This window comes from Grammomys surdaster, unplaced genomic scaffold (genome assembly GCF_004785775.1).
Source record: "Grammomys surdaster isolate TR1022 unplaced genomic scaffold, NIH_TR_1.0 100, whole genome shotgun sequence".
In the NCBI taxonomy this organism is placed as follows: domain Eukaryota; kingdom Metazoa; phylum Chordata; class Mammalia; order Rodentia; family Muridae; genus Grammomys; species Grammomys surdaster.
The window spans coordinates 7,362,767-7,491,412 of record NW_021604579.1 but is presented as its reverse complement, the minus strand read 5'-3'; the positions used below and the strand labels follow the sequence as shown (position 1 = coordinate 7,491,412).

General features: G+C 38.2%; 1 protein-coding gene across 3 annotated transcripts; it reads left to right on the top strand.

The window, feature by feature from the left end:
* The first annotated feature begins 18,849 nt into the window (after positions 1 to 18,849).
* On the top strand, positions 18,850 to 103,817 carry Spata6 (spermatogenesis associated 6). 3 transcript variants are annotated; one of them, XM_028786729.1, is made up of 13 exons: positions 18,850 to 19,090; positions 37,772 to 37,909; positions 39,122 to 39,170; positions 54,835 to 54,876; positions 55,860 to 55,984; positions 61,068 to 61,148; positions 65,372 to 65,665; positions 67,776 to 67,863; positions 71,789 to 71,829; positions 78,123 to 78,307; positions 83,347 to 83,446; positions 97,784 to 97,875; positions 100,551 to 103,813. In XM_028786729.1, exons 1-13 carry the CDS (start codon positions 19,040 to 19,042, stop codon positions 100,729 to 100,731), a joined length of 1,467 nt encoding a protein of 488 aa, XP_028642562.1. In that variant the 5' UTR covers positions 18,850 to 19,039; the 3' UTR covers positions 100,732 to 103,813. The 3 variants fall into 3 exon arrangements, with proteins under 3 accessions (XP_028642562.1, XP_028642571.1, XP_028642579.1); XM_028786738.1 differs by having other exon boundaries at positions 18,985 to 19,090; positions 83,347 to 83,398; positions 100,551 to 103,817; XM_028786746.1 differs by lacking the exon at positions 61,068 to 61,148 and having other exon boundaries at positions 18,985 to 19,090.
* The last annotated feature ends 24,829 nt before the right edge of the window (positions 103,818 to 128,646 follow it).

The following is a 128,646-nucleotide window of genomic DNA, read 5'->3' as shown; positions in this document are numbered from 1 at the left end:
ATCCAGACTCTCACACACCCACACTTACACACTCATACACACACTCTCATATCCAGACTCTCTTACACACTCACATTTACACACTCATACACCCACACACTCTTTCATATTCAGACTCTCTCATACACTCAAACACATGCACACACACACACACACACTCACTCACTCACTCACACATACACAAATTCACAATACACTCACACACATCTAGGAGCTTGCCTTTTTCCTACACTGGCTCAAACGATCTCAACTACCTTATTTGATTTTTGTTCGTATTCATCTATTACCTGAAACTTATCTGCTCAAGGTCACCAGTGACCAATTTCCAAATGCATTAGGCACTTTGTGTGTTTTTTCAAAGGAAACCATGATAGCCCAAGATGTCTCGGAGGGACATCCATTTCTGAAATTCTTTCCTCTAGTGGCTTGAATGACACTGAACTCTGTGGCTACTTCTTGTACCTGTCCATGTTTTTCTCATGACAAGGTGATTTTTGTAAGGAGAGATTTTTATTTTCCATGAAAATAAACCACACTATGTCTAATTAGGTTGTCTCTATTAAGACTGTTCAGGCTACACAGTGGTATTTCTTCTGAGGACCACTGATCGTAGAATATGAAGAAAGTGGCTGAGAAGTGGCTGAGTTTACTGAACCATGCTTATACCAAGGCTGAAAAATACGGAGAAAAAGAGGAGCTGAAGAGAGGAATGAGCAGATGGGTTCCAAGTGGCTGGCTCTAAACTATTATAGTTACCACTGGACTGAGTCTTTGATTGATTGTGGAAAAGAACATTGTAATGGTCATTGTCATATTAGAACAGAAAGGAAGTCTCCCACTGCCAGGGCCCCAGAAGTCTCTGCGGCATCATCAAGTGAATTTAGAAAAGGTACTTCTTTCTTTATCAAGACATAGCTGGAATCCAGGTTTCATGCACTGTCTTACACAGAAGCAATGCAATGGGCAATGGGTTGTCTCTGGGAGCATTCAGCTAATGGGGTAGTAATATGTTTTGGTTTGATAAATAATACTTATGTGTGTAAGTGGGGAGTGATGTATGCACATGTATGTGACAGTATGTATACCTATGTGAACACAGAGGCCAGAAGAAGGTATTGAGTGTTCTGGTCTACTATTATCTGCCTTATTCCCTTGAGTCAGGGTTTCTCATTGAACTTAGAATTCAACATGTGTTCAGTTATTCTACCTGATCAACAAACCCCAGAAATTCTTCTGTCTTTGTCCCCACAACACAGGAATTACAAGTGTGCAGCTTTTTAAAGAAGTGGATGCTGGGATCTGAACTCAGATCCTCATGTTTGTGTAGCAGCTGCATTTATCCACTGAGCCATATTCCCAGCTCCAAGACAATAGTTTTAGTCTTGTTCATGATCTGATTCTGAAAATGTGCAAAACTAAGGAGGGAGACAAATGGTAGAAACAGAGAGTAGGAGAGAGATGAGGGTTAGATAGGGAGGAAAAGATGAAAAAGAAAGGAAGGAGATGAAGAGAAAAATGGAGCATGAAAGAAACAGATAAGAAAGGGATTGAGTAGCCATGTTAACCTTGGACTTTAATATTCCCTAACACGTCTAGCTCATTCTGTCCTGAGCTAGTGACTTCTAGTTGTGTCTGCCCTTAACTACACATTACTTTTCCTGTTTTGCTTTCTACTTGAATCTCAATTTTGTTCTAGGTGACCAAACTTCGTATACTTCAGTGGTTCTCAATCTGTCCACAAATTGCGTTTCAGTGGAATTACCTAAAGAATTGATATCACACACACACATACACACACACACACACACACACACACACACACACACACGGAAATTTTGAGTATGAAGCCTCGGCATCTATCTATACATATTTTTTATAGATATTTATTTCTGTTAGGGTTGAAAGCCACTGAGTCAGCCATAGTTACCTTTTTCTTATTTTTGAAATATTGTCTCTTTAGCTTCCTCTAAACATGCAGGATGATGGGTGAACTGTAGAGGTTTGCAGCACATAGACATGACTTTCTTCTTTTTCTGCGTACAAATATAGATATATAGCCTAAAGGTAACCAGCATAATGTCATTCCTAAAGAAAATAAATGAAGACCAAAACTGAACTCCGAATGAATAAGCAGTTCTTTAAAACACATTCTACATTTAACAATCACATATGGCTGCACTGTGTCTTCATAAGAAATGACCTGTCAATAGCAAACAAAGTTTGGGTGGAGGAGAGACTCAGGGGGCCCTGCCCTCACTGATAAACTGTTTCCTACTGTTTGATTCATGGAAAGATGGAGCCATTGTCTTCATCTGTGGATATACTGTTAACCCCAGCAGGCTCCAATGGATAATCTCAATTCAGTGGCCAGGCAGATATCTCTGGTTAAATTAAACTGGAAGGAAAATAAAACCAGAAGTCATAAATTGGGGAAGGGGACAGATAGGGGAAGAGGGGATCAATAGGTAGTGTGGGAGACATGAGTCACCAGGATGAATTATATACATATATAAAATTTTCAAAGAACTACCTTAATAATAAAAAAAAGTGTTACAGTTCATAAAATGGAAAGATGGAAAAAGCCCGAACTTCGAAATATATTAAGCTTCTGCAGCAGCCAGCTACCAACTAACTGTAGGCTTACTTATGAGAAAATTGAGTCTTTATTTTGTAAGCAGTAGATAATTGAATTTTCTACTTGTAAGTAAGAGCATTTTACTTGAGTTTTTGGTATTTTTTTATGCTTCATGCCATTATAATTTTTTTAAAAAAAATCCCTTTGGTATCATGAGAGGTGCAGCCCACAATAATTTTATTGTTGCAGGATATTTGAATACACTGTGATCCCAGAGATTGTGTTGTTTACTGGAAAACCTGTTTCTATTTGTGGTGTGGCTCAACCTTAGTACATACCCTTAATCGCTCTTACTGAAATACAGAAATGTCCTTAGTACACACCTTTAAAGCCAAACAACGAAGGTAAAATCAGTTTGTAGAGGAAATATCTATGTTTGAAACTGATGTCTGAGTGGCAGATTTTGATGGATCAGAGATAGATCTGACAAAATAGGATATGCCTAACTCCCACAAGAACAAAAAGGAAAGAGGTTACTTAAGAGAAGCCAGCGCAGAGAGAGAGAGAGAGAGAGAGAGAGAGAGAGAGAGAGAGAGAGAGAGAGAGAGTTTTACAGAGAGAGGTTTTAGAGAGAGAACAAGCTAGAAACAGGTGAAGACAGAACAAGCCAGAGAGTAAGAAGGAGCAAGAAGATTAAAACAAATTGCCAAAGTTAGTTTGAGGCCAAGCAGAGCAATTCAGTCAGAGGCTGTGAGAGAAGCCAATTTAAGCCAGTTAACATGGAAAGGAGTTTTGAACCAGTACAGCTGAATAGACCAGCCGAAGATCAGAGAGAACTAGGAAGCAATGAGTTTATTCAGCAATAAGTCTCAGAGGGTGAGATAAGATTGTATGGAGGCTAGAAACTTCCATGACTATGCCAAGGTTAACACACAGAGGCAGTAAGCCTTTAAAGATGACAATTAGTACAGGAGAATAAACGTTACTTTTACAGTTTATAGTTTGGAGGATGAGTTATTTTATGATGAAAATACTCAATAGACTTTTTATATTGTACTAGGTTTCCAGGACTGTCATCCAAATATACTGAGTGGCTTAACAGAAGTCTGGGATCAAAGGGTCAAATTGTTTTCTTCTGAGGACTGATGCTAGTTAGTATTTTGTTAACTTGATATAAGCCAGAGTCATCTAGGAAGAGGGAACTTGAGTTGAGAAAACACCTCCATCAGATTTGCCTATGTGCAAGTCCGTGGAGTACTTTCTTGATTCATTGTTGATGTGTGAAGGCTCAGTTTACTACAGAAGGAGTCACTGAAGGACATGTGGTCCTGGGTTGTATAAGGAAGTAGGCTGGACAAGCCACGGGGAGCAAGCCAGTTAACAGCACTCCTTCATGGCCTCTGCATCAGCTCCTGTCTCCAGCTTCCTGAGTTTTTGCCTTGACTTCTATTTGTGATGGACTGTAATCTGTAAGTTAAAATAAATCCTTTCATTCCCAAGGTGCTTTGGCCATGGTATTTATCACAGCAATTGGGAGCAAACTAAAACAGAAATTCGTACCAGATTTGTGAAGTATTGCTGTGACAGACATGTGTTGTTTTTAGGATTGTGGAAGGCCTTTGGAACTTAGGGATGGAAAGACCCTTGAGTGCTTATAGATTAGTGGGGTGATCTGTGGAAGCTTTGAAGATAAGAATACTGAGAGAAACGCTAGCCATTGAGACTTGGCTTGTCAGGTTTCAGAGTGAAGTAAAGACTCTATTATTAGGCTGTTTGCATGATGTTTTGAACTGAGAATGTCTGGTTTCTGGCCTGCTGGGCCTGAGGATTCAGCTTTAATTAACAGTGGACCAGCACCTCTGAAGTAAAACCTTTGCTTTACTGATACTATCTATTGGGATTAGCTAGAGCTGAAAATTCATCTGTGATTAATAAGAAGCCAGCATCACTGAGTTGAAATTTTCTGGAAGTTTTTCTTTTGGCTCAGCACACAGAAGCTGTGGTCCAGAGGGGATCATGGTTGCATCTCAAACTGTCAGCTGAACTTCGTAATGTGTAAGAGGCTCCCATATTACTGATTTAGTGACAGGAGAGCTCCAGGATTAAAGCTGTTGTGGAGGTCAAATGAAGCACTATGAAAAGCCAGGAGAGGCCATTGTAAAACCTAAACTGCAGTAGAGGCCCCTGGGTTTGGAGAGGACATGGGGAGACTCGGAGGCTTGGCCTTATGAGGCAAGGTTGGAGTCCTTGAAGAGGGTCCTGGAGAGGATACTAATGAAAGTGCAGCTTTGGTTTCAGTAGCTCCAGAACACTGGAGATGCACGGATGTCAGTCTGTCTATCGGAGGCTATCTTCGGAGACCTTTGGTCCAGCATGGTGGGAGGGTTTAAGTGAAAGGGAAAGGGCATGAGCTTCTGCTCTGAGAAGCTGCACTGGCTGCACTGACCTGAGCTGGCTGGTGAGTGAAATGCAGGGGAGCTTCTCATGGTGAATGCTTCAAGAGAACATTCTTTTCCCAGGCAGTGTTACAGCTCTCATGACAGATGCTGTCAGACGATGGAGTAATTCTCACACATACTTATTCCTTCTGGACAGAATCTTATATACAGTTATGGGATGGGTTGGGTCTGACAGCAGGTGCTTTTTATTGACTTGCCCTGAGATGTCTCATCTACATGAGGAGGGGCTTGGAGGCGTTGCCCCTATGTGACTGATGACCATAATTCTCTCTATAGGGGCTGTGGCTATGTGACAGGAGCCTGGTTCTGGGAGCAGGTGAAGCCCCTACTGTCCCTTCAGGGTCCCCAGGGGCTTCAAGCCCTAGCTAGACCTTCTTAGGCTTCCTCTCATAGTCCACCACCCCACACAAGGACTGTGAGATGACCACCAAGAACAGCAGCAAGTGTGGAGTGGAGCCAGCCTTAACTTACTAAACAAGCTATGCACACCAGAAGCAAAGCTTCCCAAGTTCTTTGTAGCCTAGAAGATCATGAGAAAGTCTCAGATGATGAACACTGAGCTAATTAGGCTATTGGGATTCAGTTTTACTTTGATTTAATTATGGCTGTATCTTTCTTGGTTAATCTCTCATGAGTAAGAAGTTTATCTTTTCTTTTTTGCTTACAGGAGCTAACTGTTGAGATAGTTGCATTTATAAGAGATATTGGATTGTTAAAAGAGTTTGAACTTTTAAAGAATTTGAAACTTTTAAATTTATAAACTTTTATTGTGATATTGACATGATATGTTGAGGAAACATAAGAAAGGAAAGGTTATGATTTAATAGTAGTGTATTTGTGTGTCAAGTTGACAAAGGGTCTATGCTGACTAGTGGACAGGTTTTTTTTTTTTAATTTTTGTTTGTTTGTTTGTTTGTTTGTTTGTTTTTGTCAGTTAGACCCAAGCTAGAGTCATGTGGGAAGAGGGAACCTCAACTGAGAAAATGCCTTCAATATATTGCCCTGAGCAGGAGTCCGTGTGGGGATATTTTCTTGATTAAATGATTGATGTTGATATTTCCTGATCACTGTGGGAGGTGCTATTCATGGACAGGTGGTCTTGGATGTTTAAGAAAAGAGGTTGGCATATTTAGTTAATGTTCCTGGAAGGCCTCCTCCTTTTCTCTGAGGGAGGAACAAAGGAGGTGTGGATCTGGGTGAAAGGGGAGGTGGGAGAAGAGACTGGGGGAGAGGAGGGAGGGGGAAATGCAGTCAGGATGTACTATAAGGAGAGAAGAATGAAAAGACAAGAAAGAAAAGAACAGAAAAGAAAGAAAAGAGAAGAGAAGAGAAGGGAAGGGAAGGGAAGGGAAGGGAAGGGAAGGGAAGGGAAGGGAAGGGAAGGGAAGGGAAGAGAAGAAAAGAAAAGAGAGGCCAAGCTAGCCATGGAGAACAAGTAGCATTCTTTTATGTAATAGAATCTAAGTGTCTGCTTCAGTTCCTGCCCTCAGCTCCTTCCCCAACGTTCTGTCATTGTGAACTGTAACCAATAAATCTAATAAACCCTTTTCTCCCAAATCAATTTTTGTCAGTGTTTTATCATAGCCAAGGAAGTATCTAGAACAAATCTTTTTCATTACCATGTAGATGGCAGCCTTCACCTGGTGCCTTTATGGGGCTATGCATAGTATATGTCAAAATCCTAGTCTCAGCTCATGAAGAAAATGGGAAATCACACTGATTGGTTCCAGTGATTAAAATGTATGCCAGCTCTTAGAGAACTGTGTTGACTGGCTTTCTGTCTGCTTTGTAATGGAGAAAGTAGGACTGGGCCTCACGAGGCCCTTTGCTAGGTCAGAAATCCTGCCAACTTCCAAAAAGTGTCTTGTAACCAGGATTTGACATTTCATCTTCTTCCACTCCCACCTATCCCACTCTGGCCCATTACTCATGTCTGTTTACCCTGAAGTTGTTATATAGAAACGTGGACATGATCCTTCTCTGGCTTATTACTTTCTAAAGCTCAGCTGGAGGAATGACAATCTAATTCTTATTGACTGAGCTAGCATCTTACTTAGGGAGACAAGGTTAATAAAACAAAGCATTCTTCTGGGTATCTATTATTATATGTAATAGTAGAATACATCTTAAGCCCAAAAGCATTTTTCCAAAGGGTACAATTCATATTAATCTATACAAGAAAATTCTTACGACACAGTGATTTCTGATTCAGTCTGTTCGTATGTGTCTGTACATGTTTGTATTCATAGGGTTGTTCATGTGCATGTGTGCATGTGTATGACCTCATGAGGCCAGAGGTCAGCATTGCTGCCTCTATCACTTTCCACCTTGGTATTTGAGACAGGGTCTCTCATTGAATCGACAGCTTACTGATTAGGCTAGTTGGCTGGCCAGCAAACTCCTTGGAGTCCTTCTGTTTTGATATCCTCAGCCCTGGGGTTACAGGTATGCCACTACATTATGTGAGTACTAGGGACCAAACTTAGGTCCTCAAGTTTATGTGGCAGCACTTCACTGACTTATCCATTTTCCCAGGCTCTGTTTTATCTTTTAATCACAAACTGTATCAGAGACATGAAAAATCATTTTCGTTAAGGTTTTCATAATGTTCTTAGTGATAAAAGTAAGCAAAGCATTGAAGATTAGAAATGGTTCTACTTTAAGGTGCATAGAATTATCATCTTAGATGACAGGAACATGCTTTTCACAATAGAATTCTATTCAAGTACAAGATAACAAAACTATTTGTACATCTGTTCTGTGATAATAATAATGACTGCAGTCATCATGAGTATTTGGTGTATTTTGCCTCATCTAATTGACATATTTGTTATTGATAATACTGAAATACACAATACCAAATCATCATTCTATAGCAAAATGAGGACTGCCTTGAAACTAAGATAGTTGTAACTTTAAGTCATTGCTCTGCCTGCTACTGTCATTGTTCTTGGGCAAGCTGATTTATTTGAGCTTTGCTTCCTGTTTTGTTAAATGAGAATACTGAACCCTTGCTGAATCATGTGTGGTATGTCATCATGTTCCTAATGGACCTTGTACAGTACCTGATACATAACACCATTGAATAGAGATGATGCCTGTCAATATTGTTACTAACGAAGACAATTTTTGCTACAGTTTAGTTCCCTTATGGATAGTGAATGCGAGTGACTGTCAGTTATCAACAGAGTTGTTTAAAAATGCCCCTGATTGTCTGGCTATTCTGAGTTATCATTTTCATTTCAAATAAATGCAAAGTAGATGGCATAAAAGGAAAAGTTCTCTCCAAGTGTTCCTTAAATGAGGCACTGAGATTAGGATTCACACTTTCCACTGGACTTGCTTCCTAGAAAGTTTCATGCAGGGAAAGGGGGGAAGTTCTAAAGCTCTGCCATCTCTATTTTAGTGTTTCCTGCACTAAATTTTCTGGAGATATCACTACTAAAAGTACTGCCTCTCAAGCTGAATCTTTTCCCAAAGGGTTTAGGGACTAGCACCTGACTTTTGCAGTGGCAAAAGAAAGTGCTGAGACCTGGAGTCAGTCACAGCAGGGGGACAAGAGTAACACTCAAAGCCAGTTCTGGGCTGAGGCAAGAATGTTCCAGTCCTTGGTTGAAGGCTAACATAGAATTCAAACTGAACCTGGTGGCCTTCAGAAGACCTCTGACCTGGGTGGTGCTGATCTGAAAATAGAAAAGAGAGAATTCACCTGTTGCCTGTCCAGAAGCCACTGTTTCCTGCTGTCACAGGGTGGGGGTTGGGAGGGTGGTACTTTTCGTTTTGTAGCCTGTGAGGTGGACTGCATATAACCAAGGAGGGTGAGGCCAGGTCATAGGGCTGGCAGGTGGCAAAGGTAGTAACAGTTCCATGTTAGGTTGAATTTAAGGGCTGAAATTTAAGAGGTCCATGGGAACCAAAGCCCCCTCCACCCCAATGTCTGCTGACTCATTTGCAACTAAGCACATTTTGCATGCAAACTTTTTCCAATACAAACAAAACAAAAGGAAAGCTAAGTTGCTACTGCTACCCAGCAGGCATTTATAATCTTGGGACAAGATCCAGGCCAAGTTAACTTGATCTCTAAGTGTACTTTCTCTTCCTCTGACCTGTAAAGTGAGACAATTAGACTACTTTGAATCACCTGAAGATTCTTCCCTATGGATATTTTTAAAAGACTATAATGTAAGAAAAACCCCTGTACAAACACAATAAAGCATTTAACTCACACTTCCATTAATAGAGAAGTTCTTTTAGTGGTTAGTGCTTGATTTAACCTTACATAAACACTATGAGGTAGGAATTGTTATGGTACCCATTTCACAGGTGAGGAAAGTGAGGCCTAAGGAGTGAAATGATCCAACTAGAGTAGACTTAGAGTCAATAGAATATCTCAGCATGGGTAGAAAACCAAATCTCCAGAGAGCCATCCCACACCTCTCTTCTTAAAAACTGTTGTTCTAGTTTTACTTCTGTTGCCATGAGAACACATCCTCAACAAACAACTTAGAGAAAGGGTTTGTTGTGGCTCAAAAATCTGGGTTATTTTCCATCATTGCCAATCATTGAAGTCAAGATGGCACGAACGTTAAGCAGCTAATCACATCCTTAACCAAGAGCAGGGAAAAGTAATGTACACGTGACGGCAGCTAAGCTCTTTTTTACTCTCAGTATAACTCAGGATCCATGTCCTAAGGGATGGTGCTGCCCACTTTTAGGCTAGGTCTACCCACATCAGCTAACACGATCAAGACAATTGACTACAGATATGCCAACAGACCAAAATGATGCAGACAAATCATTCGTTGAAACTCTCCCCGGGAGATTCCAGACTGTGTCAAGAAGCCATCACAAACACAATGTGAATTCTGGATTCTTGGGCCAAGCATCACCATGAGCAGAGCAGGGGTTTAATCTTTTAAACTATTTATTTAGTTTGTCAGGGCTTCACTATGTAGCCAAGTGTAGCCTTGAACCCAAGATCCTCTTGACTTTTTCTCCTGAATGCTGGTATTAAAAACCTACACTATCATGCTAAGTAGGAGGGACATTTGTGAATTTTAGAAATAATTTGATTTCTTTTATAATGTGGTTCAACTTAAATGAAACCTTTTATAGACTTCTTTAATCTCGAAAACTAGGTGCTCAATTACAAAAAGGGGTTGTAAATGGTTAAAAATCTAAGCCTAACCATTTAGAGATATTTAACAGTGTGAATTCTTAGTGTGTTCCATAGCATGTGTTACCAAGACAGATCTAACTTAAACACTGATTTAAAACTTCCTTCTGAAACATGCCACTCATTTAATTTTTAAAAGTTGCCTGCTAACATGTACCCAGGGGAAAGATCTTTAATATAAAATGAGAATGGTTCTGGTATTTTATCACTCCTCAGACTCAAATAACTGGGGTCAGATTAGCTCTCCTGCTTTAAATAAATGTAAACTTAGAAGAAATACACAGAGCGATTGGTCTCAAACACTAGATGACAGGCAGCAGAGGTCTGATCCCAATGTGAGTCTCAGGGTCGGTGGAAATACTTCGAGCTGTGGTGTATGTGGAGAGCAGGTATCCAAGCTCTACACTGAGACCCCATAGAGTGAGGAGGCAAAGTCAGGTTGGTAGTTTGGGATATTGTAATCTTTAGTTCAAGGAAGAGGAATACACTTCGTTTACATGGAGTGGGACCCCTTGAGGCCCCAGGTTGCAGCTGCCACAGGATTGAGACAGCATAGAAATGCTTAGGATCAGCTGTGCTAGGTCACAATGGAACTTACTTTGAACTTTCCCAGACAGACTGCTCCCACCCCTGAAAATTTGTAAATGTAGACGTTCTTAGGTTTATATAAACCCAACTTTTACAGTCCAATGAGATAGATCAGATCATTCATCGAAGACACCAGGCAAAGCAAGCTTACTACTAGTGGATGGGCAGAAAGTGTAAGCAGAAATCTATCATCTGTGTCAAGCTTGTCCTCCAGAACCCAGGAAAGCTGCACCAGAGAGGATGGGGTCTTGCCTATTTGCATCTCACTACAAGCTATAGCTACAGCACCCTACAGAGTACTCAGCTGGAGTGTTGGGTCATTCTGCTGGAGTCACTGGCCTCCCTAAGAGCAGCTGTTCTAGGAGGAAAAAAGATATGGCCTAGATTATGAGAATAGTTTCCCTTTGTCCAGCATATTGCTTTCTCTTCTGCCCAAGGATTACAAGAAAGCTAGGTTAGCCAAAGCCATCTATGGAGACCTTGTGGTTACTACTACTGGCATTCTGCTGGTAAACCAAGAAAGCTGGCTTCAGCAATGGAAACCATGCCTCATCAATGTATGGTCTCTAGTAGACTCACCTCAGCAAAGCCTGTAAATAAGCCTGACAAACACAGAGGGGAACATGACTCAGAAACGAAGTTAAACCTACCAGTTAGTGGGGGCTTTAGAAAAAAAAGCAACTTGTAGTTTATTTGGTTTACAGTCTATTGTAATGAGAGGCTAAGGCAGGAACTCAAGGCAGAAACTTGGAGGCAGGAACTGAAGCAGACATCATGAAAGAACAGTTTATTGGCTTACTCCTTATGGCTTGTTCAGTCTATTTCCTTATACTATCAAGAATCATCTCCCTATGAATGGTACTGCCCACACTGGGCTGTTTCCTCAGTAAAAAAACCACTTACATTCGAAACTAAGCAACTTGTTATAGATTAACAAAGTGTAAGCAAGCAAGATAGTTTTCTCAGCCAGTTTCTCTTACTGGCAGGCAGCAATTTGCAGTTACAAAGAAAGGATCGATTATTTTATTATTTATCTTTAAAAGTAATCTTAAAAGAATCCTAAAAGATTCACAAATTTAAGTTTTATATAAAAATCAGTCATATCTACTTTAAATCCTCAGAATGCATATCTACTCATCAGAAATTCTTATTAAATCATGTCAGGAAGCTGAGGACAAAAATGAGTGTAAGAAATCAATCATCACCAGTCCAGCCTCAGTGAGAGACATGTCAGCCAGTGCTACCATTGTTCTTGTTCCCTGACCATAAAAGGTCCCTAGCTTAAAAAGAGTGTGCCTCTCTGAACTCCAAATAGTACTCTAAGATTTTCTATATCAGAGCCAGTAGTAAAATCATCTTAGCCTAGCTTCATAAACAATTGTATTTTTCCAAATGCTTTCTAAGGACAGTGGTCATTGCTGATAATCTGTGTCTCCAAGTTCTTTCCTAGGGTGGTGACTGAATCATTAATCTGCTCCAGCAGCAATGCCTGAGAAGAATCAAGCACTATTACTATGAGAGCTGATGATACTGCTCAGTGAGGGGCTAGAAGTCCCCTTAGGGTTTTCATATAATCTTAGATTAAGAGGAATGCAAGGGCAGCAAGCAGAGCAGAACTCCATAACAGCATGACGTCCTCAGGAACTGTGAGGACCTGTGGTCCTCAGGGTCAGGCTGAGGCACACCCATTGTGACTATGCTAACCAGTGGACTGCATTTCATGAGTTTGTCATTCCTCCTGAATGGCCCACGGCAAACACATCCAAGAACATGGAATGTATCTCCCTTAGCTAGACCATACTATATGTCCTTACCAGAAGTTTCAGGTTTTCTTCACAGAAATTTTATAACATTTCTAGGCATTGAACTAGATTTTTTCCTGTATAATAATGAAGACAAATTCTTAATTTTTCTTTGTATTTACTAGTCTGTTACCATATATATATAAAGAAATGTTATCTTTACAGCTTCACTGGCTAATCTGTGGAAATCTTACTGCTAAGTAGTTTCTGTTTGTCCAATTGTTGCTATTGGTGTTACTATTCTACTGACTTTTATTGCTGTCATAACAAGTTACCACAAGCTCAATGGTTTCCAACATCTCAGATTCACTCTTACAGTTTAGTAAATTGGAAGTCAGACACAGGTTTTAACCGGCCTAAACTCAAAGAGAGGCCATCAAGCCTCGCTTCCTTTCTAAAATCTCTGGCAAAATATCTATTTCCTTACCATTTTCAGTTCCTAGAGGCCTCCATCATTCCATCCTACCATCTTCAAGCAGATGCAAGTAAAATATTTCTCATTTGTACTCACTCTCCACCTCCCTCTCTCATGTGCACAGATTTGGTTTTGCCTTCTGCCTTGCTGCTGGAGTGTAGGACCTCTGCCCGGCAGCACTAGACTGTGTTTACCTTGTGCCGCCTCAGATGTTGAGCTAGAGGGAAGCACCCATAGATACATCACTCAGGGGGTGGGAAAATGCAGACTACGATGTGGGAGGCTGAAGCTGAGGTTCCCTGACTCCCAGGCATCTAGTCACTGCTGGAAATCCTACAGAAGACTCAGGAACAGAGGTTCGTGATCTACAGGCCTGCGATGAGGATTCCAGGCTGGGGGCTCCAAACTCATGGACATCCATATGCTACTGGGCCACAAGGACTTTGGAACGGTTCGGTCTGGCAGGCTGAGAAGCAAGGTGGGTGGGTGGGGGGAGCTCATGAGTAGCTCATCAATGTTTAAATCCCTGAAATAGAAAGAAAGCTTAATTTGTTACAAACAAAATTCCAACTGTACTATCTGAGGAACTCAATTCAATTAGCCTCCAATAAAAGGAAGTAATGAAATCCACAGATAGCTAAATCAAAGCCAGACATCAGGAAGCCAGAGCAGTGAAGCTGCAGACCCAGGTTATAGATTGGATCTGACAGGATATGGGCTGCTCATAACCTTGTTCAGAGATGCTTCTTTTTTGCAGTGGGCTACAGTCAATGCAGAAACATATGCATGGGCAACATGCTCAGATGAAGTGGAATGTTCAGTCTTAAACGGGACATCTTTATTACAGATACCCTCCTCCAAGAATCAGGGAACATTGTGGAACAGAAAGCAGAAAGAAAACTGAAAGGGCCTGATGTTAGGGAAGAGTGCTGTGAATGGCTGTCTTCAGGACAAGACATGGCTGCCACATTCATTAGCTCCCAACAACTTTGGGTAACTACAAAAGTCTTAATCAGACAAAATTCCCTTGTTATGAGCTGATGATTTCCAGGGCCACATGTCTTCCTAGCAAGTTATTAGCAGCTCATAGCTGCTGGATAGATAGTATCAAAGTGGCCACTGGTACGATTCCTATGAGCCAAGGTTTCTCCCCACATCCATACATATAAGGTATTTACTGGGATTCATGAGTTATCAAAGCAAACAAATAAAATGGAGACAAAGTTAGTCAGGAGACAGGGGTACTGAGGAGGATATGGAAGGAATTTCAGGGGAGAAGTTGGGATGTATATAATCAGATGTCATTGCATAGATGTGTGAATTTCTCAAAGAATAAAAATACATTAGAAAATAGAACAACCAACAATACATGTTAATATTGTTTAAACCTTGTGAATAAATAATACTTTTAGTTTAAAATTGAATAAATATTTAATTTAAAAAAATGAACCCACCACAATATAAACCAGAGTATGATGCTTTAAAGAATAACCAGTGTGAAACTGCGACAGAATATGAAACTTGAAGTTCAAACTTGAGTAGCTAATATATGACAAGGTGGTTTCATCAAGCATGAGGGGGCACTGAACATTTAGTAGACCCTGTCAGGTAGTGTAATTTATTCTGGTCAGGGAAGAGACTGGATCATGGCTTATTTTAATATCACAAATAAGAAACAAGTCTTGATTTATTCAGTATCAAAATGTGAATGTAAAACTTTAATGTTTGTGGGAAAAACATATTACATTAAACAAAACAAAACAAAACAAAACAAAACCCTATGACTGTTGTTTTCTTAAACTATGAGAAGCTCAAACACCAACTGTGATGGTTCGAAAGAAAAACACCACAGACTCATATGTTTGTATACTTGGTCACCAGTTAGTGGAACTGATTGGAAAAATTAGGAGGCATGGCCTTGTTGGAGGAGGTGTGTTCTGATGGTAGACTTTGGAGTTTTAAAAGATTTATGCTCAGAAGATGCTCCAACATATAACAAGGACACATGCTCCACTACATTCATAGTGGCCTTATTTATAATGGCCAGAAGCTGGAAAGAATCCAACAGAGAAATGGATACAGAAAATGTGATTCATTTACATAATGGAGTACTACTCAGCTATTAAAAACAATGACTTCATGAAATTCTTAGGTAAATGGATGGAACTGAGTGCGGTAACCCAACCACAAAAGAACACACATGGTATGCACACACTGATAAGTGAATATTAGCCCAAATGCTTGGAATACCTAAGATACAACTCACAGATCACATAAAGCTCAAGAAGATAGAAGACCAAAGTGTGGGTGCTTTGATCCTTCTTAGAAAAGGGAACAAAATACTCATGGGAGCAAATACAGAGACAAAGTGTGAAGCAGTGACTGAGGGAAAGGCCAGCCAGAGACTGCCCCACCTGGGGATCCATCCCATATACAGTCACCAAACCCAGACACTATTGTGGATGCCAAGAAGTGCATGCTGAGAGGAGCCTGATATAGCTGTCTCTTGAGAGGCTCTGCCAGAGCCTGACAAATACAGAGGTGGATGCTCTCAGCCAACCATTGTACTGAGTAAGGAGTCCCCAATGGAGGAGTTAGAGAAAGGACTGAAGGAGCAGAAGAGAGTTGCAACCCCATGGAAGAACAACAATATCAACCAATCAGACCCCCCAGAACTTCCAGGGACTAAACCTCCAACCAAGGAGTACACATGGAGGGACCCATGGCTTCAGTTGCATATGTAGCAAAAGATGGCCTTCTCAGGCATCAATGGGAGGAGAGGCCCTTGGTCCTGTGAAGGCTCAATGCCCCAGTGTAGGAGAATGCCAGGGAGGTGAGGCAGGAGTGGGTGGGTAGGGGAACACCCTCATAGAAGCAGGAGAGAGCGGATGGGACAAGGGTCTCGGGGGAGAGGGTTGGAAAGGGGATAAGATTTGAAATGTAAACAAAGAAAATATCCAATAATAATTTTTTTAAGAATGAAATTGCAAGTTTATTTGAGAGTATATCCAATAATAATTAAAAAAGATTTGTGCCATTTCTTTACTGTCTGTTTCTGTTTCAGTCTTTCTCTCTCTCTCTCTCTCTCTCTCTCTCTCTCTCTCTCTCTCTCTCTGTCCAGCTTGAGGATCAAGATGTAAGCTCTTATCTATTCCTGTTGCCATGCCTTTGTTTCACCAACATGGGCTTTAAGTCTCTGAAACCATAAGCCCCAATTAAACACTTTCTTTGATACACTGCCTTGGTCATGGAGTTTTATCACAGCAATCAAACATTAACTAAGAGACACAGATATAAGACAGAAATGACTGCTAGATTGATAATAATGAATTTAGATGTTTCTTTTGACCATTAATTAAGAAATCTGGGTAACACTTATAATTCTATGACAAAGAGATTTTTTGCAATGCCCCAAATGGAATTTATTAATTTATCAGATACGCAGGATTACCATGAGAAAAAAATGACCTCATTTTAAAAATAGAGCACATGAGCAATTTAGACTAAAGATAGAAGAAATTCTTGTACTCATAACACCATGTGCTAAGACTGGTCACTGGTAACCTGATGAAATCAAAAGCAAGATGGTATTGTCCATGTTGGGGCAAGCAAAAGAACTCAATAATACAATGTTGGGAGGAATGTGGGGGTGTGACCTTCAAATGTCAGAGAATGATTTGTTTACACTTCAATACTTAATCACACACACATACACATACTTGGACATGTAAAATTGAGGCTGTCTTCTTCCTCCCAACCCCATGCTCCCAATAATAAGACTTAGACTCAAAATATATTTACAAACACCTTGGCCATATAGCTAGACTCTTCTCTGACTAGGTCATAACTAAAATAACCCAATTATTTTAACCTACACTTTGCCACATGGCTAGTTATCTGTGCTCAGGTACATGTGTCCATTTCATCACACCTTCTCAGGCAAATCTTCCGGCACCTTGCTCTATCTCAGAATCCTTTCTGCCTCCTGGATGCTCCACCTTCTATTTCCTGCCTAAGCCATAGGCCATAGGTTTTTAAATTGAGAGGTGATGCATCCATACAATACACAAGATATTTTCTCAACATGCACATGAGAAATTAGAGATCAAGCACAAAGATGGAAGTATATTTGCAACACAGAGAATAAACAAAATAATTATCTGAACATATAAAATTAAAAGGAAAATAAAGAGAGAAACAATTGAATCAAAATGATTATTGTAACTACTAGACTGTTTCCAGAGAGTGGATTGCTAATGAAGCCATGCAAATGCAAAGGTACTCAAGCTCCGCAGTAATCAGAGATGCAAAACTAAAGCCTAATGAATACCAGAAATACAAAGATTAAAAATGCAAACATCCTTGGTGGGAAAAGTGAAAAAAAGCAGCCATAGTTTTCTCCATGAAGCAGGAATTGGTGCAGCTTTGGAAGATACTGTTTATTACTCTAGAGATCCCACATGCACAAAGCCTGCACAAGGTCCTTTCCAACTCAACACACATATATGAATAGACATATTCTAAAGGTTTAAAATTTATCTCTGTGTGTCCATGTATGTGTACACATAAGTGTATCAAGATACCAGAAGTCACACCAAATCTTCTGTAGCTGGAGTTACAGGTAGCTGTAAGCTGCCCAAAGTGGGTACTGGAAATTGAACTCCAGTCCTCTGGAAGAGCAAGTGCTTTCAACTGCTGACCCACCTCTCAAGTGCTGACATATTTCAGAACATTCAAAACAGTATTGTTAACGAGAGCTAAAATATGAACAAGTATCCATCAAAAGTACATAGGATAAAGAATGTACATTTATATGTCAATGTACATTTCTGTATTGTAATATTGTCTAACAATGGAAGAAACTTCAAATACTTGACATCAATATTGAATAGCTCCCATAACATAAGGAGATAAGCAAATCACAGAAAAATATAAGCATTAAATCTATTTAACATAAAACAAGACAAATTGAACAGTAATGTACTTTGGAAATGCAACCGAGTAATGGAGTAATGGAGTAATGGAGGTCATTACAGGGTTTACTACCAGGGAAAAGCTGGTAAGGCAATGCTCAGGGCAGTCTTTTTTTTTTTTTTTTTTTGGCTCAATAACATCCTGTTTCTCAATTGGGTGATAAAATCACAGGTACTCTCCCCTCCATTGTTAGAACTTGCTCTATAGTTAATATGTTAAAGTAACTTTAACATGGACTTTAACTAAACAATCTTTTCGGTTCTTTTTGCCTTTGCAGATCTATAGCTAGGCTCCTCTTTTACTGAGAGTTCAGTCTGGACAACAGGCATTGAGATTTGCGTAGTGGTGAACTAGACAGGAAATCCTGAAAGGAAATAGGAGCACACTAACAGAATCACAAACCAAGTGACTAATAAGAGGACCATAATGGTGATTCCAGATGGCATCTGCGATTTTACTTGATAGATCCTGGGTTTCAGCCCTATTTTTGCCTTTGTCTTGGGCGATAATTCCCTATTTCTTATATTGCTTTTGTGAACTGCATCATAAGATTCAAACTCAAGGAAGATTACCAATTATAGAATAGTTTGGAAAACTGGAAGCCACAGGTTGTTGACACACTTTTCATGGTGCCATCACCGCTTTGGAAACCAGGGTTCTCAGCTCTGAACTGAGGGCCATAACACAGCTGTTCCCTTTCAAGGATTTGCACTCACAGCTTGACATCACAGAAGAGCCGCCCCACCCCACCCGCCGAAGCCCCGCCCACCACAATCTGGTCCCCGCCCTCTGCTTCTTGCTCTGGAGTGCCCCGCCTCGGCGTGGCTCTTCCGGCCCCGCCCCTCCATGCTGCCATGACAACGAGTCCGCGCCCCGAGCTCAGCTGCTGTTCGGGCGGGACCCAGGCTGGACCGCGGGCCCCGGCCTGGGGGCCACAGCTGCCACCTCCGCCGCCACCTCATCTCCTCCCCGTCCCCGTCCCGCCCCGCGTCTTCCCGCCGTAGTCGGGCCGGAGGCCGGGGTCCCTCCCCGCCGCCCCACCCTGCGCGGATGCCGAAGGTGAAGGCGCTGCAATGCGCCCTGGCGCTGGAGATCCGCTCTGTGAGTACCGGCCCTATCCCGCCTCAGCCTCCAAGTCCGCCGCCCGCCCCCGGCCCTGGGACCTCTAGAAATCTCCAGTGCCTTCCCACTCCAGCCTCGCGGGGCCCTCACCCCAACTTCCAGTTGGGGTGCTTTCGGGTCTTTTCCACACCACTTCTGAGTTCCGCTCCCTGGGCAGTAGTTCCCTTTGAATTCCTCTTTACTCCTCTTCTGGTGACCGACTCCTGAACTCTTGCTCCAGTTCAGGCTTTCAGATCCTTCCCAAGCTTCCAGTTAGAGTAGGAAAGCCGTTTCAGTCATGGTGGAGTCTCTAACTCCAAAAACAATTTGCTTGTGACGTCATTGCACAAAGTTTTCTTAGTTTCTCCTCTCAGAACAAACCCAACTCCTCAGAAGCCACTTCAGCTCTTCCCTCCAGTACCCAAACACTCCTGACTTTGCATCCTTCCAATTCTCCCAAGAAAGACCTGGTCAGCTCTTCCGGACAGCTGCTACTCAGTTACTCTCAACATTCTTGGAAGAGGACTCTGTCCAGCCTCCTTCAGTAAATCTAACTGAGGTGGGGAGCCCCACCTGCCCTCCAGTGAGAGGCTGAGGTCTTTCCAGGCGTTGAGAAGCCCCCACTCCTTTGATAACTACAGAGTCTCCTTCTGAGATTTTGGAAGTCCTTCAACGTCATTCCCAAGAGACCCCTCTTCTCCCCTTAGAGGAGAACTCAGCATTCTAGGAGAACCTCTTCAGTTTCTTAGTCCACGCCTTTATCCTTGATGTGCTCTCATTAAGGCTTAGCCTACTTGTTAACATCACAGCATAAGTAGGGATAACAGTACACGTTCCCTGTCATTTTCTGGGCCTGCCCCAAGGGCCTTCTGTCATTGTTTTTCCTGTTGGCCTCCACACTGAGCCTTTCTCAGCACTTGCCCACACTTGCAGCACTCACTTCTCTCTGGCCTTCCGCTCCTCTCCTTGAGGCCACACAGCACCCGCATTGAACTTAAACCCTCATAGAAGACACAGAATTCTTTCCGGTCTTTTGTTCAGTCTTAAGGAGAAGCTTGGGTGGGGGCAGAGTGCTGCAGGGGTGGAGGGCTAGCAAGGGTCAGGGACTCAAACTTCAGTTCAAGACGCAGGGATTTTTATTCAGAAACTATACTGTCCCTAGCCGTCTGTGTTTGCATCACAAGTTGACTTTCTAGGAATGTTTTTTTGCAAAGTAAGATTAGTTTATCAGAATAATGCATAATGATTTCTAAATATGCTAAACTCAGAGCAGTGAGTAAAACAACGAACTCCAGTCTGTAACTTTGTTATTGGCTGCTGCTTCCTCTCTTTGTAACCAATGGTTTAGCAGCTTGACAGACTGCAGTTGCCTAGCAGGCTGGCTGCCCTTGTTGCCAATCCTTCCCTAAGAGGAAGTACTCTGTTGTGATTGTAGCCCGAGGAGTCAGAGACATTTTATTTCACTATGTGGCTTTCTTAGTATACGGAAAATGGGTAGCTGTATCGCCAAAGTATCCTGGTGCAGAGCTATTCCTACTTTTATAAACATTTGAGTTACAATATTTTATAGTTCCTCAAAACTTCCAAGACAGTCCATTTCATCTCTTTAACTATTCTTTGTGCTCTATTTTCTACCAGCAAGAGCCTTTTAAATGCTTCTTATGTTCAGAAAGAACAAAAAGGACCACTGATAACCACACAGGTTAAACAAGATTAATTTGGTTTTAGTTGAAGAGAGAAGTCATAGGACCACAAATATTTTAAATATCTTTTCAGTTGTAATTTTAAGTTTAGATGTTTTATACATTTACATTGTATAAAGGTCAAAACTGTGATATGAGAAGCTCTATGTTAAACCAGTTTTTCACCTTTACTCATAACTATAGGTAACCATTGCCACTGTTGGGGTGTAAACAAACACACACACACTTATTCACGGCTCTAGGTAACCATTGTCATTATATAAACAGATACACTCTTAAACATAACATATATATTTGTTTTCTTGCACATTAGGCAGTATATTGCAAAAAATAAACAACACTTTATTTAATATATCCTGGAGATCACTCTGCATCTGTGAAGAGTACTGTCTTGCTTTCTCCCTGGCTGTTTAAATTTGAAATCACAATCATACAGAGTAATTGGAAGAATACTTTAATGAATAACTCTTGTTTATGACCTGTGTACATTAATTTGATTTGTCTGTGTATATGTACATGTGTATTTGCAAAATACATTGTATTAAAAATTTGAAAGTAAATTTCTGACACCATGATACTCCTAAATATTTCAACATGCATACTCTATGAGAGTATTGTACATAACCACAATTCCATGATTAACATTGGAGTAATTAATGGTAGTATCTTTTTTTTTTTTTTTTTTTCTTGGTTTTTCAAGAGAGGGTTTCTCTGTATAGCCCTGGCTGTCCTGGAACTCACTCTGTAGACCAAGCTGGCCTCAAACTCAGAAATCCGCCTGCCTCTGCCTCCCAAGTGCTGGGATTAAAGGCGTGCGCCACCACTGCCTGGCAGTAGTTTCTTAATATTGTATACATATTTACATTTTCCGAGTTATCACAAAATTTTTATAGTTAACTTTTCAAGCCAAGATCCAAAATTTACTACTTGATTGTTAGTCTAATAGTTCATTTTATTATAGAAAATTCTTCATCTCTATTATTTTTTTTCTCCCAGGGGATTTTGGTAAGTTCACATATTCATGTCATCATTACCCAGATCAATATTTAGAAATGTATATCAATCACTCTATGAAGTTCTCCATGTCCCTCATTGGAAAGAAACTGATGTTCTGATTTTTCAACTCAAGATTATTTTGTGAGCACTGGAACTTCATATTGGAGAGATACTGTAATATTTTATGTCAGGTGTCTTTTGCTGATCATGACTTTGTGATTCACTAATGTTGCATGTTTCAGTGGGTTGTTTCTCTAAATCGTGGAGTATTATTTTCATATATATATATATGACAACATTCTCTTGTTTTAAAATGGCAAATAAAAACTCATATGTTCACAGTGTATGAAGTGGTTGTATTTCCATATCTTTTTGCTATGACCTGACAGAAGCAATTTAAAGAGAAGTCTATTAGGTGCTTTTGTGATATGTGATAAAATACCATGCTCAAAAACAATGTAAGGGTCACAGAGTTTATCTTAGGTTATGGCTTGACAGGGATGGAGTCTTTCATGGTGGCCAAGGCATGGCTACAGTCAAGGATAGCTTGGTGGGAGGAGCAGGAAAATGGCCGATCACATTTTCATTTACAAACATGAAGCAGAGAGAGAAGAGGAAATGGGATGAGCCTGTAACCCCTTGATGTCTGCTCCAGTGATGTACTTCTGGCAAGGTTTCATCTCACGGTTCCACCACCCATCCACTCCTAGGCATTGCCACAATTGGAGGCCAAATATTTAAACACATGAGGTTATAAGGAATGTTATTCTTTCAAACCACCCCAAAAGGTTTGTTTTGGCTCACAGTATCAGGGATATATAAGTCCACCCTGGTGAGTAAGGCAGGGAAGTAGAGGTGGGTTTGCCCATGATACAAGAACTTTCCTTGAGGGCATTTCACATCTTAGCAGATCAAGAAGCAGACAGAAGATGAGAAGCAGTGTCAGACTATAACCTACATCTAATAACCTACATCTGCTTACCAAAACTTGTCTCCAAAAACAACATCGCCAAATGGAAGCCAAGTGTTGAGACACATGAGCAAGTGAGGGAAATTCCTTATTTAAGCCATAACAATTATGTTTTGATATATGTATACTCTATGAAGTGATTAGGTCAAGCAGTTTAACACATCTATCACCTTACATAATTTTGTAATGAGAACATTTAAGATTTTTTTTGTTAGGAAGTTTCAAGTTTACAATACATATTTATTAATTATAATTATCATGATGTGTGCTATATCCCCAGAACGTAATTACCCTGTCTGAAACTTGGTTCCTTTTAACCAATGTCTCTGTATTCGCTTTCGTCACCCCCACATTTCTGGCAGTTAACCAATATTGCTATATTCCCCTCCATCACTCCCAGGTCCCTGACAGCCAGCATTGTGCTTTGTGTTTCTGTGAGTTGATTTTTTTAAAAGATTTTATTTATAAATAAGATCACACAGTGTTGGTCTTTCTATGCCTGGTTTATTACAGTTAGTATAATTCCCTCCAGATTCATGCGTATTTTGCAAAGACTAGGTTTTCCTTCATTTTAATCATGTCTCAAATTGGTTGAATTTAAAAACAATGTTTATCCAGTGATGGACACTTAGGTAGATTCCCTGTCTTGTTGACTGGGAATTATGCTACAGTGAATATGGGTGTGCAAATTTGTCTTCCATATACAGATTTTATTCCTTTGGGGTATTTATCTGGAAGTAGGGATGTATGGTAGTTATAGTTTAGTTATTTGAGGATTCTTCATGCTGTTTTTATTATGGCAGTGTTTTTACATTCCCACCAGCAGCACTGAAGGACTCCTGTTTATCCATATTCTGATCCATAAAAAATATCTTTTCTATTCTGACTCATGTAAAGTAGTATTCTGTTATTTGCACTTTCCTTTGCCACATTTTAAAATTAGGGATTTTTTTATTTGCTGCTGAGTTCTTTTATTCCTTATATATGTTGCTGTTAACTCTTTATTAAATATATGGTTTATACATATTTTTCCATTCCATTAGTTGTCTCTTACTTTGTTTTATTGCTTCCCTTGATATGAACGAACATTCTGAGTTGATCCTGTCCTCTTACTGGTTATTTATTGTATCCGGTTTGAGATTGTCATGGGTAATGCTATGAAGAGAGATTCTTATCAAACTCCCTTGCCCCTCTCTTCTGCTCATGTCTATTGTTTGCTTCAGCCTGTCACTTAGGGGTGACCTGAAGGGAGTGACATGTAGTACTGTGGTTAAGACTGGAGCAAAACACAGAAGACAGGAAAGGACTATCTCACACAGCATTCTGTGTTGTCCAACAAAGCCACATGACTTGTGAGAAAATATATTGCTAGGAGAAAAGTGTGACTTTCTAAGGAACTTATTTCAGGAATGCCATGATATGCCAAGTCACACGTTTTAAAAGACTACCTAAAGACTGATATCCTCTAAGGTCTTTACATTTTTATTATTGGACACTTATCTTTGACTGGAAAGGGGTTCTTTTGCAGTTTCAATTTTGTGCTTTTTATTCAAATGCTCACATTTTCTTAATAAGAAGGAAGAAAATAATGCAGAGCTTAAATATCCAGGTGACTATGGAAAGTGGAGAACTTTTTTACTGCTAGCTTTGGTAAATTTTATGTATTCTGACTTTTAATTTCTATATTTACATCACCTCATTCCCTAACTCAAGCTAATGACAGCTTACAGCAAACAGTGCTGGGTCTTTCCAGGCCCCACCCATCTAGACACTTCATACTTGTAATCCTTACCCAATCATGTTAGCTGTCATGTTACTATTACAAACTTTTAATTATAAAATATTTGAGACTAACAGAAAAAATGTAAGTAGAGGACAATATGATTCCCCTCATTTAACAACAGAAAAAAATATAAATGACTGATACTATGACCTCCCCCATTTAACAATTTATGCATTTTAGGTTTGCCTCGTTTAAATAAATCACATGTCATATATGTAGTTCAGGCCTCCTTGCTTCCTTTGGTCCTATTTTTCTCCCTCTGCTTGTGAGTCAAGGTAACAAATACCCACAGATTCTGAATACAGGTACAAACATACCTTCCAGCTTAGCTTTGACCAAGCATTTATATGTAGAAATGTTTTTGTTATGTGATTTATTTCTTTTTCTCTTTTGCTAGGATACTTTGTTTATTTGTTACAGGTATAGGTTAGTTGTAAAATGCATGCTTTAAGGAGAAATTTTTGACACGTTTAGTTTTGTTTATTTAATTGCTATTTATTATTATTATTATTATTTGTTGTTGTTGTTATTGTTGTGTTTAACTGAGGATCATGAGCATCCTAGGGACATGCTCAGTCAGTGCCTTTGGATAGTTTAGAAGGGCGGGCCTGGAAGTCCTCACTAGCAAGTGGATTTAGAACAGGAAGTTTAAGTCTTTTTTTCTTTCTCTTTTTCTTTTCTTTCTTTCTTTTTCTTTCTTTTTTTTTTTTTTTCGAAACAGGGTTTCTCCTAGCCCTGGCTGTCCTGGAACTACCTCTGTAGACCAGGCTGGCCTCGAACTCAGAAATCCGCCTGCCTCTGCCTCCCAAGTGCTGGGATTAAAGGCGTGTGCCAGCACTGCTGGGCCCGGAACTTTAAGTCTTATATCATTCATATTAGTTTCCAAGGACTGCTGTGAAAAAGTATACGTTAAAATAGTTTATTTCCTCCTCAAGTAGATGTGATCCCATCGGGTGGCTCCAGATGTGTTTTGGACTATAGCTGTGTAACCGGAGTCTCTGATCTAGCAGCTTACTTTTCTATGACTGGCCTGCCCCAAGGAGTGAATATAAAGCTTTACTATTTTTCCTTGTTAAACATATTTTGAATACAAAACGTCTGTTGGTGACAGAGAATGTACTTTTCAATGATCTCTTAGGAAACACTTATTTGTTTCTCATTTCCCTTCAGTAATACTAGTTTTTCTAGTTTTGTAAATTGTTTTCTTGCTGCTAAAGAGTGTTGTAGACTTAAAAGTTTAAGGTAACGGATAAGAGTTTCACATATTTATCACGTAGTGTTGATTTTAAAATCAGTTTACTAAACTATAGCATAGCTTCAGAAAGTGTGCAAACCCAAGCATGTAGTCACCCGCAGTGATGGTGGTGGTTACTACGCTTCCCTCCCACACTTCCCCTCCCCTTGTATCACAGCATAGGTGGGGCTTTTGCACTGTCTGTACATTATGAACTCTTCATGTCTAACTTAGGTAAAAGGCCACTTTGTAATCCTGTGAGGTAGTCGTGCATTTGGCTCCCTTATGAGAACTACTGCTTTTGATTTATCCTTCCTGTGGCTGAGGAACATTTTTACTGTTTCCAATGAGAGTTCTCACATTACAATACTGTTGTGACATCCTGTCTGCCTCTTTGTGAAACTTACAGGATTTTAATTTTGAATTCAGCAACATTGCTGATAGATATCTCATTAGTTCTAATGGCTACTCCAGTTTTTATATAGAAGATCATTTTATTTGCAAATTACGACAGTCTTGTTTATGCCTGGCTGATCCTATGTTTAATTTTTCCCTTGTCTTTATGTTATTGCCTAGAATCTTCTCTGTAATGTCATTTTTAGTGGTAGGAATATTTATCTAGACTTTATGAGTTTAAAGTATGATTCTCAAGTTTTACCCATGACAGAAGTGTAGTTTCTCTGCGAGAGCAGTAAGTGCTCTAACCACTGACCCCCATCCCTCCAGCTCAGGGTGTATTTTTTGACATTGGATTCTTCCTCCTTTGATAGATTGTTTTTAGTTTAGTATATACTGCTTTCACTTTTCTTTGCTGGCTTGGACTGGGCAATTTTAAATTTAGTATCATTTGTAGTTTTCCTTGAGAGTTTTAGGTCTTTGAGTTACATAGTTATTCTTATTCTTAAAACAATTTTTTGAAACAGTTTAGACATACAGAACTTTGATAATGAAGGTCATCCACCTGCTCCCAGCTTAAGAAATAAACATTACAGATAAGAGTGCAGTTTTCAGTATTAATCTCCCGAAGACAAAACCTGCTCTCTTCTTTGGGCTAACCACCTAAGTCTTTCACACTCCTCTGCAGTTCTCAGTATTTTTCTCAATTATAATATCTGCCTAAGGCACTTGACTTGTTCTCAAGTGAGACCTGCCTACCTTTTAAAAAATATTGATAGTACCATTTTAAAATTAGTTGGCTTCAAATAGTTTATATTTTTTGTTTTGTTTTCTAATAGTTTATATTCTATTTACATGTTTAATTTCCAAATGCATATAATTTATATGTCTGTGTGTGTCTTATTCACACTGTCCTACTCTTCTTCTAACATACATGCAACCACACATGCATACTTACATGTACACAGTACATGCTGGTCTTAATTTTTGAAGCAGGGTTTCATCATGTAGCTCTTGCAATCTGAACTCACTAGGTAGACCAGGCTAGCCATGAACTCCCAGATTAGCTCTTGTGGATCTGAACTCACTATCTAGACCAGGCTGGCTGTGAGCTCACAGAGATTTTACTGCTTCTGTCTTCCATGAGCTGTGATTAGAGTGGGAAGATCCTTGCACATTTGATATAATTCTCTAAAACACCTAGAAATGAAATAGTTTCAGACAAGAAGGGAAGTGGCATTGAAAAGAAGCAATGCGCTTAAACATATGGGAAAGGTGTTTGGAGGACATCTCAGGAGTTGACCAGGCTTCACCAGGTGTGTGGACCATAATTGCTCCGTCCAGTGAATTCTTACCTACCAACACACCATATGCCACACCCTGATCAAGGAGAAGAACATGAACTTCTCTGGCAAACTTCTCACATATCCAAAACTTTAAACGTTCCTTTTCTGGCCAGTCTGCAAACTTCCCAAACCCTTATGCTTTGATTTTTGCTTCCAGTTCTAATAGTAAATCTAGCATAGGACAGCCGGCAAAACCATGCCTTAGCTTGAGTACTTGGTGCCTAGAGATTTTATTTGCCCAAATTAATCTGTTAACTTTTTACTTGATCCCCCCACTCCCCAACAAAAGTCTTAAGACAGGGACAAAATGATGACAATTTCTCTGGATGAATATAACACAAATGACTTCCAGTTCAATTTTCAGTCAAATCTTTGTTCCCCTCTGAAAGTCTTATGAGTTCTGTGTGTCTTTACTGTCCTGAACGATGTTCCCATCTTCTGAACTCCTAGCAGAATTACCTGTTAAGCTCTGCTTAAGCATGTAAAGCTTTATCTAGCCCATGTCTCCAAACTTCCAAGTTACTTGAACAGACCTCAGTCTATAAAGTCAGACTTAATTATAAACGTGATCCTACTTCTCTACATCCATATGCTTGCCTATATTAGTTAGCTTTGCATCACTGTGATCAAATATCTGACAGAAACTGGAAACAACTTAAAAGGAGAAATCTTTATTTGGGCTCCTAGGTTCAAAGGATATAGTCCATGGTTATTCAGCACCATGCTTCTAGACTTGTCCTGTAGATTATCAGAGTGGCAGAAGTATGACATGGAGGTGCTTCTTCATAGCTTTGATGAAGTCCAAGGAGAACATCAGCCTCAGGCTGCCTGTCACTTTTCAATCTTTTATTATGTCTTTGCCTACAGCACAGAGGAATGGTATTGTCCATTGTCAGTGTGGTCTTCTCTTTTTAGCAATCAATCTTCTCTAGAAATTTACCTGTTCTATTGCTTCAACAACCTTCTAGATGACTCTAAATCCAGTCAAGTTGACAAAGAAGATTGACTATCACAGGTAGTTTGGTTTTTGATGCTATTATAAATGGTATTAAAAACCCTCTTAAGTGTGGGTTCTTAGAAACACAATTGATTTGAATATAATGGCCTTATTTCCTTTGACTTCACTCAACTTATTTATTATTTCATAGTTCATTTGTAATTGAGCAAATTCATGACTAATGTTGTCCTTAATATAGTATTTTATTTCTTTGAACTTTGTTTTTTCTTTCATTTAAAATGCCTTTTTCTTTGTTTTGTTGTTGTTTTTGTTCTATTGCACTGGCTGGGACATAGAAAGAACTTTGTAGTATTTAGAATAGATATTCTCAACTTTTTGCTGATAACGGGCTGTTTGCTCTTAGATTTAGAGTTCCTCTTAGATATTTTTTATCAATAAGGAATTTCCTTCACTTCCTAGTTTCCTGAGAACTTTTAGAGGAGTGAGGATTACATTTTGTGCAGGGATTCCTGGTATGTAGAAAATGAACTGAAGGAAAATTCCTAATAGTTAGCACTACAACATGTCTTTTAGGTACAAGTAATAATGTGTGTGTGGATACTACATTGCTTATACATTTATTAGTTGAAGAATACTTGAATTGTATCTACTGTTTGTATATTAGAAATAATACTCCTATAATGATGTATACATTTTTAAAAATAATATAATGGCTTGTTTTTTTTGTTTGCTTGTTTGTTTTTGTTTTAAGATTTATTTATTTTTTATATGAGTACACTGTAGCTGTCTTCACGCATACCAGAAGAGGGCATAGGTTCCCATCACAGATGGTTGTGAGCCACCATGTGGTTGCTGGGAATTGAACTCAGCACCTCTGGAAGAACAGTCAATGAGGTCTTAACCACTGAGCCATCTCTCCAGCCCTGATGTAAACAATTTCATGTGGGATTAAGTTTGCAGTGAGTATGAGAATCAATGAGTCTGATTGCTGAACTTTACGATTTGCTTGTTTGGTTCTTCTGAGGAACATTCAAATGTTTGATATTTTGTAGGAGCTTTATGATTTTTATGTGTATTGGTAGCCTATTAAAGTTACAATTTATTGTTATTGTCCATATTTTATTTTAGCTATTTTAATAATTGGAACAGACAATTACATTGTGGTTTGTATGTCTTTTCCTAATTAACTGTCTTTCTTTGTCTCTAGTAACAATCTTTGTTTCTTGGGTATTTGTTTATTAGTGTAGTCAGTATGGCTCTGTTTTGGTTATAGCTTGATTACTATATACTTTACTATCTTTTTATGGCCAATTATGTCTTTGATTCTAAATGTCTGTTATATAAATTTATATGATTTATATAACTAGATGGTAGTAGCTTTTTATAAACTCTATCATTAAAAAGCTTGCAAATAAAAATATTACACACCAAAATCCACTACTCCTGAAATCTATACAAATAATGAACTTATATACAGTAAGAATTGCCTTCAAAATGGAAGCTGTGAAGGTTTATATTAAATTCCATAGTTTTAGTAACAAATATATGTTAGTTTTTATGTTATTATTAACCACCAAAACAAAAAAAAAATCTGTGGCAGAATTAGAGCTAGAAAAATAGCTTTATAACCTCTTTCATAATTTGTTTCCATTAGTTGGATTTATACAATCTCAGACACAAATAAACCACATGTTCTCTTTAATCAGAGTATAGCTAATTATATTTGTATATGTGACCAATTATACATGTGTGTTTGGACAACAAAGAAATGAGAACAAGATAGGTTAAATATTAGGGGATGCAGTAGGACTGAATACAGACAATTCCTTTGTACATCATACAGCTTTCTTAATATATGAAGGAGAAATGTATAAAAGGAGTGTGAGAACTTATAGATTAACATAATTCAGAAATTTACTTGCCCCATTTTACCATAGGGAAAGGGAGAATAGTTAAGTTCAGGGAAACAGCTTAAAAAATTTATGGGAACTCAGTAGGCTTGGATAATATACAAGGTCCTTGTGAGAATTCTGTTTGGCTCCTAGAACAGATGGATTGTAAAGGAGTCTTTCTGGTTACTTTTGTGTTGCTGTGACCTGACAGGAACAACTTAATCAAGAAAAGATTTATTTTGGCTCATAGTTTCACTTCCTCGTGACAGGCAAGAAACACATGACAGTGCTCATGGCAGTGGGAACAAGATTTCTCACATTGTAGCAGACCAGGAACTGGCAGCTGGATGGGAGCCTGAGCCTGGAGTCCCCTTCAATGGCTTGTTTCACGGTCCTAAATCTGAGGCTCTAGAACCTCTTCCAAAACATCCCGAGTGCTCAACAGGAAATGAAGTGCTGAAAACAGGAAGCTGTAGAGGATAGTCTAGATCTAAAGCATGACATTCCACTGAAAGGTCATATGGTCTCAATGAAAAATATGCCCAGTCAACATTTAAGTGTCACCATAGTCTCAACATCGTTCACACTCATGGTATTCTAGTGTGGCTTTCTGTTGTTGTGATTAAAAAAATGATCAAAAGCAACTAGGGAAGGAAACAATTTATTTCATCTTACACTTCCAGATCAAAGTCCGTCTTTGAAGGAAGTGAGGTTAGAACTCAAGTCAGGAACCAGAAGGTAGGAACCACTGAGAGATGCTGCTTGTGGTCCACTCCTGGCTTGCTCTACTACCTTTCTTATACAGTCCAGGCCCACCTGCCTCAGACAACACCACCTGCAGTGGGCTGAGTCCTTCCAAATCAATTAGCAATTCCCCACAGGCCAATCTGATTGAGGCAGTCCTCTAACTGGGACCACCTCAGATAACTTAGGGCTGTCTCAAGTTAACAGTTGAAACTAAGAGATTCCATTCCTTGTCAACTTGCCACACCAGTATGTCTCCTCAAACCATAACTTCCTTTTTTGGTCTTCCCTAAAATCTCACATTACTATATAATGTGGAATACAGTACATTTTTAAAGTCCCGTTGTCTTAAAAATTTCTAATGATTTAAGAGTCCATGCTATCCTAATTGTGCAATTTTGTAAAGAAGAAAGAAAGAAAGAAAGAAAGAAAGAAAGAGAGGAAGGAAGGAAGGAAGGAAGGAAGAAAGAAAGAGGAAGGAAGGAAGGAAGGAAGGAAGGAAGGAAGGAAGGAAGGAAGGAAGGGAGGGAGGGAAAGAGAAAGGAGAAAAAGAAAAAACAAGGAAGCAAGAAAACAACAAAAAGAAGCCTGAGAGAGAAGAACCATGTCAGTTGCAGTAAAAACAGAGCAAAAACCATAGTGTAAATGGCTCAATGTTTAGGTTTTGAGGTCTGGAACTCAAATCATGATCTGCTGGGTACTAAAGGGAATTAGATCACTCTTGGATCACTGTCTGCCATTTATTGTGCATTCAGCTTGTCTCATAGGCTCGAGTCCTCTCCACATCTGTCTCTGACTTCATAGATTTCAATTTCAATGATGTTGACATTTTATTAATCATGCTAATTTTTCATCCTCAGGTGACTAGTATTTATTGTTTCACTCAAGCATAGAGAGTTTTACTTCTAGATTCTTAATTAAAATATATAATTTGAATCACGTTGATAGAATCTTTGAAGAGCTCTCAAACTTCCTTCTGAAACTTCACTGCTGGTACACATTTCTATTGTAGTTTGCCTTTTTGTGGCTATCATAGACTACATGGCCAAAAGGAATCTGGAGAGGCAAAGGGTTTATTTAATATTAAACTTCCAGGTCAAAGTCCATCTTTGAGGGAAATCAGGCAGGGACTTGCAGGTAGGAATCATGGAGGAATGCTGTTTACTTACTGCCTAAACTATCTCTGACTTGCTCAGTTAGCTTTCTTTTATAACTCTGTTCTACTTGTCTAGGTACCACCCACAGTGGGATAAGCTCTCCATCAATTAGCAATCAAGAAAATCCCCACAAATATAGTCTTATAGGCCAGGCAAGTGGAGGCAGTCCCACAATTGGGACTTCCTCAGACACTTGGAGCTGCATTAAGTTGACTGCTGAAGCTCACTAGGATGCATTATATATATATTTTTTAAAGTAGAAGCCCATTTAAAATCAAAAGCAAATTACACATTGCTCATACATAAAGTTACCGAGCAAACCTTCCCATTTTCCAAAGTAGGAAATATAGACTAGTAGAAGACAGTGGCATCAAAGAAATACCAGAACCAAGCAGGGCTGACATTAAAACTCAGGCTCCATATTCAGCTCTGGGGCATTGCTAGCACCATTTATGCTCCTGTGGGCTGGGTTACTTCTATTCTGTGATCTTACCATTGACAACACACGCTGCTTCTTTCTTAGGCTATCTCTTTTCAATGCCTGTATCTTCCTTCAGCAGTTATTCCATGTTTTTGGCATCTTTAGTCTCTTAGACTTTACCTCCAGTGATCATGCTAGCTCAAAGCTCAGGGAATCAAACCCTGCTATGTGTTGTTTTACCTCATAGGCTTTTCTTTTAAACCTGGCACAAACCTCCAATGAAATCCTTATTCTTGCAATCTAAATGTCTAGCTGCAAACAGATATTGCTGCCAGCTCTAGATATAGCTGGACCCTTTGGGAACATGGTTGCAGTGACTGACTTCTGTGTGTTCAGCACAGGAAATCCTTATTTATGTGACATTGTTGTGTGTGTGTGGGGGGAGATCTCCAGTTTCTTCTGATTTTTGACCTGAGAGGCATTATCCATTATTGTACCCCTGAAAAAGTGTGATTTTTAATGTGACATGGTAGTAGACCAAACAAACAATCAAGAAGGAGTTTAGTTAGAGCAAGCAAAGATACAAGAATATGCTTTTTAGAAAAGGAGCAAGGGCTAGACAAGCAGCAATGGTCCTGACCCAACAGACATGGGGCTTACATTTCTCGTTTGTTATTTTCTCCAATGTACCTTCCCCCAAAGTGGGATTTCCAGGAAATGGGTGTACCTCCCCCCACCCCAAGCACATTTTACTCAGAATTCATTCTATTTTGAATAAAGGAAGTATGAATTTAAGTTACTCCTAAAGTAAAAAGTTCTCTAAGAGAGAAGGTAATAGCACTCTGTGCATGCTTCCTGTGAGGATGACTATGAAGTTGATTTTAGCTGACCCATCTAGACACCACTACTGCCTATTGGACTTTGTATCTTGCTTTGGGAGCCCTGAGTTTGTCCATCTGGAGGGACCATCACACATTATTTTCACATCTTGATTCAAGTGACCTTTCCTCACTATCTTTACAGCCAAACTGGAGTAATTACCTGTTGCTGGCAATCTTCCTCTTGGGAGACTCAAACACCTCTCCCTTATAAGGCACCAATGACAAAACCAAAATAAGACTCCACTGTAGTCCAACTTGGGAAACCATTGAGTTTACTGGGTAGGTGACCCCAAAGCAACCTTACCACCAGAAAGTTTCACCCCATTGTGGATCACATGTTTCCATAGTTATATACTGTAAGGACCCAGAAAGAGGACCCCAACTCAAGTCCCGATCAGCGCGCACCCAAGGAGACACGAGAGACTGACTTGATGCAAAATAGCAAAAGGCAGTTTACTAATAAGGGCCCTTGGATCGAAACTCATCCCACGCAGGGGAGAGAATTTCGATGAAGACCCCAGGAAGTTTAGAACTTTTATAGGGGGAGGCACAAGGGGGAAGGGAAAAGCGGGAAATTCTGGCGCGGTTATATATGATTGGATATTTCAAACATCAGCACTTCTCGTAAGCAATCATTTTGACAGGCTGGATAGCCCACTATTTTTGACCATGAAGCCTCAGACCTTCTAGGATAAACACCAGGTGGCCCATTACTCACTTGTGCATGTTTAGACTGGTCAAGATATCTGGTCACCTTGTCCCTAGAAGGGCTTGATATTTTTATTATGGCTATTCTCAGCAAGCTCAGCAAGCTGTCCTGCGGTCTTTGCCAAGTTGTTTGTGGTCTCTGCTGAGCTGTTTTAATTTTCACCCTTACAATACCTGGTCCCCCTTCAGCAAACTTCCCACAGTTTATATACTCTGGCACCTCCCAAGACCACAAAGCCACACACAATTAGAACAGAATTACTTGCAATTGGCTAAGAGGTTAGGCTTGAACATATAGAAGTCTAGCTGAGATCCAGTGACCTAGCTCAGCCCTTCCTTCTATGAAGGAACTTAACAGTTAGCAAGCCTGATATTGAGGTTCTCTTGAAGTATTCATAGCTATTCTGATGAGCATGATGTCTGCTATGCTCACAGGGTAATGTTGTGTACTACTACTGCTACATGTTCTTTATGTCCTCCCTAAGGCAGGGAGGCTGCAGCTCAGTCTGTCTTACTACTAACATCTGTCCTAACAGCACTGTTTTGAGCAAGAGTCATATGCAGAGATATTATCCTTCCAAATAAAAAGTCTTTTAAGTGAGTTTCAGTTTTATACCCTGGAACTTCAAGGTGAAGCGTCTTACCCTCAGGCACCTTTCCTATTAGTGTGAGTAGCCTCAGGCTTCTATTTAATCTTTAACACTTACAAATACACACCTATATAGTCCATACCATAATACTAGGATTTTCAATCAGCATTCTGATCTTCTGAACTCTTCCTAGAATGGCCTGATAAGCTTTGCTCACAGTGTTCCAGAGATGCTCCAGCTTGTATCTCTAAATTCTTCTACAGTCCTTTGCAAACCTGTCCCCAAAGCCTAGAACTACCAACTGAAGAACATACACGGCCTGGATCTAGGCCTCCCTCACATACATGTAGCAGATGTGCAGATATCTTCGTGTGGGTCCTGAACAACTGGGGCAGGGGCTATCCCAAAAGCTTTTACCAGTATGTGGATATGTTCTACTAGCTGGGCTGCCTTGTCTGGCCTCAGTGGGAGAGAATATGCCTAGCCTTGCCTAGACTTGATGTGCCAGATATCATGAGGGCCCTCACTTGCTCAGAGGAGAAAGTGAGGAGGATGGGGGAAGGAATGTGGGAAGGGGTGACTGGGAGGGGGACAGTGAGTGAGATATAAAGTGAATAAGTAAAAAAAAGAATGATATTGATGACTACACTGATGAACTGTCAGCCACTGTCCCAAGGGCTATGAATATACTGACTGAATTTTATCGATAGTTTACTTGTGATATTATTTGTAATTACCTAAACTTTCTTGGGATTCTGATGTTTTCATATATAAATATCTGTTGCTATACTAAATAATTTATAAAGTTTTTAATTCTGTAAGTTCATGTTTTTGGTATAAATCATGAGGAAAACAAAAATCTCTGTCCTCAGTTAATTTATAACTAGATTAAAGAAATGAGATATCCATTCCACTTTCTTAGATAAACACAGACAATAATCTTACTGTAAGAAAGTTATACAGGGTTGTTAGAATTTAAATCACATGTGTTTACTATTAAGATAGCACCAAATGTTTAAATGAAACTGAATTATCATAACTAGTGAGTTAAGATGCGTTGGGTAGGAGAAGACAGTTACATATGACTTGATGGGTGTCAGAAGTAAATGCTCATGAGATGGAACAGGAGAGTAAGGAGCAGAATTTCTGTTTCTTACTTTTTAATCAGATTTTTATTACGTAGGCAATAGAAGAATGTGGGATACGAAATTGATGTGTATGTTTGGAAAAAAGTAAAAATATTCTTTCTTGAGAGAGGGTCTTATTATGTAGCCCAGGATATCCTTGAATTTGTAATCTTCTTGCCTCAGTGCTTTGAGTATTAGGATTACTAAACCTGGCTCCTTATATTCTGAGTATACTGTTAGTGGGTGGAGGTATTATATAATATTAGAATGTTGGATTGAAGTCTTAAAGATCTTTAATACCCTCTTAATAATATGGCAGAAAATGATACTGGAATGTGTAAGGGGTTGAAGAGACTGGTGTGTGCTGTTTAGAAACTCAATATTTTTCCTATATACTGTGTCCATCATAATGAGTGTAGTGATTCGAGTGAGAATGGTCCCCACATGCTCATACATACATTTGAGTACTTGGGCTCAAGTTAGTAGAAATATTTAGGAAGGATTAGGAGCTGTGCAACCTTGTTGGAGCAGAGGGCTGGGCTTTCAGATTTCAAAAGTCTATACTATGGGCTTCCCTGTCTTCCTGGAGGCCGTTGGCTACAAGCTTAAGGGGAGAAGGGGAGCAGAGGCTGTAAGTATGGACATGGGCGGAACAATCTTTTGAGACTGGTGCAGCAAGACAAGTGTACTTTATTGTTTTAGAGATAGAGTATATATGGGCATTTTTAGGAGTACAGTTGGAAAGGGCTAATTGATCATGGCATCAAGCGGGTAGGAAGGGCTGATTGGTTTTAGTACAGTACCTAATTATCCTGCAGGCGGGAAGCTAGGTTGGGACATACATACTGAGTTATGCAGCCTTGCAGAGAGCCCTGTACAAGGTCACTTTTTAGACAAGGCTAGCCACCTGTGTTCAGGGACACTCCTGACAAAGACACTGTCCAGACAGAGGCAGAGGCAGAGGCAGAGGCAGGGAAGCCCTGCTAAGAAAGAGAATTTCCCATTTTGCATTGAGCTCAGACAACTATCAGGTCATAGGGGACTGCTACCTTAACAGCAAGGTTCCCCAACACAAACCATTCTCAGTTAGCTTTTTCTGCCTTGTGTTTGTGGATCAAGATGTAAGCTCAGCGACTGCTCCAGTGCCATTCCTGCCTGCCTGCTGCCATACTATACCATGGACTCCAACCCTCTGAAACTCTAAGCCCCTAATAAACACTTTCTTCTATAAGTTGCTTTATTCATGGTGTCACCACAATAAAATAACCAAAACAATGAGGATAAGTGAATGTTATTTAATATTTAAAATACACTTGAGTAGGCTATAAAAATTATTTTTCTGGCTTTGAAACTTTATCCTATCACTTTTGAACTATTTTATTCTTCAGGGTGATGAGGAATAATAGATCCATGCTTTTCGCAGGGTTTTTGTTTTCTGTCCTTGAGTATAATGCTTTATTTCTGCTGAGTGCTAGTCCTTTGTGATTAAATGGTGTCGAATAAGTTTATGTCAGCATTCAGCAGAAAATGAGAGCTAAAGACTGTTTAAAATTATTAAATTATTCGGGCATGTCCCCTAAACCAGTATATAGAGTCTTCAATGTTGCACAGATAACCAAATAGAGAATGATAGGTTTCTAAGGGGGAAGGGAATATAATGGTATCTCACTGAACTCTGTGGGACATTCTGGTGAGCAGTGGCTGTCTGTCAGCACATTGGTGGGATAGCTCAGTGAATTACAATGCATTATGGACACTTATCTAATTGTTTTCAGGTAACTTGTCCAGGAGTGGTGCTGAAAGATAAGGAGGACATCTATCTTAGTATCTGTGTGTTTGGCCAATACAAAAAGACACAATGTGTCCCAGCCACTTTTCCCCTGGTCTTCAATGCCAGAATGGTGTTTGAAAAGGTGAGTTCAAAAATCAGATCAAGTATTTACCAACAAAAATCAGAGGGATTCTGCTTTTGAATAAAATTCTGCAGCATAAACTATTATTGCTGACTATGTGCTTCGGTTTAATTCAAAGGGAAAATTGTAACAAACTTCGACTTTTGAAAATATTCCTTACATTATGCGTTGAGTCAGTTGCCTGTTTCCAAAACATCTTAGTGCTATTCATGGTGAATAACAGCTTCTGTACAAAATAAGGCACAAATAGGTAAGTGTATGCTGTTTTACTTAGGAATATATTGTGCTTTTCTGTTTCACCAAGCCTCTCTCTTTATTATCCTTAAAAGGACTGGTATTGGTAGTTATTACCAATCATATTCCCCTTCCTGCCAGACTTACCTTGTCCTTATAGGGTAGTCTTCCCTCCCTTTATCCCTCCCTCCTTCTTCCCTTCCTCCCTACCTCATTTCCCCTTTTCTCCCTCTCCTTCCCTTGTCTTTTTTCTTTTCTTCACAAATAAAATGGCCTACTTTCTTCTCTAGTCTATGGACTGATATAGGTACTGATATATGATAAGGCAAAACTATTTCTTCTTGTAGCTTAATAAATGCATAAATACAATAAAGGGTCAGAAAATAGGGGAGGGGAGACATTTTTTGTTAATTGCCTAAGAAGGCAATAATATTTAAACCAAGCTTGAATGAGACTAATAGTTGTTTGGGGGTCTAGGGGGAGAGAATTCTAAGTAGAGAGTTAACAAAGACAAAGGCTTCCTGTAAAGAGTTAGCTTGCTGTGTTGGAATACTAAGGTTCACAGGATCATCCTGAGGACCACAGGTAAGAGCCCTCGTGGGTGATGTTGGTGAGGGAGGCAGATCCAGTTAGAGATGTAATTGTGAAATCATGGGAAACTGAGAGAAACTGGCACTTCTCAGTATTGGGACAGTTTGTTTGGAGGATTGGCATGGTGATTATTCCTGCAACCCCAGAATTTGAGGGGGTTTGACAGAAAGATTGAGAGTTCAAGACCAGCCTTGTGCTACATAATGAATCTTTCTCTCCAAAACCAAACCAAACCCCTCAAACAAACCAAGATTTTTTTTTGGTTGGGCAAGGAAAGACATTTTGGGAACTGATTGAGAAAACAGTCTTACTTCTCTCTGCTCTGGCTTCCTCTTCCCACACTGCCCCTGCTGTGCCCTCACCTGCCCTCTCACCCTCTCACCGCAGGTGTTCCCGGAAGCAGTAGACCCTGGAGATGTGGTTGCACAGCTTGAGTGTGAGTTGTTCATTTTAATTACTACTGAAAACATTTTAGAAATATCAACCTGCACTAAGAATAGCACTAAGATGATTTGGGGTTAAATAAAAGTTTAAAAGATCTAGTAGGATTTAAAATATGTTGAACTGAGACATTTTCATAATTTTTAGAATTTCAAAGTCCTCCTGAGACGGTAAAGCATCTATCTTTTTGCTGTGGATGAACTGAAACCTTTTCTTTTTTCTGTTTTGGTCTATGGAAAATAAAGAATTACTTAGATGTTCTTTGGTCAAGGTGGCTTAGAGTGTTCTGATGGAGGGTCATGATAGGTGGAACTTTGCCCTGCAAACAAAACTGTTCAGTATAAGAGTCAGGAATGTCAAGAGATTCACAGAAGCTCCAGGTAGCCTGGCTGGAAAAATCAGTGCCTTTACCTTAGTAGGTGTCAATTATTCTTCAAGGCTCAGATTGACAGTATATTCTGTACAGAGCTCGGATGGAAAAAGCTATAGCAGTGGTAGATGTAGACTTGGGCGAAGCCCATTTAGGCCCTGGTTGTGAAAGGAAGGCTGATATTTATACTTAAAAGTCGAAAGGATGGGGGAATACCTGGGAGGGGGACACTTCCTCAGAGGAGAAGGGGAGGGGGTATGGAGAAGGATTGGGGAAGGGGAGGACCATGCGGGGGGGGGGCCAGTGAGTGGGATGTAAAGTAAGTTAAAAATAAAATAAAAAATTAAAAAGTGGAAAAAAAGTAGAAAAGTCTGAAATTACAGACTGATGTTCGCATTTCAAAAGGTCAGCAGTGCTGGTGTTGGGCAGTGCTCCTGTTTCCCCCTCATGCCCCACCCCATGGGCTCTCTAGCAGCTTAGAAACATGGAAAATGGCACCAGGCTTAAATCTTAGGGTATAAGAGGGTGGGAACAAGCTTCCCTGCCTCATTTTATGGGAATTGTGGTTGAGTGACTTATTCAGAGAATGCTTTACACCAGGGGCCAGTATCTTGTTATTTCATTTCTGTTCTAGGGCCTGACATTATATTTTCCAGTGTGGTAGACAAGCTCAATGATGATTATTGCCTATAGGCCTATGCATTTAATATTTCCTGAACATCTTGTTCATTATCTGGGAAACCATATATTAGAAACACTGAAGATGACCATTTCTCTCATTTACAACTTTTTCCATTGAGAGAAAATTAATGTTTTCCCCCACTACTTGGTTAGAAATTTTAGGGTGTCAGATTACTAGTTACTGATGATTGTTATTTGAAAAGTGTCTTGATTTCCCTGATTCAGTTTTTTTTTTGATCCTCTACTCATAAAATGGCATTCTGCTTTCTAACCCCTTTCTGAGTTACCCTCTCTCATACTGTCAAGCTATGGTATTCTGTTGTTCATATCTCTGCACTTCATCTTCCTCTGTTCTTAAGGCATAGAGTTTGGCTTTGTGTGCTGTTTCCTGGATGACTTTCACAGCAGTCTTCGTCCACAAACTCTTCTCTTTTCTTTTGGTCTTCCTTCTTGTTGTACAGTCTTCTTTGTTCCCTAATGATTTCATATAGAAAATGAAAAAATCCACTGAGTGGAGAAAATTCTTAATGGAGAGATGCCTGCCCAGTGCCTATCGCCTGGAGCCAGTAAGTTTTGAGGTTTCATTAATCATATCCCATGTTCTTGCTGGCCACTTGCAGTATACTTGGGCAGTCTAAATACATAAATGTAAGTTTTATACACTGTGTCATTGTGCTACAGGTGCATAACAGACGCAGGCTTTAGAGCCACTGTGCTCTTCAATAAAGTCATTTATTTGTTTAGTCCTGTTTCCTATTTCTTCATCTGTCCTCCAAATGTCTTTTTAAAATTAGTTTCTTAAAATAAGGATCTTCTCAGGCTTTAGTGATGACATTATGTGGCCATTTATTTCTTTAGTTTCTTTTTATCTGTAATGGTGTTCCACATTTTTCTGTTTCTTTTTAATGTTGAGAATAAGAAAACTAGATCCTTCAGAATGTTCTGTCTCTTATATTGTCTACTTATGTCCTTACCAAAGTTCAGTTTGGCTTATGTATTGCTCATTTTATATAAGCTGCTAATTAGGACTGGAAGAGTTTAGATTCAGGCTTATTTTTACTTGGTTTTGTTATTTGGCAAGAATCCTTGAGAGTTTTTATAGTTTTTGATAGTATTTGTGCTTATTGTATCATGCCAGGTGACATGACTATCTTGTCCTTAGCAATGTAGAGATCGGTCATTTTGGTCTAGACAACATCATCCTGAAACCTCCGTTATAACTCTCTGATCAGCTTTGGATCTACTAGTGTAGCATCCACTGAGAACCAGCTTTTCCACTAGGGGGTAGCAAATAGTTATTGTTATAATAAGTCATTCTTTTTGAGAGAGAGTGAGAGAGAAGAGAGAGAGAGAAGAGAGATGGGGGGGGGGAAATGAGAATGAATATAGGTTAAAAGTACGTATCTGGTGATCTCTTAGACCACCTTCCACCTTATATTTTGAACAGGGTCCCTCACTATATTGAACCTGGAACTTGCCCGTTAGGCCAATCTGCTAGACAGCTTGCTCTAGGGATTTCATGCCTATGCTGCTTGCATGCTGGGATTATAGGTGGACACCACCATTCTCACAGGCATTTTTCTGGGTTCTGGGTTAACTGGTCTTTAGCTCCTGTGAGAAGTACTTTGCCTCGTGAACCATCTCTTCAGAGTCTGTAATTTTTTCTTTTTCTTTTTTAATTGAAAACATTTTTCTATACAATATATTCTGATCATAGTTTCCCCTCCAACTCCTTCCCGCTCTTCCCCACTTTCTCACCCATCCAACTCTAAGCATTTAAGTAGGCACCTCCCCTCCAAAAACAAAACAAAACAAAACAAAACAACAATTATCACCACCAGCAGCAACAACAACAACAACTACCAAAATAAAAACAAAAAGAAAAAGCAGGAGGAGCACACATACTCTGGGACTCCTGTAATCTTTTTTTATCAGTGGTTCAGCAATTTTGAGATACAGTCCGTATAGAAGAGGCAGGGCAGTGTCTTCTGTTCTCTTTTGTTAAATAGCTTCAGCAAAACTCACACATCATAAAATTCATCCCTTGTATCTGCAGTTCAGCAATTTTCAGAGTATTTATGCAAATGTGAGACATCACCACTATCTGATTTAGTATATTTCTGTCAACCTCAAACAATTCCTGAGGTATATTTATAGTCAACTCCCATGTCTGCCCCCACTTCCCAGTAACCACTTGTCTATTTCTCTATAGATTTGTGTTCTCTTTTTTTTTCTTTCTCTTCTAGCCTCTTAATTTAGAATAATGTTTTTGAGGCGCATACATATTTTTCCACATACAAGTTATTTATTCCTTTTTATTGCCAACCAGTATTCTGTTATAACGAACATTTGTACTGTTTGGCTATTGTAAATAAATAACAAATCTGTGAGTATCTGTTCAATTTTAGGCTAAGTATGTGTTTAAAATTTGAATATGTAGTCAACATATTATTAAAAGTTATCACACCAGTTTACATGCCCTCAAGCTCATGAAGGTTCCCTTTTCCATATTGTTCCCAACCCTCAATATTGTTAGCATTTTGGGACATAAGTTGCATAAACATATCCAATTGTATTTCAAATTTGCACTTAAATACTAATGATTTTGAACATCATTTTATATGCTTATTAACCATTCATATTTTTCTTATAAAATACTTATTCAAAAATATTTTTCTTGTTTTTCAATTGTTTGTTTTCAAATTAAATTATATGGGTTTAATTTTTAATATTCCATATTCCAAATATACCCTGTATCAAGTGACTAGTCTTTAAAGCTAGAAAGTCTGTGATTTTTTTCACTATCATAATTATGTCTTTTGAGGAATGTAGTAAGTCTATTGTGTCAGTTTTTTCTTTTCTTCTTTATGCTTTTGGTATTGTAATTATGAAATCTTGGTCAAACCAGTGTCACACAAATTTTTCCCTATCCTCTTAAAATTTTATAGATTTAAGTTCTGACTTTTAGAGCTATGATACATTCGGAGTTTTGAGATATGGTATGATGAAGTCAGAGTATACCCTCTCCCCTTTTCTTTCTATGGTTGAATATACAGTTGCCCCACTGGTTAGAAGATTATCCTTTCCTACATTAAATTGATTTTGAGCCTTACTGAAAAGCCAGTTGATCATGGATATGAAGATTCCTTTGAACTCTCTGGTCTGCTCCACTCATCTACATATTTATCCTCAAGTTGGGATGGGTTCCTGCTGCTTCCTTAAGTGACTATTACTGCCTCACTACTTTAGCCTTACAGAAACTTTGAAGCCAGACTGTATTAGTCTTTTGACTTACTTTGGCTATTTCTGTGTTTTTTTGCATACTATGTGAATCAGTGTTAGTTTGACAGTTTTACAAAGCTGAAAGTGGAACTAATCTAGGCATCAACTTGTTTTTAAATTCTTTCATAACTATATACTCTTTCTGAAATGTACACATTCATTTCTATACACACACACACACACACACACACACACACGCACACACACACCCCACAGGCCCATGGGCATACAGGCACAGCACACAGCTACACAGACACAGACACAGACACAGACACAGACACAGACACAGACACATGACTGTGACAATTGTACTGCATGAAAATTGTTTCCTCACTCGCTTTTGATCACAGCTAGAATTTGTCATTAGAATCAGACATGTCTTTCCCAGCCTATAGAAGAGGCTTCCAACATTTTCAGTACTGAAGTCTTTGCTCTGTGACCTTTTGTGCTGGTTGGGTTGATGTTAACAAAAGCTAGGGTCACTTCAGAGGTGGGAGTCTGTAGCCAAGCCTGTAGGGCATTTTCTTAATTAGTGACTGGGAGGGCCTAGCCCATTGAGGGAGATGCCATTCTTGTGCTGGTGTTCCTAGGTTTTATGAGAAAGCTGACTGAGCAAGCAAGAGAGCAGGATGGGCAAGCCAGTAACCAGAACCCCTTGCATCAGCTCCTGCTGCTGGGTTCCTGCTGTGTTTGAGTTCTCATGCTGACTTCCTTTGATGATGAACAGTGCCATTGAAGAGTAAGCCACATAAACACTTCCCTCCCCTAGCTGGTATTTTATCACAACCCTAACTAGGACACCTTTGAGGCAAATTCTTCTACACTGGAATATTTTAAGAATGAACGGTTATGGAAATAGTTTGTACCCTTAATGCCATACACCAAGTGCCTCTCTAGGTCTGTGTTAAAGGCTTGATTTCCAGTGTAGCACCATCAACAGGCATACAGGAGAGTCCTACAGGAAGTCCTTAAGTCATTAGTGGCATGGCCTTGAAAGGAGTTGTAGGAATTTGGTCTCTTTCCTTGTTCTTCTGCTTCTCAGCATCTGAGGCCATTGTTTTTGTTCTACCATGATGCACTTTCTTTTCCAGTTGTCCAAGCTAATGAAACTGCTGACCTTGGGCTGGAAACTCCAGAATTAGGAACCCAAATAAAGCCTTTCTCTTTATTTTTTTATTTAATTACCTCAGTTGCCTCAGTTATTTTGTTATAGTAATGGGAAGCTAACGCAAATTTGTTGATATTAATGCCAAAACAAAAAATGTAAAAAGGACACTACTGTAGAAACAAAAACCAATGGACTGTTTCTCTCTAGCACTAATATATAGTTTTTTTTCTCTTTTAATAGAACAGTAGTAATTTTTTCTCTTTTATTCACTCTGTGACTCTAGTGAATATAACTATATTCAAAACATTCTAGATATTTGATACCTAAAGTATTAAATATAATATAAATACAGAATTTCTCTTTTTCACTACTTTATAACTTCTGGAACTATCCTGTAGACATATTTGTGTGCTATGATCCTTTCTTCAGAGAATATTTTGTGTTTGAGAGTTTAAAATATATGATCTGTTTCAGTATCAGTCTCTCCAACACTGGATGAAGAGAAGGCATGATTTATATTTATATTTCAGTGGATTACTAGAACTCACTGAGTTCTGTTGCTTGTAGAGAAAAGTAGCATGTTCATTAGAGCTGATACTTTTCAGTTTATGGGAACTAACACTTCTCTGGTATCTGGGAACTTGAAAGTGATTTTAGGTCAGGATTTAAGGGCTGAGAATAAATCCTTCAGAATCTGTGAATGGGAGTGTCCCAAATTACCCCAGGAGGCTTGTGGGACTCAGGCTTAAATTATTTTTAAGTCCACTATATTTGAAGTCCACAAGTACATTCTAAAAATGTCGACACTTCTGCTCGGTGAAGTTACTGCAGGTTTTGCTTTGCTGCATGTGACTAGCGTTTTCCAGTATTGTAATATATTTAATTTGTAACTCACACTTACGAATACACGTGTAAATGAGAATTTGTAGAGAGGAAGTAGGATTGTAGTTCTTAGTTATACAGTAAAAGGATGCTTTAAAATCAGATTAATTGTCCTCCATGTTCCAGGAGATATGTTTACATTTACTTGCTGTTTGGCCTCCAGCTGATCAGTTCTATATAAAGCTTTCCTTTAATAATTTAATGTCTTTCTCCCCAAAGAATTTTTAAATATAGTAAAATATACATAACATAAAATTTACCACCTTAATCATTTCAAGTGTACAGTTTAGTGGTATTCAATGCATTTATAATTTTGTATGACAATCACTACCATGCATTTTTTTAACTCCCTAATTTATCTTTCAAAACTGTAGCATTAAACAATAACTTTATTTCCCTTCTATACTTATTCTACTTTGTTTTTATGATCATGAAAAAAAAAGTCTTTTATCAAAAGGAAATTGGTATTTGTCCTTTTTGGGGGACTGACTTACATGCAATAACTTCAAGGATCATGAAATAGAACTTCAGAAGTCTTTTCTAAGGATGAGTGATATTCTATTATATATTTATAAAACATTTACCTGTTTCTTTATTGATGGGTACTTGGTTTGTTTCTAGCATTTTAATATTGTGAATAATGTTGCTATGAACTTAGTACTTTCAGTTGTTCTTTGTATATTACTTTAGCATTTTTGGAGGAATCAGTGTTTCCATAGCAGGTATACTATTTTATATCTTCACCTACTGCACAAGTGTCCTAATGGGTGTGAGAGCATGTTAGTTTTGATTTAAAATTTCCTAATTGTCAGTGATGAGGTAAAACTTTTTATGTATGTATCAATGACATGTGTATCTCCTCTGGGCGAATGTTTATTCAAATTTTATAACCATTTAAGGTTATTATGTTTTGTCTGTGTGTGTTTTGCCTGTTGCTATGTCTGTGAACTTACATGTATGCAGTGCCTGTGGAGGCCAAATGAAGACACTGGATCACTTGGGACTTGAGTTACTGAGAGCTAAGTTGTTGTTTGCGCACTGGGAATCAACCAAGGTTCTCAGGAAGAGTAGCCAGTGCTTGTAACCATTGAGCCATCTCTCTAACTTCTTGATGATGTTTTAATTGGGTAGTTTGCTTTTAATTTTTTAATTAAAGATGATTTCTATTTATCTTGGAGGGTAAGCTGTCTTAAAAGATTTAATTTGCTAGCATTGCCTTTCCTGTTGTTATTATATTTAGGCATACAGAGAATTTTACGGTTACTAGCTTTTGTTATTACTGTTTCTTTGGAATCTTATCCAAGAAATCATCCCAGACAAAGTCATGAAGCTCTTTTCTTTTATGACTTTTAAAGTTTTGAGGCTTAGATTTAGTCTTTGATCATTCAGAGTTGCTTTTTTTATGTGCTATTTTAGGTAGAGGTATAAAATCATTCTCTTGCATCTGTGTACACTGTTTTCCCATTATCGTTTGTTGAAAAGATTCTCTTTTCCCTCACTGGATGGATGGTATTGACACTTTATCAAAATTACTCATTTGAAAGGATTTATTTCTGAGTTCTCTATTCTATCTCACTGGTCTGCATGCCTGTTTAAAAGCTAGGCTCATACTATGTGAGCACAGCTGATTTTATTTTGCAAATTGAAGCTTTTTGTATATTCTTCTTGCTGCCTTGCTCTAGCAAGTACTTCTAGTTGAATAGATGTAATGAACATCCTTATATTGTTCTTGCTTTGTTTGTTTAGAAGAGGAGCATGTAGTCTTTAATCATTGAGCAATGTTTATTACTGGTTTTCCATTAGTGCCTTTTATTATGGTGAGTTAGTTTACCTGTATTCCTAGTGCTTTCAGTTTTCCTTATGAAAGTTTGTTAAATTTTACTATGATTTCTGTTTCAAGTGAGATGATTATGCTTTCTTATTTTCTTCACGAAGTATGTTGTATCAATCATATTTCATATATTGAACTATCCTTGTATTCAAGGGATACTTCTCATTTTGTTATTGTATTAGTCATTCTCCTGTTGCTATGATAGAAGAATACCCTGACAAAAGCAACTTATGAGACAAAGGGTTTGTTTGGGCTTATGGTTCTACAGGGGGACACAGTCCACCATGGCAAGGAAGGCTTTCAGTAGGAGCTTGAGGCTAGGCTGACTGTCTGGAAGCAGAGAGGTAGAACAGAAAGTGGGTTCAGGTTATACATCACCGAAGCCTATTCCCAGTGATGCACTTTCTCCAGCAAGAACTCATCTCCAACAGGTTCCACAGTCTTTCCCAAAGAGGACCAAGTGCTCAAATGCACAAACTTATGGAGGACATTTCTCATTCAAACCACATCATTTGCTGTATATAATACTTCTAAAGTGTTACGGAATCCAGCTTGCTAATATTCGGAGTTTTAACATTAGGATATTTTTTTCTATAGATTTCTTGTTCGTTTGACTCTGATTTTAAGGAAATACATACATCCCTTATGTAATGAGTTACAAAGTATCACCTCCTCTTCAAATTATTCTAACAAATTTGACAAAGATAGGTATTAATTCAATATTCCCTTGTGAAAATGAGGTCTAACAATTTATTTTGGGGGGAATTTCTGACTGCTGTGTAGTCTTATTATGTCAGAAACAGAGTTCCTGCTTTCAAAAAATTAGTTTTTTTAGTTATCTGTTTTTAAGATTTGTCAATTCCCTCTAGGTAATACAGTTTTGAACAAGTGCTCATATATAAAACTAGTAATAATACCTATTTTTTAATATGAAAATTCTGTTATTATTTAGAAAAACTGCTTTTGATTCTATTCATGTCTCTCTTATTTTTCTGTTACTTTATATTTGTTTTAATATTTGACTTTATTTTTGCTCTAGGTTTGAATTTAACTTATTCCTTATTTTATGGTTTCTTAAGCTTTAAAGCTGTTCATTTGAGATCACTTTTAATTTTTAATTTACATATTCATAAGTTAGAAATTTCTACCATAGTATTGTTTTCTCTGAGTTTCATAAGTTTTGAAATACTATATTTTTTCCATTCATCTCAATGTATTTTCAAACTTCCCTTATGATTTCTTCTTTAACTAATTGATTGTCCAAGGATGGTATTTTCCAGTGTAACATTTGTTAACTGCATCTGTCCTTCTAAATTTACTGATGCTTAATTTGTACCCTAATATATGATCTATCCAGGAAAAAGTCCTGTGTGCCCTTGAGAAGAACATATGCGCTGTTGTAGAGTCTTACATGGCTATTTGACAGCTTGCTCTTTTCTTCTGCTTTTTATTGCTTTTGTTGAGGCTCTATCTACCCTAGGCCCAGGCTAGTTTGGAACCCAACCTGGTATTGAACTTTTAACTTTCCAACTCAGCCCTCTGAGTGCTGAGATATTAGGAGTGTGCCACCATTCATAGCCTATAGAGTGTTTTATATGTCTGTTAAATCTCAGGTTTATTGTGGTTTAGTTCTAAGAATTTCTATCTTTAGTTTCATTGTGTTGCCAACTATTAAGAGTAGTTTATTTAGTTTTCAATTATTTTGTTGTATGTTTATTTCCAACTTACTAATGGTTTTTGTTTCATATAATTTAATGGTCTGCCCTTTGGGTGTGTAAATGTTAATAACTTCCTTTTCCTTGTTGCAAACCTTTAATTCTTTCTTGTATGTCCTGCTTTGTCTTAAATTTTTTCATTTAAAGTATTTTGTTTGAGGTTAGCATAGATGCTTGTAAATGTTTCTTGCATGGAATGTTTAACGGTAACAAAATCCCTTAGCTTTTGTTTGTCTGGGGACATTTTTCTTAATGTATTCTTTGACAGTTTCACACTTGTACACAATATAGATCAGTGTCTCTTACGCCCACACTCTCCCATCTTCATACCACTCAGTCCAATGTGTTCCCTTCCTCTCTACAGATCTCATTTTATATTCATGACTGTGTATACCTGTGGTATGTCAATTTCTCTAATAGTTTTGAAAGACTTATTTAAAAACTGGATATGACATTCTTAAGTGAGCATTTCTTTTAGCATTTTGTAAGTATTAGTAACTGGCCACCTGGCCCTCAGACTTCTTAGTAACTCTTTCTGCTGCAAGGGTATTTAAAAGATGCTTTCAAAATACTTAGTTGCTTTTCTCATGCTGCTTCAAAGACTTTTTCTTCTATTTCATTGAGCTTCTTAGGCATTTATATTAATGTCATTCATGAGATTTGGAGCTTGTAATATTCTCACTGCCTCCTTTTGCATGTCCTCTAGCAGTTGTCTTCTGCAAAATGGTCTTTATGTTTCTATTTGCCTCACTAAAGTGCTGGTAATTCTAGTAATCCATCATGTCTCGGCCCTTCTGTCCTTGTAAGGATCAGGGTTTCTTCTATTTCTTCCTCTTCTGGTGTGTTCCTATTATTATACATTACATCTGTTATAGTTGTCCCACAATTCTTAGATATTGTTCTTTGCTTTGTCTTGTTCTCTGTGATGATTTGAAAGTTGTTATTGTCATATCCTGAAACCTTTGAGATTTTTTCTAGCCATGTGCCACATACCCACAGCAGCACTCCTCGTTTCAGTTGTATTTTTTATCTATAGCATTTCTGTTTGTTCCTTTCTTAGACTTTCCATCTCTGCATATATATACATGCATACATACATACATACACATATACATACATACTATTATATATATCCCTTCTATTTTTGCATATTGCTTATTTTTGTACTAGATCTCTTTGAATTTTATAGTTTTTAAAAATTGTGGAGATTTTTTTGGTAATGGGAACTAGACCCAGGGTCTTATATATGCTTTACAGGTTTTCTACTCTATCCTATAGCCCCAGCTCAAATTTCTAAAAATTCTTGATTATATCATTCTGATGTCTCCATTTGTGTGGCTGAGATCTCCAAACTGCACTCTTGTTCTTTCCTGTAGTTTGCCATGCACCTTGTTGAAAGCCAGTCATAGGATAGACTGAGGAAAGAACTGTGGCTGTTGGTCAAGTCTGAGGAGAAGGCCTTCTGTCTTCTATAAGTGTAGCTTCTCTTTGATGAGGCCATGTCCCTGCTTGGGAACTCTGCCAGTATTTTCAGGCCTTATAGAGATAAGGATGGTTATTTCTTTCATGGGAAAGGATAGATAGTTGGGTATCTCCTTTCTCCTATGCACATAAGAGTGGTGTTGTACTTGAGTATTCCACCTGTTCCTGGTAGAAGCCTGGAGATGGCTAGAATTGAGACTTCCCTCATACCAGGTTGATTAGGCTCTTTTTAAAGAATCTGGAAGATAGAACCTGAGGAAAAGCAAATTTTCCAGAGAGAAGGGCTTGTTACAAAGAATAGACTGCTCTGGCATACTTCCAAATGTTTACTTTCCCCTGGAAGTTACAGAGAACTTTTCTCCAACATTCAGTGAGGATCCCAAGGCAAAATTCAAAACTCCTCCCTCTGAAGCTGCCAGAGAGGCCTCTGCTTATGTATTTCTGCTCTGTTGTGATTCCTCTCATTCACTTGCTTTGTCCTCCTGTGGGGTCACCTTACTTAGGTGTATTAGAGGTTTGCTTATCTCTAAGTCTTAGGCTGGAATAAGTCCTTCCAAACACCTCACATCCAAGATTGTAAGTCCTAATAGCACATTTAAAACCTGTATCTTAAATGATGGAATTAAATTCCTGTTGTAAGTAGCCTAAATGACACCTTCTGAGTATATAGAAGACTTGATTTCTGAATCTTCTATTTTATTTTCTTAAGTTTTAATCTCAATTATCTATTTTTCTATATACCTAGTTGATTTTGCTTAGATCCCAAATGCTATAAAATATAAAAATAATTACTTGAATTATCTCAATTAAGACTGGATTTGAGATATTTCAAATTTGGCTATATTTTAGTTTTTCTTTACTTTTAGGTTTTGTCTTAGTTACTTTTCTACTGCTGTGAAGAGACAACTTGTAAAAGAAAGCATTTTAGTTGGAGACTTACTTATTACAGCTTCAGAGGGTGAGTCCTTGAGTACTGTGGAAGGAAGTATGACTGTAGGAAGACAGGCTGGCACTGGAGCAGTAGCTGAGAGCTCATGTGCCGAGACACCAATCAAGAAACAGAGAGAGGGACAACTGTAATGGCACGAGCTTTTGAAACCTCAAAGCCCACACTCAGTCATGTATCTGTTCCAATATAGCCACACTTCCTAATCCACAAATATATGTGATGGGTAGTCTCCTTCTAACTACCACAGATTTAATCTCCTATGAACCAAGCCTGTTCATCAGTCTGGTTCCCAGGTCACTGATTTGATTTCCTAAACTCCCCTTCCTGATTCCCCAAGGCCATGCTTTCTGATGGGGCATTCCACTTTTCAAATTTGGTTAGGTATTCTAAGGTTCATGTTGTGAGTCATTGATTGATGTCTTGCCTCTTAGCTGCCTGTCAGAAGGCCTAGCTCATCTCTCTGGAGTTCCTTTTTATACCAAGTTTCTGTTTTACACATTTTAGTGTTTAGGGTTAGCATTTATTTTATTTTTTTAAGTTTTCAACCTTTTCCAGTTGATTTTAGAAGGGGCCTTGTTCTTGGGTTACCTAGTCTTTCTTCTAGACTGCCTTGCTCTGCTGTATTTTGAGCATTTGTCTGTTCTGTTCCTTCTAATTTGAGAAATTCTATGCCTCTTGCTCCCCAAGCCCCAGTTAACATCGTTTAACTCTGGCTATAGATGGGCACTGAAGACCACTTAGAGCTTTCACTGCCACCTGACTGGCTTAGATATTTTTATTACAGTATCTCATGACACTCTCCAATGCTTTCATTGTACTTGTGGATTATAATTACATATTGATGTTTTGTTTTCATTTAATGTTTATCTCCTTTTGTGGAATTTAAGACTCTTAAGAAAAAGCTGTATCTTGCTAATTATGATAGTGCATCTGTAATTTCAGCATTCAAGAGACTAAGACAAAAAGATGACGAGTTCTAGGCCAGCCTAGGGTATATGAAGCCCTGTCTCAAATCAATGAGCAAATAAATAAGCAGAAAATGTATAAGAAGGAGACCAATACCTGCCTTTCTCATTGTAGCTTCCAGCTGCAACGTCAGTGGAGAATTTAGAATTTTTTTCATAGGTGGAATATGTGTATGGATGGTGGAAAGAGACTACACTCATGATACAAATTAGAAGTTAAAGGAAGGAAGCAGCTATGCCCTTTAATGAGTTCTCAGAGGACAGAGATCATTTTTGTGGATAGCTCTGGGGTTGCTTGTATTTTGATGCTAATTCCACTTTCCTGGAAGGGGCTGCAGACAAGGAATGGGTCATCTACTCAGGTGACTTCTTGTGAACCATCCCCTAATGAATAAAGGAGCCAATCACTGAGCGAGTAGGTGGGACTTCCCAGTTGGATAGCAGAAGGGAGGAAGCAGGAGAGGGCCTTATTGGACAGGAATAGTGTGAGGACAAGACTTAGCTCCTAGTGTCTCCGGGTTTCTATGGTGGATCGGCCAGACTTTGCCACTAGAGGATTTAGATTTAATATAGATACAAGATTAGGATTCTAGTTGTTACACCCAGAGATTGAGATACCATTGTTTCTGAACTAAGTTTGTGTGGTGTTTTCCTTCCTGTTCTACTGAGAGAAAGGCAAAGCGTGGGTTTGCCAGATGTGCACCACAAAGGCCATGGGGTTTTAAAGCATGAGGCTAATGTGGTAGTGACCAGCCAGTGGGAACTTAGTGAGCTGGGAGGAGAGATTTTGGAGTTCTGAGTCAGAGAGTCTCCATGAGATAAGAACAGGGTGGCAAGATCCCTGGAGCTGAGAGTAGCTGGGCATAGCACGGGAACTTGACATTCTTTTTAAATATTTCCTACAAGAGATCATTCACTTATTTTTCTTACTTTGGTAAAATTATCACAAAATGTTTCAAATATAGTAAAAGTTTAACATGTTTTATAATATATGTAACTGTCATTATCACTCAGATTAAAAAATAGATACAGTATTTATATAAACGTACAGTCTACTCAAAGATAAACATGTCTATGGAATAATTATTTTGGCTTTTTTATTTTTGATATTTATTTATTTGTACAGGGGGCACTTGTTCCTACATTAGGGCACATGTGGAGGTCAGAGGTTGGGCAGTTGGTTCTCTAATTCCATATGTGGTTCCAGAGAATCAAACTCATGTCCTTAGGCATGGCAGCAAATGCTTGTACATACTGGATCCATCTTGATGGGGATATTTTGGCAAATGAAGAAGAAGGGTGTAAAAAAGGGACCATGAAGTGAAAACTTAAGGGTTCTTTGGAGAGTCAGTTGTGTTGGACGGTGTTTTGTTGGGGTAAACACGTTAAGGAGTGTTTTCCTAAAGTGGACACAGGTAATAGATTAAGACAGACTTGTGAAGGAACCTGTAATGAAAGATTCTTTGCTAACAACTTACACGTATTGTTCTGCCTTATATTGTGTTGTTGAGCTATATTTGTTGGGACTCCATAGAGAGAAATGCACCAAAAAAGTTTTGGTGGTATGTTATAGTTTCTTGTCGATTTTGTGGACTCAGGCTGATTGGCAAAGTGATGTCAGCTGAAACAGATGTATGTGCTGAGGCAAGACTTGTGGAAGACGTGATATTTGGAGAGACTATAAAAAGGACTCAATGGACAGTGATGGAGGTGGAGCTTGGCTTGTTTATAGAGCTGGCTGTGCAATGCTTGTGGGTTTCACATCTTTGTTGATCTTTGTTTCTCTAGAGAGAGACACAGCTGAGAACTTCTCTTGGCGTCCCTCCGGGTACCTTCTACTGACTTGTGTCGAGGCTGAGGCCTGGGTGTCTCTGCTAGGTAGTGTCACTGCTACTGATTTTTGTTTGTTATCCCAACTCTGTCGAACTAGACTGTTGGTATATCTGTGAAGTGTTTGCGAGTGGATCGAGCTGTCACTACTAACTTGTAAACCGAATTGTCAATTTCTAGACAATATAGATGCCAGTTGTTTGAAAGAAACTTTCAAACCAGGTCTGCTTCTTTGTATCCTTTCTTTCCCACTGCCTCTGGTGGATGGTGGACTAAAAGGGAGGTTAAAACATTTAAAAACCATTATTAAAAGTAGATTAAAAATTAAAGTTACAGGGCCATATTTATTTTTCTCATTGTAGCCTCGAGTTATGACATAAATGGAGAATTGAATATTCATAGATGGAATATATGGATGGTAGCTTGAAATGAGACTTCCATTCATGGACAATAGCAGAAGTTAAAGAAAGGAAGGAAACAATTGTGTCTTTGTAATGAAGCAGCTTACAGCAACTTACTCTTACTGACGTTTCAACTTAAGGAAATTTTTCTTCTAACTTTCAGATGATACAGCAGTGTTTGAGTTGATACAGCTAGTTCCACCAGGTATTGTATTATTTATTGATGACTCTTAATGGCAACTCATCCCAGTGAAAAGCTTCTAAATATCTCTGCTCCCCTCTTCTTACCAAATTAACAGCAATGCTTATTTTATATATAATTGATTCACTATGTATATGACAAAAGAGAGGTTGATATAAATGCCAGTTTGACTGCATTGCTCTGAAATTAAATAAGTTAAAATAATTGAAAGGAGAAAATAACATCTTTATAATTTGTGACAGTAATGTAAATTGATTTTTCAATATTTGAGATTCTAAAAATAAAATGACATATTTTTGTTAATTAAACAGGGGTTTTGTTTTTGTGTGTTGACTATTACTGGGAATGAAGATGATAGTAGCCCAAGGTGAACACTAGTTACTGAGGAGAGATGTTATCTATTAAAATATAAAGACTAGTTTTATTGCTGGTACTGCTTTCTAGGATTATCAAAAACCTTAGTTAAATCATTATTTTATGAAGCAGATACATAATTTTTATTAAATATAATTAATCCCAGAATTTTCAGTATTACATACATACTTAAGTTACTAGCCACAAACTCTACAAAATGTCTCTATTTTTAATGTCCAATTTTATACTCCATGACAGCAGGCAGAAGAGATAGAAGACAGGGAAGATGTTAAAGATGGTAATCAGCTTCGGATATATACATTTAATGCAACTTTGTATTTTTAAAGAACTTCCTTTTCTAAGAGTTTCTAGGTTCTTGCTGAGTATACATGAATATGCCTATTCTCCAAAGGTGTGAGGCAGATAATTAGTAATGTATAGTGTATTTCTGAAAACTAAAAAATGTATTAAAGTACTTAATGCATCCTTATTTTAATTTTCCTTTTATAGAAGATAAACATTGACTTCAAGCAGGCATACAATAAGGCATCAGGCATTATTTATATATTGATGAATTTTTTCTAAATAGAATGTTTTGTTATAATTTGAATCATAGGATATCTTTCTTATAGTGGGAGAAACACTGTCTACCTATGATGAAAATACACGAGATTTCATGTTCCCGGGTCCAAACCAAATTTCTGGACACCATGATTCAAACCGCCAGGTTACCATGAGGAGGATTTCTGGCCTAAGAGTAAGTAACACCAGTTTTTCAAGTAAGTTCTTAATGCAGGCTCGTGGGTGAGAACTGGAATACAGGCCTCTGTAATTTGTATGTATAAAACTAACTCAAATTTAACTTGGTTTCAAACTTGTTTTGTATAATCATCTTATTTTAAACATCCTTAATGAAAGTAATTTAGCAAAGCTTAAGGCACTTATCATCGAAGCTAACACAGCTCATATTGGCTGGTAAGTGCACCTCTTTTCTCCTCTGCATTATCCATCCTATCCTCAACCCCCACCCCCACCCCACCCCCACCCCCAGGTAATATTTAAAACTATAGCACTGATCTGGCTTGTTCAAGCAGCCACCAAGTTCCCAAGGCCTGAGGCCAAGAGCGGCAGGGTGCTCCCGCCACTGCTTGGCTCAGACAGCAGCTCCCCAAGACTCAATCCTGGTGGCTAGATCAGCCAATCCACCATGCTGTCCACAATGCTTGGCTGAGCCCAGATAATACCTGCCATCCCGCGGTACCCAGTAGAATGAAGACTCTTAATACTTAATGGCTATCCAATTGGCACATATATTTGGAAGTGCTCAATTAACAAGATGCCTACACAATTAGAATTGTAAACCCAATTAACTAACCTAGATATGAAAAACTACCAGAGACTACTAAAGACACACAGACTTTGCCAGCCATCTTCTCTCCTGCTCCTCCCCTTTCTCTCCTCGCTCCTCTCTTCGCTCCTCCCACATTATCCTCCCCCATCAGTTCCACTGCAAACAATGTAGCAGCAGCAGGAAACCATCCTGCTACACCCCCCATGTCTCTCTTTCTCTTTTCTCTGTTTCTGTTTAGGGAAGGTTCAGTGTATAGTTGAACACTAATCAGTCTTAACATTTAGGGAAACCAAAATTTAAAAACTAGTTTTTGGAACAAAGATGACTTATTGGGAAGTATTAATAAATATTATTTACAAATTAAGCACTTTTGTATGCTTGCTATATGCATATAAGCTACAAAAAAATCAAAACAAAATTACTTAATAAAGACCAAAAATTTTCTAGCACTTTACCTTCTAGATATGTGTCTTAAAAATATTCTTACTGGGATACCAAGAGCCCTCTTTCATTGTTTTTACCCTTGGTGCCAGAGAGAGGACCCAGGGTCTTCCAATAGACTTCAGCTGTCTACTGAGCCACACCTGCAGACTGAGATATTTTCTTATAGTGTTAACAGTGATAAATAGAAATAACTAAAACATCCAGCTCAGATAAATCTTCACTAGATAACTTATAAAGTGGTCATAGATTGAACACCTAAGTTTAAATGCTGCATTAAGAGCATCTTTCTTTCAAAGTGACAATAATTGTGTGACAAATCCACATCGTTAGATCCGTACTGCTGTCACACAAGGCTGTCCTATCCTCTCCTGTAACTCCTCGGATTTAAAAATCTTTATGAAAATGTGCCTGATATGCTCAGAAATGCCCACTTTGTTTTAGAAGCAGAGAAGGAAAAGTTGTTGAGCTTGCAGTTACTTGGGCAAGTAGTTTTAAAACTAATTTTGTGGAATCTTTAAATAATATTTAGTGTGTGGTATATGAGCTAATACAGTGAATTAAATATTTTCCTCTATGGCTGGGTTTATGATGAGCTGTGTTCAAAGAGACAGCAAGTTCAGTTGGCTCTGTAACAATCTGTGGAAACCCTTTCTCTCTGGGATATTTTTTACATCATTAGTCAGCTTTTATGCTTCAAAGATTATTTTGAGAGTCATGTGGAAGCCCACAAAGGAAAATAAATCATGTTTTAAGTTTATGTTCTCTTTAAGGTAATTTAAGTTGCGCTGTCATACAAAAACAGCAATAGAAAGTCAATCATGTACGGTTCACAAGAATTTCCCTTCTATCACTTAACAAGTTCCTTTTGCATATATTTGGAAGGTGTTTGATTAGGGAGGCAAAGACATATACAAACCAGGACTTCTGGTAATAGCTGCATGAGGACTTTGACAGGGCTTCTGTGTATATTAAGCAAATGCGAAGCTGAACAAAGTTATCATAGTCAATACGGGACAGTGAATGCTGACTAACTAGTTCAGCAAGCACATGACAGTTTTATGCTTGAAAATTGGCTCAAGTTTTGGGTAATATAGTAGGAATTTGGGGCTCCTTTGCTAGGATGCTCCATATCCTTCTGCTCAGTGACAACTGTATCTTTTCCAGCTGAGACTGGGCACAAAGAGCAGTGTCTTTGGCACCAGAGGTGGAGAAGTGGGGTGAATGCTTTGGTCTGTCAGCTAACTATGGTGGATCCTGTTGGTAGCAGATGGAGAAACCTCACAGCTGTTTGATGCCCAGGGCCCTTCTGACTAGGGTAAACAACACACCTTCTAGGAGGTTGACAGGGGTTCCAGGGGGCTGAGAGAAGCTCTCTCTCTCTCTCTTTTTCCTGTCTCACTTCAAAACTTATGTATAAGGGAGACAGTGGGAGATAAAAAGAAGCCCTGAGAAACTAGCCATAGCTGTGGATTTATTTTCTCACCATTATGGAAAGTCAGCAAAGTGGGGAGCCCAAGGTGGCTTCTATAAACAGCTGTAGAATACAGAAGACTTGAACAGAATGTAAACTGAACATCAAAATTGAGGTATAAATCTAACCTTATCAATAATTGTACTTACATATAAATAAAAATAAGTGCTCTAGTCAGTGGTTTATGATCCTGGCAAGCAACAGTGACTTGTCTTTAGAATTCTTGTCATTCTGAGCTACCATTTGTAAATCCTACTACTGTGACAAAGATTCATTTATCTGAAATTAAATCATGGCATTCTTACAGATTTCTTGGTAAGCTTGGACAGAGCACAGTGACCTGTAGATAGCGTGGGTTCATGGACGGGTTGATTTAACATGGAGATGATTGTGTTTTAACTGGTAATGGTTGTTGGTATCTCCTCCATAAACTCGAGTTCCACAGCATTCTTATCTTTGAACTGTAATCATACTCAGTATCTTATGAAGTAGTATTTCACAGATGCTTCTTGATTGAACTCATGAATGAATTACTTCTTGCAGAAGACTTCATGGAGCAACTCATATTTGAGATGGTGTGATTTCATTTTGTTAGTTTGCCTAGGCTCTAGTGCCTATGCAGTAATCTGGATGTTACTGTAAAGGCGTTGGATGATGTGGCAAAGACTCATAAATGATTGACTTCAAGTAAAGATTACTATAAAGATTACTACTTGACAATGCAAGTGGCCTTCATCTCAAGTTGGAGATTGCAGCAGCAAACACTAATACATCCTGAGGAAGGAAGAAGAATTATGCCTCATGGAAGCAATAGAAATCCTAGCTATTTCTAATATTCCAGCCTACTCTATAGACTTTCATGCTCAAAATAGTGTGTCAACTTATTCCTTAGTTGCCACCTTACTAATTTGCCCTTTGAATTTCTGAATTGTCATCTCTGAATGGTGTGAATTAGTTCCCTAAGGCAAATTTCTCTATGTATATGAATAGTCCTATTTCATGCTAGACTTCAAAGAGCTGGTAAAAATACTGGGTTAACTCTTGGGAACTCACATGTGATCATCAATACTCAGAGAAGTTTAAAGTGGGAGGCCACAGACTTGGTGGTGATAGTACTTCTTGGCATTAGTTCTGTATTTCCAGAAATTGTTATGCCTCTGCCTGGATCTCAGTACTACTAGGCACCAGTGGTTCTTATCTTCATTTTGTCCCCTTTGAACAGGAATGTCCACAGTGACTACCCATTACTTGCTGCACATGTGTACAGTGGGTGTTTGTCGTATAGATAGAAGAAGTTCATAGATCTTCTGATGGTGAAGATCTATATTCTAGGAATTATACTGACCCATAACCAAAGCACTTTACCTGTTTGAGGATTGACTTTACATGCCAACACCGGATTTTAAACTGAGTTTGTAAGATTGTAAAAAAGGTTATGACTTCTTGCTTCCTTTTTCCATTTGGGAGCATGAGTGTATTTTCTGTGTAAAAGGAATGAAATTTACATGAATGAAATATATATATATAAAATCTCCATTGGAAAGTCTAGTTCTGAGTTTTTGAATATGAACCAGACTATATCTATCTATAGTTGTAGATAATTGATACCGATTCTTAGGCAAGTCAGATTTACCCTTTGTAATGGATGTATTTTAAATTCTAAACTTAGTTGGTCATAGGCAGGGTTTGGAGAGGGGCTGGTCAGTGTCTGACTTCTATTGTCTTGGGAGAAGCTAGTCTATGGATATCTGACTTGGCTAACACATGGAGTATGTATAACGTGGATGTCCAGATGTTTCTTCAGGTGCTCTGTAACTGTCCCTTTGAACCATCTCCTTTTTTCCACTTATCTCAAAATGTTTAATCTGATTGCTGAAGTGTTGATAGAAATAGAATACACAGTAATATATAAATTATATTATAGGAAAAAGGCTATAGAAAAACTTCAGAGACCTCCTCTGTCTGAAGATTGCACAACTGGGACTCATCCAATTTATTTCATTAAAAACTTAATAGTCAGGAGGTATAGAAGGAGCTGGAGAAATGAAACAGAAGGGAAAAGTAATGGAATTCTATTTTAATCAAAATGCAGTAAAATATAATAAAAGAAAAAATTAATGGACAGTTAAATATTATATATTTATAATAGACAATGGTATTTTGATGTATGTAGAATTTATGGAATGGCTAAATAAAGCATTTCTTGATTACGTAGTTAAATGTCTTAAATTGTGAATATAAGGAGAGTTGGAATCAATTAAATACATTTACATCTATGACTAATATATCATAACTTAAGATCTTCAAACACTTTGGCAGAGAGACAGATGCAAATAAAAACAATTTTTTATTATGCCATGAAAGTAATATAATTATTCCTAACAAAATCATTAGCATTGAAACTACTAATTAGTAACATTTATCACTACTATGTTCTTTACAATAATAAACAGATCAAACTAATAAACGCGGTGCTCAGTCTTGACAAGTATTTGTTATTTTAGATCATGTTCTCATCACTAACTATTTCTCTTTCATGGCAATATGTCATAATACCATTTTCTAATCTCACAGGGAATTGCTCCAAAGCTGGAATTTTCTACAACTTCAGTGATCACCGAATGTCTGATAAGCTCAAGGAAGTGCCGCACTCAGGTTAAAATGATTAATGGCTTAACTGCTTCATTTGATTCATGTTAATGGTGTCTGGCAGGATTTAGAGAAATATATATAGATTTTGTTTTGGCCACATCTCTTTTCACCTCCCTCCCCTCAATCCTTGGTTTGAGTAAAGCAGTTAACAAAGTACTTAGCAGCTTGATTGCATCTTAGTAAACAGGAGAAGACCATGCTCAGCCCTGAGGCAGAGGGTACAGGAGAAGGCCAGGGCTCAGCTCTGTGGCAGAGGGCACCATGCTATGTCTGTTTGGTTATTTACTTACTTCATAGACTTTTTAATACAGGTAAAGGATTTTGAGATTAGCAATTGCCAGAAAAAAACTCAGTTGGAGATTTCCATACATTTTGCAGATGTTACAGGTGACTGCACAGAGGGCAGAGGATAGCTTTAAGCAAATGTGACTGAGGTTTCAGACTGGGGACTTGATGCTTATTGAATGTGACTTCTTGAATGTGTCTGATTCCTTAGAGGACTGTTGTTCAATGGAGTGACAGTACTGGTCCTGTCAGATCAAAGCAAGCTTGGATGTTCCAGCGCAAACAACTCCTGCTTTTGATGATTTCCTTCAATAAGCTTTGACACCTCTTATTCCTCATATTCTAATTGTTACTGGGCCACAGGGTAGTCTTCTGTTGGACAAGTGACCTTGCCCATGGTCATCGCTTCTGTGCTAACAGTTATGTAGCAGTGAGCTAGCTGTGATGAAGGACTGGCCACATACAAACCTTAGAGGATTCACTTGGGGCAGAACTGGGCCAGTTGTGGACAGAGTGGAATAATAATTTGCTCTATTACAGTCTTAAAGTTAATTTTCTGAAGATGATAACTGTGACCTTGGCTAAGACAGGTACAGTGAATTCCCAGAGTATTGGAGGAAGAGTTATTTTGTTAGCAAGATATTCAGGATTCCATAGAAGTCTGTAGCTTTTTTCATTTGGACAAAGATGCTGGAAGTCTGACCAGCTGTGCTTACAATGTATGGGAAACATTACTGACTTTCTTCTGAGGTACCCATTATATGAATTTGTAAATTGTTAAAGAGGCTTTGCTTAGAATTCAGTTTTCTCTCTGAACTAGAGTACATCATGAACTTGAATGAATAGAGAAAAATAGTTTTATTTTTTAATTCTTATGTGACATAAAGCATTCATCAGAAAGGCCTAAATATTTCAAGTGTATGTCTCAGCACAAGAGCCCATCTAATGTAAGGCCTTCCCCCTCAGTTATGGTCACTGCACTTTATGTACTTAATGAACTAACATTTTCTGGAAAAAATACTGTTGTTTTCTTTTTACTTGTTTTAAGCTGTCATTTGATCTTTATTTTAAAAAAGTAAGAGAGTAGGTTTTTATATCAGACAGTATTTAAAACTATGCTTTAGGTCTATAGATATAGCTTGATATGATTCAGTAGGCCATTTATCCTACCATGCTTGAGTTCCAGGGTTTAGTTCCCTGTCAAAGCCAAGGAGGGTGGAGATGGAGGAAGAGAAGAGAGAGGAGAGGAGGACTTGGGGAGGGGAGAGGAGAGAGGAGAGAGAAAGGAAATAGATGAGGAAAGGAGAGAAGGCTTGAAGAGGGAGGGAAAGGAGTAAAGTACTATTTTCAAACTTACAGTTTGTGTTTGTCAGCAATTTACTGAATTCAAAATATTAAGTATGTTGATACAAATTTCTAGGAGAAAATTACTTTTCTAATTCTTTTACCTGTTTTAAAGTAGAATCTACTGTTAGGTAGATATTGACGCCTTGACAGACTTTTAGTATGCTGGTAAGCACTTTATCCCTTAAATTTTGCTGTAAAACAGTTTAAAGTAGCAAGCACTTCTCAGTTCTGGACATTACAGAATGATTCTTTCAGTCCAGATTGGCTGGCTAAGCCTGAATGATTTGGGGTGTTTTCTCAAACTTGGCATTTGGCAGAAGTTGTATTTGGAGTGGGAATGTTCACCTTTGTCATTGAGCTTGATCTCAGCTAGGGTGATGAGCATGAGGCTCTTCATCTAGCAGCCTAATCATCACTTATTCACTTGCTGTAGGAAATATCTCGGAAGAGTTGGCAGTCTTTTTTAATACTTGGCTTTACGACTTTGTGATCTATTGATCAAAGACAGTTTTCATAGTCAAGCCTAGTATGGTTCTGGGGAAGAAACTATCATGGGTGTAGATATAGGAAAGGAAATCATGGAAGTCATTTTGGTAAGAGTATACACAGCCAGTATCTTAAGTTTTGGTTGTCAAAACTAGGGGCATTAAGGCATGGGCATGTTTGGACGTTATGAGTTGGAAATGGATGCCATGATGTTTGTAACTTCATTAAGAAAATGTATATAGGCCAAAAAATGTACTGAAGAAAGATGATATCTTGAGATCGGGTATAATCAGAGATGGGTATGTACAAAACAACTCAAGCATGGCTTTAGGAATTTGGCTGTGCCTGGAAGCCAACAATGTATTAAGAACAAGGAGATAGAAGGCCAGAGACTGATAGGACATGGGGGTTAATCACAGACACATCATAGAAGAAATAAGTTTAGGAAAACAAACTTTTGTGAAAGACAACAGATACAGTAGAACTGTTCAGAGGAGAAATTCAAGATGTGGTTAACAGAGCTGATTAAAGCTGAGCCAAAATCTAGATGTTTGAAGTGCTGCATGAATGTTTTAGGAAACCTCAAAAAACCTTTGTGGTTCTAGAGTGTCTCACTTATGAGAGTCAGTGTGATGTCATAGAGGTGGCTGACTGGGAGAAGAGGCCTGCCATACCCAGTGGAGCCACTGACCAACGTGGGAGAAGGACCTGGAGAACATCAAGAGGCAGAGAAGAAAATGACCTGATGTACTGGCCTGTAGAGAACTCAGAGATTATTCTCAATGGAAACATTCTGATTTTTTTCTTTGTATTTCTGACTCGGAAAAACTGGCTCTTATTTTGATTCACATATATATTTTTCTCACTTAGTCCTTGTACATAGGGAAGGGGTTGAGAAAGTGGAGAAGAAATTTGGACTGGTAGCTTTCTAAGGGACAGAAGTCAAGAAGATAAAGATCTTTAGCTGTTTGTTTTCCCAGCTAAAAATCATGACTCTAGAGAGTGTCTGAAGAAATATGTGATTTACTTCCAATCTAAATAGGAAGGCATTTGTAAGGCAGTGTAGCAGAATGAATGATTACCTGAATAGCAGCAAAGCTGGAGCTATCAGATTCGTTTTTATTTATGTCGTATTTTACTTTAGACAGGACCTCATTTATGTTGCCCATCTTGACTTAAAACTCTGAGCCACCGGAAGCTGTCTTGCCTCAGCCTTCCCCATAGCTAGATAAGTAGTTATATGTTGCTGAGCCTGGCACAGATTTATTATAAATTTAAAATTTTTCAGACAGCTACCATATTTATAACAAAATACAAGTATTAGTTATTAAAGTTTATAATCTTTGTTTTATGCATATTTACTTTTATAAAAAATATAGATCCAGAAAAAAGTTGGTGTTTTTATCTGTTATTGATTGTCAAGTTATGCTTTGGATCTGTTACTGCTCTATATTGTATATAATTCAAGTAAAACACTTCAGCAAAATAACTATTTTAGTTATTTTAGTTAGTACTTTAGATTGTTGTGTTGTACATATGTTATACATGATAACAGGAGAATGAATAAGACTTATTTTTCGTAGTTTCTTCATGATTTTACAACTAGCTAGACGAGTTTATTTTTAGACAAGATTCCTTTGTTGCCCAGGAGCATACTGCCTCAGCATCCTAGCCAGGATCAGACGTGTGACCACATTGTACTCAGCATGGGCTTTTTAGTTTTTTAAAACTTTATAGCCTATTACTTGGATATGTAAATATAAACAATAAACATTATTTGTATTATATTCTTAGCTTTCTGAAAAATAAACTTTTGACTTATTTTGAAAATAAGTGTATTTCTTGGAATTTTACAAGTGATTAAGCATTGGCCTTTAATTTATATTAAGCCCATGTTAGACTTTAGAAAGAAGTTTGATACAATAAGCGTTTTTTAACTGGGAGAATATGGATTTGATTTTTTTTTCTGGGTCAGCACAGATAATGATAGATCCAGTTGATTTTGGTACCTTTTGTATACTTTGAATTACTCTTAAATGCCTTTTTTCCATCTGTAGAGTTTTAGAAAGTACCTTCTGTCCACATGAACATTTATATTTTATCTTTAGGATAAATTTACTTACCATTCAGCTCCAGTTGAAAAATCCCACGGCAGACTGCAATGCAGAACATCAAGATCACAGAAGAAAAAGTCCAAGTCACCCGAGAGGAGTAAATACTGCATAAACACCAAGAACTACGAACAGCCTACAATTTCTTCAAAGTCACATTCTCCATCTCCCTACACAAAGAGACGAATGTGTGAGCTCTCAGAAGACACCCGGCGGCGGCTGGCCCATTTAAATCTGGGACCCTATGAATTCAAAAAGGAAACAGATAAGCCTCCATTTGTGATTAGACATGTATGTGCTCATAAGCATTTCCATTTGAAACTTATCAAATCTACACTGCCACTAAAATATTATGCTGAAACGGATTTCAATAAGTAGCTCATATAAATAATTTTCTTTCTTGAACTCTTAGCCATTGGCTAGAGGTAGAAACTAACATAAAATCCAATGAATATGCTTTTTGTTCCCCCTTTATGCCTTTAATACTGACAGATCAAGCTCTAGTATGAATGCCATATCAGCTCTTCTAAGTACCCATTCCTTCTCACCTTACACTGTGGGCAGTGTTATAACTCTACAGTTGAACTTGTAATTGACACCGATACTAAAATGCTAAAGTAGGGTTTTAAAGGAAAAAACAAAGTTTCTTATAAAAAGGATCCCATTCTAGCCTTTTAAAGAGTAATAGTGGAAGCAGGTGTCCTCTTGAGAGTAAGTCCTTTGGGAAAGCTTTGGATCTTCAATCTTTGAAGCCAGCCCTTGATTGATAGGTATGAGTAGGAGGGCCTTTGGGCTACTACAAACACTGCTTTAATGAGCGATATGTGTACAAGTATTTGAATAAATCCTTGTTTTTCAGTGCTTTTGGGTAAAGACCCAGGAATAAGCCTGTTAAGTCGTATCACAATTGTAAATTGAACCTGAAGGCTTGCCAAAGTGTTCCTCAGAGTGCCTGTACAATGTACATTCCCACATTCCAGCTGTGTAAAGGGGTTGTAGTTCCTACCTTCTCACAAGCACCTTCTCTTTTCTGTTTGCTCCTCCCTCCCCCCATATTTCTGTGAAAGTAACGAAGCAAGGGCCTTGTGGATACAGGCAAGCATTAGCCCAAGCCTGCTTCGTTTTCTCCTTAGTCCTCTTAGCATGAGTGGCATCTCATTGTGGTTTGGTTAGCATTTCTCTAGAGAATAATGATGTTAATCATCTTCTCATGTATTAGTGACTATCTTTTAGAGTATCTACTCAGGTTTTTTTCTCATTTGACAATCTTTTCTTTGTTGCTATAGTTGGAATTCTTCATATGACTTAGGTAATAATTTCTTATCAGATACATGAGTATTGGAGTGCTTTTTGGGCTACTTCATTGGGTTCTGTTACCTACAACCCTTCCAACCCTTATTCCATACCAATCCCTTCCAATCCCCCAACACTAGATAGGAGAGAGAAGGGAGGGGAAAGGGGGACATAGTGCTCGTTAGACTACTTCCTGCTGATTAGGGGCATTGGGTTCCTTAGGACTAGTCCAATCTCTCTCATCAGGATCTCCAGCAAAGCAACCCAGCAATCCAGCAACAGCAAAAGCATCAGCAGGAAGCAACAGCAGGAGGAACAGCAGCCACCCCAGGCCCTCTTAAGGCTATCGAATTTATACCCTCTCTAGTGTTACCAAAATTCCAGACATAAACTATTTGCAGCTGTCAAAAATTTTGCCCCTTGTAGAGGAAAAGACAATCATAATTAGCAGTTAGCAGCTGTGGACAATCTGAAGCAGCCCCATATCCAACACCTGGTATTAAAACAAAAACATATTTACATAACTGGGTTTTTAAGGAAGTCAAGATTCTTACTACATGTGACCTACATTTTCATTATCCCAAGTTAGCTTTTTACTCATTTTATTGTTCTTTGATTCAGAAAAGGTTTTAGTTTTGGTCAGTAGCCCATCTTTTTGATTTGTTACCTCACTGTGATATATTTATTGTTAGTCAGAAAATGTAGGTGACAAATAAGGTCAACTACAAAGTGCTCAACAAAAAGCAAGGCACTGTTTGAGTGTTTGCTAAGACAGGTAGGAAATTGGTAGACTCTTTGTAAGGAAGGCAGAGGAGGTCACCATAGGATGTTTTTATTTGTGTGTAACATTGTAGTAAAAAAAACAAACTATGAAACAGGATAGTACATTCTTAACTGGAAATTGGTTCTTTTTGGTCGCATTTAATTTCAGCTTTGTTAAAAATGAATTGTACATAAGCAATTAAACTCTGCCTTGGAACTCAGAGGCGCTGTGGAATTCACCTGCTGTGTGGCATATGCTTGCTAGTTGCTTAGCAATGCAGTAAGATTGAGAACCGGAAGGGAAGGTTGAAGTGCTCATTCACACTGCAAATCCTCTTTCCTCTAGGTTGATCCCCCAAGTCCCAGGACTGACAATTTTTTTGGATCACCTGGCAGAGACTGTGAACGAGATGGATGGGTCAGGATGCACAGTGGTAAGGGGAAGCTATATTTTTCCTACTATAGCTACCTGTGCTGATGTCAAGTCTTACATGGCACTGATAAATGAAAATATATTTTTTGCTGAATTATTGGATATCATGATAAAACTTTTTACAACTTGTTGTAGACTTATATATGTACTTCCTAGAAAGAATAAGATTTCTGTGCTGTTAAAAGTGGTTTATTCTTTGAGAGTATTAACTAATCCTATTGAACATTATGCTACTTTTCAGTAAAAATAACTTGTGTTGTACTCAACATTTTCTATACTAATTTGACTATGAAACGCATTTCTCATTTTAACATGCGTTAATTCATAGAGTAGATTTTAAGAACCACCATAGTGAAATAACCCAGTTATGGGTTTGAAAGACACACACACACACACACACACACACACACACACACACACACACACACATGCAAACACAGAGCTTCTTCTTTAAAACCAGAAATATGTTTGGCAGAATTGCCAATGGCCTGGAGCCAGGGCTTTGGGTAATCTGTGGTTTCAGATTCTGAGAACCCAACTCTTCCTACCCCAGTTGCTATGGTTATCAGCCCAAAGCCCACTATGTGTTTAGTCTGTAATGTTCTTGAGATATCTTGTGTTCCCTCTATGCAACATTGTTTGATTAGCCTCTCTCTGACTTAGTCCCATTGTATGATAGTTTCTGCTAACTGTCACATTTCCCTCCTGTAATAGACTATAAGATGCTACAGTTTTTAATAAGCTTGCTTGGCATAAGACAGATTGTGTATGACCCCATGATCCCAAACTTGATCTTTCTCCTTATTTCCCAATCTCCTTGTCCTCTCAGAAGCCTGTCACTGGGGAATGAATGGACTGTTGGTCCAGGTCAGAGAGATATTGAACTCTAGTTTTGTTTCTTAAACCCACATATACTAGCTTTGCATGTGGTTATAGGGAGTGAGTTATGGCAACCACATTTCCCTTTGTTTTATGAAGATTCACAGGACAGCAAAGGCCAGACTTAATGTCCTGAGTGGGCAGTAGATAAAGGATCATGGGTGGGAGGTGGTAAAGGAGGACATAGCAGAGGCTGTTTGAATATTCAAGCGGATACACCGTCACATCAAGGAATTTCTGTAGTAAGTAAAGAATTTACAGAGCAAAGTACATTTCTGTGGCATCATGACAAAGGAATGTTGTAGTGTCCTTTGTAGCTGAGCACCATGGAAGTTGCCCAAATAGAGATTGACACATAAGAAACTTAGCTATAATTGTAAGACTGGGGCTTGATTGAGAATTACTTTGACAAAAAGAATGAGTTTATACAGAAATACTTAAATTTAGAGTAAGACTCCTTAAATCCTTGCTTGAGGTCACAGTTGTTCCCTAGGAAATGAATCATACAAATCTGTGGATAAGGTTCAGCTAGGGCAAGAGAAAGGGTGTCGAGGTGAATTTATTACAAGAGTCCTACTGTGAATGATTCTGTGAGATTCAATGGGTCTGGTTTTCTTATAGCTGGCATAGAAGGGAATTGTTTCTGATTGTTAGTTGCTATTTAGCATTTGATTCTTTCAGCTGTCTATCATATCCAGTTGGTTAAGAAATCCACAATTTAGTGTTAGGTTTTTATGTCTAAATATACTTTTATATTCAGAAATTTTTGTTAATAAGAAAATCTTCTGATTATATTCATTATACTAGGCTGCCCGTGATGACATACAAAAATGTTGTAGAATGCTTCATTTAATAAGCAGATGACTGTGACATAATCTGCATTTATGGAGCTTCAGAAAGCCATGACCAATATGCTGGGAAGATAGCTTATCTTCTACCATGTCACTCAGTACTCACTTGACTTTGTTTAGGGAGGAGGGAGAGGAAAGACAGAGCAAGAAAGACAGTGACTAAGAACAAGATCCTAGCATCTCTTCTCAAGAACAATGATTATGTCTTGAAGCCTACTGTCATGACCTCATCTAAATGGGATCACCTCCCAGAAAACTATTACACTGACAGTGAGGGCTTCATCATAGGAATCTTATAGGAGGAGGTACAGATATTTAGTTTTTAACATGTTTTATGCCATCATTGGATAAGAAGCAATAACTAAAATTTAAGAATCTTTTCTGCTAGCACCTATTCCGACTACTTAGATTTCATTGTTTAATTATCATAGAAACTTTATGAAAGTTTAGAGTCTTATTATTTCTATTTTATAGGTAAAGAAACCATATGTTTGAAGTAGTTCAAGATCACAAATAGTATCTGAGTTAGTTCTTTTCTATTCCTTCAAACTTTTCCTAAATGGAGTCTCATTTATTATGCCCTACTCAAGTTCCTCCAGGTTTACAAAGCTTTTTTATTGTCTTCAGCCTTGAGGAATTACCCTCTGATACATTTTATATCATTAATTGCCTGTACCTTTTCTATGTCTAGCCTACTCTTTTATGCTTCTGGTGTCAAACATTATACAGTGTAACTAAAATAGATTGAATTCATGTCCATAGGCTATGAGTGTTATCTTCTTTGTCTCCTCATTTACAGCTTAGTTGGTTCTTAATTGTTGGTGAGAATGATTAAATGTAAACATTGGGAAACTGAACGTCAAAGTATAAGCTTAATTTGTAAAATGAAAGAAAATTATAAGGCTGTCAAATTATCCTGACTTTATAAATGGTTTTGTGAAAAGCAGAAGGCATACCAGTGTGTTAATATGGAAACTGTTGGTATATACTAGTTGCCAGGGATTATCATTTTAGTTTTTAAACCTAGCTTTGTGTGTGTGTGTGTGTGTGTGTGTGTGTGTGTGTGTGTGTGTGTGTATGTATGTATGTGTGTGTGTTTGAATTAAACAATGACCTTGTTAGACTTTGATTTCTTCTGCTGTGTATTTTCTTGTAGAGGAGCTAGACTTAGACTTTTTTTTTAAAAAACTTTGAAGAATAGTTGAAAGAATTTGATTCCTATTGATAGTAAGTTGAGACATTAACCTTGTGTGAAATACATTAATATTTTCACTGACATCTAGCATGGTTCAAGATATCAAGGAAACAAACATTAAATAAAAACTATCTTGTGTCTTGATACCTATAGATAGTGTTTTTCTGGATAAAGTTGAAAGAATAAAATATAGAAACTTTTGACTAGAATATGTAATGGGGGATAACAAATTAGAACTCTGACTTGCTTACTGAAAATCTAACAATCTAACAGATTATAATACTTCCAGCTTGAATAAAGTTTTGTGAATTATTTAGGTAATATCCATTTACTCTATGATGTCATTATTTGAGGAGAGATTTAGGATTTGATTTCAAAACTACTATTTGGTAGCTACTATACTGACATCTCTCACAGGTTATATAATGTAAGTCTGGATTTTGATTCTGACATAGATAAGCATTGTTTTCATGCTTTTGAAATGAGGACTGAATCAAAGATTTGGAGTATGTAACTTGACTGGAAAAAAATATATCTAAAGTGACAGAATTAGAAATTGAGCCCAGGCTTGCTTGAATTAGAATTTGATGTTGGAATTAGTTCCCCTTTTGCTTTTAATCCTGCTTTAGTCATTAGCAATTTCAGTAATATACAACTTTTAGACAATGTTATAAAAGATGGACATTAGACAAATTCGTAATATTGACCTAAAAGTGTAAGGAGAAGGATTGGGACCATAGGGTTAGTCTTGGAGCCGGAAGTATTCAGTGACAGCTGCTCCTCATCAAAGTCTACATGTTCAGTGTGCCATGCTGTAGATATAAGGAACATATCATGGTAAACTGGTTTAGTGACTGAAATTGCACTTTTTTTCAGACTCATTGGTTTACCAAAAAGAATTATATTATGTCCCTGTATAATAATAACTTCCTACTCTAATGAAGCTCATTTCTTGCCTTTCTAATGTTGATAATTGATCCTTTGTTCTGTACCTTTTGCAGATCATCCTCATCTTGGCTGCTGCAGATCCAAGGACTACAAGGTGTGTTAAACCAATTATGACAACTTCCCTGGTTTTCAGACAGCATTAGTATATTTCTGCTATACAAATCCTGGCAGAAATGATCATTTTCATTTTATAAAATAACATGAAAGCAATAATTGACATAGCATGTCATGTCATGGCTTTGATATCTGTGCCAAGGAGGTACAATAGGCCTTCTCTGAATGTCTTCCTACAGATATGCTGTGGGTTTCATTATCTATTTGGACTAATTGTTGAAATTCGTGTGTGTGTGTGTGTGTGTGTGTGTGTTAGATTGGGGGGAGAGAGACCCACATATGTACATGTATACTATGTACAAAAACATTGGCTTGTGTAATATGATGTGTGTATTTAATGCATATATGTAATATATTATATATGCACACACACAGATACACATGTATTTGCATGTGTAATATGAGTATGTGTTTAATGCATTTAAATATTAAATTATATATATGTACACACATACATGTATATACATATATATTATATATGTATGTAACATCTACACATACATACCTGCGTACACAGGAGAAATAGCATCATGTCTAGTATCTTACATGGAATCATGAGGATTTCTTAGTTATTCTAAAGGCAGACTTTCTTTGTTCACTTCCTTTAATTAATGCTACATAGTTTGTAATTATTTATTTTCATCTTTGTTTACAGTCCTTTCTAATCAATAAGTATTAGGATATCAATAATTTTTACTAATATTACTTAATAATTGCTATTATCTAGTATATTAATATATAATATGACATGTATAATATATATATATATACACACACACACACACACACACACACACATGTATAATGCCAATTGTGTGAGTAGATTGTTGTTGACTAGTTTATTTAGAGATAGATATGAAGACACTTTTCCCAGTGTGTTCTACTAAGAACTGCACCTCAAAACAGCTTTAATCTTCTACCTTCCTCTAGAGTCATTACTTTTAGGGCTTCCCTTGGAGACAATGACTGGGGAATAAATTCATAGATAATTTCTTTATCCAGGATGGAGATTTTCATGGAAATGCATCTGTCACATTGACTATGGAAAGAATAAAAGATTATTTTATGGACAAATAGTAGTTAGTTGGTAAATACACAGGTAGTAGAGAAATAAAGGATTTCAACAGGAAAAAAACTGTGAAGCTTGGAGTGTTCTGGAGAGTTTATAGAAAAGGGCACTTTTTTTTTGAAGCCTCTGGAGACATATAGGAAGGGAGAGACGAGTAAATCTTCAGAAGGAAAGCAACATGAGGATATGTTGGAGTTCAATATTCATTGAGAAAAGAGAAATTAGTGATGGATTTGAATGATGGTTGTGCTGAGGGATGACCGCATCCTTCTTATCCTGAGGGTGTCGCACACCTGGTATAGCCTCTGTCTCCTCCTTGACAGTTTTTAAATTTTCAGTCTTGATTTGGTCTTTTGAACAAATTCAATTCTCCTTAATGTAGATGCTTAATAATCATCTTTTTTCATAAATACTCATTCTTTTAGTTTCATTTTTGTTCTACTGTTTAATCCATCCTTAACTAGTGTCTTCTTTCTTCTTATGTATAGTTCGGCCTTATGTATATTGGTCCTCATTGGAGAAGACATCTTCAAAGGACATTTTGAGTATTTACAGTGTTAGTGTTACAGTTACATAGGGAAAGTGGTTTGATGGATGCTGAGCTGTTCCTATACTTTTAATGTGTTTTTTTTTTGTTTTAATGTTCACATCATTTTTGCATCTTAACCTTATACCATCAGTGTTTTTTAAACTTTTTCTGACTCTGTATCTCTTAATTTTTGTTCTCAAACTAGTTCTTTCCTAAGAGCATCACTTTCTCCCTACAACTCCTCAGCTGTTCTAATGTGCAAATGGAAAAATTTTATATTTTCATACAGAATTTGTTTTACATATACACACATTTATATTAGGGCATGTGTGTATATCTATGTACACATGTGATTAGATCTACCTAATATCTGATATCTTACATAGCTTCCCTTTTTTTGTATTGATTTATTTATTTTATGTATGTGAGTACACTGTCGCTCTCTTCAGACACACCCAAAGAGGACATCAGATCCCATTACAGATGATTGTGAGCCACCATGTGATTGCTGGAAATTGAACTCAGGACCTCTGGAAGAGCAGTCAGTGCTCTCACCTGCTGAGCCATCTCTCCAGCCCTCTTACATAGCTTCTTGATGAGAACATTTAAAGTCTTAGTACTTTTCACATAGTAAGTCCCTACATTTAACTGTAGTCACCATGTACAATAGATCTCTGCATTCCCTTTATCTTTTCTACTTGAAACCCTGTCCTTTATACCAAAGGCCTCCCCACTGTGCCCTTGATGGTCTCTGCTTTACACCCTCCTTCTATGAATAGTTTTACAGAGTCTACAGGTAAGTGAGGTCATAGTCATTTGCTTTTCTGTGTCTGGCTTATTTATCAAAATGACTTCTGGAATCATGCATTTTATTGCAAATAGCAGGACTTCCTTACTTTTTAAGGTCACATAATATTCCACTATATCACATTTTCCCAATTTTCATCTGTTGATGGACACAAATTGATTTCATATGAGCTCATTATTTCATGAGAGCTGTTGCTAAATGCAGATAAGAACCAGTGCAACTCATGTTTCTTCCCTGCTGTTTCCTTAGAGACATAAGCTTGGAAGTTATGTGGTCTATTTTCCGATCTATTTTAGGCAAGAGTTTTATTAAAAAATTTTGCTGCCGTTTTATATGAATCTTAACTTTTCTATCCCCAAATGTCTGTTCCCTTGCTTCCTGCTCCCAAGGAATGCATAAATGAATATTTCACTTTATGTTAAGGGTAGTATATTAAAATATCAACTTCTGAATTGCTCAGGGTAATGCTATTTGTTATACAAACAAGACTCTTAACTTCAGAAGCTAAATACAGTAGAGATTTAAAATTTAATCATTTAATAAATAGAAGGTGCTTCTCAACTTCTGGTTGAATCCTATGCATTAGCCCTTTTGTGGCTCTTCTTAATCTTCGACTTCACAGGCACCTTTGTAGACATGGAGAAGGCTCTGTTTCTTAAGAGCCTGGACTTGTCTATGTTTGGTTGCCAAGAACTGACCACAGTTCCTCCCCTGAGGAAAAGGTTGTTTCTTAGCAATATCTTTACCCTGGAGGACAAGTTGAGTTTGGTGATGTCTAGTGGTTTCTATGGTATTCTAGATTTGAATTTCTTTCCTGACCCTTGACAAGGATTTTGTGACTGAAACTATCATGCTGGAAATAAAATTGTTACACAACTAGAAATCATCTCCATTCTTGTTGGCATTCCATAGTAATGTGAATGTTCATAGCATCCAGTGTATTTGGGCCATAAAACATACCAGGGATGATATACATGATGCTTTGACATTATGTTCATCACCTTCCCATTAGTTTAAACTTTTTGTAGGTCTTATTTTATTTAGTATGTATTTTGCTTGCATGTGTACCATTTGCATGCTTTATGCTCATGAAGGTCAAAAGAGGGCACCAGATACTATAGAATTGGAGGTAAGGGTATTTGTAAACCACCATGTGGGTGCTGGGAACCAAAGTTGGGTCCTATTCGAGAGCAAAGCTGTAACCCCTTGAACCAATCCTCCAGCCACAGCTTTGATTATCATAACAGATACTTGAGATAATTTCTTATAAAAAAAAAAAAACCCGTCTGACTCACAGAGTTCCAGGCTCTAGATCACTGTTCATTGGCAGCATTGCTTTGGCAAGGTATCATATCATGGTGCAAGCATGTGGCAGAGCCAACCCACTTCCATCAGGAGCCAGAGTGCATGAGAGATGTACACTAGATCCTACCATCTCCTAAGACCTTCTAGTAGGCTCTACACTTAATGCTTCTACCAACTTCCGATGAATCCTTTCTGAGGATCAAACTTTTATCACATGGGCCTTTTCACAGCATGTAAGAATTAGACCATTAGCAGTTAAAATCTAAAGGATTTAGCATGTTCCAGAATTGGAAGGCATCTTGAGAACCTTGGTCTGTGGTTCTAATGAATCATTGGTGAAATTTCGTCATTTAAAAATGAGCAGACTCATTATTAATGTTAAATAATCTATATAAAAGCCTTATTACATATGAAAAGTTTAAATCTGGCTTGGAAGGAGCATGTAACAAACTGAGAAAAAAAAAGCCTATGAAAGTCTCTCAGTGCTCGCTGACTATGTTGGGACTTCAACCAAATGATCTCAAAGTTAGGACTTGAATCTATGATTCTGAAAGTCAGAGGTGAGCTCTCCAGGAGGCAGTTCACCTGTGAAGAAAGCCAGCAGGCAAACAACAGCAAATTCCAAAAGGCAAATCAAAACACAACAGTCAGAGAAGTAACCTAGGGTGCTGCTGCAATGAGAACAGCTAAAGCTCTCATTCCCTGGACAGCTCAAAGATGAATTTAGCAATGTACAGTTGTTCATGTACATGAAACTTACTCCTATAAACTCATACAAAATACCAGACAGTTCTATTGTAGAACTATTAGCAATACATTACCAGTTTTCAAGTCTAATGAACACATGAAAATATCACTAAGAGGGTTCTGCAGTCCTGGAAGACAGTGAACTTAGCTTTGAACTTGGTGTAACAAACCCACTACAAGAGCTATTTTACCATGGCAGCTAGAGAGACCCCTGAGAAAGGACGCTGAAAGGATCTTAGAGGATAATAGAGGAAGGTGCTATTTACCCATTGAGGGTTTTTATCTGTGTCTAAGATCTTTGCATCTGTATACTTTAGTGGGCTCAGAGCTGTCAACAGCTAATTCACTAGATGTCTCCCCCAATCTGTATGCTCTGTTGATTTTAAGGGAAGCTTTTTAGGGCATAATGTAGAAAGAGGGCACCATCTTGACAGTAGTGTCTCTGAAAGTGAAAGTTTAAGAGATGATATTTATAGAGTTTGGAATCATGAACATTTTAATAGGGGGCTTTTAGTATGAGAATCTAATTAACAACATTTGTATATAAAAGATTAGGGTTAATAAACACAGAGGCTAGAGGCTTCTCAAGTCATAATAGTGGAGCAGTGAAGAAATATTCTTCTGTTCTGAGACTGGAATTGCTTGTTCACACAAAGAGAAGAATCAGTATTGTTTTCCCTTCTCAGGAGAAGTCATGTGAAATGAAGGTGGGCTTTAGTTCTTCACATATGGATAGTTAAGCCATATGGATGCAAGTGTTCTGGATTTTCCTATTTCACTAGTTACATATTTTTCCCTTAATGCATTACTCATCATTAGATTTGTTGAACTCTACATGACAAACTTTAGTTGCATCCTTTTCTTCAAATGATGTAATTTTGTGTTCTTATTTCTCAAAGAAACTCTTATTGTGTGTATGTACCACATTGTCTCTCCTCCTCCATCAGCCTGTTATGGATACTTGGCTAGATTCCCTAATGTGGCTATTGTATCTTCAGATCCTTAGTACGATGGCCTCCTTACTGTGAGGCACCTGCTGACTGCTCCTTTAAAAACAATTCCTTTTCATCAGCTTCCACTCCACACTTGCATTTCTGATCTCCTTTCTTTTACTTTCTTTAGTGAAACTTAATACTCCTTGGAATGCTTCATATTTTACGTATGCATCATGTTCTATGTTTATGTCTTAAAACTACTTCACCTTATTGGAATTCTACTAGAATACAAGTACCACCATAGCTAAACTAAGCAATCTGTGGTTCATTCATATGTGTTCTTTATTTTATATACACCAAGCTGTATACTTGTTCCACCACTACTCAAAAATGTTTTGAGTTAATGAAATTTTATCATGTCATGATATCTAAACTTGACCTGAATAAGGACAATAGATATGCTTAAGTGGATGGAGGAGAGCTCAAGTAGCCTCAGCCATACACAAAGAACTACAGGCAACTAAGTAATGCTCAGAGTAGGAGGAATAGTTTTACTCAGGAAGAGCACATCAGTTGATTAGCCAATGGTTAACAGACTGAGCAAGTTGTTTTTATATATTTAGAAACATACATGTAACAACAATTAATGAAAATGACAATATAGATTTGAAAGAGACCAAAGCAGGGGGTATATAGGAACATTTGGAGGCAGGAAAGTGTTAGAAGGTTGATATAATTACTATTTCCAAAAAATAAAAGGAATAGTTAAAAATTCTAATTAAATAAAAAATAAAGAAATTAAAAATTATATAGTAAGTATATATATGTATGTGTATGTATGTATGTATGTATATAGATAGATACACATTTTTTTTAACAGGTTATCAGGTCACCACATGGGAGAGACTTCGAGGATCCCTTTGAAAGGTGTGAAGAATATTTGAGCCCAAGGACATGTAGCAAGCCCCAGCATTCTGCAAGGACCTTACTAGTCCATTCAGCACCTTCAACAACACCAAAGCATTGTGCAAGCCCTGTGCTAAATAGAGCCTCTCTCAGGGAAAGGTAAGTGTAGTTTCTGTTTTTCCTCATCTTTTCATTTTGAGCAGAAGGATCACTTGTTCAAACCCAGCCTGGGCTACACCTGTCGTTTTTGAATATTCAGCACTAGAAACAGAAAACAGCATATTCATATGAAACAATTATTTATAAAATTAAATTTTGATTTTGAGACTTAAGTTGTTTGTTTCAAATATATTAATACATTATGTTAGTATTTCTCCATAGCACAATTCACTTGACACAAGCTTGTTAGCCAGATCTGGCTCTTTATTTCTAATTAGTTAATTTAATTTATTAAAAGTGAAAATCTGAATGTGTGATAGGTTGTTTTAGTAGAAACCCCTGGTGATTTATTATAATTGGTTTGTCTTTAAGTATACAAATAGTCTACACTGAATTTTCTGATTAGTCCCAAGGATAAAATACGCTTTATTGTGTGGTATCTGGCTTCTCATTTACCTCCTGCCAGCAACCGAGAAGAATCTAAATCATGGAAAGAGGTTAGCTCTCTCACTAAGAATGTTTGTGTCCCAAATCAGAAGGATTGTTATATGTGGGCATGGGAAAAATACCCACCATTTTACATAAAACTGCTTTTTCTCATTAAAAAATCTAGTCTATTTTTTTTAACAGAAAAGTTTGAAACACAAGAGATACAATTTTAACACCTTGACTCTCATATCCCATGTTTATATATGGCATAAAACAGTAGCCACTCAATTCTTAAAACATATTAAGTTCATTCATTAACAAATATTTAATCGGCTGTAGAAACTCTATCAATAGTCCTGCTGAAAACAGCTACCCTGAACAAGATTATGGCTGCTGTATTAAAACATCCCGCTCTGAAAAAAAAAAAAAAAAACAAAAAAAAAAAACATCCCGCTCTGAACTGATAAGTTTATCTGTTTCCCCATTAGCTTTGTAAGCATTTGGACTGGGGGAGGGGGAAGGGAAAAGAGGGTAATGTATGTATGTGATACTAGCCACTTGATACGGACATACAGAATAGTTTTAATTTAATTTAAATTTGTTTTTTGAGAATTTCATGCTTGAGTGCTATATTTACATCATTTCTCTATTCTCCCTCCCTTTGAGTCCCTGTTTTAGTAAATATTTCATCTTAAATTGGGGTTTCTATTCCACCTTTGATCATTCAGTTCCCAAATAAAAGACACACAGCTTTTATATTTATAATAAGCCTTAATTAACAATAAAGCTGGGCTGGGCAGATATCTATCCTCTTAGCTATTAGTTTCTATTTCCCCATCAATAACCCTGAGCTATAGCTAGTCATATTCTATCTGGGCTGCTCTTAACTCCAATTGGCCAGCTCTCATAGCCATGTTTTCATGATTCTCCCAACCCATAGCATCTTTTCCCCTTTCCATCTTCTTCCTCCTCCTCTTCCACTTTCCCCCATCTCCTTCTTGTGGTCCCATCCTTAGACCTCAAGCCTGGGAACTTAAACTCTGCCTATCTTCTTCTGTCCAGCTATAGGCTGTAGGTATCTTTATTCACCAGTCAGGGATAACTTGGGGGTCAAGGTTACATAGCATCACTTGGGTCTATTTGAGGATGGGGATTAGTATTTAGCATTGCAATACATAGCAAAAGACTAAACATCAACAACTTTCCCCATGTCCCTCTTAAATTCATGACCTCTTCTATAATCATTATTGTTATACACACATGTATATAAATGTACCTACTAAATGCCTTTAGTGTTGCTCATATGAACAACTTGTGCTTGAGATAACCACTTATTATATAACCTATAGGGGTCTCTTCCCTGGAGAGGTCTGATTCTTTTGTCAGTGGCCACTGACTTCCTGTAGCTCTTCATGTAGGGTTGAGGCCTTGGGGAATTTTTCTAATCCATATCAGTATGTCACCTGGTACTGTCATTACATAGATCTTGTTTTTGCTACCATATTATTGAGAGTTCATGGGTACATCCTCCCTTTCATGGCTACAAGATACTACCTTGCAGTAGGCATACTGGTCCTCTGACTTGTAAGATTTTTTCCACTCCCTCTTCTGTCATATTCCCTGAGCCTTAATTGTAAGGTTATGTTGTACATGTACCAATTAGAGCTGGACACCTTGCCATTACTTTCTCCATTTTGACCAGTTGTAGAGTAAGATACAGAATTTTGATTGATGCCATTTCTAGTTCATTAGAATCATGCCTAGTGATTGGCATTGGGATAAAGCAGTGCTCTCATGTGGTGTGTGCACACACATGCACACACATGCATACACTCCCTCACTTTAGAAGTTTATTAGAAACTCTTGAAAGGAGATTGGTTTCTGAAGAAGTCTGATGACTTCAATCTCACTACAGGGGGCTTTTCATGATTTCTACATTTGCTTAGATGTTCAGATACAGTGAATATATCTGTTAAATCTTTCATATGACTAATATGTTACTGTGGTTTTGTTCTTATACTTTTCATGTGTATATGTTTCCAAGAATGGTTTTACTTATATTGTAAATATTTGTAAATATTGTGTTGTGGCATTTTATATTTTAAAATGTATTTTGTACAGTTCTCCAATTCTACATAGACTACAATAGCACAGGATCTTGAGAAGTTATTTTATCTGTATATACAATTTTGAATGCCTGTGAATTCTTTATGGAGTATAATTAGAATTAACTTTTCAGTTATATTTCAATGGGAGAAATAATTTCAGAGTAAATATTACTATTTGCATTTTCTCTCTTTCAACTTGCCTCAAGTTTTATGAGACCTGATTTCACTCAGTAACCCCAGCTGACCTGAAAATTGTTATGTAGACTGACTTGTGCTGATCCCCCTGTGTCTACCTCAGGAGGGATAAGACACTTATTTCCTGATGAGTAAATGTGTTTAAGCTTTTTGCTAAAATAGAGTGAGTGTCTTTAATATTCAGTGTTGCCTGTTTTACTTTTGATTGAATGAAGTGCTCAAGCTTTTTGCCAAAACAAAATGAGTGTCTTTAATATTCAACATTGTCTGTTTTATTTTTGATTTGATGATTGGATGAAAGTAATACACATTTAAAATAAATGGTAAATGAATTTGAACTCATCAAGATGAGTTAAAATTTTATTAATGTATTGTTTGTGGCAAGCATAATATTTTTTCCCACCAACATGTAACAGCTCTATTTCAATGCATTTAATAAAGAAGAATATTCTTCTAGTGTTCAACTCATAATATCAGGGGCAAAAATATTTTATTCTTTTCAGGATTCAGTAGCCCTCTTTAAATAGATGGTTGTCTTGGGTTTGATGTTCCTAAGTCACTAGTAGTATATTTGCAGATGTTTACAGAATCCATTGAAGTCATGAAACAATATAAATTGATCTAAATGTATATTATATATCCCAGGAAAAAAATGGAATTTTTTCTAGCAGTTGTATGTCAGAGACAAAGCTGCAGAAGTTTTTTATGTATAGTAGTCATTAAAATTATATTTTCTCTACAAGTGAAATAAGATGGTAACCCCTTGATCATATATTTTAATAAACATTTAAAAATTTATTAGTTTTAGGCAATAAATTCTTATTTTAGTGAAGTTGCTGTTTTCTTTTCACCCATTTAAAAACATACATTCAGAAATTCCCATGCCATAAAATGGTTCCAATTTTGAGTATAAGCATTTCAGAAGCATATTTTTAAGTATAAATATTAATATTATAACTCCAGATTTGTTTTACACTTTACATTGTTACTAAAATAAGGCTTGAATATTAGCATACCTAATTAAAAAGGAATTGGTATCCTTTTAAATCATGCTTAAGATTTTTCTTTTCTGAATCATATTAGAGCTTCTGAGGGAAGCATTTCTTATACCATAGCACAGACTAGTGGACCTATTTATAGTGTCTTTGGGGAGGCCCTGGAGTTGCACAATTGCATCTCATATTTACACAATGGGCTTCATGTACTGAAATAATTATTCTGCCAATCCACTTGCATAGGTGTAACCTAATCTTCCTTTTATCTATGTGACAGTTTAGGTTTGGGATTATCTATTAAATTTATTGTTTATTTATTCCTTTAAAGTAGATCCTTTAAACCATTCACGTATTTAATGATTTGTACTTTGTGTAATAATGTAATATTCTAATTGTGTTAGAATTGTATGTGAAAATGAAAAGGACCAAATTTAAGTAATATATTAACATACTTCCCATTTCTTTATAGGAGAATTATCAATATCACTTCAAATATAGGTTATAGTTAGGGGGTCTGGAAATTTTCATGATGACCTGAATAAAATAAAATACGTTAATTATATGAACATCAATTTTGAATTAAAGAAGAGCACAATGGAAAGAAAATGATGCTTTACTTCTTCTCTGACATTTTAAATCCCAATATGCAGACTCTAATTAAAGTCATACTTTTCTCATCTATATTTTAATATTTCACATTTAAAAATACGATTCTTACAGTGAATAGAGAGGTGACATTACCTTTGTTAAAAAGGAACCATTTTATTTGTATTCCAAAGGAATATGAGTAGATTTTAAGTAGTATTTTCATCTCTTATATATAAGATATTTCTCATATTATAAAGCTTATGTGTTGAATGTAGCTTCCTGTTTCTTCCACATAGTTTCAAAGTATATTAAATTGTTAGAGAATAAATGCTAATTTTAAAGACATTGTACATGGAATTATTTTAAAGAATTTTAAATATTTATTCTTTAAATATTTAAATATTTAAAGAATTTTAAAGACATTGTACATGGAATTATTGTTCTGATTTGAAAGTTTACATGTTTATTTAAAAATAAGTGCTAAAGAGTAATGTGTGAAAAGTCTTAAAGATAGGTAGGGATAGGCTTCCAGATACATATCAAAATGAATTATTAAGACTATTTTTAGACACTGTAGAAAATTAATAGTGTGGCTGAGAATAAGTGTCTGAATATTTGGCCAAAGGAAAAATTACATTATTTTAAGTTCATAAAGTTGGAGAAAATTTTTGTTTCTTTCCTGTCTTTAACATTTATTCTTTCTTTCATTTTCTTGTGCCCACAGATTCCACTCTGATTGGTGTTCACCTCCAAATTGCGATGAGATCCATGACCGGGTAAAAGATGTCTTGAAATCACATCAAGCTCATGCAAGACATTTATGTGTTAGTTTCTAAAATTTTCTCTTTATTGAAGACATTTTAATAGGCTCTCCAAACCAGCTGAAGTGCTTGCAGGTTGTGATTCTTAGTTACAGAGAAGGAAAATGCATTCTCTGAAGGAGTCCCCAGATTTCCTATGAGCAACATAGGTTGCTTGGCCAGAATCATATAAAATGTCTTTTGTTTATAATTTTATATATTTTATTACATGTATTTATATATATATATATTGTGTGTGTGTACATGTACACATGTGCTATGACACATGTGGAGGTCAGTGAATAATGTTGCTGAAATCAGTTTATCAGTTCTCTCCTTGTACCACGTGTTTCTTGGGGAACAAAATCAGTTCATCAAGGCCGGAAGCGAGTGCCTTCACTGACTGAGCTGTCTTGGGGTCCTAGGGTTTTGCTGTTGTTGTTGTTGTTTCATGTTTCAATATTAGATATTTATCATTGGTCAAAAACTATAAGCATTTTTAGTCACAATCTCATAAAAAGTCACTAAATAGTTACTTCATAACTAGGCTTTCATAATATGGGAACTCTTTGTTTAGTGCATTTGGTGAAGGTGTGTTTGATTCTATAGGTAGGCGTGAGGTAGGGGATGTGTGGAGGGCCTCTTTTGAAGTTAGTTGTCTGGCTGATTTATGTGTCAATAAATACACAAAAGAAAAAAGAGCAGGTCAAATTATTTTATGTAAGAGCTGTATATAACATTTTTTGAGATAAAGCAAATGCAGTTATGTTCATGGTATCTTGATGTCATAACAGTATAATATTTTTGTATTAGGTTTTTAAATTTCATTCATTAATTTAAAACAATTGTCATAATTTGTATCTTTCAAGTCATATTAGTCTTCTTTTACACAAAGAAAAAACCAGCATTTTAATGGTTTAAATTAAAAATTATAACTTGTTTTCCTTTTTACTATTTTAACTATTCTATTTTAAAAACTATTGTTATTACTTGGACCATTGCTCCAGCATATATACATTGCAAATTATTTCTATGATGACCTTTCTAATAGTATTTAGTATTGAGGCAGGAAAGCATTGAACTTTCTCTATGTTTACTATCACATATTTTATTTCCATATATATATATATATATATGAAATTTGTCATTCCTAAAATAACAATTCTCTGCTTTAGGCTCATGTATCCTCATTTATATATCAGCAGTGAGAAATTAAGATTTTTACAATGGAATCCATAGTAGTTCCAGCAGTATCAAACTGAAGAATATATGTGGGCTGGGCATGGTGTGAAGGGGCAAGCACAGATGAAAAGAGGGCTAGTAACAGGAACAGTGTGTCAGGCCGACAGATGGAAGATTTGGTATTTGAAACTTCGGTGATCTTTAGATCCCATGATGTTATGATTTAGCTTCTTTTCAGTGCTGAGAATGATGACCAGAGTCCTGTACATGTCAGGCAGATACTCCGTCAGTGAGCTATATACCCAGACCATTTGATGTTATCCTTTTTAGAAAATATTTTTATTTTATATGTAAGAATATTTCACCTGAATGTATATATTTATGTCATATGTATGCCTGGTGCCCATGAATACCAGAAACAGACACTGAATACACCAGAACTAGAGCTACAGATGGTTGTAAGCCACAGTTTGGGTTCTGGGAACTGAACTAGGCCTCCCTGGGAGAGAAGCAAGTGCTTTTAACTGGAGCCATGTCTCCAGCTACATTTTGATGTTGTCTTAATCAAAACCCTAGCTTACTTTTAAAACCCAAAGATTGGAGAGCAGATTCTAAAAGACACATAGAAAGCAAAGGAACTTCTAAAATGAGAAGGATTAATGAGATGGCTCAGCGAGTAGAGGGGCTTGCTGCCAAACCTGACAACCAGAGTTTGATCCCTGGGAACTTACGTAGCTGAGGGGAAGAAACTTAATTATTAAGAGTTGTCCTTTGACTTCCATCACATGTGTATCCATGGACACATGTACATACAGATGCATAGGCACACATAATGCAATAGATAAATAATATAATGAAAAAATATTTTTAAAGAATCTCCTGTATGTATACAATGAAATGTGATCATATCTATCTCTTATTTCACCCTCTAACTCCTCCCACATGTCTGCAATACAACTCTCTCTATCCTCATTTCTACTCCTAAAAATAATAACAAGCACCTCCAATAAGTCCACATATCTGTGTACTGTGCACTGGAGCATTGGAAATCTACCAGTGGCTACATCTTCAGAAAACAATGATTCTTCCTTCCCCAACAACTATCCACTACCTCTGGATAGTATCCACTGTACTCTGACAGGAGCAAAGCTGGAAAGCTCTCCAACCAGCCATAACAGTCAAGGACAGTTTAGCATTCTCTAAGCTACAGACCTATCAAATGAGTAGAATGGACTAGAGACTCCACAGATTGACCTACATAGATGCTGTAGCTGGTAAGCGAGGAAGGTGTAAAGTCAATTAAGAGAGTCCCTGGGAGCTTTTGTCTCTTCTCCTCAGTGTTGAGATGACAAGTGTACTACCATTCCTGGCATTAGTTAGATTGGTGCTAAGGGGTTAAAATTGTGTCCTCTGGCTTTCAAAGCAGACACTCCATTGACTCAACTGTCTACAGAGCTAACACTTTGTATTATTGTCTTGTGAACAAATGGTTCTGTATGAAAGCAAACCAAAAACCCAGCAACAATGACAAAAAATTCTTTTGATCCATAATTCACAACAGAACAAGAAATCTTATGTATTACAAGAATTTTTAAGGAAAGCACAGAAGAAAACTTGAACAATTTAAATTTGGTGAAGAATTTTTTTTGACATGCCACAACCCATACTAGACAAAAACAAATTAAATTGGATCTTATAAAATGTATATGTTTTCCTCATGAAAGGCACTGGTAGAAGAATGGAAAGCCTTACTCTGGGTGAAAATATTTTCAATGTGGGGTTAAGAGGAAGAGTTGGGACTAGCCAAAGTTCACATCACAAGTGATTATCATGTTCTCTTCAGTGTCATGTGATGTGAAAGGTTCTTCTCTGTGATGTTGTCTACCTTAGTCTGATGGGAAAACATAAGACAAATCTGAGCTGAAAGGATGTCTTTAAAACATGCAAGCACTGGGCTAGAGAGATGAATCAGAAGTTAAAGGGTAGGCTCACAAGCAAAACTATAAAATATACACTCATCCAAATTACCAAGTTATTGGTCACAGATTAGAGAAGACTGAGGATGATTGATGGATGCTACATGGTATTCTGTTCTCTAACAGCAGAGGGGTATTGTTGAGAAGACCAGAGATCCAAATATAGCTGGCAGCTAATGTAAAAGTATTGTACTGAGGAGAGTCAGTTTTGTTTAGTGTATCCTGGTTTTTTCAGATATTCACGTTAAGAGACTCTCAATGAAACGGGTATTTCTGTGTATTGTTCTGTACTGTCTTTGCAACTTTTAAAATTACAATTACCTTCTAAAATTTAAAAGGTAAAACATTATTGATTTTCATTTCAGCCCTCTCAGTTTTAACAGAAGTTGCTGTGATTCCAGGTTTCCTTCCCCTTACAGGCCCTGTGTGTAGTTTTTGTTGGCTCAGTATGGAACACACTTCCTTGTACTGGGCAGGATTTCAGCTTTAGTGCCTTCTCTCACTCTCCAGTTTCCAGTGGTGATCATGGAGGGGGCACTAAGGCTTAGCTTTGCACCCATGGAGTCTCACTGGAACTTGATTCTCAGGTCTTTATTTTGTCTGTCTAGCATAGGGGATTGCCAAACTCCTGCTGATTTCTCTGTCCTCCAGCAGTAGACCTATCAAACAAAACATAGAGTCTTGGCATTTGTTCTGTGCTCAAAATCCACAGACGGTCCAAGAGGAAAGCCAGGTGGTACATTAGTTCATCTCTTTGGGGTTATCTTTTCTGGAGAGTCTTATAACTGCAATTATAGTTATTTGAGCAGCCTTTTGATGCTTTTAAATAGCAGAAGAATTAATATAATCATTCTACTCTGTCCTATTCAGAAATAGGAGACTTTTACTCTACTTTTTAAAATTAACTTAGTTTTGTATTTGCTTCTGGTTTGACTTTCTGGATATAAGATACTGCTTCTCATGCTAGCCACTAATTTCAATACAGTCCACCAGCAAATGGAGCACAAACTAATAATTACCCAACATTTCCTGCCTGTGTTCACTCATATAGCACCCTTTCCCTGAGTAGCTGTGTGCTCTTCCCAGCATTGTGCAAAGCTTAGAGGCTTTTAGAAAATCAAATTTTCTTCCTGTACAGTGTTTTTAATAAACCACTGAATGAATATGAAACAGAAAAAAAGAAAACAGTGTGCTACAACATGCAATTAAGTGTATGAATACAAAGCATAAGCATGACTTACTCTCAGAGAAAATGTAAAACTGGCATATAGGAACAATAACATTTATTAGAGATTAGGCCCGTGTATACATTAGTCTATTTTTTCCTTACAATAATCTTGAAAATTAAGTGTTATTATGAAATAAGTAGTATTTCAAAGACGAGGAAGCGACATTGAGAAAGACTAAGTGACATATAAGGCTTTATAAGGTTTCATAGCCACTACAGATGCCTTTAACCAGGATTCGAGTCCAGGTAACATCCTTGACCTTAACCACTCCACTCTACAGTGATGAATACTAAGGACATCCTTATACACATAAGCCCAGAGATGTGTCAAGCTTAAGCATGTAAGAGCCATAGATATGTACATATTAAAAAATAAGTCAGTGTGAACACACCAGACATGGCTGCTGACATACTTGCTGTATCATCACACACACACACACACACACACACACACACATAAATATATATATATATATATATATATATATATATATATATATATATTTATATGTTGAAATTAACTTTGTAATAGTGAGTGGGAAGTTGGTTTAGGACAAGAATAAGAGTTTGGAATGAGACTTACCAAAGTAATGTGATGGAGGAGAAGAATCAGTCCAAAAGTGTGTATGATTTGCCAGGAAATATTGTAGTTTAGATTTGATAGTTTGAAAGTTAAATCTGTTTAGTTAGAATTTTTTGAATTGCCACTTTATGCCAGATACAAATCTAAGTGACATTTTATGCAGGGTTTGGAACAGACTTTTGTCAAATATATTTGTATAATTTTCTCATAGATGTTGCGAGTGTTTATATATTTAGCAAGCTTACAAGGATAGCTATATAATAAGCATTTAATAAATAAATCTTGTTCTTTAAAATCATGTAACTCCTAACTGGGCTTCCCGTGCTCCATAAACTCAGAGGCCCTCTAAAGGCCAAGCATTGTGAAGTAGGATGATCCCCAGGTGGAGCAAACCCTGCCATTACCTCTGCATTCTCATCTAGCACCCTTGCCCTCTCCCTAATACACACAGAGACAGCCTGAAGTAGATGCTAAAAGAGATAAACCTGGGGCTAGAGCGTTAGCTCAGTGGCTAAGAGTACTTGTTGATCTTAAGGGTGACCTGGCTTCAGGTCCTGGCACCCACATCATGTCTCACAACTATTTGTAACTCCGGGGGAACCCAACACCCTCATTCGACCTCCAAGGGCACTAAGCACTCATAGCATACATACTCTTACACACAAGATAAAATAAATTTTTAAATGAGATAGAAAGCCAAAGTAATAGGCAAATCAGCAGAAGATCCACAAGGTTTTCTGCTAAACCTGAGCCTTCAAGGCAGGAGCTAATGCCTAAAAAGGCCCTGTAGAGAAGGGAGAAGTGGTTCCTGAAGAAAACAACAAACTTTCCAAACACAGAAATTCGAAAACAAAAGGCACAGAGAGCTGGGAGCTGCAGATGCCAAGGGGGAAGGTACAGATTTCATAGCTTAACTCATGCACGATCCAGATTGAAATACCATTTTACAAAGTTATCTAAAGATGCAGAATTTGGCTTTGTAAAGCTTTTAGCACACAGGACACTTCATTGTTTCGGGAGGATGGTGCATGTATCACTAAGAGTGTCTCTTGAGCCTGCCCAATGTGGGGAAAAATGCCTTTTTCTGGTTGTTTTTGAAGACTCGCAGAAGGGACTTCTGTGACACACATGGCCACCAAGGTACAGAATGCCTTGTGTGGGAAAGCCCAATTCATTTTTATTTCCTCTTCCTCTTCTACCATCAACATAGATTTAAGTCTCTTGAAAACAGGGCACTGTTTGGACCTGACTCCCAAAAGCACCCTGGACTTTTCAGTGGCATCATAACATGTTTGCCAAGGTACTTTATTTTTGTTTATTTTCAGTGGCACTGTATTTGCTTTTCTAGTTATCACAGTGTCTGACCATGGGCTTGTCCCATTAAGATGATGATCATTAGCTGACCAGATCACGCAGTGTGAAGACAATGCATGAACAGTTTTCCTAAAGCCCCACCCCTACCTCTCTGAGTTAGAAGCATAAGAAACTTTAGCATAGTTTAGTTCTTTCATCTGCTTATCCACTCATACCTAGTACCTGACTCCTCTGTTGTCATTCTTATGGGCTACCCTAGACTAAATCACATGATTAGAATATCCTAATCACTCTGTGAAAGGATATAAAAAGATACTTAGAGGCTTTTTTTGGTGGTGGTGAGGCGCTTAACTAAAGGCACGTCTCTGGGCCTTCTGTCATTATGTCCATAGCATATCTTTTTTACTTTAAATTATTCCTCTTAATGAAGCTATTTCCAAGTTTTTGGTCTTTGTTGTATTTTATTTTGGTTGTGCTTATTGATGTTTTGCCTGGATGTAAGTCTGTGCACATGCCTGGTGCCCCTGGATGCCAGAAGAGGGCATTGGATCTACTGGACCTGGAGTTGGAGACAGTTAGGAGCCACTGTGTAGGTGGTGGGGATCAAACCTGAGTCCTCTAGAAGAGCAGCAGATGTTCTTTAACTGCCAGGCCTCCTCTTTCTCCTTGAAGACATCATGTTGTCTCTAAAATGATGTCCTGTCTCGTTTAATGCTCTCTCACCTCAGGAGTGATCGTGGTGTCCAGTGTTGTCCTCTCTCCTAATACAACTTATTCCTGAAAAGTCATTTTGTGTGAGCTACTTCCCACAACTAACCAACCTTTGCCTTCTCTCACACTTCTAACAGACCAGATTTTGCATATTAACACCTCCAGACCTGACTAGTAAGTTTTCTTTCTCCGTGTGTGACTTGTTGATGAGATATTGTCTTTCAGCTATTGATTCTATTAATGTGCAAATGAGTGCTACTCTGGCCAAGGTAGGAACCTCTTCAGGTTGTCTCTCAAGTCTTTTATCCTTGACCCAAAAAGCTCATGGGGACCATTTCCTTATTCATTTCTCAAGGGCACGACAGATGGTTGGAACTGTGGTATGACATCTAAGTCCTCACTAATTTTATTATTAAAATGTTCTCAGGGCAAAATACCAAGTTATCACCAAAGATAAAATTATTGAGAATAACTCGTTTTCTTATACATGCTTTCCACATTTTTCCATGCTCCACTTTCCCACAATTTTGATAGTCTGTATTTTTCAGAGTATGATCTATAAGATCCTTAGACACTCCCCTTTATAATCTTCATTAGGGTGCTGAGTGTAAATATTTGGCCACATTGATTTTTATTTTGGTGTCTTCTCCAGTCATTTTATTTGCCTAAAGTGTTAACAGATTGCTATAGATGGACTCACTGGGCAGTGTTTGTGAGTTTTGGTATTTTATCTGTAGCTTTTATGCTATTAATTTAGGTGATTATACAGTTCCTAGGTTACTTTTAAAATACATGATTATCTCCACAGAGAATTTCTATTAAATTCACTGAAGAAAAAAAGCATTCTCAAACTTTGTGATCTTAGATTGTGCTGTTTCTTACTGAGGCTTGTTACAAGGTTTTATTATATATTTTAATTTTTGTGAATATGTTTATAGTTCTTTGTAATCTTTTCTGCTTTCTGCCCTTTGAATTATTTTTTGGGAACTTCTGTGACATATATGTTGGGTCTAATTTTCACATATGCTACGTAGTTTTTGCCAACTTAACACAAAACCTAGAGTTATCCAGGAAGGGAGAATCTCAGCAGAGACATTGCCTCCATCAATTTGGCCTGGACATGTCTGTGAGGCATTTTTTTGATGGCTGATGTAGGAAGGCCCAGCCTAATGTGGGCATGTGAGCTCCTTGGCTTCTGTCAATGGATAGACTGTAATGTGGACACCAAATAAACACTTTTTTCCCCAAGTTGTTTGTAGTCAGTGTTGTATCACAGCAGCAGAGAAGCAAGCTGGGCACAGACTGATAGCAGAGGATGGGATTAGCTGTAATGGATGTGCCCATGTGGGGCTTTTGCCTTGGAATATTTTGTGGGAGGAAGGTAGAGGATTTTAAAGAGTTAGACTCAAAAATCCAGTCAGTGCCCCAAGCATAGTCAGCTGTTAGATTATTTGGAAGATAATGCAGAGGGAACTGGAGGCCTGGATCTTTAAGAGAGAATCTTCTGAGCTGTTCATGTGATATTTTTGACCATGAATCTGAAGAACTAAAAATCTTTGTTCCACTGGGACAATTGATGCTACTTAGCTTGGGCTAAATAATAATCAGCTGTGACTAATTAATAAGGGAACAGCATCATCGATGTGAAATTTCTAGGAAATTTCCCCCAGAATTCAGCACACAGAACTTGTGGTCCATAGGGGATTTAGGCTGCATCTCCTCGAGCTGACAGTTGAACTTGGCACATCATTTGTAAGAGTCTCCCACATGATACAGGTTTAGAAGGCATGAAGGGATCTGGGAGAGCAGCTGCTCCTTGACACTCCTGGCAGGGTCAGTGCCCCTACTGAGAGGCCAGAAGACCATCAGTGAAGATGCAGTGCAGCTGCAATGCCGACCTCAGGATTGGAAGGATGTTACCTAGCTTTTTGTTTGCTGTCTTTTCCTCTCTTAACAACTCATGGTCTTTCTTTCTGAAATTATTTCTTCTAACCTTTTTATGCCTCGTGCATACTTAGTAACCACTCTACCACTTACATTTTTATCAATACTTTTCTGAAGTTTCAGAAACAAAATATAATTTAATTTGTAAAATGTGAGGCCTGTAATTTTTTTAATCATTTTTTTCTCCCAAAATACACAGCATAATTTCTGGAATATCTTGGTTTTCTTTCTCTTCCTATTTGCATAGAATTTTTAATCTTATTTCATCCTATTTCTCTGTTTAATTTGGATTCTGTTCCCAGGTGTTATTTTACTGTGTGGTTTTATGAAGAATGAAAATTTTGCCTGTTAGTTTTGAGAGTTAATAGATCCCAGGTGGCTTTAGCTCCTGTGGAATTTCCTGTGACTCTCTGTGCTCACTGTTGGAAAAGTTGGAAACATCTGCTTTTGGTGGCTGCCCAGAAGCTGAGGCACTGAGCTTCTGAGATGTTTGAAGTCATCAGGTGGATGCCACCTGATTTTCCCCTGCCAGCCCCTTCACAATGTGTCTGCACTAACCTCTTTTGTTAATTAAGGTGCTATGCTAACAGATTGTCTTGTCATTGTATGTGTTTTCCATGGAGTTTTGGTACTGCTATTTGGATAGCTTAAATGTGTTACCTCCTTGGTATGATTTTACTCCTTTGTGCAATAGAATGAATATTAACACAATGGACAATATGTAAAACAGCATCCAGATTAGTTGCAATATTATTGGTGCCCCCAGTTACCCTGGGTAGTACCTTAGGCCCTTTCCACCAAACACCAAAATATTCTAATATGTGACGGTATCTAGATTAGTTTGAGATGGCTTTGAACATTCAAAATTATGATTTCATGTCTAGTTTCTTTAGCTGATCGTTGTGTGTATTATTATACACACATGTCTACACTCTTTTTCAATGTTCATAGATCCAGCAAATTATGCTTCCAAGCAAATTCTTGGGATCTAGATATGTTCATTCATTTATATGCCATCTATGGGCACAATAGCAGAATTAATAATTGACCTTTTACAAAGGATACCCCAGTCAGTCTACTGTATTTGTAATTTGACACTAATGCTTATGTACTGCTACACGCAGTGTGTTTTGTTGTGCATGCAGAGTTTTGATGTGCACATACTAGATTGAAATATAACTAAGAAGGAGTTGTTGAGGGACAAGAAATTTGGATATTCATGTGTTAAATACAATGTGTGTATATATATATATATATTTGTATATACTGTACATTCATATGTATAAATATACACACAACTTTATATTTGGAGAAATGAGAAAAGGCAGAGGAGAAGAGAGGGGGAAGGAGGGATCTTGAGAATGAGAAGAACTTTACGTGAACCTCATTTATGTTTCACAAACACCTAATATACCTAACTTCTAAAGATTATTGTATAAAAGAATTTAAGTACTTTAAAAATTTTGACCCCTATTTTGATTTGACCCATTTTACAAGGACTGTGGAATTTTCTGTTTGTGAAGTCTTTGCTGACACTCAAATAATTTGAATCTTGAAACATTTTGAATTTTGGATTAGTAATATGCCTTTTAATTCTGAATTCTTGATTTTCTTATCCATGTTGTAAAAGCTGAGATTAGGTGCTAAGCCGGCTCAGCATGTTCAACCAGGGCTTATTTAGGATTCTAGTCTATTATTTCTTCAATCATGCCTTGTAAGAATACCATCATTTCTTACTTTTTGGATGTTGAACTATATTTTTAGATCATTTGATTCTGTCTCACAGGCTTCTTAAACTTTCTTTTTTAAGTTTTAGTGTTATTTTAGTATTTTGCCTTCATATCTGTCTGTGTACCACTGTATGCCTGGTGCCTGCTGAGGTCAGAATGGGGTGTCAGACTACCAGGAACTAGAGTTTCAGACACGTGTGAGCCACCTGTGCATCCTGGGAACTGAACCTTGGTCCTCTGGAAGAGCAGCATTCTCTTTTAACTGCTGACCCATCTTGAGCTCTGGACTTTTGTATTTATCGTTCTGCTTGCTTTTATTATAGCTATTTATTTTGTAATTCTGATTTTTGCTGATTCCAATGTGCTGTTACTCTTCCCTGCTAAGTTGATTATTTCAGTAGCTATGTTTTTAATTATAAATCCTTTTATTCATCTTCCTGAACTCATATTTGAAATTTGCATTTTTGTCTTTTTTTTTTTTACTTTTTTTAGGAGTAATGGTATCTTGGCACTACGTGTCCTGTTTATTTTTAGTTCTGAATATGTTTAAGAAGTTTTTGATTTTCTTCATGAAGACAGGGTTTTGTTTTCTCTTTTAGGCAGGTAGCATTAAGATCTAATAATTCTGATCCCAAAAGGACTTGGTTTCAGGCTATATAGAGTTTTGATTAATTCCATTTTGTCCTTAGGGTCCTGATCAATCCCCGTGCATCTCTCACTTATGGCATTAGCCCCCACTTTAAATTATAACCATTAGGCCTTTCTTTCTTGTTTGTGGGAGGTGATAAATTGACATTTGACCATTAGAGAGAACTATGGACCCAGGGGATACTTGACTCTGGAGAACAGAAGGTTTAGTTCTTTACATCTCATGCTAAGAAGTTATTTTCATAGCGATGTTTCAGTTAGTGTTGTCCTGCATATGTGATGATGGGCCATAGAAAGTACAACATCACCTGATAATGCCATACCTACCTTACTTTAAATATATACAGTAAAATAAACCTATGATGAATTTTTTCAAGATAATGCTAAGCGACACATGGCATATTTGAGTCTCCCCTGTCTCTGTTGATTGTGACACCTTTTGCATGACTAGTTCAATGTTTTCTACCTTTTCTATTCAGCAGTTGCTGCTATGACTGAGATCAGCTTCTGACTGCTCTCAGAAGGCAGGTGTCCTTAGATGCATGCTCCTTGCAAATAGTCAGGTATTAGTTCAACATCCTTTTGAGAACTTTAGTGCTCATCTGCTTTCTATCTGGTAAATGTTTCTTTTAGGTACCATGATTATAGGGCATGTTTTCTTTGATTCCAGACATTTTGGTGGTCTGCTTAACTTCAGAAGCCAGCAAATATCTTGACAATTTTTATATGTTTGAGGACTTTCTAGGCTTCAATTTTAATCCTCTCTGTTTATGGGTTTCTTAAAACATTATGCTTATTTCTCCATCTGTAGGAATTAGTATTTTTTTCATGGCCAGGGCTGGACTTTTAGCCTGACTAGTAGTGTCTATAGTACATAAACCATTTCAATGGGGACACTAAAGTGTCTACACTACTGCAAGGGTTTGTTTCTTGTGTCCACAGTGCTTCTCAGCCTCTAAACAATGTAAAATTGTAGGGGACTGCACTCTGCTTTCCAGATGTTTTCATTTAGCTTAATTCCCTGATGTCTCAGGAAGCTTTGAGAGTACATTATAAGGTGCTATAGAATATAAATGTTGTCTTCTACCTTGTTCAATCATTAAGAAAACCTTTGCAATTTTTTTATTCCTTTTCATTGACCTTTTTTCAAATGTTAGCTGTTCAAACTCAGCCTCTAGTCCATACACAAATTTTAAAATGCTTCAGGAAAAAGAGAGGTATGCACGGTAGGTCCATTTTTGAAAGGATTGCCTCTCAAATAGCTTAGTATCTGTCTTCTTCATTGGTTTTGCTTCTAACATCCTAAAAATTATTTATTTTTTTCAGCTTTCCTAGTTTGCAACAGAAGTAGATATCTACTATAAATTATCCTTTTAACCCCTAAACAATTTCTATATATTTTTTAATAGGGGATTTATGTCTCTTTGTGTTTTTTCCTATTGCTATCATACATTATCATTAACTTACTGTCTGGAATTGATCATTTTATCTTTCTGTAGATTAGAGGTCTAACAAGGACCATACCTGGATACATTCTAAGTAACTGTTTTATACCTATCTCCCTTCCCCCATTTCAGTTATAGGTGCTCTATGTACAAGTGGCCTTTCTGAGCACACTTTCTAGTCAGATGCTCTGGATGTGCGTATATACATGAAATGATTATTTCTATTTGTATTCTGATCAGTAATACAATCTGTTTTGTTTCTTGGGCCAGTATTCCCCATCATGCCATCCTTGATCCAGATGGGCAGTGCTCTGCATGAGTGGGGTTAGCAAAGGGTGTTTATTCTACTCATAACAGCCCTCCCACTTATTTCTTCTCTTGTCTGTCTTTCTAACATGACTGGATGGAAGTTAAGAAAAAGACTCAATGGAAAGCTTGAAAACAAATGATTAAATATTTATCATTTAGGCACTAACTAAAAGAAAACTAACTTAACTTTTAATAGTAGACAAAAATGTTAGAGTCATAATGGCAAGACCTTAAACGCTTGGCAACCAAAATTATATGTAGATTTTTCAAACTGTTTTAACTTGCTTGTTTATTATTCATTGGGTTTTTGTTGTTGTTGTTGTTGTTGTTGTTGTTGTTTTTGTGCCTCCCCCCTTCCCCACTGGTTTTTAGACAATATGTTTTCTTACCTGAAGTGGATGGGCCCTTCCTCTATCAGTGCTGTTCCCTGTGGGTTTCTATTAACTGTTTTCTTTACTGTTCATGTTGACCAAGGAGTGAGAGGTGATGGCTAAGGTTAGACCAGAACTTACTAAGAAAGTATAGGAAACACACATGTGAATTTACTGCAACAGTGCAGCTTACAAAACTAGCTCTGATGACCTTGTTTTCAATACCCTTAAGTTAAGAACTTAGAACTATATATGAACTTTGGCTATATATGCTTATTCCAATTAACTCACATTTCAGTTTTTTCTTTGGTTTATTATTTTGGTTTATTATTATCAGTAAATCATTTCTTTTGCAAATCATGGATGCATGCTTGCATCTGTGTAATTTTCTCAAGTATTAGTATTTATGTCTCAGAAGGTAAAAGTTTATATAAAATATTTATAGCTTTATTAATTTACCCATCTTGTTACATCCACTACCATTTATTCTATATTCATAAAGTATTTACTGAATGTCCAGTCTTCCCTAACTAGTACTAACCAAATTATAATGTGCTCTTTTGAAACATGTATATCAATAACTATACACATTGAGCAGGTTATGTTTAGGATTATGTATGCATATACATACTTGCATGTAGCAATTATTAATCAAAAAGAGGCTGTTTTGAAAGAGAACAAGTATGGGTATGTGGGAGAATGTGGAGGAAGGAAAAAGAAGAAGAAATGATGTGATTTTATTATAATCTTAAAATGTTATTGAGAAATAATGCATTTTCAAGAGTTTGTTTCTTTCCTCAGATGTCCAAGCACTTGATTCAGTCTCTTATAGAAAGGCAGAAGAGACACATTTACCACAGATTCATTACTACTATGTTGGAAGCAATGAGAAAGTTAATGGAAATCTTTTCATTTTTCAGGAAGAGAGAGACCCAGAGAAAGAAGACGAACTGGAACTGAAAAGAAGTCTTTTATATAGAGACTCATCCTATGACAGTGACCCTGAATATAGGTATGGACTTGCTTCTCTGTGTGGAGATCTTTTTCATAGCTAGCATAAAAATGACCCATTTCTCCTGTTTTCTAGATTTAAATTTTATTTTCTTAATTAAAAGTATGTATGTCTGTATGTGGATATGTGTATGTGAGGGCAGATGCCTTTGGAGTTTGGAGACATGGGATCTCCCTGGAGCTGTAGTTTCAGGTGGCTGTGAGGCACCCAACATTGGTTCTGGGAACTAAGCTTGGATCCTGCAAGAGCAGTATTCACTCTTAACTGGTGAGCCATCTCTCCAGCCCAGTTATATCTTTTCACTACCGAAGCTTTCCAATAAAAATACATTTAAGGGCTAGGGAGATGGCCTGGTAAAATGCATGCAGTGCAGGCGTGAGGACCTGTGTTTTCACTCCTTAGTGCCCATGCTGAGGGCAGAAAACAGAAGCAGCTGTGTGCTTGTGTTTGCTATCCCAGTACTGTAGAAGCCGAGGCAGACGATCCCTAGGGCCTGGGATTGACTTGGTTGTGTGGCTGAATTAATGAACTCCAGATTCAGTGACAGACCTGGTCTCCAAAAATAAGGTAGGAAATAATTGAGAAAGATTCCACACATTGACTTTTGCCTCTATACACACATGTTCATCCATTTGCACACATGTATACACACACACACACACACACTCAAATACCCAACTTGTGATGATTCAATTCCTCCTGTTTAGGATTTATTTGACTGACAACCATATTCATATATTTCATGATACATTCATCATAAACTAAAAAAGAGTTTTTATAAATTTTAGACAAGTAAATCTTTTTTTTAAAAAAAAAAGAGCAGAGAAAATCTGCTCTTTTAAAATTTCAGGGATATTAGAAATAAAATATTTTTGAAAGATTATACTAGAAAATTTTATTGTGAAATTTCTGTGCCAATGGCTATAAGATGTATAATTAAAAACTATGAATCATGGGTAGTTGCATTCATCATTACTGCTATACCATGGAATACTGTCTGAGTTTTTTTATCATGAAATTCCTTAGGGATTGTGCTCCACGAAATATAATTAATTTCTTTCTAGCTGAAGTTTGCACCAAAATGTTTTTAAAAATCAATTCAGTTCACAATTTATTAGAGATTCTAGACTGCCTCAAAGTAAATAATATTATGTTTAGGATTGTGATTTTGTGATTGCACCTCTTCATAGACTTCGTATTAAGACTCACTTTGATCAGAGCTGTATTTCACAATTAGGACTATTACTTATTTTTGTTTTAAATTTTTGAGAATTTTATATATATATATAATGTGTTAATGTGTTTTGGACAAATCTACCCTCATTCTCTTCCCTCCCATTCCCCATCCCTCACTTGCACTAAAAATTATATAATATATATGAGCCTTTTTGTTAGGTAATCATAGTTACTTAGAGTTGAGGTAACAGCCCATATCCTGTCCCCAAATCAGCATTTTACAGCTCTCCTCCCTGGGTTCCAACTCTTATATTTTTTCTGCCTCCACACCTGTGATATTCACTGTGCCTTGAATGGTGGCTTTGGGGAGGGGGTTGTTTGATATAATTACCATGCACAGCTAAGCACTCAAAGTTACTTATACTCAGTACTTTGACTAGTTATCACTCTGCATTAACCAGTATGCACTGCCAAAGGAAATTTCTCTGACCAATGCTTAGAACAACAGTAATCTATAAGCATAAACATTTGGAAGGCAGTTTGACAATGCAACTAGATAGCAAGACAATAATGGTAGGTTCCCCTAGGGCCTGTGGCCTTCATGGTTAAGAACTTTTACTAGGTTTGTAGTACCAGGCATAAAATTATTCTCGTGGAAAGGGACCTCATCTAATCAGAAAGCAGTTAGTTGCATCTATAACCATCATGCCCCTTTGTACCAGTGAGTACATCTTAGCCTGCAGGTTGGTATTGTAGCATTCAGTGTCCAGTGCTGGGTGAGGCCTTGGTGTCTTCTCCCCCGGCATCCTGCATAGTACCTTATGTATACACGCTAGCCATTAGGGAGTTTCTTAGTCAGCTGAGATGGGTTTATTGATATCCTGAATCTTACTATCCTGTTATGGTGTTATGAGATTGCTGGGCACAAAGAAAAGTATTTAACTCAATGCATCATATCACTTCTTTGTTCCAAGTAAATGCTATACCATGTACTTTGTATGTATTCTCTTGAATTGTACAATTATGTATGAATGTAATTAAGGGGGAAGAAACTACAAAGTTAATACCTGAAGGTTTCTGAGCGTACAGAGAATTCCAGCTTTAGAAGTTCTGTCCTTATACAGACCATACCACTTTATCTGTGCTCTTTTCATTTTCCTTTTTACTACAAGGTCTCTCCATCTAGATCAGGCTGGCCTTGAATTTAGAGACCTGCCTGCCTCTATCTTCCAAGTTCTGGGATTAAAATGTGTGCTGCTCTGACTGGATTCTGTGTTGTTTTTACCTTGCTTTTAACTCTTAACACAGGTTTTTTATTTTATTCTACATAGTTTCATATTAACAGTTTAGCTTTCCCTTATAGAAAGCCAATCTTGAAAAGCAAAGCCTCAATGTGTTTTGTATCACATATCCATACTCAGTAAATGTTTGAACTCATAGTAGTGTCTCTAACTTCATTTCACCATTTTAACCTTTTTCAAAAAACAATCTTTTCTCAGCTCCTTCCAGCGGCCGCGTGGCTCTTTCCATTTGGATGATGGCGAATGCTGGTCCAACAGAGCAGCCTCTTGTAAAGGGAAATCCCACCGACCCGTCTTTGAGAACAGCATGGACAAGATGTACAGGAACTTATACAAAAAAGCCTGTAGTTCTGTTTCTCATACACAGGAAAGCTTCTGAGACCATCTACCATAAACTGTATAAGCGTCCATGTCAACTTCTCAATGAAAGTGTTTGATGTGATCTGTATTTGTATGCCTTTCTTTAAAACAGATGTTCACTGAGTAACAGACTTGAACCCAGCATATTTCAAGTGGTAAATTATCACAGTCAAGCCTTTATTACAGAAGAATGTGCTGTTTCCAATGTCAAACCTCTACAATATAGTCACAACTTCCAATTTGTGACAAGGCTATCCTGCCACATGTGCTCCTCTCACCACTGACAAACTGAATAGGTTCTTTTTAGAATGTTCTTTCATTTTTATTCACTTTTAACTTTCCACCTCCTTGGCTGGTTATCTTATCTGGGAAATATTTAATTAATATCAGCTTCCTGTTCTCAGTAACGAGCAAAAAGATGTTCTCTGCAGAAACAAATTTTAAGAATTTAAACCTGTTCTAACAAATATTATTTCCTTTTTCCCCTTAGAAGAGGCTATTGTATTTCTTAGATCCTGAAAGCTAGCTTTCTTTGTAAAGCTCACATATGCATTCACTCCTTCTCTAGAAGACCAGCTGAGGTGCCTGAATGACTAACGCTAGATTCATTCACAAGGAGAGACCATGAATTGACCCCAATGTAGCTAATATTTTAGTGTTGAATTATTTGCAATATTTTCTTCTAGGAAAATACACTTTGATGCAAACAGAATAAATGAAGCAGCCTGTGTTAGTAAGCATGTAGTAACTAAAAATAAATAATTGGAAATAAAAGAATTATATTGTAACTTTACCTCTGGTATTTTCATAGGTATCACATGACCCAGGAAACTAGCATCCACACTTTAAAAGGGGACCTGGAGGGATGAAAATAACTCAGTAGCTGTCTTTTAGTAAACACTCATAAACTTAGTGATGGATTGATAAAATACATGTTTCGTTTCCTACCTGTTTTCATGAAGCCAGTTGCACTTTGAAAGGGCAAAGAAATTGATTAGTGTTGAACCAGAGTGAAGGGAGGTAAAGTGGAAATAAGAGAAGTGAGGCTCTGCCGGAAGTCTGAGGAGCTGACTACAAGGCAGTGTTTTCTCCTTGACTCTACCACTTGTTAATTCAACTTTTTTTTTTATTTAAAAAGAAAATAAAAACTTGGACTCACTCTTTGTTTAAATCTGAGATTAAAGTATGACATACCTTTATGTTATGTCATAATATAACTCTTAAACATGTCAAGGCATCTCAGTCTGGCAATCTGTACTATATCAAAAAAGAGCATCATGGGCAAGCACATGCATCTAGGCTTCCGTCTCACCTCTGCCCTTTCCTAGCTGAGTCTCTTGAATTCTGTTCTTAGTTTCCCTAGCTGCTGTAGGAAGAATGTAGAATAGCTCCCAAACCATGTCTTGTGGGTGAGAACCAAAATTCTATGAAATGGGTATAGGAACATAGATCTATTTTATTTCTCATGTCTGCTTGCTACACACACACACACACACACACACACACACACACACACATTGGGAATAGAGGGTGCTGCAGATGTGGGAACAGCACTTGTAAACTCACCCTTGGAATAGGTTCCCACATTTACAGGGAGCCTTATATGTTAGAAGCTTTAGTGCCCATGGTGTGCTCTAGCAGAAATTCGGATGCTCAGTTGATGTTCCTTAATCATTTAGTAAGTTAACTCAGCATTTTCTAACCTAAGAACATTTGTTATAGCCAGCACTCCTTAGTCTGCTGTTCTGTACCACATTTCCAAATGCCATTCTCAGATGTGTTTGGACATAGGCTAACAAAATGTTGCAGTGTGTGAGCACTGAGTTCCCTGTCATAGGTTATATTATGATTTGCACAACATGTTTCTAAAGGTTAACATGAATAATGATCTTTTTAAAATCCATGTTGGGAGACTAGAGAGATCAGTTGGTAGAGTGCTTGCCATGTGAGCAGGAGGACAGAGTTGAGATCCCTGGCATGATGCAAAAGCTGGGTGCAGCAGTGTTCCTCTATAATCCCAGTGCTGGGGAGGGAAGACCCCTCAAGCTCATTGGCCAGGTAATACAGCTGAATCAGTAAGCTATAGGTTCAATGAAACACTGTGGCTCAAAAGCTAAGTTGGATAGTAACTCAAGAAGATACTTAATGAATGGTGGCTTCTGACCTTGACACATATGAACAAACACACACAGGCATGAACATATACAATCCATAATCTGAGTGGAAATTGATGTCTTTTACTTTAGGGAAAAAAGCTAAAACTTAATTCATTTAAAATTAATCTTTGGCTAAGCATGGTGACACACACTTATAATCCCTGTACTTAGTAGACAGAAGCAGGAGGATAGCTGTCAGTTCAAAGACATCCTGGTCTATATTGTGAGTGTCAGGCCATCCAGGCCTACACAGTGATACTTTGTCTTAAACATGAAAAAAAAAAGTTTGATGAAAAGGAAAAAATTCATTTAAAAATTTTTCTATTTTATTGAAATACCCAAATAAATAAGCCCTTGCTGCCTTTGGGATGACTATTAGATATGAGGAGAACAGGCAAAGGTAATGCTCCAAAGGAAGCTTGAGAAACTAGTGTTCTGGAAGGTGTTTGCTGTGAGATGAAACTGGCATCTCTATGAAGGACAAGAGAAAATTCCTAGGTATGTAGCATCTTTGATGATTGTCTGTCTGCCTGTCCCCATTCCCTGGGGAAAAGATGGTTCATTATTACATGGCTATGGGTTCTTAAGTTGTATCATGTTTTTAGAGGAATGTCTTTAGGGACAGATAGTATTTTATCATTTATAGAACTTTAAAATAATTAGGCTTAATTTGAGGAAAAATAGACTTTTTTGGTGATCAAATCTTTTTTATTATTGTATTTATTTATACTTCAAATGTTACCCCCTTCCCAGCCCTTTCTCTTTAATGTATTTTTTCCCATTTAAAGTTAAAAGTGGAGAGGGGAGACATAGGAAGATCACTGTGTTTAAGGCTAGTCTAGGGAACAGAGTGAGATCCTATCTCAAAAAAACATAACCCCAGGAAATTTAGGAAAGAAATTGTTAAAGTCAATGAAGAAATAAAATTCCTGGTTATAATTTCAAGTTATATATTCTTACTCGTTTGATTTTTCAGACATATATGGTGATGAAGGGATTAATTTAAAATAGTTGTCAACTCTCTGTAGTTGTTAATGTGAATGATCAGGAAATCCCTGCAGGAAAGTTGCACTCTGACTTCAGATAAACAATCAGGAGTAAATACAGAGGTCTGGTAATGTACTTAATTATTAACAATAGAGTTATTGAGATGTAGCCTTTTGAAATATAAAGTTCAGTAGTTTTTACACTGTTCCTTGAGCTGTACTACCATAACCACTAAATTCAGATATTTTATCAGCCCAGAACAATTCCTGTATGTGAGTAGTAACCACTTCCCACTTCCCTTTGCCCTCAACTCTTGGAAAGCACTAATCAATCAATCTCTCTCTCTCTCTCTCTCTCTCTCTCTCTCTCTCTCTCTCTCTCTCTCTCTCCCCGTTTCACTGCTTCATCTACATTCTTCATGTAACTGGAATTATACTAAGTGTGATTTGCCTTGTTTGTGTTCTTTCAAATAACATGACGTTTTCAAGGTCTGTCCATGTGTGTGTAAGTTGTTTCAGTATGTATTCCTTTTTACTACTAAGTAATCCAATCGGGGCCAGTTTTTTGTTTGTTCCTTTTCTTGATTGACAGCTAAGTTTTTCCACTTCTGATGTATTTTGAATATGTATATGTTTTTGTAGGTATGTGGTTTCATACATTTTGTTAGATATATCCTTAGGATTTGAATTGCTGTCATGTGGATACCAGTGCCACCATGTTGTACAATCACCTACCTCTTTAGAGGACTCTATTAGTCTTTTCCACAGAAACCCTCGAAATTTCTCCCAATGGCTATGAGTTCCTGTGGTTTTGGTATTAACCATTACGGACCCCAAGTGCCTTGGTCCCTGTATTCCTCACTGGAATTAGTCTGTTAATGTCCCTTTTATTAAAAAAATAATATTTTGTTGAGTTTTTATATCTACCACCTTTCCAACCCTTTTTCTGCCCTAATCCTTTGCAATCACCCAACACTAGGTAGGAGAAAAATGTTAGAGGTAAAATGATGCATAGACCTCTTCCTGCTGATTAGGGGTCTTGTGTTCCTTGAGGCAAGTCTAATCTTAATCACCAGGATATCCAATTTCTTCTTGTCTCTTTGCTCATGACCACTTGCGAAACTGGAACAACATCAATCAGCAGCAGTGAGAGCAAAGCCCAGGCTCTCTCAGGACCCACATTTATACTCTCTCCAGAGTCCCCAGAAACTATCTGCAGCTTGCAAAAATCACATTCCTCCTAGAGCACAAGACAATCACAGTTAACAGCTGTGAACAAACTGAAGCAGCCCCATATCCCACATGTGGAATTAAAACAAACATTCATATAACTAAGTTTTTAAAGAAAACAACTCTGTCTACATGCTTGCCTGCAGTTGGAGAATGTCCCACCACTATCCTATTTTCTAACCTTGTTATGCCTGTGGCAAACTCTCATGGCTTTGTGCATGGAGACATTAAAAGAATCACATATTGCAACCAAGTTAGATATATATATTCTCCTCTGGATACAATGATAATTCACTATGGAAAAAAATCAGCCACTATGATGGACCACAGAATCAGAATGGAATGCAAAAGTGATCACTCAATAGATGTAAAGTATTTGTCAATCTTCAGCAGCTTTTCATAATAAATTTTAGATACAAGGGACTTGTGTCCATGAAAAACCTTGTGTCCCATTTCTATAACAAAGTATATAGGCAATGACTTTAGAACAGCAAAGGTTTATTTTTAAAGGTTTCAGACTATGGGAGATCCTTGTTTCTGGGCCCATGGTGAGACAGCATACTGCGTGAGGCAGCATGTGACAGAGCAAAGCTGATTAACCTCCTGTTCTTGTGAGAAAGACAGAGGAAGAGATAAGTGTCCCACAGTCCCTTTAAGGAGCTTGCACATCATATTAGATCCGAATTCTTGTTCCCACTACTTCTCAAGACTTGAGCTCTGGGAAAAAATACATTAAAATGCTTAGCCCCTTTGGAGCTGTTTTAGATGCAAAGTGTATCTATGATGTAACCAGACAAGAAACCCGAAAACATTTCCTGTAAGATCTGGAATGAGGCAAATGGCTGCTCTCCTCTGTTAGGATCCGCATACTCCTGAAAGTCCTAGTAAAATTTTAAAGGTGCTCAATGTTAGAGTGAAATGTAAAATTATGTTGAGGTGATGGGATCCTCAATGTAAAGATTCTCAGTGTAAGATAGGAAATAATAAAGATCTATTCAGAAAGTGTTAGATGGAACTATTAAGTTCAAGGAAGTTGCAAAAACCGTATACAAAAATCTGTGTCGTTTTAGGTATGACAGTGGCCTAAACAAGAAATTTTAAAGGAGTAATACCACTTACATTTGCAATAAGAATAAATATGCAGATATTAAAGAGATGAAAAATTATAAGAAAATTATGAAACCGATCAATTTAAAAACGGGCATCCAAAGACATAAATTCGGGGGTTGGTGGAGTTAACATTGTTAAATAATTGTACCACCCTAAGCAACCACCATAGTCAAAACAGATTTTCTCATAACTCTAATGGCAATGTCTAAATGCAGTTTTCATATGGAACCATTAATATCTTCAAATAGCCAAAGCAACTGAGCAAGAAGAAAGCTGGAAGTACTTAGACGTTCAGATTTGAATTACATTTGAAAGTTATAACACCATGCATTGGCACAAAATCAAACACTGACAAAAGGAACAGAGTAGAGAGCTCAGAAGTAAACCACACAGAATTGGTTAGCCTTCAGCAAAGACGTCAAGAATTGAAAATGGAGAATCAGCTCTTTGAAAATTAGAATTTGGCAAGCTGTATTAAATTCAGTTACAAAATAAAGTTAGATTCTCTTCTGTATACAGAAATCAATTCAAAACTAAGAGTTTCAGAAGAAAATGAAAGTTCCTTGAAATTGAGCTGCTTTGTAACACATTGACACTCAACACACAAGCAATAAGAGCAAAATAAATATGAAAAGTCAAAACAATGAAAAATATGAATCATCTAAAAACATAAAACATCCAAACTATCTTATAATCTAATAGTCCCCACTTGGGGTATATATATGCAGAATAAATCAGAAGCACAAAGTTCTTCCTATATCCTTCACTATATTATGATAGCAAAGGGATGAGGTCACTACCATATGTGTCAATAGATGAAATATATACATATATTTTGATGTGTGTTATTTCAATATATTTTACATATTAGTATATATGTAATATGTTTTACATTTATTAATATGTGAAGTAATATATATTATTTACTTAAATTGTAATTCTTCATATTTCAATATATATTATATATCCAATAAATAAATACATATATAAAACATATAAATATATTTATTTTTATAAAACTGGTTGTATTATATAGTATTTAACGTTTAACAAAAAGCCTTGCCATTTCTGACCTCATAGATAATGAGAAATAAGAGAGAAAAATACTGCATGATCTCACATATGGGCATCCAAAATAAACTCAAGAGGAGAAAGTAGGAGAGTGATTTACAGGCTAGAAGAGGTGGGTAATAGAGATCAAAGGGTACAAAGTTTCAGCCATACAAATGAGTACATTTTGGACATTAATGCACAGCCTGGTGATGATAGTCTTATCTAATATTTGCTAAGAAATTATAAAGCTCAACACAAATATGTTAACAATGCAGAGATAGTTCATTTTTAAACTTGATTTATATGATCATTTATAGTGTATGCCTATACATGTAAAATACATATAATTTTATATGAACTGATTTCATTTGTTTGACAAGAATAAGAAAGTACATGTCACTACACTAGTAGATTACTTCAATGAAAGTGCTAAACATGAGCCTCAATGTAGTAAGTTAGAGTCTATGAAATTAAGAAACTTATTTTACATATTAATGTGGGACAGAAAACTTAAAATGGTAACATATCTAAGAATTGACCTGTGATTTACATATTCTGTATGCACTCTTCTCTCATCAGCAACTTTCTTCATCTCTGTATTCCCAATTCTACAAACTGGTCATATCTTAATATATACAAACTGAATTATGAACTCATCTCTTTCTAACTGGTCAATTTTGTCAGGCCTTTTACTCCTTTAGTAAAATGACTACATAAAAGGCAAAAATCTGTGAAGGGCCAGTAATAGCCCTGCAAAGCCTAATTCTATCTGAATTTGAGATGAGAAATCCTGACAAAAGCTATCATCAAGTCCATCTATGCTTGTATATTTCTATTCCAAGAGAGAAATGGACAAGATAAAGGGAAAATCTTGGTTGAAGACCATATTACCAAACAAGAAACCAATAGTCCCTCTTTTTCAGAAAGCTGTTTCTACAGTTTGGTTGTTGTTGTTTTTCAGAAGGATAGGCTTCCATTGTTTTATAGAGGTTTCATAATATGCCTTGAGTTTTTACTTTTCTGCTCATTTCTTGGCAAACCAAGATTCTCAGAGCTCATTTAAGGAAGACCAGCTGCTAAACCTTTGTTGCAAGAGATGGTAAAGTAAGTCCAGTGGTAGTCAGCAGACAAAGGAACAGGGGCTTGGGATTGTTTGAAGAACTTTATATCCCAATGGAATTTAACTCCCTTCTGAAGAAGTCAGTTCAGGACCTTTGGAAAATTCCACCAGACCCCTCCCCTTCTGGAAAAGAAAGGTCATAGAACAATTAGGAAACCCTTCCCTCCAGAAGGGAAAGGCTAATTAACATTCCTCAGGTAGGGGTGGGGATTCGACCATCGGCCACCTGTGGGTTGTTGAGGCCCAGAGCACATGGACACATTTCACAGGATGAACCAACCATTAGCCACCTATAGACAAGGGAAGTCCTTTCTACCTCATTCCCTAAAGATCAATCAGTTTAAAAGTCACACTATTCTGTCAATCATATTGTGCCTAGTTGCCGTTTCTCTATTGTGCCCCCTAGAAACTGTATAAAGGTTCACCGAACAAGCTGCCTGGGATCACCTCTCCTTTTGGATGCAGGATGACCCCAGAATGCTGGAACAATAAAATTACTCTTGCTTTTGCATCGATCCCCAGCTCCACATTGTTCACTTAGGGTAGGGTGGTGGAGTCTCTGGTAAGGTAAGGCTCTTCAGAGTCTTACATTTGGTGTGTTGGTGGGGAATCAGAACCCCTATGGTGACATGTGGGAAAAAACATGCACGCAGGCGGGGGGAGGGGCAGCTCGGGTCCACCCACGGACCATGACAGTGGCAGAGTCCCATAGCAGAGGTGGAGGCAGCCCACGAGGACACGGCAGTGCAGGCAGCCTGTGGACCGCGGCAGCTGGGTCCAGGAGGCTTTTCCCGCAGGCGGGTTCCCACATACATGAGAAAGTCCCAGCCCAGAAGACACGTCAAGATGAAAGTTTAATTATCTATGACCAGAAAGTTGGATCTGGATGTGAATGCATGTGGGCCCCCACCAAATGCCAGGAGGAGCTCTCTTATATGGGGAGTGGGAAAGAGGAGGGACTAGGGAGGGGATAACTTAATTAGCTATGTCCCCCCTCCCAACTTTAGATAACTCATTAATATGTAAATCTCGAGACAGAGACCTGTTAGTCATGCCCTCTATCTGTGTCTTACGTGACTGATCATACAGGTTAAAAGGAGATGAGACTGTGTGTCTGGGCCCTGGGCTCTGGGGGCATGGCCAAACACCTGCAGTCTCAGGGTTCCAGGCCCATGCCAACCCAAGATGTCTACAGCCCGACATCCCACTCTCTTCTCTTTCATAAAAGGAGGGGCATCTCTGAAGGTGTAGGTTATTGGAGATATATGTAGGCCACATGTGGGGGTGTTACTCCTATGTGACCGATGACCATGGGCCTCTCTGTGGGAGGGACTGTGGAGGGCTGAAGCTGAGAGAACCAGAGGCCTAGGAACAGAGCTGAACACCTTCTGTCCCTGTGGGTATCCGGGGTTCAGAAGCTCGTTGAACCAGGCGCCCAGCTTTTCTTCATAGTTAGCCGCCCACAATTCCCTCTCTTTTAGGAGAGGTGTCATCCGTAGTGAAAATTTTGGATGATGAAGTCAAAAGAAAACCCTATGCAGGCTGGTGGTTGCAGGATAATTAAGTCAAGGATAATGGGAATTGAGGGTTGGATTGGGAAAGCAAGGAATTATTGAATCAATTAAATACATGTTGTACAGTTTGAAGGTAATGACATCAGATTAATCTAAATAGACATATTTTCTTCACTAACATGTTACTTCAGCTAGGTGACTTTGGCAAAAGAGTTCATCTGCAGCTGGAAGGTCTGGATCTGTCTTCCATCTCGGTGTGTGTTTCTGTGTCTTAGCAAGTATCCCTGGGTCTTCATTCAGATGAGATGGCTGGGAGAAGGCAGCTTGGCAGGATCCAGGAGGTGGTACATCTCTGGATCTCAGCATGTCTCTGGAGTCTGCAGAGATAGCTGGGGAGGAGGCAGCTTGGCATCTCAGGCAGGTTCCAGAAGGTAGTGTCTCCACTGGACTTGTGGGAGCACCTATAGGATAATCACAACAGGGAAGCAGCACCCTAGCAGGGGGATGTCTGTAAAGGGTGTGTAGTAAGCATTAAGTCACTTGGGAGCAAGCATATCATGGTCTGTCATTAAGATCCTGGAAAGGCAAAGGTGTTTGAGGAAATTTTAGTCTTGGAGGGTATCTTTGAGTCTGTTTTTGAATGGCTTAAGGAGAAAATCATCATATTAATTATGTATCTAGGGTAGGCAGCAACAGTTTGTCTGTGAAAGGAAATTAGTTGTTAATTAAGAGCTGAAAGATGGTGATCAGCATGTTGATTTAACTTGTGGAAGTAAATTAGATAGCTTTGGAATCTTGAGGAAATTTTAAAAGTTGAAGAAAATGTTGGACATATATCACAAGTATTAGAGAGAAAAGGAAATATTAAAACAAAAGCAAAAATTTTTGGGTTGAAAATCATGAACATTGTTGTTTTAGAAGTCCCTGTTAGGGAAAAAAGGACGCATTTAAATAAAAGCAAGAAAATTTTGGGTTGAGAAGCACGAACATTGTTGTAGGTATTCCTGTTTGGGAGAAAAGCATTGATGGTGGATTTAAGAACAGTGCGGTGTTTCAGCAGAGAGGGCTCCTGTATTCCCCGTTCTTTTTTTCTTAGTCTGTAAAATTTAAATGTAGAGAAGAAGAGGAAATGCCAACCTTGAAGAAAAGTTTAAAGCAAGAAACATGGGAGCTTGTTAGGAAAGTCAGAAGTGAAAGCTGGGTGTAGCCTGTAGTTCTTGGGAGAGAGAGAGAAAAAAAATAGTCTCAGCCACGAGAAGTCCCTCAACTAAGGGAAAGTCTTAAAATGATGATTGAGGAAGGCACTTTTAGTTGTGAGAAAGAAAGCAGAAAGGAAAATTTATAGGCGCTGCTTTAGGCAAGCAGCTGAACTAACTTGTTCATGACAGAGGGGGATGGGAAAAGCCTAAGCTGGCAGGCAGAGCATGAAAGTGATTCTTGGGGGAGGGGTAAAGAGTGGAGATTATGGAGTCTCCACCATCTTGTCCTTGAGCTGGAGAACACGTGGAGAGAGAGAGAGAGACCTAGTCTTTTTGAACTAGGCAGGAGTTAGACTGTAGCTAACAATTAGAGAAAAGACGTTAGCCAGGAATATGAGAGAGGAAGAGAGAAGGGGAGTGGACAGATAGAGATGTTACTCACAGTTCCCCCCACCCCCGCAGGTGCCAGTGGGGGGTGGGGGTGCTCCTGGAGCTGACTCTGCATGTGTTGTCCACAATTAGCTGGGGGGGGGGGATGATGGCCCTTGTGCCTTGGGGGCGCACGTGGGCATGGAGTTGTCCACATCTCCTGTCTGGGGCAGTTGTCTCAGGGAGGTGGGGACCACTGCAGCGCAGCAGAAGTGGGCACAGAAAGTTTGACTGTGTTTATCTCACAATGTGCCAAATCGACACAGTGGGGCGGGAACGAACTCAGCCTGATTTCGGCAGGGGTGGGTGCAGGGCTCTCAGGTGAGAATCTCCATTCTGGGCCCCAGATGCCATGGAGGGGGTGGGCCCACAGCAGGCCAGAGATTGGGTGGGGGCATGCAGCGTTGTACTGTGAGCAACCTCCCGCCGATATTGGCCTCTGTTCTGGGGGTTCGGGACGCAGAGACCTGCAGAGACCTGTTGTCTCCCTGAGACAACCTTCTGTCCAGCAGAATGGAAGTGGGAAACGCATGCTGTGCACTGAGAAGGCACAGGGAGAGCTCAGATGCCACTCCCTGTTGGAAGTATACTTGCTTGGCATAGCATCCAGAGAGTGGAAGTTTTGGCAGTGGCCCATTCTTGAAGTCCATGGGTGTCTGTGCCTGGCATGGGCGTTAGCTGTGAGAAAAAACACATGCGGGGTGTGTGTGTGTGTGTGTGTGTGTGTGTGTGGCTCAAGCAGTGTCCCCAGAGCAGTGGTAGCAGCTCACAGGGGTGCAGCAGCACAGGGAGCCTGAGGACTGCGGTGGAGGAGGCCTATCCTGTGGGCAGGTTCCCACATACGCAAGGAAGTCCAAGGTTCCAGAAGACAGGTGGAGTGGGTTTCCAAGGAGTAGCTTTATTATCCATGATGGGAAAGTAGGATCTGAATGTGGATGTGCACCCCCACCAAATTTCAGAAGGAGCTCTCTTATATGGGGAGTGGGAAAGAGGAGGGACTAGGGAGGTGAATTGGAGGTCTCGAGCAGGTACTACAGTTCTTGTTTGTCTTGCTGTTTGTCAAAGACTGAGTCTGTAAGTCTGTTTGAATTTTCAGTTTGCTTGCTAGCATGGGGGGGTGGGGGTGAGGGGCTCAGAGTGGGAGCCTAAAGGATGCTTCAGGGCCCCCAGAGGGCATTGAGAGAACTCTGCTCATTTTGGAAATGGCAAGACAGTAATGGCAGGAGCTGAGTCTTGCTATAACCTGGTTTAACTGGCTGCTGCCATATTGGCAGGGGCACCTGGTTTGTCTAGGTGCAGCTGGAGCTGGCCAAGCAACTCTGTTCTGTGTCTATGGAAGGGACTAACTGTCTGTAACTGGGCCCATGGAAGGGGTGAACTATGTGTTATCTTTCTCTCTATTCTTAGACCTGGATGCCCGTCCATGGCAGGGTCAAACTGTTTGTGTGTTGATTGTTTTTCTCTGTGTTGTTAGTATCTCATTCTGTGTTCTTAGACTGACCACAATTTTTGGACATTGGACAGACTGAATCTACTCTGTTAAACATCCTAGTTAACCACTAGAGGAGAAAACTTGTCAGTAGTAGTAAAGAAAGACAAGTTAATTACTCTTTGTTTCTCTGAATGAACCACCTTTGGAGTACAGTGGCCACCTGTAGGGACCTTCAACTTACAAGTGATCAAAACACTAGGAAAAGAGTCTTTAGGCCAGGATCCCTTGGGTACCCAGACCAAGTGTCCTATATAGGTATCTGGAAGAATCTAGTGGAGGACCCCCTTGCAGATAAAAGACTTTCTTCCCCAATAGCCCCCTTGTAGGTTCTGGATGTCAGGAAAAAGGAAACATGGGAGGAGGGATCTGGATCTGAGAAGAAGTCGATCCTCCAAGACCTCCTTCCTCTGTATACCCTTACTCAGCACCAGCACTGGGGTCCTCAGCCCATACAGGACCAAGGCCACTGTATCCCCCCTTACTGGAGGGAGGAGCAGGAGGAGACCCCCCAACTTCCCAGTCCAGCCATGGGGACCTTAAGTCTGAGAGCCACATCCCCTGATACCACTGTGGTTCTCCCACCTGCTGAGGGCAATCAGATTGGCCCTTCTCTTTGGCTGACTTGTACTACTGGACAGCCTAACACCCCTCTTTCAGATAACCCCAAGGCGCTGATTGATTAATCTCTTTGAGACTGTTTTATTTATTCATCAGCCCACCTGTGATGATATCCAACAACTCATGAGATTGCTCTTCAGGAACAGGGAGCAGAGAGGATAATGCAAGAAGCCAGAAAGAATGTCCCCTAAAACATGAGGGCACCATCAATTGACCAGGCTCTCATCGACAGTGGGTTTCCTCTGACTAGATCTAACTGGGACTTTAATACAGCAGAAAGTAAGGGGCACCTAAAAGTCTACTACCAGACTCCATTGGCAAATCTCAAGGGGGCCACACAAGACCCCACTAATTTTGACCAAGGCATGTGAGGTTAAGCAAGGATCAGATGAGTTGCCCATAGGAGGCATTCTGTCAATACACACTATGGCCTTTATAGACCAGGTTAGTAGATATCAGGAAAAAGCTTCAGAGGCTAGAGAAACTACAGGATAAGTCATTAAAGGATTTAGTGTAGGTTGCTGAGAAAGTCTACCATAACGGGGAGAAAGAGAAAGAGCAGAGAAAGAGAAAGGAAGAAGATGAAAGGGAGATGAGAAAAAGTAAGGCGACAGGAAAGAAATTTACAGAGAATGTTGGCTACAATAGTTAGGGAAAGCAGAAAAGGGAGACTCCAATCAGAGACAGAAAACTCGTTAAAAAGGACCAGCGCACACATTGCAAGGAGAGGGGCTGCTGGATCTGAGAGTGCCCTAACAAATGGAAGCTGGGGGCAGGAAATCTCAGGCCTTGGGAAAAACACCCTCAAATGGCAAAGGTGTTAGCCCTGGGTGAAGACAGTGATTGGAGTAGACAGTGTTCGGATCCCCTCTCCAAGCCCAGGGTAACCTTGAAAGTGGAGGGGAAACCCATTTAATTTGTGGTACACATGGGGGCTCAACACTTGGTCCTCCTCCAAGATAATGGCTCTGTTTCCAAGAAAAGATCTTGCGTCTAAGGAGCCACTGGCACCAAAATGTATTCATGGACTACCCAAAGAACAGTAGACCTAAGGATGGGATGGGTATCCCATTCATTTATGGTCATCCCAGACTGTCCCTACTCTCTGTTTGAGTGAGACTTACTCTCCAAGATGGGGGGGGGGGCTCAGATACACCTCCTGCCCAATGGGCTCCAATTAACTGGCTCAAAATGTGGAGGAAAGTCCTCTTTGACTGACCCCTGCTGGAAGCCGAGACTGCTTGCTTTACAAATGGTAGCAGTTTTATCCATGCTGGTCAGAGACGAGTGCTGCTGTGGTGGACAACATAAATGTCATCTGGGCTGAATCTCTACACCCTGCCCCCCCCCACCCCACCAGCACATTGGCACAGAAAATGGCCTTGCAACTTGGAGCTGGCAAGAAAATTAAAATCTACATGGATAGCAGGTATGCCTTTGCCACAGCCCAGGTCCACAGGGCTAAATACCAAGAGAGAGGACTGCTCAAATCAGAGGAAATCTTGGATCTCTTGGATGTCCTGATGAAACCAGCAACTGTGAGTACTATTCAATGCCCAGGACACCAGAAGGGAAGAGACTCAGTGGCTTGAGGCAATAACCATGCAGATCAAGTGGCTTGAGAAGTGGCTATGCAGGAGTCTATCCTGGTTATGGGCCTGCAAGAGACACCTACTGGGGAATGGGACTAGATTAAGGGATGGCCTCACTTAAAACACATGGAAGAAGAAAGGACTCAGATTGCTAGCCACCCTACCAACTATTACCTAGAGAAGAAAGGACAATGACACACACAAGAAGAGAGAACTATACTCCCAAGAAAACAAGCAAAAGACTTACTAAGCCAAATGCACAGATGGACTCATTTAGGGGATAAGCTTATCCAAGCAGTCAAGGGATCTAAGGTATATATAATGGATCTCGGGTTTTGGGCCAGAGAGATAGTAGAACAGTGTAAAGTATGCCAGCAAGTGAATGCTTATGCAGCCAAGAGTAAACAGGGCAAAAGACCTAGGGAAGAACAGCCTAGAGTATATTGGGAGGCCAATTTTACAGAAGTTAAGCCAGGAAAATATAATTACAAATACCCTCTAGTATTTGTAGATATTTATGTGGGTTGGAGCTTTCCCCACCAAGTAGGAAACAGCTACTGTGGTAGCCAAGATCTTCCCAAGGATTCTAGTGCCCAAGGTAATTGGATCAGATAACAGTCTTGCTTTTGTTTCTAAGGTAAGTCAGGGATTAGCAGAGATTGGGGACTAATTGGAAGCTCTACTGTGCATACTCTCCCCAGAGCTCAAGGCAGGCAGAGAGAATGAACAGAATCCTAAAAAGAGACCTTAACTAAACTGCCTTCAGAAACTGGAGCTGACTGGGTGGTGCCCCTTGCCTTGGCCTTGGTCCAAGCCCAGAACACCCCCCTCCTGTGTGGGATCCCCACTCCCTTGACCCTGGCTCTTGGCCTTCCCCAGAAGTGACTTTTCAGGCTTAATTACAAGCTTTCCAGATCAGCCACCAGGAATTGTGGCCTACACTTAGTGCCCTGTATAACGCAGGTACCGCAGAGGTTCCACACGAGTAAGCAAAGTGGAAAGGGCCATTCCTGGTGTTGTTGACCACCCCAACATTTGTTAAAGTGGATGGAGTAACTTCCTGGGTTCACATAACTCACATCAGACCAGCATCTGCACCTGATGCCAACTGGAGAGCAGCCAGACAACTGAGCAACCCCCTCAAGCTTAAGATCACCTGCCCTTCTGCAAGGCCAGAGAAACCATTAGATGGCTATGGTGTATCTTCCCTCCTGCACTGAGTCTCAGCACTCCCCACAACCCTACAAAAGTGACTTGGCAAGTACTCTCAGCCACTGGGTATGTGGCTTGGTCCACTACAATGGAACAGCTCCCTTGTGCCTGGTAGCCAGACTTTGTCTTTGATCTCTGTAAGTTAACAGCAGGCCTTGACTCCTGGGACATCACCACTCTAGAGACACAGGGGTAGGGATTACCCAAAAGTGGGGGATGGGGGACTTTTGAATCTAAACCATGTCCCAGAAGCGGCCTTGGAGGGTGAGGCTTAGGGTGCAGACACCCGAAGTTGAGGAGTGTCCTGCGAGAGACCCCTACATATATGTGCCCCTGAGATGGGAGAAGCTGGCAGCAGGCCCATTAGTATGAGGGGACAACTACTTTTCTGTGCTACCTAAGAGTGTGGAACATTGGAAGCACGTACTGGAGACCATTAGAGGGGTTAAGGGGAATAGTTAAGGATTCAATGAGAAAGGTACAAGAGGGACTAGCCAAGAAAAAGAGAGTGAGAACAAGCTCAAGGATAGTTTGAGTCATGGTTTAGCAACCTCCCTTGGTTTACTACCTTGATTTCTACATTGTTAGAACCCCTGATAATTTGGTTCCTGCCTCTGACTTTTGGCCCCTGCATTTTGAACTGTTTAAATCCTTTTATTAAAGATTGCATGGGTATAGTACAGTAGATGGTCCTGAGACAAAGATATCAAGAGCTAAGTACAGAGGACCAGGGATATGAGCTGCACAACTATCCACAATAGCTTCAAGACTGAAGCATGCACAAAGAAAAGGGGAGAATGAAGAGATTAGTTCAGGACCTTTGGAAAATTCCACCAGATTCTTCATCTCCTGGAAGAGAAAGTTCATTAAACACTCAGGCACTTTGTCCCTCTGGAACTGATAGGCGAATTAATATTCCTCAGACCACAGGGTGGGGGGACTGATCATTAGCCACCTGTGTATGGAGGAGGCCCAGAGCACATGGACACATTCTGCAGGATGAACCAACCATTGGCCACCTACAGACAAAGGAAGTCCTTTTCATCTCATTCCCTAAAGACCCACCAGTTTAAAAATCACACTGTTCTGTCAATCATATTGTACCTAGTTGCTGTTTCTCTATTCTGTCCCCTAGAAACTGTATAAAGGTTCACGGAATGAGCTGCCTGGGACCACCTCTCCTTTTGGATGCAGGATGACTGTCAGCATGCTGGAACAATAAAATTCCTTCTGCTTTTGCATCAATCCCCAGCTTGGGTCAGGGGTCTCCAGTAAGTTAAGGCATGCCAGAGTCTTACACTTCCATAAAATGCAAATTGTTTAGTTCCTGGGATGAAACTGAAAAAGACTTTCTTCCCCAGTGTGGTAGTTTATCTTTGTTCACTTACAATACAGTTCATTTTCCCCCTTTTATTGAAAATAAATAATTTTGATTCACTGGGAATTCAGGCCACTCTAGCCAGGGAAGTAAGCAGTCTAAAAGCTCATCTTTATTTCTTCCTTCCACAAATCAATTTCTTCAGTTTCAACTCCATTTCTGTAACAGACCACCTGCTGCAGATGTCCCTCCTCCTGACCCCCATCTCTAGTGGATCACACAGATCTTTACCTCAAAACTTTCCCCCAAACTCTTCCAATTATCCCAGTTCCCAACTCAGCCAACATTCTCTGGCTACTCAGATCAGGGAAATAGGTAACCAGTGTATCTTCACTTTTTCCTCTACGCCTCCAAATCCAATCCCCCAGTCTCAACTACTTTATAGCAGATCACCTGCTGCAACCTCTCTCTTCTCTCTGCCCCATTCTCTAGTAGACCAGGAATATCTTCTCCTCTAACCTTGCTCCTCCACCCCCACTTCTAGTCACTGAAGATAGGTTTTCTCTGACAAAGAAATAAGCCAATTTGGCAAAATTAAAAGTCTAAAAAAGGCAGGTTTATTTGGGAATGTGCTCCTGCCTGAGTTCATCAATCTCAGGAGATGAAAAATGATGAAAACGGAAGCAATTGCAGGGAGATTATGGCTTGGGAGCCTTTTATAGACTGTGGGGAGGGGGGACACTTGGGTTGCTTGTGACTTCAGGTGAAGGGGTTGGGACACCTGTCGAAATGTCAGGAATGCAGGACTTGACTATTTTGCACCTTTTCTGCTCAGAGGCTTTCTGAGTAGGTGAGTTTGGAGGGAGAGGGAAGAAATGGAATTTTCTGGACCTTATAGGGGAGGAAGCAAGCCAGGGACTCCAAGTGAAGAGCCAACTCTAGCAAATAGTCCCTGGGAGTCCAGCAGTCAAGTCTGCGAAAGAAGCAAGTAGGCATGTAGGCAAGCTTCCAATCTTCATTTTCCTCCTCTCCTCCAAATCCAACCCCCAAGTCTCAACCCCAGCTCTGCAGCAGACTACCTGTTGTGGTCCCTCCCCACTCTCTGTCCCCATTCTCAGGAAACTAAGCAGACCCTGGTGGAGCATCCTGCTTTGAATCCTGTGAACATCCTCAGCTCCCTCTCCATCCTTATTCTTAAGGATCAGCTCCCAATGCCTAGAAACACATTTTACCTGGAACATCCAGGAGTCACACCTTTCAGGTTCCCAGAAGAATTCACTACCAGGCAACACACAGCTACCATGTTCTTCTAAGAATGAGAGAAGGCAACAGAAACAAAGGAACAAAATAACCACTCCACAAAGGCAAAGATCAGATAGCAGAACCTAGAACTCTCTCAAACCCAGCATGAGAACAGAATCAAAACAGTCAGGGCAATGTCTTCACTAGAGCACAGAAACCCTACTACAGTAGGCTGGGAGAGTTCCAACATAGCTGACTCATAAAAGACCTTAAAATATCCTTTATGAATATGCTAGAGGTCCTTAAAGAGAATATTAATAAATCACTTTAAGAAATCTATGAAACACAATCAGTAGAAGGAAATGCAAAAAACAATTCAAGACTTGAGAGCAGAAACAGAATCAATAAAGAAAACTCAAACTGAGGGAAATCTGGAATGAAAAATTTGAGTGCTCTAAAAGGAATCTCAGAGGATAGCCTCACCAACAAAACACAAGAGATGAAAGAATTTTAGGCATTGAAAACACAATAGAAGAAATGGATACCTTTGTCAAAGAACATGTTAAATCTAAAAATATTGTGACACAAAACATTCAGGAAATCTGGGGCATCATGAAAAGACCAAATCTAAGAATAATAGAAATAGAGGAAGGGAAAGAACGGCCAAGGGCACAGAAAATATTTTCTTCAATGACTGTTGTAGAAAATACAGAACTATTGGCACATAATAGTCAAACACTAAACACACAGAACAGAGAAAGATTATTAAAAGCTGCAAGGGGAAAAGCCAAGACTGTTAGAATAACACTTGACTTCTCAATGGAGACTCTAAAAATATAGAAAGGCCAGATAGATGTTATACAGACTCACAGAGACCACAGATGTAATCCCAGTAAAACTATCAATCACAATAGATTGAGAAAATGAGATATTCTATGATAAGACAAAATTTAAATAACATCTATCTACAAATCTAGCCCTACAGGAAGTGCTAGAAGGAAAATTCAAATCTAGAGAGGTTAACAACACTCAAGAAAACAAAATGAATAAACCCAGACCAGCAACAATAAAATAGTAACCAACAAATACTGCATATTGATGATCTCTCAACACCAATGGTTTCAATTCTTCTATTAAATGATATAGACTAACAAAATAAATGTGAACATGTGATCCATCTTTCTGCTGCATCCAAGTGACACAGCATCATATCAAGGGTAGACATCACCTCAAGGTAAAAGGATGGAAAAATATATTCCACTGAAATGGACCTAAGAAGCAAACTGGTCCATCTATTTTAATATGTGACAGACTTCAAAACAAAACTTATCAGGGTAGTTTTTATACCCTGATATACATACAAATTAAAGAAAAAATACACCAAGAGGGCTCTGTAATTCTTAACATCTATACACCAAACAGAAAGCCACTCAAGCTCATAAAAGAAATACTATTACAGTTAAAATTCATATATTGATCTTTACACACTAATAATAGGAGACTTCCATGCCTCAATCTCACCAATAGATAGGCCATTCAGGCAAAAATAAGCAGAAAAATGCTGGTGTCAATATACATTATAAGTCAAATGGACTTAGCATATTTTTAAAACATTTCACCAGAACACAAAAGAACATGCCTTCTTTTCAGTCGACAATGCAACTTTCTACAAAACTTACCACGTACTCAGACACAAAAACAAGGCTCAAAAGATACAAGAAACTTGAGATAACACCTTGCATCCTTTCTGACCACCACAAATTAAAACTGGATATCAATAAAAGAAACAGAAAGCTTACATGCTGTTCATGCAAACTGAACAAATCACTATTGAATGAAAATGGCTCAAGAAGAAAATTAAAAAATTTTCTAGAATTCAATGAAAATGGATACACAGGATACCCAAGCTTATGGAACACAGTGGAGGTAGTTATTAAATGCAAGTTCATAGCACTAAGTGCCTACATTGAAAAAAATGGAGAGGTTTCATATTAGCAACTTAACAACAGCACATCTGAAATTTGTAGAAGAAATCACATCTAAAAGGAGTAGACAACAAAAAATAAACAGAAATAAATACAGGGCTGAAATTAATAAACAAGCAAATAATCAATGAAACAAGGGGCTGGTTCTTTGAGAAAATTAAGAAGATTGATATATCCTATTCCAAATGAACTAAAAGGCAGAGAGAAGATCCAAATTAACAAAGTTAGAGGTGAAAGGGGGTGGGGGCACAATAACTGACAATGAAATAAATTCAAAGAATCATAAAGATATACTTTAAAAACCCACACTCCACCAAATTGGAAAATGTTAAAGAGATAGATAATTTTCTCAGTACTTACAACTTACCACAGATCATAATATAAACAATTTAAATAGAACTATAACTCCCAGTAAAATAGAAGCAGCAATTAAAAGTCTAGCAATAAAAAAATCAATGCCAAGTCCAGATGGTTTTTCATCAGACTTTCAAAAGAGAGTTAATGCTAATATTTCTCAAATTATTCTATAAATAGAAGCAAAAAGAACACTGTCCACTTCATTTTATGAGGCCACAATTACCCTGATACTCAAAGCAAATAAAGACCCAACAGAGAATTACAATCCAGTTTCCCTTATGAACATAGATGTAAACATTCCCAATAAAATACTTGCAGACTAAATCCAAGAATTCATCATAGATATTATTCATCATGATCAAATAGGCTTCATCCCAGAGGTACAGGGATGGTTCAACTTATGTAAAGTAATTTACCATATAAACAAACTGAAAAACATGATCATCTATTTAGATGGAGAAATGGTCTTACACAAATATCCAACACCCTTTCATGACAAAAGTCCTGGAGAGATTAAGTATACAAGGGACATACCCGAACATAACAAAGCCAGTTTGCAGCAAGCCCATAACCAATATAAACTTAAATAGACAGAAACTCAAAGCAATTAGGAACAAGACAAGGCTGTCAACTTTCTCCATACTAGTAATACTTGAAGTCTATTTCAACTGAAAAATAACTAGAAGAGATCAAGGCAACACAAATCTGAAAGTAAGAAGTCAAAGTATCCTTTATTTGGAAATAATATGATTATATACACAAATGACCTAAAAATTCCACCAGTAAACTCCTACGGCTGATACAAAAATTAGTATCCTTCTACATAAAAATGACAAGCAGAAAGAAAAAACAAAACTTGCAAAAATAACATCATTCACAATAGCCTCAAATGATGTAAAATGTCTTGGTGTAACTATAACTAAGCAAGTGAAAGACTTGTATGATAACAACTTTTAAGACATCAAAGAAGAAATCAGAAGAAGGCATCGATCTGTGAAGGTCCTGAGAGTTTATATTTGCACCAGCATTGTTAAGTCTAGATGTCTTGTTTGCTTTATACCCTCCATACCCTCTTGCTCCTACCTGCTGGCTCTTCTTCTGCAGAGTTTAATGGACTCTGGCAGATGGGAATTTGTTAGAGACATCCCATTTAGGGCCGAGTGTTCCAAGCGCTCTCACTTTCTGCATAATGTCTGTCTGTGCGTCTCTATATTGGTTTCTGTCTACTAGAGGAGGAAGCTTCTCTGACATTGGTTGAGCAAGGTATCGATGATGACCTATGAGCATATCAAACTGCCATTGGGAGTCATTTAGTGGAACAGTAGCATTTAATTTCCCCCTAGGTCCCTCCCTGGCCTGTCTAATCTCAAGTTCTTGGCCACCAAAGCAGCACCACTATGGGCTCCATCTCATGGAGTGAGCCTTAACTCAAATCAGATACTGGTTGGTTACTTCCACAAGCTTTGTGCCAGTATTGCATTAGGTATTGTCACTATTGCATATAAAAATGTTTATAGCTAGGTTAATATTTATGTGTCTCCTCTGGTAACATACAAAATACCTTTTACAACTATGAACACTAGTCTGTAGAGGTAAAGGCTCTAGATAGGCAAACAGCTCCACTTCTCTGTGTTCAATGAGTTGTGTAGGTATTGTCCTTAACAATAGAGCCTTACGGTTAGTTTATGGAAACAAACTAGTATCCTTGACAATAACCTAGGTTGTTTGAATGTCCGCATGAAACCCCTATGGCTGATGACTCAATTAGATGTAGTCTCAATCTCAGTACTGGAAGCTTCATTTGGTGACAAGAAAAGTCCAGTTGGGGCTCTGTTTTCTCCACTACTTTGGCAATTTCATTTAGATTGCCTTCATATACGTATATATTTCTGGGAGTTTCTACTGTTTTAAGTTTCTATAATTGCTCTCAAACTGCTCTTAGTTTTAAATGTCCCTTTCTATTTTTCCTCCTTCACCCCTCTTCCTTCCCCATTCTCATTTGATCCATTTGAAGCTGTCTGGTGAAGAAAGAAGTGTGTGCTTATTTCTTTTATTCTTTTAAATACTATTTATACATCATAGAATACAATTTAAAGTTCTGAAACCAAGCATATTCAATTTATATTAAGGGTCTCTGTTTGTACTTGGCATTTGTATACATAACCTGACATTCTTACATACCTATGAGTTAAAGGAGACATGTAATCTTAACCTTATAGATTAGAAATTAAGGATCAAACTTCTGAGACTCATCAGCATAAGTCCAGACACTAAATGGCAAAACTTAAACTTTAACCCCGACTTGTTCTCCTTCCTGTGCTTCAAATAGTAGAGCCAGTATCTCTTCAGGAAGAACTTCAGTGGATTAAAATAGAAGTGAGTTCATAGGAATATGTTAAAATCTAGGGCAAATTTCTAACACCTAAATGCTCAGAGGGGATCATGCCATCAACTGAGGAAGAAGAAAGGTCTATAAGGAATGTCACCAGAGACATATTTTAACTGACATGAGATTTCACAGAGAACATCACTGATAAAGGACATGGGTATTTCCTGGGACACTCAGTCGTCCTCTTCAGCTGAGTAACCACACAGTTGAGCACAGCTACATTTCTCTTGGTATATGAATTTATAAAAGTTTGGTTTTCATGGCTTTGATATTGTTCAGAAAAAAAGAGAAAAGCCTTTTATGAAAGACAGTATCATAGAACACAGGTTTAAAGAATTGAAAATAGATACCTCTGTAACTTTACTTTTTTCAAAATCTATTTTTTGTAATTTTTTGTAATTTTATATTACTCTTTATTGAAATAAATTTACCACAAGCTTCTATGGATGAAAGGACAGAATAAAGGGAGTAAGTGTCTTCTTTTTTTGTTTTTCATTTTAAATCCAGGGCTTTGGGCATGCAGTAACAACGTTACTGAATACACAACCAGGAGCCCTCTAAATGTTTTTTTTTTATTTATTTATTTTTACTGTCTTTCTTATTTTCTATTTATCTAATATTTTATTTTATTTTTTAAGTCATCAAAATAATTTATAATGGCTAAATGCCTCTTTAATATACATGATATCTTCTGAAGCTAAATGTAATATGTACTCAACCATTTTTTTAAATCTATTTGGAACATCAAACATAATAGAAGAAGAAAAAAACTCTCATGAAGTCCTCTATGAAAGGAAATTGTGACAACTTCCTGATTAGACAGAAACTGTTCCATCTTTAAGAGATCATACACAGCGTAACTGTGACTTCATAGACTGAATTGGGTAGGGTTCCTTCTGTTTCTATTTTGTGGAATAGTTTGAAGAGTCTTCTTTGGTCTTCTTTGAAGGTCTGATAGAATTCTGCACTAAAACTATCTGGTCCTGGGCTTTTTTGGTTGGGAGACTTTCAATGGCTGCTATTTCTTTATTGGTTATGGAACTGTTTAGATGGTTTATCTGATCCTGATTTAACTTTGGTATTTGGTATCTCTCTAGAAAATTGTCCATTTTATCCAGATTTCCCAGTTTTGTTGAATATAGGCTTTTCTAGTAGGATCTGATGATTTTTGAATTTTCTCAGTTTTTGTTGTTATATCTCCCTTTTCATTTCTGATTTTGTTAATTGGGATACTGTCTCTGTGTACTCTGGTTAGTCTGGCTAAGGGTTTATCTATCTTGTTGATTTTCTCAAAGAACCAGATCCTGGTTTTGTTGATTCTTTGTATGGTTCCTTTTGTTTTTACTTGGTTGATTTCAGTCCTGAGTTTGATTATTTTCTGCTGTCTACTCCTCTTGGGTGTATTTGCTTCTTTTTGTTCTAGAGCTTTCAGGTATGCTACTAAACTGATAGTGTATGCTCTCTCCAGTTTCTTTTTGTAGGCACTCAGAGCTATTTTTTCCTCTTACCACTGCTTTCATTATGTCCCATAAGTTTTTGTATGTTGTGCCTTCATTTTCATTAAATTCTAAAAAGTCTTAAATTTCTTTATTTCTTCCTTGGCCAAGTTATTGTTGTGTAGGGCGTTCTTCAGCTTTCATGTGTATGTGGGCTTTCTGCTGTTTTTGTTGTTATTGAAGACCAGCCCTTAGTCCATAGTGATCTGATAGGATGCATGGAATTATTTCAATCTTCTTTTATCTGTTGAGGCATGTTTTGTGACAAATTATATGGTAATTTTGGAGAAGGTACCATGAGATACTGAGAAAAATGTAAATTCTTTTGTTTTAGGATGAAATGTTCTATGGATATCTGTTAAATCCATTTGGCTCATAACTTCTGTTAATTTCAATGTGTCTTGGTTTAGTTTCTGTTTCCATGATCTGTCCATTGATGATGGGGTGTTAAAGTCTCCCACTATTATTGTGTGAGGTCCAATGTGTGCTTTGAGCTTTAGTAAAGTTTCTTTTATGAATGTGGATGCCCTTGTATTTGTAGCACAGATGTTCAGAATTGAAAGTTCTTCTTGGTAGCTTTTTCCTTTGATGAGTATGAAGTATTCTTCCTTATCCTTTCTGATAACTTTTGGTTGAAAGTTGATTTTATTTGATATTAGAATGATTACTCTAGCTTGTTTCTTGGGACTATTTGCTTTGAAAATTGTTTTCCAGCCCTTTACTCTGAGGCAGTGTCTGTCTTTGACACTGAGGTGCATTTCCTGTATGCAGCAAAATGCTGGGTCCTGTTTCTGTATCCAGTCTGCTATTCTATGTCTTTTTATTGGGGAATTGAGTCCATTGATGTTAAGAGATATTAAGGAATAGTGATTATTGCTTCCTGTTATTTTTATGTTTGTGTGACTATCTTCTTTTGGGTTTGTTGGAAGAAGAAGATTATTTTCTTGCTTTTCCTATGGTGTAGTTTCCCTCCTTGAGTTGGTGTTTTCCATCTATTATCCTTTGTAGGGCTGGATTGTGGAAAGATATCGTGTAAATATGTTTCTGTCATGGAATATCTTGGTTTCTCCATCTATGGTAATTGAGAGTTTTCCTGGGTATACTAGCCTGGGCTGGCATTTATGTTCTCTTGGGTCTGTATAACATCTGCCCAGGATCTTCTAGCTTTCATAGACTCTGGTGGAAAGTCTGGTGTAATTCTGATAGATCTGCCTTTATATGTTACTTGATCTTTTTCCCTTACTGCTTTTAATATTCTTTCATTGTTTTGTCCATTTGGTGTTTTGACTATTATGTGACAGGAGAAATTTCTTTTCTGGTCCGATCTATTTGGAGTTCTCTAGGCCTCTTGTATGTTTATGGGCATCTTTTTCTTTAGGTTAGGGAAATTTTCTTCTATAATTTTGTTGAAGATATTTACTGGCCCTTTAAGTTGAGAATCTTCACTCTCTTCTATACCTATTATCCTTAGGTTTGGTCTACTCATTGCATCCTCTATTTCCTGGATGTTTTGGGTTAGGAGCTTTTTGCATTTTGCATTTTCTTTGACTGTTGTTTCATTGTTTTCTATGGTATCTTTTGCACCTGAGATTCTCTCTTCTATCTTGTATTATGTTGGTGATGGTTGTGTCTATGACTCCTGATCTCTTTCCTAGGTTTTCTATCTCTAGGATTGTCTCCCTTTTTGATTTCTTTATTGTTTCTATTTCCATTTTTAGATCCTGGATGTTTTTGCTCAATTCCTTCACCTGTTTGTTTGCATTATCCTGTAATTCTTTGTGCGATTTTCGTTTCCTCTTTAAGGGCTTCTAGCTATTTACCTGTGCTCTGTATTTTTTTTAAGGGAGTTACTAATGTCCTTCTTAAAGTCCTCTATCATCATCATGATATGTGATTTTAAAACATAGTCTTGCTTTTCTGGTGTGTTGGGGGTATCCAGGCTTCACTGTGGTGGGAGAACTGAGTTTTAATAATGCCAAGTAGCCTTGGTTTCTGTTGCTCATGTTCTTGCCCTTGCTTCTCACCACCTGGTTATCTTTGGTGTTAGCTGGTCTTGCTGTATCTGACTGTAGCTTATCTCTCCTGCTAGCCTGTGTGTCAGCACTTCTGGGAGACCAGTTCTCTCTGGGAGGAATTTGGGTATGGAGAGTTTTGGCCCAGGATCCGGGGTGCAGATGGAAACCGGAAGGATACTTTCCCTGGCTGTTCCTTGGTTCCTGTGTCCTGATGCCTCTAGGTAGGTCCCTCCTGGACCAGGAATTTGAGCAGAAGTATTAGTCTTACCTGTTCTTATGGGTATGTCGGCCCTCCTGGGAGACCTACTACTCTCTTTGGACGGTATTGGGAGTGGGGCTCTGTGGCACAGGATCAGCTCCAGATGCAGAAATAAACTGGAAGGATCCTGTTCTAGGCTGCTCCTCAGTTCCTGTGTTCTGAGGGCTCCATGCGGGTCCCCCTGAGCAGAGGTCTTACTTGTGCTTACAGGCTTGTCAGGTCTTTCCTGGGAGACCTGCTTTCTCCCAGTGGTATTTGGGTATGGAACGCTGTGGCACAGGATCAGCTCTGGATGTAGACAGAAACCTCAAAACGTATTTTTAATGATGGAATGATCATTCTTAAATGCTTTAACCTCCCTTTTAGCCCATCACTCACCACAGATAGTGGGAAAGAAAGGATATGGGGGTGGGGGTAGGGAGGTGGACCTGTTTAGAAAGGTTTTTTGGAGCAACTCCCATCTATGTTGTTTGGAAATTGGCAGTTCAGTTCACAGGTTAGCTCAATTCATTTGCAAATAATTCAGGGATATACCAGCAGTCTTGTTCTGTAGCGTAGACATAGCAAACAGGAATCAGCAGTGGTGGCACTACCTGCTGATTTGTGTTTGGTATCTCAACACCTCTGGACTGCTGGTATATTCATGAACTGTTTGTGAGTGAAGCAAGCTGCTGCTGCTGTTTCTTGTGAGTTGAACTGCTGATTTCCTGACAATACTCCAAAGAACAATTTCTAAACAGGTTCACTTCCCCCATATCCTAATAACCTTTCTTTTCCACTACTTCTGGTGGGTGGTGGGCTAGAAGAAAGGGTAAAGCATTTAAGAACCCATGTTAAAAATAGTGTTTGAAAAACAAATCTTAAAATCACCAGAAGATGTAGCCCAGATTTAGAGTGGGTCTTCCCACCTCAAATGATCCATTCCAGAAAAATCCTTCACAGGTGTACTCAGCAGCTTGGATTTTAGTTAATTCCAGATATAGCCAAGTTGAACAAAGAATAGAAGTTTCAGGGGTTTAGCACAATTACGTTTTATAAGAGTAACCATAGTTCTGATGTGGAAGATGCTGGAAATAGCAGTGGGATATAGTTGTTCACATGAACTGACACTGGAATTTGTGGTCCAGGGGAATGTTTCTGGATCACTTTAGTGACTGTGCCT

Excerpts from the sequence above, each read along its gene's own strand:
- Spata6 (XM_028786729.1), top strand. The coding sequence starts at position 19,040 with ATGCCGAAGGTGAAGGCGCTGCAATGCGCCCTGGCGCTGGAGATCCGC. Across the intron at positions 61,149-65,371 it reads CAAGGAAGTGCCGCACTCAG|GATAAATTTACTTACCATTC; the intron begins GTTAAAATGATT and ends TTTTATCTTTAG. Across the intron at positions 65,666-67,775 it reads CTCCATTTGTGATTAGACAT|GTTGATCCCCCAAGTCCCAG; the intron begins GTATGTGCTCAT and ends TCTTTCCTCTAG.